This window comes from Amblyomma mixtum, chromosome 7 (genome assembly GCF_055824585.1).
Source record: "Amblyomma mixtum isolate Tamu chromosome 7, ASM5582458v1, whole genome shotgun sequence".
Lineage (NCBI taxonomy): Eukaryota > Metazoa > Arthropoda > Arachnida > Ixodida > Ixodidae > Amblyomma > Amblyomma mixtum.
This window is the reverse complement of record NC_143018.1, coordinates 147,393,086-147,537,264: the sequence shown is the minus strand read 5'-3', so window position 1 is coordinate 147,537,264 and position 144,179 is coordinate 147,393,086. Positions and strand designations below refer to the sequence as shown.

Here is a 144,179-nt window from a genome sequence, read left to right as displayed (position 1 = left end):
GACATCGCGTAGAAAAGTGTTTCGTATCACCCTGTTCCACAAGCTGTACCATCATCCCGCTCTTCGTGATCACCTCATCCCCCGTACAATTTCTGTATCCCGCCGCATTGATCATGATCACAAAGTTGGAAGTATGTCATGCAACAGAAAATGCTGCTCGCAGTCATTCCTGCCGCGAACCTCATGCGACTGGAACCACCTTACCGCAGAAGTTGCCGGCACTGAAAATTACGAGCAGTTCCGCGTAGCACTAGCTAACATTGTATATTCAGGCGCTGTTTAATGTTCATGTAATCAACTGTATTTTTCTCTCAGTTTTAGTATATTTACCATTCCCCCTGTGTAATGCCACTAGCCCGTTGTGCTCTAAGCGGTGCGGGCCGGGCTCTATTATTTTACTTTCCTTTTAGACCAGCCCACCCTAACATCTGTGTAATGCCACTGGCCTTGAGGGGTAAATAAATAAATAAACAAACAGAGTAATATGCAAGCCTCTCACACAACATTCACTAATATTTCTTTCTTTCTGTAATAACAATTTGTAGACAGCCTAAAGGCTCATATTTCACTGACGTGAAGGTTCATTTTTCAGTCACAGTTCCATACTGTAGAGCGCAGGATAGCGCTTGTGCTGCATAGTTATTCTTCTGTGTGTGTCATTGTAGGCGCTATTGTTTGTTTTCTCAAGTACTATGCACCGTGTATCCCAAACTGAAGTTCTTCTAAATCTTCTTTGATATTAGCAGTTGCAAATTCAAGCCTTCTGCAGGATTTGAAGGAGGCCCAAGGAGACGAGGACTAATTTTATGCATATGCAAATGTAAACAGCTAATCTATCTGTACTATTGTAACTTGCATTCTCTTTTTTGCTTTATGTGCTGTTCTTATATTTCGTGCCATAATGCTGAATGTCGTGATTTTTGTATGTATTATAGTGTAAATTGATACTGTATGTCTGCTGTCAAAGTGTTTTCTTTTTCTTTACTGTAATGCGCGATTGAAATGTTTATCTCTTATATTGTTTGGTGTACTTTCCATGTTCTTTTAAAGTACCAACTTGTTTTTCCTACGTTCAAAACTGTCATCTAATGGTCCCCTGGGCCTTGTCAAGCTGTGTGCACAGCTTTTAGCCCAGGGTGACCAGCCAGATTTTTCTGGTAAATAAAGTGCATTGACTGATTTATTAATTCATTGATATGCAACTTACAAATGATTGGAAATGAGGGGAACATGTGCACAGGGCGGAAAGCGCGTGGTCTGCCAGGAAACACTGAGGTGGCCCCGAGAAGGGCCTTTAGTAAGGACGACATCCGTTTTGTGCCTCTTCACTAAGCAGCGACGACACGGCGTGCGCAGTCCTCGTTTTGCACGAGCTGTCGAAGCAATCCTTGGTAAAAAAAAAACACGAGGGAACAAAGTCGTGCTGTGTATGCAGATGCGATCGCCTCGTGGTTCCATTCACGGCGAACAACCATCCGGCAAGCCTGGCTCTTTCGACGGATTCAGGAAACGACTGAAAAGAACAAAAGTAAGGAGCGAAGAAAGGTGCACTGCTTACAGGTTAGAACACAAAAACAAAGCTAGGCGCTGCACTCGGTTAACCCATTCAACGAGGCGTGGCGTGAGCTTTAAATCCGATTTCGACAAGGCGTGAGAAGTCGCTAAAGAAGCAAAGGCACACTGCACTGAATGAATGATATAGATAGACTGAGCGCAAGTCATAACTTCTCTAAAGCCACACTGCACTCGTTTAACCCTGCAACGAGGCCTAGCGCGGGTTCTGATGTCTGGCGCCGATTTCGATAAAGAGAGGGAACACGGCCGCGAGATTGATGCTCGCAATCTTCCAGGAAGCAATGAAGCGGCCCTGAAAAGGGCCGTTTGGAGCAGCTCTTCAACGTCAACCTACAGCGGCGTGGCGGCGAGCAGTAGGCCCAGCGTCCGCGGCGAACAATGACATCGGCTTCCGAGAAGCATATCCAGGGAACGACGCTGCAAAAAAAAAAAAAAAAAGTTTCGTTACAAGCACCGCAATTTGGTGAGTCCTCAATGCACGAGAAAACTTGCGACAATGTAGTTCAGTCCTTACCTCAGGGTTGAGAATGCGCACCCCCGACAAGCGCGTCAGCGTAGCTGTCAAACGGCGGTCCTCAAAGCGCGCCTGATGGGGATCCTTGTAGTGCCGCGGCAAAAACTTTAAATACGAGCACGACACTAGCCACGTGCTCCTGGGGAAACGGCGAAAGCCGCAAGCAAAAACTGCACAGAAATTTCAGCTGGCTGTCGCCGCCGAGCGCACCACGCACGAACGCCATAGCTGCACACGCCTCGAAACGAGCGCGCCGAGGATCACGAAACGAATGCGGCATGCCCGCTCACCACGCACGCGCGGCGCGGCGGGTGCACCTAGCGATTCCCCAGGCGCTCTAGGGAGAGGTCGAGAAAGGCGCGCTGACGCCACGTCCGGTTGAGAACGAGGGCGAAGTCAAAAAACGTCACGGAGAAGCGCATCCCATCGACCAATCAGCGTTTCGAGCCTGCCGTCCCGCAAACGCTTCTGCGCACACACGAACAGCGTTTTCGGAATGAAACATCTCAGTAGTGCCACTCCATGTTCCCGATAAACTACGACTGTCTCGCAACAAGTAGCTCACCGCACCATGATGCTTTGGGCGTCCATGGTGGCTGAAGTGCAGCGCCGCCAGCTTTCCCTCTAGGTAATAGTAAGAAACTCTATGACTAAGACGTCTTGCCGGACAGCGGCCATTTTGAGACTCGTTCCAATTTTCACGAAGCCGTCCAAGAAGACTGCTTCGCCGAAGTCCAACATCGATGCAGGCTAACTTCCTGTCTAAAGATGGCGGAGCAGTTGGTGCAGTCAGAGCTGAGTGAGCCGTGCTCTTGGCGGGCACTGGAGCCCGGACAACGTTTCTAGAAACGTTGAGCCCGGAGACGCACCATCTTTCAAGTGTGTGGGTTTCTACGTGGACACAGGCCACCACCCACCGCGGGTTCGAGCTTCGCGCGAGCCAAGGGCCCCGATCAGCCGTCACCACACACACACTGGGACACCGCTGCAGCGCACTCAACCTCCGCTGGGAGGAGAGCGACTCGCCGCAAAGAAATAAGCCTCCAAGTTCACAAAGGAGACGTTTATTCACATCGTCCTCCAGCTGATACACACACACTCAATAGTCACCCCGTCCCGGGGGCGCGCGAGGAGCAAGGCTCCGCTGCGCGCACGAAGCGACTCGAGTAATGCGCACCGCTAGCACGCCGCTGCAGGAGAATGTCCCCGCGGCAGTGCTGTGATCTCTCTCTCGTGTCGACCGTTGGGCCGGTTGCGAGAGAGAGTGGGCATTCAACGCAAGGTACGCCTGTCAGAGGTCGCTGGACCCCGCTGGACAGGCTCGAGCCGCTGCAGGTCAGAGGACACGTGCGGGCGAGCTCGAGTAAGCACTGGTCCGAACGGCAAAGGCCGGCACGGACAAACAGTAACGTACGCACCTTACGCTGTCTCGGAGGGATCTCTCTCTCTCTGGGCCCCGCTCGGACGGTCGCGCGGCGCGCGGCCGCCCAAAGCGGGGTCCCGAATTCCCGCCAAAAGGCGCCAATGGCAAAGGCCCTTGGGGAGCCGGGGCGGAGCTGTGGCTAAATGACAGTGATTAGTCACCCAGCCGCCTCTCCACCGCCTGAGGCGGGAGCAAGGGAAAGAGGAGAAACAACGCGGGAGGCCGGCTAGCCGCGCAAAGGCGACGGCGGAAAGCCAGATTCCCACAAGTGTCAGTCATTCCGTTAAGTTGATTTTTATAGGAACTGGTGGCAAATAAAGCCGTCTTTGTGGACCTACGATTATATTTGTGAATCGAGCGAGAGGAAATCGTGCGGGTGAGATCGTCTGCTGAAGCGGTAGCGATGAACGCACCATTATTGCAGAAAAAAAAATAAAATAAGAACTAGCAAACTACTAACAGCGCGTTTTTAACTTGTTTTATTAAGAATTTTTAAGAACATAGGAGTGCAACTATTCCCAAATGTTAGTTCAGTTTATCTGCCGCAACGTGGCGCGTGAAGTAGGCACAAGGTGAGTAGGCACGTTCCAATATCTAGACATGTATGTATCGGCTGTCACAGTCGATAGAACATGACAACACGGTTGCAGGGCAAAGGAGCCTTCGTGCTTTATTGCGCGCTGGTTTTATAGCCACCACTGGAAAGAAGGGCGACCTCCTCTCCCCAGAAGCCGACTGTGTGCGCATGTCCCGTGGCTTCCGGGACGATGACTTAGCTACCGATACATCCTCCTTCGTTTGGAAAAAAAAAAGAAAGAGGAAAAGAGAAAAGAGAAGAAAACTCTGTTACAAACAAATCTGAATGGTGTATGGCCCTCGCACAGACGCCTTGTTGACTTCACTTGCATTGGAAATTTAGGGCACCTGTACAAAGTCCTTGTTGTACGACAGCCGCCGAGGTGGTGCTATTTGTCTTGTTGATCTCCTTAGTGCTGGTGCTGGCGAGGCAGTGCGCGGGGGATCCTGCGTTGGAGGCGCTGTGCCGAGCTGTGGCATGATAGTACGCGACTGCGGTGGACCAGTGCGGGCCGAGGTTGCCGAATTGTCCGAGCTGTTTTCGTCGTCGACGAAGTCCGGCAGCTCCCGCTCAAAGGGTTCACTGGTCGGTAGCAGGTGCCGCCGGTTGCGTCGCAGAACTCTTCCACCTTCGGTGAGTACGTCGTACGACCTGGGAAACCTGGACTGACGCAAGATCCGAGCTTTCGGTGACCACGTGTTATGCCTCACCCGAACGACGTCACCTTTCTGCAGTGGAGCCAACGGCCGCTTGAGGCTTTCGGTCTGGCGATGCTTGTACACCTGGTAGTTGGCACTACAGCGCAAGTCCGGCAATGTGGTGCGAAGCTCGCGGCCTTGGAGGATCTCTGCAGGGGTTCGACCGCACTCTAGAGGTGTGGTCCTGTAAGCAAGAAGTCCCAACCAAAAATCTTGTTTAAGTTCGGTGGTTTTCTTTAGGATGCGCTTTACAATTTGCACACCCTTCTCCGCGAGACCATTTGATTGAGGGAATCGTGGACTCGAGGTGGTGTGTTTGAAATCATATCGCTTTGCAAAGGCAGCGAAGTCGTTACATGCGAACTGCGGACCATTGTCTGTGCATACCTCCATTGGTATGCCGTATCGTGCAAAAATGGAGCTAGTTGACTCTATGACGCTCCTCGCTGACAAGTCGTTAAGCAGTTCTACTTCGGGGAAGTTTGACAACGCATCGTATAAACACAAGTAGGATTTCCTACCATACTGGAAGATGTCGATGCCCACTCGGTACCAGCCCAAGCAACCACAGATATCCGTCGGACGTACGAGCTAGATCCGAACGTCCTTTGCCGAGATCGGATGTCCATCGGACGTACGAACACAATCCGATTTCGGATATCCGTATTCGTACATCCGCTGGACGTACGGACAGTGTCCACTTTTGTATATCCGCATGAGAGACGAGGTGTACGTCCGAAGGATGTAAGGCCGAGTATTTTCCCAGGCCATGAGTATGGACGTTTTTTATTTTACAGAAAATTCGCGTATTTCGTGTATGTATACTGTTTTATTTGCATCAGTTGGAGGGTTTGACGCGAAGATGTTTGTAAATTTATGCGATTCCACTCCTACCTGCAGTGCAAGAGCCGCCAACGAGCTAAATTTATCTAAGAGGAAAAGCAGGTGTTGCAGAATTTTGCAAGAACTCAATAACTAGTTTTATATTTATAAAACCTCCAAATTAGTGGAGTTGTGCGACATGTCCACCGTTTTGCTAGCTAAACTTGCCATTGAAACCACCCGTAAGTATCAAAACTCCCGCGCATTCTGCTATCACCATCATCATAGATGTCAGTTCGCGGTCAGTCCAATCCAATCCATCAGTACGGCTCCGTAGCGCTGTTGTTGATTTGTCGCGTAGTGTTTATTTATTTATTTATTTCGAATACCCTCAGGGCCCGGGTCGGGCGTTACAGAGGGGAGTGGAATACTCAACATAATTAAGATAAATGCACAGGCACATATATATATATATATACATATATATACACATATATATAGGGGTGTCAAAAACAGTGCAAAAATAGTAAGGAACACCAGAAGGTAACAATAAACATCCAAGAATTCAATACAAGTACTACAAGTAAGGAACACCAAAATATAACTGTAGAACACAATACAAGTAGTAATACGGGGGTAAAAAATAAATAAGCAGTGCGTAACGATTAATCAGGAACACCAAAATGAGCTTTTAAGGCATTTTTGAACAATGTAACATCAGTAATAGACACAAGATCTTCGGGAAGGTGGTTCCACTCTGTTATTGAGCGCGGGAGAAATGAATTATGAAAGGTATTCGTGTGGCATGCGAAAGATCCAATTTTATGACGATGGTCCACGCGATGTGACACATAAGAGGGCCGGTGGAGTAAAAGATTGTGAAGTGTGTCGTGGTAGTATATTTTATGGAGCAAACAAAGTCGCTGTATCTGACGTCTCAAGGAGAGTGGAGGTAGGTGTAATGTGTTTTTCATGTTAGTTGTGCTGGCAGTACGATGATAATTACTGAGAATGTAGCGAGCAGACCGATTCTGAAGAGCTTCGATGGTTGTTACCAGATGATCAAGGCCGGGATCCCATACAGAAGCAGCATACTCAAGCTTTGAACGGAGAAGTGTTTTATAAAATTGTAATTTAAGAGATGAAGAAATGTTCGCAAAATTACGTTTCAGATAGCCTAGAGATCTGTTAGCGTTGCTAGTTATATAGTTGATGTGCTGTTCCCATGATAATTTGGATGAAAATAAGACGCCCAAGTATTTGTAAGATGTTACCTGTTCAAGCGGGGAATCCTGAAGAATATAAGAAGAAACATTAGAGTTAATTCGAGATACATGCATTAAGTTACACTTGTTAGAGTTAAGAGTCATTAACCAATCCTGACACCATGCAGTTACTGCGTTAAGGTCTGATTGCAGAATCTTTTCGTCATTAGGATTGGTTATTTCACGATAAATTACACAGTCATCTGCGAAAAGGCCAGCGCGAGATTGAATTTTGGTGGGTAAGTCATTTATGTAAATTAGAAAGAGCAAGGGAGCAAGAACGGAGCCTTGTGGCACGCCGGAATCAACGGGGACATAATTGGAGTCGATTTCGTTAATCGTTACGTATTGGGAGCGATTAGTAAGAAAACTTCTCAACCATGCAAAAACGTTGGGATCCAGGTTAAGTTGGTGTAATTTAAAGAGGAGTAGAGTGTGTGATACCTTGTCAAAAGCCTTAGAAAAGTCTAAAAATATGCAGTTGACAACACCGCCGTGGTCGAGGACGCTGTGAAGAAAGTGAGTGAAAGATGCCAGCTGCGTTTCACATGAATAATATTTTCTGAAGCCATGTTGGGAACTATGAAAAAAAGATTGAGAATCAAGATGGGTAGCGATTTGGGATGATATGATATGCTCAAGAATTTTGCATGGAACACATGTCAAAGATATGGGGCGATAGTTTTTAACATCATGCTTGTCACCATTTTTATGTGTGGGAACCACCTTCCCTACCGCCCAATCATCAGGAACCAAGCCGGTGGATAAAGATTGGTCGAAAAGTTTTGTTAAGATGATAGATGAATAAAATTTGGTGTTTTTAAGGAATTTTGACGTGATACCATCAGGACCAGAAGCAGAAGAGAGCTTCAGGCAATCAATAATCTTTTCGACACCAGCTGGATTAACTGTGATGGAAGGCATTGGCGATAGCGGAGGTATGTCGAACAGAGGTTTAGGGACGTCTGCATGACTAGAGAACGATGCTGCAAAAAAATCGTTGAATGTAGAGGCACATTGTTCATCTGTTAACGGTAGACCATCACTGGAGTTAATAATCATCCTATCGCTTTCAGGGCCTTTTACTGTTCGCCAGAACTGTCGAGGATTTGAACGTAGCAGATTGGGGAGGGTGTGTTGAAAGAAATAGCGTTTGGATTCCCGTAAAGCGCGACTGTAACTAGCATTCGCGGTGCGATAGGCTTGCCATCGCTCTGATAGTTTTGAGGTTTTAGCTAGGCGGTATAAACGCTTCTTTTTATTGGCTAGTCTTCCGAGAGCTTTATTATACCATGGTGATTTGGTGCACTTAATTACTCGTATGGGGATGTGCTTGTTGATGAGCTCGGCTGTTTTGGTTTTGTACAAGTCCCAGTTTAATTGTAGGCTGCGATGTTCAAAATTTCTCAAAAATTCGTCACAAAAAGAAGATAATGCACGATTAATTTCGTCGTAATTTCCTCGGCTGTAATTCCTAACAATCTTCATTTTTTTTCCTGCTCGGGGGGCAGGGAATCCGAGCGTAAATTCAAGGAGTGAGTGGTCGCTAAGTCCTGGAAGAATGCTGAGGTTTGAAATTGATTCAGGGCATGTAGTTAAGATAAGGTCAAGAGTGTTTTCAGAATGACTAGTGCATCTTGTAGGCAGTGTGACGATTTGAGAAAAATGGAACGTTGAGCACAAGTTAATAAAAGATTTAGATTCTGAATCAGTAGGAAGACTACTGGGGCCATCCACGCCCCAGGAGATATTAGGGTAATTAAAATCACCCAAAAGAAAAATAGGAGAACCAGGATACCGAACACAGATTAGATTAATGACATCGTGTAGGTTGTTAATGAATTCGAGGTCTCTGGGTGGTGGACGATAACATACACCGACTGTGATCTTCCTGCCTTTTATGTTTAATAAAACCCACGTTATTTCTAGATTGCTTGTCACATGTATTGCGCATGAGGATATGTTATGGTCTACGGCAATTAGTACTCCGCCACCTGGCCGGCAATTTCTATCATTACGGTAAAAGTTGTAGCGTTTGTTACATTCTAAAATTTCATGGTCGCGTATTTTGCTTGAGAGCCATGTTTCTGTTAGTACTACTACGTGGGCTGCACAAGAATCAATAAATGAACTTAACTGTTCACGGTTTTTCAGGACACTTCGAATATTAGTATACACAACAGAAAGCTCATTAAAAGGTCCACGACCCCTCTGTGACCGCTAAGGTGATAAACTAGAAGGTTGGATGACGCCACTGGGAGAAGGGCTAGAGGATAGCGCAAGGTCAGTGACAGGTTTCTGGGTGGTCACAGCCTTGTTTAGTTGAGATTCAATGACGGTTTTCGTGGTAGGGTTGTAGGTGTAGCACTTCCCGTTCATGTGGAGCCTTTTATACTTCAACTGGTATGACGTGCTGCGAGTCTTGGCAAATTGTAAAAGCGTTTTTCTAGCTAGCCTAGTTGAGGGACAGAAGTCTTCGCCGACAGAAACCTTGTTCTTTTTTATCGTGTCTCGATTGGACAGAATTAGATCCTTAGTCTTGGAATGAACAAACTTGGCGATAATGGGCCTGCAAGAATTCTCTCCGGCACGTCCGAGCCGATGTGCACGCTCAATGTCATCGGAGCTTAAAGAAGAAAAGGCTGGTAATTCGGAGAGTACTGAAATTAACTTTTGTTCAGCGTCCGATGGGCTTTCTTGGGGCACTTCAGGTATGTTATAAAAGATTAGATTATTGCGCCTGGATCTATCTTCGGCGTCATCTAGGCGTGCGTGTAAGTTAGCACATTCCTGCTGGAGGGTTTCAATATTTTCTTGTGTCGCCAGCATATCAGTTTGCAGAGTGTCGATAACAGACACCTTTTCTTCCAGGCATGTTAGCCGGTCGACAACTTCCGTCAGTTTTTGACCTAAGCTATCTTGCTTATTACTAATTTCAGTAACTGAAGCTCGAAGTAGCTCTTGGCTGTTTTGCACCGCGACAGTTCTTGAGTGTACGTCGCGAAGCAGCTTTGATATTTCTTCTAGATCCATGCTTTGTGTATTAGCCCTCGTACCAGGGCCAGGGCCAGGATTTAGTTCAACATCACCAGCAATTAGTAATAACACTTTCACGACATCAGCACACTCAGATATCACAGAAATAAGCACTTCTGGGCTCGGAAACAGCAAAAGGCAACGATCTCCGGTTTTCTTGCTATAGAGAGACGGATAGCAACTGACCTGCACAATGAAGAAACGGTTGGCATAAGTAGTCCGCATCGCTGTGCTGTCTCCGAGCCCACTGAAGGGTCCCTGTGGCGACGCTTGGTTTATATCGTCGGGCAGGGATGACGTCACTGTAGTCGATGATGTGAAGGTAGTTGGCGGGATCTTTAAAGCCGCAGCGCTGTAGATTAGACTGTCTTGCTCTGTGCTGTGGCACGTTTCCACTGGAATCCAAGGCTCGTGATAAGGCGCGAACAGGACGGTGCTTTCGTTGAAGGCGGCGTATCCAGAAGATGCCAGGAATGCGAAAATCTGCACAATGAAGAAACGGTTGGCATAAGTAGTCCGCATCGCAGTGCTGTCTCCGAGCCCACTCGCGCAGAGCGTTATAGCTCTGTTATTATAATGTGTGGCTTTGTTCGGTCTGTGGACGAAAGTAGTATGTAACTTAAGCAATTCGAAAGATACAGGAAGCGCCTGAAGCTCTTCTGGAACACCGGAATCCCGTACTGCGTCGACCTTGGTTTAAAGAAGGCTTAGTGCACATGTGATTGCCTACGAAGGTATGTATCCAGTACACTTCTTGGAACTTGCTTCTAGGACAATGCAGCATGCATGCTCATATAACATTCGTTCACAGGACAGTGGGAGCAGTAAGCGCGAGGAGATGGCTTCCACAAGTGTGTGCTGTTCTCACACTTTCGGGAGCCCTCGACTCGCGCGGCTAATTCCCACTCCTCTTCAAAGTTGCGGGACGGAGTATTTTTGCATCTTGTTAATATTTAAGGCATCGCTAGGTTCTCTGTGCCTATATAAAGAGTGACAACGCGCGAAAGGCAGACCATAGCAAGCACGTGTAGTTCGCAGTGGTTCGCAACGGAAGCTTTGCGGCTTTCTGTGCACAGTCGCGTACAGTGCTGCGCAGGTTAGTGCGCTAAGGCCCATGAGAATAAATAAAGAACATATACATTGTCAAATATGGTGTGGAAAGTGAGAGCTGTTATTGTCTTATACTTATTGAGGTGTTTGGTAAAGTGCATTGTCTGTTATACTTGCAGCATTAAACACTTCTATTAATTTGTTCCAATGTTTTTACTTGGGCTGCTGCATTGTGCCATTTGTTTTACATGACTGATGTTTGCCGCGTTCTTTTTATTTCAGAAATACTGTGGGTGGGAAGATTACGGATGTGTGTCCCAAGCTTACCACATTTGAAGAGTCACATTTAAGAAATTTTCCGAATATAACCCATTGCTCTGCTGATGTATCATCAACCACAATAAAATATGCCTGCTATGCATCAAACTGTTTTTTGTTTTATTGCATCGCGCGGAGTGAAAAAAGCACGCATGCAACATATATGCGAATATTCGAGAAAGATCCGCCAATGGACGTACTCAACTGGACGTCCGTCGGCCGGCGAACCGTATACCTTTGGCCACCTTTCGGACGGCCGACGGACGTCTACCGGCTGTTTGCGGATGTTCAGCGAACGTACAGAACATCCGAAACAGATCTCTGTCGGCCGTCCGAAGGATATCGGTGGTTGCTTGGGAGGGCTTTTCAGGCACAGGACGCATTTTCAATGGCTCTCTTGGTTGGCTGTAGGCGTACTGCATACATACGCTACACTTCTTGACAAACGCCTCAATGTCCGAGTTCATTCCAGGCCAGAAAACTAGACGCCGTGCCCTGAGTTTGTTCTTATTAATGCCCATATGACCATGGTGTATTTTTTCTAACATTTCCCGTTGTAAAGTAGTTGGTATTATAACCTTGCAGCCTTTTAGCAGGACGCCTCTAACTTCGGACAGTTCGCCCTCGCTTGACTTCAGCGGCCCTTCGATAGGAATACCATTACTTAGGCATTTTAGAACGGAGCTCAGATAAGGATCGTTCCTCGTCTCTACGGCCAGTCGCTTCCACGTGTCGTCGCTGACAAGTGAGCAAACCACACTTACGGCGTGAACTTCCACGTCATCGCTCTGGATGCTCTTATCGTCCTCGGCGGGGGCCCTTGATAGCATGTCGGCGAGCAGAAGTTTTTTTCCTGGAACGAAGAATATTGTGATCTCATAACGCATCAGCCTAAGAAAAAACCGCTGCAGCCTTGGCGGCATATCGCCAACTGCTTTTTTGTGGATGGCAACTAATGGGCGGTGGTCTGTTTCCACAATAACCTGCCGGCCGTAGACGAAGTGGTGAAACTTTTCGCACCCGTATACGATAGCCAGTGCTTCCTTCTCTATTTGAGAGTACCGCTGCTGCGCGTCAGTGAGCACTTTGGAAGCATAAGCCACGGGTTTCCAGGAATCGCTATGACACTGCATTAAAGCTGCAGCAATCCCATTCTGTGATGCATCACAGGACACTTTTGTTGGTTTTTTGGGGTCAAACATTGACAGGAGCGGTTGTTGGCTCATGCTATGGCATAGCAGTTTCCATTCACTCGCATGGTTATCTGTCCATTCAAAAACTGCATCTTGTCTGATTAGGCTCCTGAGAAGAGTCGTTCTTTCCGCCAGCGTGGGTAAAAATTTTGCAAAGTAGTTTGCGACCCCCAGCATTCGCAGAACTCCCGATTTGTCAGAGGGGGCGGGCATTTCCAACATACTTTTCACTAGTGAAGGGCTCGGTTTTATACCTTCTGCACTGATAACGTCGCCCAAGAACTCAATTTCTTGAACGCCAACTGTGCACTTCTCACGATTAAATGTGAGACCGGCCTGCTCAGCTGCTTGCAGAGCTGACCGAAGGCGTACGTCGTGCTCCTGCCGGGAAGTGCCCCAGACTAGTATGTCGTCGACGTACACTTTCACGCCGGGAAGAGATTCAAAAACTTCATTTAGTGTTTTCTGAAACACTTCAGATGCCGACGAAATACCGAAAGGCATCCGTAAAAAACGATATCGACCGAACGGTGTTGCAAAAGTACAAATCCTGGAGGTTTCTTCGTGCAATGGGATCTGATGGAACCCCGAGTTTGCGTCAAGTCTGGAGAACACTGTTGCGCCCGCTAGCTCGGATTCTATATCTTCTCGCCTTGGCATTTCGTAGTGTTCTCGCTTAATGCATTCGTTTATCTTTCTAGGGTCCATGCACACTCGGATATTGCCGTCTTTTTTGCGAACGATAACGAGAGGACTCACCCAGTCTGTGGCTTCTGTGACTTTTGTGATGATCCCAGCCTTTTCCATGCGTTCAAGTTCTAGCCGAAGCGGTTCTCGCAGAGCCAGAGGTACCCGTCTCGCTGTTTGGACAACAGGTGTGGCGCCTTCGCTCAGGGCCATGCGGTATTCGCGTCGAACACAGCCTGTGCCGCTGAACAGGTGTTGGTAATCGTGAATGACTTTATCAGAACTGTTCACTGTTACGTTGTGAACTTCCCGCGGCAGAAGACCCAGTTCTTCGCTTGCTTCAAGACCAAGGATTGCTTGATTTCCTTTGCGCACTACAAAAAAGTTGCAAACGCTCTTTCGGTTATTCAGCTCCACTTGAGTTCTGAGGACACCCATATGTTTGATAATGCCGCCGCCATACGATCTCAGGATCACACTACTCGGCATTAATGATGGCTTGGGATTCATCTTCCTGTAAAGACCGAAGGGCAACAGGTTAGCTTGGGATCCCGTGTCCACTTTCAACTTCACCAGCAAACTGTTCATGCATACTTCAACGGTCCATTCACGTCGACTGCTGACGCTGCTAACCGACACGTCGAGTACGTTAAAGTCTTCTTCGGATTCTTGCAGTGCGTCCACCTGATTATTTGCCTTGCAGCAGACCGCGAAATGGTTCCTTGCTTGACACTTTCTGCATGTACGTCCGAACGCTGGGCAGCTTCGCGGCGCATGAGTTCGGCCGCATTTTCTGCACTTGAATTGCTTTGATTGCGCTTTACCCAAAAACGGGCTTTCCTTTCGCACCAAGTCCACCGTTTGCTGCTGGCGCTCATTCCATATCTTTTGGTGTTCAGCTGCGCTCTCAGCGGCTTTGCAGATTCCTTCTGCTTTTTTGAGGGTGAGCTGGCTGTCTGCGAGCAACTTCTCTTGTACTTTGCTATCACTGGTGCCAAAAACTATTTGGTCTCTAATCATTGACTCCGTCAATGAGCCGAAATTGCATGAATGGGCTTGAGTCTTCAAATCACGCAAAAAATGTTCAAAGGGCTCACCGGAATCTTGCATCCGTTTCCTGAAGATATACCGCTCGTGGACTTCGTTCCGTTGGGCAGCACAGTATTCTTCAAACTTTTTCACCACCGTCGCATAGTCGAGCTTGTTCTCGCCATCCGCAAAGGTAAACGTGTTGTAGATTGCGATGCCTTCCTCACCTGCGATGCTCAAGAGCAGCGCGGCCTTCGCAGACTCTGGTCGAGGTTTTTCGGTTGGCTCCGATGCAGTCAAGAAGAGCTCAAACTTCTGTTTAAAGAGCTCCCAGTGCTTGCTGATGTCCCCTGTCACACGCAGCGGCTCCGGTGGCTTTAGGAATTCCATCTTGTTGGTCGGTGGCATCCCACTTCTGACACCATGTATCGGCTGTCACAGTCGATAGAACATGACAACACGGTTGCAGGGCAAAGGAGCCTTCGTGCTTTATTGCGCGCTGGTTTTATAGCCACCACTGGAAAGAAGGGCGACCTCCTCTCCCCAGAAGCCGACTGTGTGCGCATGTCCCGTGGCTTCCGGGACGATGACTTAGCTACCGATACAATGTAGACGGCTTCCTAGACGTCACACTAGACGTCTTGTCGGACGTCTAGAGAATTGGAACGCACCCTATAGACCTCTTGCATTGCCCAGGGGGCGCTGCGAAAATGGTGCTAAAGAGCGCCCTCTGCCCTCGGCTGGGTAGTACCGGGCTCTGGCGTCTGCTTCGGAAAGCTCGTTGGCAGCTAGTATGGACCCGCGACTTTCGCTTGTACTCTGCCATGGCCTACAGCGAATACCGGGCGCCGAAGATTTTTTCAGGGCTGGCACGCTGTGTAAAGGGAAGAAATTATGCAACGCCAAGTACGTGTACTCTGTTGAAGAAATAATCGGCGAAGTTTCAGCGCGGTGTCATTCGCAAGTGAAGACAGTCGCGTACGAAGTCGAACTTCAGATAAGGTCTGCATGCTTCAAGATTTAAGCGCACCAACGCGATGAAATACTTGCATATGAATTCGCAGCAGCGCTAAACAGACATGTATACGGGACTGCTCGAGCGCACGACGGTACACGCCGCGCCAGCAGCGGTCTTTCAGCATACCACGAAACGGTGGGCCTCCTGCAGTCTTTGTTCACTGCATCTCGCTAAACTGCCTGCTTTGTAGTAGCCGCCATCTGTTCCTTCAGCAAATGCTAACATGATGCAGTGCATATATGAGCTCGCCGCCGAATAACGCTGCAGCGCGAGCTCGTGCGCTGCGCGCTTGATGTCGTTTTCTTGATGTAGCTTACATCGCTCGAACACGTCCGCTGCTATCAGTGATGCCGCGCTGCCACATACCTGCTGGTTTGAGGTCGACAATGTGCATATTTCACTCTCGACGCTGGGCTGCTCGTAGTGCGCAGCGAATTCGCACCTAATCAACCCGCCCATTTGTGGTCATTTGCACGCACCTGGCCACCTCACCACGTTTCACCGGTCGAATTGTCAATTGTCTCAGTGGCCGGGTCTCTAGTCGTGAACCACCAGCCATGCCTGCTGATATGCCGATTTGCCTTAATAGTGATTATCTGAAGTGAGATGTTGATATGACATATGAATTATACCATGCATTTTTTTGTGTGCTCTTTGATGTGTTGTGCATTCCCTTGATATGATATCTAAATTATGCTGTTCGTTTCTCACCTTTTGCTGCTTGCTCTGTTGCGCATTCCCTACTGTTTAGTGATTGTCATATGGTACACTTTTTTTTGCTGCTTGCTTGGTCCAACTGCCTATGTACTAGCCAAGTTGTGTTGTAGAATGCATAAATTCTCATTCTACGCCAGCATATGCGGCTGCTCGCTAAATATACATTTTTTGAGAGAGGTAAGCGCCAGAAGAAGACGAACACAAGGAGGATGAGGCCGGCTGAAGACCGCGGGGACGATTGTAGGTATACATATGAGGGATGACTGGCATTGTTTTCCTCGTTACCCACAAAGTGGCGACTGCATATCCTAGTGTTCGGCACTGCATCCTACGGTATGCCGTCGGGACTGCATGTGCAAAAAGAACGAATTTCAGCAACGCGGATAACCAAACAAACATCAATGCAAGCGAAGCAGCCAGCACAACGCGAAGGTTCGCTTACTTAGTGCGTCGAACTGCAGCTATCCAGCGCGCCCGGCGCTCTGCTTCGTGAGACCTTGAAGGAAAACGGTGGAATTTGATACTGGGATTCAGACCTTCTTGCTCGTGGCAGCCCACGACGCAGCAGTAACGACGGTGATGTTTTTTTCGAGACTGAGCGAGGTCTCTCGGCCGGATCGGCGTCGCAGATTCCTTCTGCTGCCTGCATTTCGTCCTAAGGCACACGGAGCGTCGGTTTTCTAAAAACTAAGCCACGGCCAGGCTGCGGCGTGGTTGGTCACAAGTGACGAGCCTTGTCGCACTCACAACAGTGCAGAAAAATGTGCGAATCGACGCAAAACGCAGGCTAGAAAGCTGCGCCGTCACAGCCAGGGCTGACTACTACCCAACCTGGGGTGGTATTCTCCCTGGTACTACCCAGCCAGCTTTTCCTTGCTGCCACCAGGCGCCGCCACGTTACCGCAAACTCCAGCGCAAGAGAGAAGCGTTTGCGGGTAGGCAGGCTGGAAACGCTGATTGGTCGATGGGATGCGCTTCTCCGTTACGTTTTTTGACTTCGCCCTCGTTCTCAACCGGACGTGGCGTCAGCGCGCCTTTCTCGACCTCTCCCTAGAGCGCCTGGGGAATCGCTAGGTGCACCCGCCGCGCCGCGCGTGCGTGCGTGGTGAGCGGGCATTCGTTTCGTGATCCTCGGCGCGCTCGTTTCGAGGCGTGTGCAGCTATGGCGTTCGTGCGTGGTGCGCTCGTCGGCGACAGCCAGCTGAAATTTCTGTGCAGTTTTTGCTTGCGGCTTTCGCCGTTTCGCCAGGAGCACGTGGCTAAGTGGGCTTCTTCGATTAACAGCGCTCGGGCAGCCCGCTGGTGACCCGCAAGTTCGTCTCTGACAGGAAAACGCATCATGGTCACGTGGGCTGGCGGCCACCGGAACCAGCCGGTCGGCAATCACGGCGGCAAGCAATGCGCGGATCACGGAGGGCAGATGCTTTCTCTAGCTTCGCGTTCTGCGTCTCATTGCTACGCACGCGTACGGTAGAAATAGGCTGCTTGGTATCGAAAACAACGACTTGCAGTTATTGAGGGCTGCGTGCCGCAGACTGCAGAACATGCAGCTGATCAAGCTCGCAAATCGGCAACGACAACGCGAGCGTGTGCCTTCGGTGCACTGTGTAAGCTTCAAGAAATCCTCAAAAGCATGCGATGAGCAATCGCAATCTAACGTGTTTCAGTCGACGCCACATAGGACGGAAAAACTCCCCGTGCGTTGTTTATAAAACGTACGACAAGCCGTACTCTCGGATTATTGCGTGTTTGCTTACTACGCAGTAAGTATATATGACTGGTATGACCGCCGACGATCGACCCTGGTGGACCCTGGTGGACTCTGCTGTGGTCGTTGCGATTTCTACGCTCGTAACCTGCTTCCTGTAAGCTGTAAGCAGAAAGGAATCGGGATACGTTCGTTCAACTGTAGTCTGTCGGCCGCCGGCTTTTGCTGCGGGCAAGGAACGCATAATCTCGGCAAAATTTGCGCATATCAGCTGTTGAACGCCCACCTAGAACAAGCGGGTGCGCTGCATAAATTTAGCTGCGTATCGTTTCTGTAATAATACAGCTTTATAGCAGAGAACTGGCACTGAAATGAAAGGCGCTACAATAAAGCCGATAAAGCCCTGCGTGTCGGCGCCTCACGTTCCGCGTGTGTTTGCATGACGATCAGCGCTAGAGCTCATTTTTATCAATTTTTTTAAAAATGAGCCAAACGCGAGGAAGTGCATGCCTGCGGTACTTCTCAGATATTTTGAGCATATGTAGCAGAAGGCCCGACCATGAAGCTGTACACCACTTGGCCGTGACGACAGAATCAGCACTTGGTCGGCGCGACAGTTCTGTGTGGCCACATATATATGCCCGCAGAGATGTCTCGAGCAATGTGCTCGTGAGGGCTTTTAATAAAGGACATGTTTCAGTCAAGAGTTTTTCAAAGCATATCCACTTTTGCACTGTGCCAAACGCAATGAAGACCATACGCTCCCGTACCGCGCTCAACCAACACTTCGTAAAACACGGTCAGCACATGCTTATATGCGCGCGTCTGAACGCGTACTCGGAACTGGAATCCGGCTGCTCTCGTGAAAGGCCTCGAACACCATCGCAATATCCGCCGGGCGCACGAAATTAACAGCCGAAATATTTTGTGAATCAGAAGTATGCGATCGTAATATGAAGCGAGCAATTGTGCTTTCGAGGTGGTGAGACGATCGAAATGTGATCGCGCATACGCACGCAAAACGTATCAATAAACAGCGAGAACTACCGCAAAAGGTGCCATTGCAGGCGACACAGTCGATATGCACCGTGGCCTAGTCGAAACAAGCGCCTGCATCGCGCAAAACATCGCATGAAGAACCGCGGTCCTTCTAGTCCTTATAAAAATGGCCGCGCGAGCTTCCCGCGACCATACACCTCTCTGTCGTCTGCTAGCTGCCCGAGAGCTGCCAGCACAAAATCGTCCTGGCGAGTCTGGCCGCCAGCTGGCAGCCCGAAACCGCCCAGCCAGAGAAAAACGAACGCGTTCCGGGCAGCCACCGGAAGTGGGCGGAGCAACCCGAGAAAATCGAGCGCGCTCGGGCAGCCCGCAAGCAACCCGCGGGCTGCCAGAAGCGGATAATCGAAGAAGCCCAGTGTCATGCTCGTATTTAAAGTTTTTGCCGCGGCACTACAAGGATCCGCATCAGGCGCGCTTTGAGGACCGCCGTTTGACAGCTACGCTGACGCGCTTGTCGGGCGTGCGCATTCTCAACCCCGAGGTAAGGACTGAACTACATTGTCGCAAATTTTCTCGTGCATTCAGGGCTCACCAAATTTCGGTGCTTGTAACGAAACTTTTTTTTTGCAGCATCGTTCCCTGGATATGCTTCTCGGAAGCCGATGTCATTGTTCGCCGCGGACGCTGGGCCTACTGCTCGCCGCCACGCCGCTGTAGGTTGACGTTGAAGAGCTGCTCCAAACGGCCCTCTTCAGGGCCGCTTCATTGCTTCCTGGAAGATTGCGGGCATCCAATCTCGCGGCCGTGTTCCCTCTCTTTGTCGAAATCGGCGCCAGACATCAGAACCCGCGCTAGGCCTCGTTGCAGGGTTAAACGAGTGCAGTGTGGCTTTAGAGAAGTTATGACGCGCTTAGTCTAGCTATATCATTCACCCAGTGCAGTGTGCCTTTGCCTCTTTAGCGACTTCTCACGCCTTGTCGAAATCGGATTTAAAGCTCACGCCACGCCTCGTTGAATGGGTTAACCGAGTGCAGCGCCTAGCTTTGTTTTTTTGTGTTCTAACCTGTAAGCAGTGCACCTTTCTTCGCTCCTTACTTTTGTTCTTTTCAGTCGTTTCCTGAATCCGTCGAAAAAGCCGGGCTTGCCGGATGATTGTTCGCCGTGAATGGAACCACGAGGCGATCGCATCTGCATACACAGCACGACTATGTTCCCTCGTGTTTTTTTTTTAACAAGGATTGCTTCGACAGCTCGGGCAAAACAACGAGGACTGCGCACGCCGTGTCGTCGCTGCTTAGTGAAGAGGCATAAAACGGATGTCGTCCTTACTAAAGGCCCTTCTCGGGGCCACCTCAGTGTTTCCTGGGAGACCACGCGCTTTCCGCCCTGTGCACATGTTCCCCTCATTTCCAATCATTTGTAAGTTGCATATCAATGAATTAATAAATCAGTCAATGCACTTTATTTACCAGAAAAATCTGGCTGGTCACCCTGGGCTAAAAGCTGTGCACACAGCTTGATGGTGGCTCAGTGGTTATGGTGCTCGGCTGCTGACCCAAAAGACGCGGGTTCAATCCCGGCCGCGGCGGCTAGAATTTCTTTGGAGGAGAAATTCTAGAGGCCCGTGTACTGTGCGATGTCAGTGCACGTTAAAGAACCCCAGGTGGTCGAAATTTCCGGAGCCCTCCACTACGGCGTCTCTCATAGCCTTAGTCGCTTAGGGACGTTAAACCCCATAAACCAAACCAAAACCAAACAGCTTGACAAGGCCCAGGAGACCATTAGATGACAGTTTTGAACGTAGGAAAAACAAGTTGGTACTTTACAAGAACATGGAAAGTACACCAAACAATATAAGAGATAAACATTACAATCGCGCTTTACAGTAAAGAAAAAGAAAACACTCTGACAGCAGACATACAGTATCAATTTACACTATAATACATACAAAAATTACGACATTCAGCACTATGGCACGAAATATAAAAACAGCACATAAAGCAAAAAAGAGAATGGAAGTTACAATAGTACAGATAGATTAGCTGTTTACATTTACATATGCATAAAATTAGTCCTCGGCTCCTTGGGCCTCCTTCAAATCCTGCAGAAGGCTTGAATTTGCAACTGCTAATATAAAAGATTTAGAAGAACTTCAGTTTGGGGTACATGGTGCATAGTACTTGAGAAAATAAACAATAGCGCCTACACATGGGCGTCCGGAGGGGGGGGGCAAGGGGGGGCGGCTGCACCCCCCTGGAAAATCACTCACTCGAACCGTGAGTGATGGCCGCACGCCAGGGGCGGTGGTGCGCTCAGTCAAAAGGGTAAAAGCAGCCCCGCATGGTCACATCTGCGAAATGCCGCGTCCGGGCGTGCGTCGTTCCGCCGTTTTCAAACCACGCCATCGTTAGCTCTACTGAAGGGCGACCTGTTCCAGACATACAGCGGCACCGGCGAGCATGTGTTTCGAGCCGCCTTGAGATGGGTGTCTGTTTCTTTGATCTCTAGAGAGATAGCGACACGGAGGCAGACAGTGCACGGGACATCTTGTTTTCGCCTATCGTTACGCCGGTCACCGATGAATTCTTAAGGAGGGAAGGTAAAATCAGCCGTGTCCACCCCCGCTTTGTCGGGCTGCTCAGGGGCAAGCGGGCGATGAGTTGGCGCCGCCGCCGCTCGCTGTCTCCTCCGATCCACGGGTAGCGCAGTTCGGTAGAAGCGCCGCTTTCAGAATCTCCGGCAAAGGGGATTAGCTGCTTTTGTTCACGGCGACGCAGTCTCCCGAGGCGCCCCCACACCAGCGTTCTTTGCGTCTTCTGCGAAAACCAGCGCCTTTGGTCAACGCAGCCCGATGGCGCCTGCCTGGCTCGCCTGTCACCTCTGGCTGGGCCTCAAACCACAACAGCGCCCATGTACTGTGCGTGTCAGTGCATGGTAAAGAGACCCAGGTGGTCGACATTACCCGGAACTCTGTACTACTCCATCCCTCATAGCCTGAGTCGTTTTGGGGCTCTGAACCCCATAAAAACACAAAAACAAATTTTCCGACTGGAGTGGCGAGTGTCCCTTCCCCTCGGAAGTTGCGCGGCGTTCCTTTCACCCCCAAAGTGCGCATTCGGGGATACTGCGGCAAGTAAGCCCTTGCACGTGTGCGCGCCTCTGTGTTTGTGCTTGGGTGTTTTTAGTGGCCGGTTGTCAGCGAAGCTGAGAACAACCAAGACAGCGGACGAGAAAACGACGAGCGGAGAGCAGTGTGTGTGCGGTTGCTCGACTGTGCGGATGCGCAAGCAAGATGGAGCGAGGTGTATGAAGCTGCGAGCGTGCATTTATCTTGTAAATAAGTTTTCGTTGTATATATAGTCATCTTTTGTTTTCAACGTACGCGTTCAACAGTTTTTCCAATCAATGTGTATGATGAGTGTGCACCGAGAGCGTGTAATGAAGCACAGAAGTGAATTTATCACACGTGTAATTACGCAATTCGCCCAGAAAAATCCGAGGCGCCTACAGTTGCTGTTCAAGGAAGACTGACTGAGTGACTGTAGTTGCGTGTTTGTGAACATATTGCGCTGTGTGCTGGTCATCAATCCGGGTGAGTCGAGAACCCGTATGCAGCAAGACTGAGCACTCTTCTCCACGAAGTGATATACTAGCATCTTTTTGCATTTTTATTAATTTTAGTTGTTTCTTCGTTGATAAACTCCAATGTACCTCTCCTAGCCGCGCTTTAATTTGCTGTTTGTAATTTTTCTTTCATGTGTGCATTTTGTTTAATTTTTATTTATATATAAATAAATAAATTTACTCCGCAAATAGCGCCTTTCTGCTACGAACATACCCCCCCCCCCCCCCCCCGGGGCACCAACGGGGCCCCCCCCTGCAAAAAATTCTGCGGACGCCCTTGCGCCTACAATGACACACACAGAAGAAGAACAATGCAGCACAAGCGCTATCCTGCGCTCTACAGTATGGAACTGTGACTGTGAAAAATGAACCTTCACGGCAGTGAAATATGAGTCTTTAGGCTGTCTACAAATCGTTATTACAGAAAGAAAGAAATATTAGTGAATGTTGTGTAAGAGGCTTGCATACTCTGTTTGTTTATTTATTTATGTTACCCCTCAAGGCCAGTGGCATTACACAGGGGGAATGGTAAATATACGAAAACTGAGAGAAAAATACAGTTGATTACATGAATATTAAAAAGCGCCTGAATATACAATGTTAGCTAGTGCTACGCGGAACTGCTCATAATTTTCAGTGCCGGCAACTTCTGCGGGAAGGTGGTTCCAGTCGTATGAGGTTCGCGGCAGGAATGACTGCGAGCAGCATTTTCTGTTGCATGACATACTTCCGACTTTGTGATCATGATCAATGCGGCGGGATACAGAAATTGTATGGGGGATGAGGTGATCACGAAGAGCGGGATGATAGTACAGCTTGTGGAACAGGGTGATACGAAACAATTTTCTACGCGATGTCAGTTATGGGAGGCAGATATTAGACTTCACAGTAGTTATACTCGCTGTGCGGTTGTAGTTAACAAGGATTAAACGCACAGAGTTATTTTGCACCAGCTCAAGATCATTAATGAAGTTGTCATGAGCAGGGTGCCATACACGTGTTGCGTGCTCGAGTTTTTATCGTATTAGTGTTTGATAAAGCAATAGTTTCAAATTGGAAGGAACGTTAAAGAAGTTGCGACGTAAGTAGCAAAGCATGCGATTAGCATTTTCAATTATGTTCTCGGTATGAAGAGACCAGTTAAGATAATAAGTAATGTGGACGCCGATGCACTTATATGATGAGGCTGATCTGAATGAAATGTTATCGAAGTAGTAGTGAGGTGGGACGGAAGTTTTTCTAGATACACGCATGACTTTGCATTTGTTCATATATAGCTGCATTCCCCATTCTTCGCACTGAAGTCAGTGGCGGTCTCGTCAAGTAGTCCCCTGCTTTGTACGTTCACCTTGTTAGCAGCTGTCTTATTTCACACAATTCCACGTTCTACACGTTGATAGTTATACGAGCACAATTCGTTGTGATTGTCGAGGAATCGTGTTCCTGCCTTGCCGCCACCGTTGTCTTGCCATGCCGCCGGCGCGGCGGCGACGGCAGTGCCATTCACCTGCGGTTGCGGTGGCCAGCAACCTCGTCGGCGGGGGAGGGGGGGAAGGGAGCCACCCATTCATGTCTTTATCCCACCATGGGACACAGCGACGCCAGCGAGGGGACCATCCCTTTCTGGCTTGACAAGGAGCGCCGACCAGCCTACTTGAAGGAGGGGACTGAGGGCGGAACAAAGCCACTTCCCAGAACTGAGAAATGAAGGCCGCTAACCCCACTGGTGAAATGTCCGGGCAGGTGCTTTGACCTTAGTGGACATGTCGTGGCGGGATATCTCAGACGTCGACTCGTTTCCCCTGGTATCGAAATGAATATTGCTCGCGTAAACGTTAACATTCAAAGATTGAGTAATGGTATAATGTCTATACCTTTCGCCCTTTATTTTTTAATAAGAAAGCGCAAAAAAAATTTCGTGCAAATAAAATAAAAAATCGTTGTTTCTATTTTTTCTTTTTTATATACAGCAGTCTGTCCGCTCCCCCTAAAACCGCTCTGTGACCGCCACTGACTGAAGTAATGTAAGGTTGTTAGTGTTGGTTATTTCTCTAAAAATGACGCAAACATCAGCGAATAGGTGAATATGAGAATCCATAAGAGAGCGGGGATCATTAATGTTAAATCAGGAACAGTAGCTAGGGTCCAAGCAATGAACCTTGTGGAAGTCCGGAAGACACCTCTGTAAAACAGGTGTTATAACCGTTAGCAAAAACTAATTGTGAGCGATTAAGTAGACCTTCAATCCATTTCAATAAGTTACAGTCAATATTCAGATGTTTTTTTTTGTGAGCCAAAAGGCTGTGACATACATCGTCGAAAGCCTTCGAAAAATCCAGAAATATACAGTCAATTAGTGATGGTAGGTCTAGAATACAGTGCAATGCATGTGTAAACTATATTAACTGTGTTTCGCAAGAGTAAGGTTTTCGAGAACCATGTTGCGCTGACATAAAAAAGTTGTTCAATGAAAGGATGTTAACAAGGTTGGTGAATATTATATTTTTGAACATTTTGGGTCAAGTATTGGTAAGGGATATGGGACGATAATTAATAGGGGATGCTTTGCTGCCGGATTTGTAGACTGTAACCACCTTTCTGATCTTCCACTCAGTAGCAGCGTCGACTGGTCAATGCTGGAAAAGTTTGGTTAGTATAATGGACGAATAAGCTGCAGTGCTTTTTAAGTAACGCAGTCATAACCCGGAGCGGAATGAACACTGAGTCCATCAATAAGCTTATTCACACCAGTAGGAGCAACAGTTATAGGTGGCATGAAAACATAGTTGAAGTGGTGAGTTGTAGGCATATGTATACATCAGATATGGGTGTAAAGTTGCGAGTGATTGCGCGGTTAAGAATCGTGACGCAAAAGTCGGAAGGTATGGGGTCGCCTAACGGGTTAGATAACGAAAAACTGTCGTTGGTGGAAGGATTAATGACCCGCCAGAATTTTTGACATTGGTGGTTACATGTGAGTGGAAGTGTTTTGAGCGCCTGAACATACATGTTGGAAGCCGCTGAATACGAAGTCCGATCACTCACTAGTTGGCGAGAACTTTACGATGCGGTAGAGGCTTTCTTTTTGTTAGATAAACGTTTAATGTGATTATTACACCAGGGAGCTATTGAGTGGGTGGTGGCAGTGCGTTCAGGAGTGTATTGTTCTGTGAGATGGGTGACTATAGCTGTGAACATGCTCCAGTTGGTTTGAGTGCTGCGGACACCAAAGCTATGGGAAAGCATCGATAAAAAAAATAGTTCATTATTTATCGCCTGAAAATCTGCTCCGTTGTAGTCTCGTATTATTATTTTTTTTCTTTTTGTTAGTGTTCGGAGTGGCTAGATTAATGTCAGAGTGCATTAGCAACTGATCGCTGATGCCTGGCAGGTATGTAATAGGTGAGACTATGTCAGATCGATTTGTCAGGATTAAATCTAGCGTATTAGCCGCGTTGGCTGTTATAGTCCCTTGTGAGCACAAATCCACTAACGAGAATACTGAGCGCACATCTAAAAATTCGAGACTTCGAGACGAGAACGGGGACATTAAAGGGGAGTTGGTATTCCATGTTATCTTCGAAAAAATTAGATCGGCAAATAAAACAATACTGAAATAGATCATGGTGCTTTGTTTTTAAGTGTTTCCATAAAAAAGTATGGCAACAGATAAGGAAAGGCTTAGGTGATCGTGATCGAGGAGGTTAGACTGAATTATAGTGCAACAGCTTGAAACAGGTCTTCACATCATTCATATATATACTAGAACATTGTAGGAGCCAGGACAAAGCAAAATTACACAAATTACGCCTGAATAGAGATCATGACAGGAAAGTGGATGAAATATAGCTAAAAGAAGAATTGTGAACCGAAGTAAAGTATGTAATGAGCCAGAATATGCATATCAAAGAAGACACTGCACTGAGAAAATGGACAGCATGAAATAAATGAGCAGCACAAGTGCAGCGTACAGGCCTTTATCAAAGAATTTATTTTTTGTTTATTTACCACGTCCTGGTAGTGTTAGCTCCATAAAGCATTATCAAAATTATCACAATTTTCAGTTTTATTTGCTTAGGAGAACGTTAGAGCAATAAGAAATTGGTTCATAAATGCACTTCAAATATTGCCATAAATCATCGTACTCTTCGCCCTGAGCCACAGGAGCTGGGGCTTCATCAGATAATTATTACGGTGCATTAACGAAAATTTCAACATGCCGTCAGCATGCAAAGATTTTATACTGGCGCTGAAAAAAACCGCATTTTTTAAATTTTCGCTGGCAGGAGGGAGTAACTTTCTTGACTGCGCTGCTTTCTTCCTAAGCAAATGAAAGACGTGTATGCCGAGCAAAAGCAATTCGAAAATATGTAGCGTAAGATATAACACTAATGCGCTGTGAAGCTTGATGCCTTATTGGTCCAGTAGAGTGGAGAGCTGGGCGAGTTAATTGGTTCACGATTGTAGAAAGAAAACCAGCGCAAAAGACGGGGACACAGAACTGGGAACACAGAACACAGCGTCGTCCTGTGTTCCTGTTGTGCGTCTCCGTCCTTTGCCCTTGTTTTTTTTCCTTAATTGGCCATGCACTTGTGGCAATTTAAGTGTACTTCCTGTGAATTTTGCACAAAAGTAGTGTATTTTTGCATTCACCTTTTTACACGCTGAGTTGTTTTATCTTTTGGTCACTTCAGAACGGAGGAGTTAGTATAGAAGTAATTTACTTGGACAATACAAGGAAATATATCTTGCGATGAATTTTCTCATATTTTAATTCTGCCTGATGGGAATGCATTACGCGCCATACGGTGTTACTCACAACCAAACGCCCAGGGCTCTAATTTTGGCAAAGCATGTATCATATATGTGGAAGTGCGAATATGGCTGTGGTGCGCTGGGCGTCTTGCATGCACAGCAGGAATAGATTTGTGTCTAGACCATCCAGGAGGGAATGTACAAGGACGGGAGGATAGTACAAACGCTAAAAAAAAAAGCTAGCTGGGGCTGGAAACGCATTTTTCGTTCTAGCAAGTACCAACGTTGGGGCAAAACAACCAGTTTTGGGCGCCTTGTAAGAAGAAAGGATGGTTCTGGGAAGCGGAGGCAGGGCTGCGTACGGCGCACGCGAAGTCTAGAGTTCCTGTATATGCTCCCTTTGGTAGCATATACAGGAACTCTAGCGAGGTCGCGGGGTCACGGAGTCGCGCTGCACCAGCACATCGGGAAAAGGTTAAATTCTTCCACTCGCCACTCGCAGCGCACCGCAGAACCGGCAGCCTTCTCTCTTGTCCGCCTACCCGGCTGGTTCCGGCCGGGGAGAGGGACAATAGTCGCGGGCGAGAGCGAAGAGGGGGGGGGGGGGGCACCACATGAATGGCATTAGAAGAAAAGACACTGGCGCCTCCACTACGGCTCAGCTCGTACTATTCTGGCGCAGTGCTGCGTTTCGCCGTAATCGCTTGTCAGCGAAGTGAACACAGCACCGTGCCTTCCCGTGAATAGTAGAAGCAGGGACGTCGCGGCCACATCGGCATTCGCAGGATAGCGCCGCCCTGTCGCTTATTTGCTCACTTATCCTCTGACAAGTCAAAAAGTCTTCGTGTCGTGGCACGCCATCCATGGCTTACGACACCACGTCTGTCATTCCCCTTCGTACTTCAAGCGTTTCTCTTCTTGCTATGAAAGTATTAGCCGTTGCGGCCACCAATTCAAGCAGCGAGAAAAATTTCAGCGCCGCAGGATTCGTAATGAAAGAGCGCCGCTCTTGTTTCGATCAAGCCATCATCAATGAACAACTTGCATATTTAGAGTGATAAATCTATACCTTTATGCGTTGTGTCTTGTGTATAATCCCAAACTGTGATCTGCAATGCGAGGTCAAAATTTGAATGTCATTGAAATAAACTCATTTTCCTGAAATTCTCTTTTTGTGTCGTCGCCGCTTTGCAGGTCGGGCCGAGCACGAGCGTGCTCAGGGTCCTTCAGCGTCGGGCCGGGCTTCCTGTCGGTAGGTTAGGTCCCGGGCCAGGCGCGGGTTCGAAATTGCGGCCCGTGCACAGCTCTATTCAGAAACCTAATCACATTTCCTTTTGTGAAAAAAGAGCTATGTGCAGAGTTTAAATGGTGCAAGTATGAAGCTACAATGAAGTCAATTACAGACTTCTGTGCAACAGCTAGAGGAATTTCAAGAGCATGCTATACGTGATGCTAGTTGCCTCAGTCACAATTGATGCAGTCAAGTATTATTTCGTATATTTTTTTTTTACCCAACAGACATGAAATGTCTGAAGATGAATATGTACCAAACACATCAATACATCAGTTGTGATGCCTGAAAAAAGTTGTACTGCAACATAAGAACAGATGTTCTTATGAAAGAACATTCCTTCTTTCATAAGAACAGATCCGCGCAAATTTTGGCGATACCTTGGTCAACAAAAGGAAACCTTCAAAGAAATTAGAACTGAGGATGGGAACCTCGTCACTGATATAAAGGAAATAGCTGAACTCTTTAACAGGTACTTTCAAAGTGTTTTCGGGAGACCTTCAGATATAGTTGTTGATGCACCCAAACAATCCTTCGATCCTAACGAAGTTCCCGTTATTTCTACAGAAGGGGTTCTCTCTTTGCTGCGTAAAATAAATATTCGGAAGAGCCATGGTCTAGACGACATTCCAAATGCCTTTTTAAAGCGTTACGCGCTCCAGATCTCGGAGCATTTGGCTAAACTATTCACTTTATCTGTACAAACCAGTGAGTTGCCAGAAGATTGGAAGAAGGCTCGTGTTGTGCCGATTCATAAAAAAGGTGACAAGTTACTCGTGACTAATTACCGACCGGTCTCAATTATCTCTACATCCTGTAAGCTTCTAGAGCACATCGTGGCCCACTTTATAATTGACTTTTTAAATGAAAGAAACATTCTGTCACCTTTTCAGCACGGATTCAGGAAGGGAATGTCGACCACCACTCAACTAGTTACTACTATTGATGATTTTCTTAGAGTGCTGGACAACTCGGGACAGATCGATGTTCTTTTTTTGGATATGGCGAAAGCTTTTGATAATGTATCACATGCAAAGCTCCTTTATAAACTGCAGTTACTTGGTATTCCGTTGTATCTTATTGAATGGGTCAGAGCTTACTTAAGCGGTAGAACTCAGTGTGTTGATGTGAATGGTACTCTTTCTGAATCGCTTCCTGTTACTTCCGGTGTTCCTCAGGGCAGTGTGTTAGGACCTTTGTTGTTTTTAATATATATAAATGATTTAATAGACACCATTCCTCCGTCTGTGTCAATAAGGTTGTTCGCGGATGACTGCGCTGTATACATAGAAATAACCTCAATTGCAGATCATCAATTGCTTCAAGATTCTTTGCTTAAAATATGTCACTGGTGTGAAGAATGGGACATGGATTTAAACATTGATAAGAGTGCGCTTCTCCGAGTTACGAGCAAAAAAAAATGTTAGTAATTACCAATATTGCCTTCACCACAGTCACATCCGAGAGGTCTCACAGTACAAGTATCTAGGAATTACTCTTAACAACCAATTAACCTGGGGTACTCATATTTCTGAGATCTGTTCAGCCGCTTTTTCTCAGCTGTGTTTCTTGAGACGCAAATTAAAACACACTCCTAGAGGTATTAAGCTTCTGGCTTACAAAACTTTTGTCAGGTCCAAACTTGAGTACTCTTCTGAAATTTGGGACCCGCACACCAAGAAACATATTTATCAACTAGAGCTCATCCAAAGGAAGGCAGTACGTTTCATTTTTAATAAATATAGAAGGTCTGACTTCACAACACAGCTCATGAAAGACAATAGCATTCCATTGCTTCGTACACGCAGAAAACTTAACCGTATTTCTTTCCTTCATAAAATTATCTCAGGCATGCTTAACATTTCTCCCCCTTCATTCATCAAGCATTCCACTGCTCGAAGGACCCGCCATACAAGGGAGCACTCCTTACAGCCTCTTTTTGCTAAAACGAACTCATTTAAGCACAGTTTCTTCCCTCAAACAATAGCAGATTGGAACGCACTCCCTGAATCGATTTTTAACTCTCCTGACGTAGAACAGGCACTAAAAACATTTTTGCTTCAGTAAAAAGGCAGTGACTCTCCCGGTATTCAATTTTAAGCATGTATTTCTCTTTGTCGTTGCTATGTTCATCTTTTAAGTTCCATTTTTGCTCTGTGTCACATGAAATGTTTTCACGTGGTGTTGTAATTTATCGTCGCATTGTCACTAACAGGGATCAACTATCGCTTCAGAATGACTTACACATAATAGAACGGTGGTGTTCCGACTGGCTTATGCAGCTGAATATCTCAAAGTGCCAATTCATGCAAGTATCGCGAAAACGTTCCAACATCAGATCTGCATATTCACTCCTGTCAAACACGGTAACCCAAGTCCAATCATATCGGTACCTTGGAATCACTATCTCCAGCAAATTAACCTGGTCGGAACACATCTTATATCTAGCATCTAGAGCATCAAAATCACTTGGCCTCATCCGAAGATCCCTGTACCTAGCCCCTCCTTCTGTTCGAAAATTAGCATACGAAACATTCACCCGTATCATACTTGATTATGCAGCGGCTATATGGAATCCTCACCAAGCATACTTAATTAACACCTTAGAAGCCGTTCAAAACCGAGCAGCCCGTTTTATATCCTCAAATTACAATAGACACAGCAGTATCACCAGTATTAAATCTTCACTTAACATCCCGCCGCTAGAGCTCCGACGGAAAATCGCACGACTCTGCCTCTTTCATAAGTTATATTACAATTTTCCTGATCTTCGTGACACATTATTACTAGCTCCCATCAGAACATCGCGCCGCCTGTTTAACCTCCTCAGCATTCAACGTATACATGGATCGACCTTGGCATTTAATAAATCTTTTCTTCCAACTGCAATAGAAAATTGGAACCTGCTACCCGACTACATTGTTAACGAGCGCGACGCTACTAAATTTCGACAGGCATTAATTAATCACTGTACTGAATAAAAGACACTGCTCAAACTTCACCCAGTTACACTTATTCTTTTTCTTGTTGTTGTTGTTGTTACCGCCTAATTCAGCCTTGCGCCCTTCATTATTGACCAACGTTGTATTGTGATGTATCGTTTTTCATTTTATTGTATTGCATTATGTTTTGTTGTACTAACGTATTATTCTCAGTTGCATTTGCTTTGTCCCCCCCCCCCTTATGTAATGCCTCAACAGAGGCCTTTAAGGGTAAAATAAATGATGATGATGATGATGTTATCTTATGCCCCTCCTGCTTGGGCCAACGCTGGCCTGCAGTATTTTGAAATAAAATAAATAAATAAATATAAATGCTCAAGTCTCGATAAGCAGGAATACTGAAGGGGAATAAAAACAGTTTTCTTTTGTTCGGGCTCACGCACCTGCTACAAACATATTCTTTATACATAGCAATAAAACTTGAAATAACTGTTTAAGAAGCCTTTTGGTCAATAGTATAGCTAAGTATGACTGAAAGGAGTCCGCAAGAAATGCACGGAAGCAGGCATGCAGTGTGACAGCGCAGCGCGACAGGTGCGCTTTTTAATCTCGCGCGCGCACTGAAGAACATGGGTTTATGGTTTATTGGGGTTTTAACGTCGCAAAACGACTCAGGCTATGAGGGACGCCGTAGTGAAAGGGGTTCGGAAATTTCGACCACCTGGGGTTCTTTAACGTGCACTGACATCGCACAGTACACGGGCCTCTAGAATTTAGCCTCCATCGAAATTTGACCACCCCGACCGGGATCGAACCCGCGTTTTTCGGATCAGCGGCCGAGCGGCCGAGCGGCATAGCCACTGAGCCACCGCGGCGGGTCGAAGACATGACGGGGACACAAGCGTTTGCGGGTAGGCAGACTGGGAACGCTGATTGGTCAAAAAAATATGACGTCATACGCGTGACGTCATAGGTCACGTGGTATTTAATGACGTCATGTCCGGTTGGGGACAGGCATGTTTTCCCTAGATTTTTCCCCGCCACTGCTCGTCAGCGGACGGGGCTGCTCGTGTTGGCTGCTCGCGACGAGCCGAGAGGCGAGGAGGCAGCGTGCACTGCAGCGTTGCCTCCTCGGCGTGTCCCCGTCATGTCTTTCTACCCGCCGCGGTGGCTCAGTGGCTATGCCGCTCGGCCGCTGATCCGAAAGACGCGGGTTCGATCCCGGTCGCGGTGGTCAAATTTCGATGGAGGCTAAATTCTAGAGGCCCGTGTACTGTGCGATGTCAGTGCACGTTAAAGAACCCCAGGTGGTCGAAATTTCCGAACCCCTTTCACTACGGCGTCCCTCATAGCCTGAGTCGTTTTGCGACGTTAAAACCCCAATAAACCATAAACCCATGTTCTTCAGTGCGCGCGCGAGATTAAAAAGCGCACCTGTCGCGCTGCGCTGTCACACTGCATGCCTGCTTCCGTGCATTTCTTGCGGACTCCTTTCAGTCATACTTAGCTATACTATTGACCAAAAGGCTTCTTAAACAGTTATTTCAAGTTTTATTGCTATGTATAAAGAATATGTTTGTAGCAGGTGCGTGAGCCCGAACAAAAGAAAACTGTTTTTATTCCCCTTCAGTATTCCTGCTTATCGAGACTTGAGCATTTATATGTTGCAGTACAACTTCTTTCAGGCATCACAACTGATGTTTTGATGTGTTTGGTACATATTCATCTTCAGACATTTCATGTATGTTGGGTAAAAAAAAATATACGAAATAATACTTGACTGCATCAATTGTGACTGAGGCAACTAGCATCACGTATAGCATGCTCTTGAAATTCCTCTAGCTGTTGCACAGAAGTCTGTAATTGACTTCATTGTAGCTTCATACTTGCAGCATTTAAACTCTGCACATAGCTCTTTTTTCACAAAAGGAAATGTGATTAGGTTTCTGAATAGAGCTGTGCACGGGCCGCAATTTCGAACCCGCGCCTGGCCCGGGACCTAACCTACCGACAGGAAGCCCGGCCCGACACTGAAGGACCTTGAGCACGCTCATGCTCGGCCCGACCTGCAAAGCGGCGACGACACAAAAAGAGAATTTCAGGAAAATGAGTTTATTTCAATGACATTCAAATTTTGACCTCGCATTGCAGATCAGTTTGGGATTATACACAAGACACAACGCATAAAGGTATGGATTTATCACTCTAAATATGCAAGTTGTTCATTGATGATGGCTTGATCGAAACAAAAGCGGCGCTCTTTCATTACGAATCCTGCGGCGCTGAAATTTTTCTCGCTGCTTGAATTGGTGGCCGCAACGGCTAATACTTTCATAGCAAGAAGAGAAACGCTTGAAGTACGAAGGGGAATGACAGACGTGGTGTCGTAAGCCATGGATGGCGTGCCACGACACGAAGACTTTTTGACTTGTCAGAGGATAAGTGAGCAAATAAGCGACAGGGCGGCGCTATCCTGCGAATGCCGATGTGGCCGCGACGTCCCTGCTTCTACTATTCACGGGAAGGCACGGTGCTGTGTTCACTTCGCTGACAAGCGATTACGGCGAAACGCAGCACTGCGCCAGAATAGTACGAGCTGAGCCGTAGTGGAGGCGCCAGTGTCTTTTCTTCTAATGCCATTCATGTGGTGGCCCCCCCTCCCCCCCCCCCCTCTTCGCTCTCGCCCGCGACTATTGTCCCTCTCCCCGGCCGGAACCTGCCGGGTAGGCGGACAAGAGAGAAGGCTGCCGGTTCTGCGGTGCGCTGCGAGTGGCGAGTGGAAGAATTTAACCTTTTCCCGATGTGCTGGTGCAGCGCGACTCCGTGACCCCGCGACCTCGCGTGCGCCGTACGCAGCCCTGCCTCCGCTTCCCAGAACCATCCTTTCTTCTTACAAGGCGCCCAAAACTGGTTGTTTTGCCCCAACGTTGGTACTTGCTAGAACGAAAAATGCGTTTCCAGCCCCAGCTAGCTTTTTTTTAGCGTTTGTACTATCCTCCCGTCCTTGTACATTCCCTCCTGGATGGTCTAGACACAAATCTATTCCTGCTGTGCATGCAAGACGCCCAGCGCACCACAGCCATATTCGCACTTCCACATATATGATACATGCTTTGCCCAAATTAGAGCCCTGGGCGTTTGGTTGTGAGTAACACCGTATGGCGCGTAATGCATTCCCATCAGGCAGAATTAAAATATGAGAAAATTCATCGCAAGATATATTTCCTTGTATTGTCCAAGTAAATTACTTCTATACTAACTCCTCCGTTTTGAAGTGACCAAAAGATAAAACAACTCAGCGTGTAAAAAAGGTGAATGCAAAAATACACTACTTTTGTGCAAAATTCACAGGAAGTACACTTAAATTGCCACAAGTGCATGGCCAATTAAGGAAAAAAAACAAGGGCAAAGGACGGAGACGCACAACAGGAACACAGGACGACGCTGTGTTCTGTGTTCCCAGTTCTGTGTCCCCGTCTTTTGCGCTGGTTTTCTTTCTCTCCACTCTACTGGACCAATAAGGCATCAAGCTTCACAGTGCATTAGTGTTATATCTTACGCTACATATTTTCGAATTGCTTTTGCTCGGCATACACGTCTTTCATTTGCTTAGGAAGAAAGCAGCGCAGTCAAGAAAGTTACTCCCTCCTGCCAGCGAAAATTTAAAAAATGCGGTTTTTTTCAGCGCCAGTATAAAATCTTTGCATGCTGACGGCATGTTGAAATTTTCGTTAATGCACCGTAATAATTATCTCATGAAGCCCCAGCTCTTGTGGCTCAGGACGAAGAGTACGATGATTTATGGCAATATTTGAAGTGCATTTATGAACCAATTTCTTATTGCTCTAACGTTCTCCTAAGCAAATAAAACTGAAAATTGTGATAATTTTGATAATGCTTTATGGAGCTAACACTACCAGGACGTGGTAAATAAACAAAAAATAAATTCTTTGATAAAGGCCTGTACGCTGCACTTGTGCTGCTCATTTATTTCATGCTGTCCATTTTCTCAGTGCAGTGTCTTCTTTGATATGCATATTTCTGGCTCATTACATACTTTGCTTCGGTTCACAATTCTTCTTTTAGCTATATTTCATCCACTTTCCTGCCATGATCTCTATTCAGGCGTAATTTGTGTAATTTTGCTTTGTCCTGGCTCCTACAATGTTCTAGTATATATATGAATGATGTGAAGACCTGTTTCAAGCTGTTGCAATATAATTCAGTCTAACCTCCTCGATCACGATCACCTAAGCCTTTCCTTATCTGTTGCCATACTTTTTTATGGAAACACTTAAAAACAAAGCACCATGATCTATTTCAGTATTGTTTTATTTGCCGATCTAATTTTTTCGAAGATAACATGGAATACCAACTCCCCTTTAATGTCCCCGTTCTCGTCTCGAAGTCTCGAATTTTTAGATGTGCGCTCAGTATTCTCGTTAGTGCATTTGTGCTCACAAGGGACTATAACAGCCAACGCGGCTAATACGCTAGATTTAATCCTGACAAATCGATCTGACATAGTCTCACCTATTACATACCTGCCAGGCATCAGCGATCAGTTGCTAATGCACTCTGACATTAATCTGGCCACTCCGAACACTAACAAAAAGAAAAAAAAATAATAATACGAGACTACAACGGAGCAGATTTTCAGGCGATAAATAATGAACTATCTTTTTTTATCGATGCTTTCCCATAGCTTTGGTGTCCGCAGCATTCAAACCAACTGGAGCATGTTCACAGCTATAGTCACCCATCTCACAGAACAATACACTCCTGAACGCACTGCCACCACCCACTCAATAGCTCCCTGGTGTAATAATCACATTAAACGTTTATCTAACAAAAAGAAAGCCTCTACCGCATCGTAAAGTTCTCGCCAACTAGTGAGTGATCGGACTTCGTATTCAGCGGCTTCCAACATGTATGTTCAGGCGCTCAAAACACTTCCACTCACATGTAACCACCAATGTCAAAAATTCTGGCGGGTCATTAATCCTTCCACCAACGATAGTTTTGCGTTATCTGACCCGTTAGGCGACCCCATCCCTTCCGACTTTTGCGTCACGATTCTTAACCGCGCAATCACTGACAACTTTACACCCATATCTGATGTATACATATGCCTACAACTCACCACTTCAACTATGTTTTCATGCCACCTATAACTGTTGCTCCTACTGGTGTGAATAAGCTTATTGATGGACTCAGTGTTCATTCCGCTCCGGGTTATGACTGCGTTACTTAAAAAGCACTGCAGCTTATTCGTCCATTATACTAACCAAACTTTTCCAGCATTGACCAGTCGACGCTGCTACTGAGTGGAAGATCAGAAAGGTGGTTACAGTCTACAAATCCGGCAGCAAAGCATCCCCTATTAATTATCGTCCCATATCCCTTACCAATACTTGACCCAAAATGTTCAAAAATATAATATTCACCAACCTTGTTAACATCCTTTCATTGAACAACTTTTTTATGTCAGCGCAACATGGTTCTCGAAAACCTTACTCTTGCGAAACACAGTTAATATAGTTTACACATGCATTGCACTGTATTCTAGACCTACCATCACTAACTGACTGTATATTTCTGGATTTTTCGAAGGCTTTCGACGATGTATGTCACAACCTTTTGACTCACAAAAAAAACATCTGAATATTGACTGTAACTTATTGAAATGGATTGAAGGTCTACTTAATCGCTCACAATTAGTTTTTGCTAGCGGTTATAACACCTGTTTTACAGAGGTGTCTTCCGGAGTTCCACAAGGTTCAGTGCTTGGACCCTAGCTACTGTTCCTGATTTAACATTAATGATCCCCGCTCTCTTATGGATTCTCATATTCACCTATTCGCTGATGTTTGCGTCATTTTTAGAGAAATAACCAGCACTAACAACCTTACATTACTTCAGTCAGTGGCGGTCACAGAGCGGTTTTAGGGGGAGCGGACAGACTGCTGTATATAAAAAAAGAAAAAATAGAAACAACGATTTTTTATTTTATTTGCACAAAAATTTTTTTTGCGCTTAGTTATTGAAAAATAAAGGGCGAAAGGTATAGACATTATACCATTACTCAATCTTTGAATGTTAACGTTTGCGCGAGCAATATTCATTTCGATACCAGGGGAAACGAGTCGACGTCTGAGATATCCCGCCACGACATGTCCACTAAGGTCAAAGCACCTGCCCGGACATTTCACCAGTGGGGTTAGCGGCCTTCATTTCGCAGTTCTGGGAAGTGGCTTTGTTCCGCCCTCAGTCCCCTCCTTCAAGTAGGCTGGTCGGCGCTCCTTGTCAAGCCAGAAAGGGATGGTCCCCTCGCTGGCGTCGCTGTGTCCCATGGTGGGATAAAGACATGAATGGGTGGCTCCCTTCCCCCCCTCCACCGCCGACGAGATTGCTGGCCACCGCAACCGCAGGTGAATGGCACTGCCGTCGCCGCCGCGCCGGCGGCATGGCAAGACAACGGTGGCGGCAAGGCAGGAACACGATTCCTCGACAATCACAACGAATTGTGCTCGTATAACTATCAACGTGTAGAACGTGGAATTGTGTGAAATAAGACAGCTGCTAACAAGGTGAACGTACAAAGCAGGGGACTACTTGACGAGACCGCCACTGACTTCAGTGCGAAGAATGGGGAATGCAGCTATATATGAACAAATGCAAAGTCATGCGTGTATCTAGAAAAACTTCCGTCCCACCTCACTACTACTTCGATAACATTTCATTCAGATCAGCCTCATCATATAAGTGCATCGGCGTCCACATTACTTATTATCTTAACTGGTCTCTTCATACCGAGAACATAATTGAAAATGCTAATCGCATGCTTTGCTACTTACGTCGCAACTTCTTTAACGTTCCTTCCAATTTGAAACTATTGCTTTATCAAACACTAATACGATAAAAACTCGAGCACGCAACACGTATGGCACCCTGCTCATGACAACTTCATTAATGATCTTGAGCTGGTGCAAAATAACTCTGTGCGTTTAATCCTTGTTAACTACAACCGCACAGCGAGTATAACTACTGTGAAGTCTAATATCTGCCTCCCATAACTGACATCGCGTAGAAAATTGTTTCGTATCACCCTGTTCCACAAGCTGTACTATCATCCCGCTCTTCGTGATCACCTCATCCCCCATACAATTTCTGTATCCCGCCGCATTGATCATGATCACAAAGTCGGAAGTATGTCATGCAACAGAAAATGCTGCTCGCAGTCATTCCTGCCGCGAACCTCATGCGACTGGAACCACCTTCCCGCAGAAGTTGCCGGCACTGAAAATTATGAGCAGTTCCGCGTAGCACTAGCTAACATTGTATATTCAGGCGCTTTTTAATATTCATGTAATCAACTGTATTTTTCTCTCAGTTTTCGTATATTTACCATTCCCCCTGTGTAATGCCACTGGCCTTGAGGGGTAACATAAATAAATAAACAAACAGAGTATGCAAGCCTCTTACACAACATTCACTAATATTTCTTTCTTTCTGTAATAACGATTTGTAGACAGCCTAAAGACTCATATTTCACTGCCGTGAAGGTTCATTTTTCACAGTCACAGTTCCATACTGTAGAGCGCAGGATAGCGCTTGTGCTGCATTGTTCTTGTTCTGTGTGTGTCATTGTAGGCGCTATTGTTTATTTTCTCAAGTACTATGCACCATGTACCCCAAACTGAAGTTCTTCTAAATCTTTGATATTAGCAGTTGCAAATTCAAGCCTTCTGCAGGATTTGAAGGAGGCCCAAGGAGCCGAGGACTAATTTTATGCATATCTAAATGTAAACAGCTAATCTATCTGTACTTTTGTAACTTCCATTCTCTTTTTTGCTTTATGTGCTGTTTTTATATTTCGTGCCATAGTGCTGAATGTCGTAATTTTTGTATGTATTATAGTGTAAATTGATACTGTATGTCTGCTGTCAAAGTGTTTTCTTTTTCTTTACTGTAAAGCGCGATTGTAATGTTTATCTCTTATATTGTTTGGTGTACTTTCCATGTTCTTGTAAAGTACCAACTTGTTTTTCCTACGTTCAAAACTGTCATCTAATGGTCTCCTGGGCCTTGTCAAGCTGTTTGGTTTTGGTTTGGTTTATGGGGTTTAACGTCCCTAAGCGACTAAGGCTATGAGAGACGCCGTAGTGGAGGGCTCCGGAAATTTCGACCACCTGGGGTTCTTTAACGTGCACTGACATCGCACAGTACACGGGCCTCTAGAATTTCTCCTCCAAAGAAATTCTAGCCGCCGCGGCCGGGATTGAACCCGCGTCTTTTGGGTCAGCAGCCGAGCACCATAACCACTGAGCCACCATCAAGCTGTGTGCACAGCTTTTAGCCCAGGGTGACCAGCCAGATTTTTCTGGTAAATAAAGTGCATTGACTGATTTATTAATTCATTGATATGCAACTTACAAATGATTGGAAATGAGGGGAACATGTGCACAGGGCGGAAAGCGCGTGGTCTCCCAGGAAACACTGAGGTGGCCCCGAGAAGGGCCTTTAGTAAGGACGACATCCGTTTTATGCCTCTTCACTAAGCAGCGACGACACGGCGTGCGCAGTCCTCGTTGTTTTGCCCGAGCTGTCGAAGCAATCCTTGTTAAAAAAAAACACGAGGGAACATAGTCGTGCTGTGTATGCAGATGCGATCGCCTCGTGGTTCCATTCACGGCGAACAATCATCCGGCAATCCCGGCTTTTTCGACGGATTCAGGAAACGACTGAAAAGAACAAAAGTAAGGAGCGAAGAAAGGTGCACTACTTACAGGTTAGAACACAAAAAAACAAAGCTAGGCGCTGCACTCGGTTAACCCATTCAACGAGGCGTGGCGTGAGCTTTAAATCCGATTTCGACAAGGCGTGAGAAGTCGCTAAAGAGGCAAAGGCACACTGCACTGGGTGAATGATATAGCTAGACTAAGCGCAAGTCATAACTTCTCTAAAGCCACACTGCACTCGTTTAACCCTGCAACGAGGCCTAGCGCGGGTTCTGATGTCTGGCGCCGATTTCGACAAAGAGAGGGAACACGGCCGCGAGATTGGATGCCCGCAATCTTCCAGGAAGCAATGAAGCGGCCCTGAAGAGGGCCGTTTGGAGCAGCTCTTCAACGTCAACCTACAGCGGCGTGGCGGCGAGCAGTAGGCCCAGCGTCCGCGGCGAACAATGACATCGGCTTCCGAGAAGCATATCCAGGGAACGATGCTGCAAAAAAAAATGTTTCGTTACAAGCACCGAAATTTGGTGAGCCCTCAATGCACGAGAAAACTTGCGACAATGTAGTTCAGTCCTTACGTCGGGGTTGAGAATGCGCACGCCCGACAAGCGTGTCAGCGTAGCAGTCAAACGGCGGTCCTCAAAGCGCGCCTGATGCGGATCCTTGTAGTGCCGCGGCAAAAACTTTAAATACGAGCATAACACTAGCCACGTGCTCCTGGCGAAACGGCGAAAGCCGCAAGCAAAAACTGCACAGAAATTTCAGCTGGCTGTCGCCGACGAGCGCACCACGCACGAACGGCATAGCTGCACACGCCTCGAAACGAGCGCGCCGAGGATCACGAAACGAATGCCCGCTCACCACGCACGCACGCGCGGCGCGGCGGGTGCACCTAGCGATTCCCCAGGCGCTCTAGGGAGAGGTCGAGAAAGGCGCGCTGACGCCACGTCCGGTTGAGAACGAGGGCGAAGTCAAAAAACGTAACGGAGAAGCGCATCCCATCGACCAATCAGCGTTTCCAGCCTGCCTACCCGCAAACGCTTCTACGGGGACACGCCGAGGGAACATAGTCGTGCTGTGTATGCAGATGCGATCGCCTCGTGGTTCCATTCACGGCGAACAATCATCCGGCAATCCCGGCTTTTTCGACGAATTCAGGAAACGACTGAAAAGAACAAAAGTAAGGAGCGAAGAAAGGTGCACTGCTTACAGGTTAGAACACAAAAAAACAAAGCTAGGCGCTGCACTCGGTTAACCCATTCAACGAGGCGTGGCGTGAGCTTTAAATCCGATTTCGACAAGGTGTGAGAAGTCGCTAAAGAGGCAAAGGCACACTGCACTGGGTGAATGATATAGCTAGACTAAGCGCAAGTCATAACTTCTCTAAAGCCACACTGCACTCGTTTAACCCTGCAACGAGGCCTAGCGCGGGTTCTGATGTCTGGCGCCGATTTCGACAAAGAGAGGGAACACGGCCGCGAGATTGGATGCCCGCAATCTTCCAGGAAGCAATGAAGCGGCCCTGAAGAGGGCCGTTTGGAGCAGCTCTTCAACGTCAACCTACAGCGGCGTGGCGGCGAGCAGTAGGTCCAGCGTCCGCGGCGAACAATGACATCGGCTTCCGAGAAGCATATCCAGGGAACGATGCTGCAAAAAAAATGTTTCGTTACAAGCACCGAAATTTGGTGAGCCCTCAATGCACGAGAAAACTTGCGATAATGTAGTTCAGTCCTTACCTCGGGGTTGAGAATGCGCACGCCCGACAAGCGTGTCAGCGTAGCAGTCAAACGGCGGTCCTCAAAGCGCGCCTGATGCGGATCCTTGTAGTGCCGCGGCAAAAACTTTAAATACGAGCATAACACTAGCCACGTGCTCCTGGCGAAACGGCGAAAGCCGCAAGCAAAAACTGCACAGAAATTTCAGCTGGCTGTCGCCGACGAGCGCACCACGCACGAACGCCATAGCTGCACACGCCTCGAAACGAGCGCGCCGAGGATCACGAAACGAATGCCCGCTCACCACGCACGCACGCGCGGCGCGGCGGGTGCACCTAGCGATTCCCCAGGCGCTCTAGGGAGAGGTCGAGAAAGGCGCGCTGACGCCACGTCCGGTTGAGAACGAGGGCGAAGTCAAAAAACGTAACGGAGAAGCGCATCCCATCGACCAATCAGCGTTTCCAGCCTGCCTACCCGCAAACGCTTCTACGGGGACACGCCGAGGAGGCAACGCTGCAGTGCACGCTGCCTCCTCGCCTCTCGGCTCCTCGCGAGCAGCCAACACGAGCAGCCCCGTCCGCTGACGAGCGGTGGCGGGGAAAAATCTAGGAAAAACATGCCTGTCCCCAACCAAACACTACGTCATTAATTACCACGTGACCTATGACGTCAGGCGTATGACGCCATATTTTTTTGACCAATCAGCGTTTCCAGCCTGCCTACCCGCAAACGCTTGTGTAACCTTGGCCGTGCCTATCGTGGACGTCGATGGAACTAACGGCGCTGCAGTCGCGCTTTTCTACACATCTCGCGCATCGTCCGCTACACCCTCTTAAGGACGGGCGCCGCCAATGTAGGCAGCGTCACAGCCTTGACATGGTATCTTGCACACCACACCAGGGTATCTTGAGCGATCCAGGCGATAACTCGGACCAGCTACATGCTGTTTCAACTTGCTGGTAGGCTGATGAGAAATGTGCACGTCATGCCTTTGAAATTGCATGCAGATGCCTAGACGCGAGGCACTTGCACGCATTTGCAAAGGCTATGACGTGCATATATTTCTCATCCTCTGGTCCGAGTTAAAGACAGCCTGGATCGCTCAAGATATATACCCTGGTGTGGTGTACAATTAAGATACCAATATGTCAAGAAGGCTCAAAGAGCATCAGAATGACGTCATGAACAGCCGCTCAACATCTATCGCGTGTTGCGTAAATCAGAGAAAATCGAAAAAAATTCTCTCGGCCTAACCGCATTTTTGTTCGGGCTCAAATTTCGCCCAGAGGTTGCATTTGGTGGTCAGTTTTGTTTTATACTACATTTATAGTAGGATACAACTTATAAAAACAGCAGTTGCTAACACTGGGCCGCGGTCCGCGGCATCTTGTATTACTCCGCTGGCGAATCGGAACTGTAAACGAAAACAATTTTTTAATGCTTGACTATATCAAACAATCCACGTATCAGAACTGTAGAGCTCGTAACTTTTTTCTTGTGCTAAGCTTCTTGTTTACATAACAAGAAACGTTTCAGCCACAGACTATGTTTTCGTCGTGGAGGAATTCTGCGCGCGGAGGCTGAATGTGGCCGGAGCTTCACTGCAGACTTAAGTTGTATCCGACTATAGATGGGGTACTTGCCTGAATCGGTCAGAATTATTTGGAAATCCCCATCGTCTGTGGCGACGGCGAACAAAAACCGAAAGATACCGAAAGGCTTCGCAGCAGTGGTACCCGTGGCGCCATCTCGCTCCCACCAGAGAAACCCAGATGTGCTAAGTTGGTGAGGGTGAGCAAATTATCGTTGCTTGGTGCTCTCTGCTGCGAAGCAGCGCAAGACATCACCGAAAATGCGGTCGTACAACGATCAAGAGAATGACATGCACGTGACTTGGCTATTCGAGTCCAACTCTTCCCCCGCCGCCCACCCCGGTAGAGGGCTCGTTTCTCCGGTGGGTGCGAGATGGCGCCACGGGTACCAGTGCTGCGAAGCTTTTCGGATTTGGTTTGCCGTCGCCGCAGACGATGGAGATTTCGAAATAATTCTGACCGAATCAGGCAAGTACCCCATCTAAGTGTAGTATAAAACAAAGCTGACCACCAAATGCAACCTCTGTGCGAAATTTGAACCCGAACAAACGTGCGGTTAAGCCGAGAAAATTTTTTTTTCGATTTTCTCTGATTTACGCAAAGTAACACAACGCATCAATAGGACACCGCAGTGGGACACCCCATTGATTGGGACAGAGCATCGTCATTGCCACAGAGAACAACTCATCCAAGGTCCAAGGAACAAGGAACATCGCGCCTGGTTTTGGAACCATTCCATATATACCGTGTTCTGCAACTTTATTGGCACAGGTTTGAAAAATTCTCCCGCCACAACCGTTGGCTCGTTTGTGGTGAAACCGCGCACAAAGCTTCCTTATTGTTGTCCGTTTTAAAGGGTCAGTCTACTGAATTTTATCGACCATATTTTCTTTGCGGCAACCGATAGCTCTTTACTCAAATTACCGTTTAGCCAGCTGTGGTGCCAAGGAGTGCGGTAGAACATTTTAAAATAGAATTTATTAATGTGGGAACACATCTGTATGAGATGGTAGTCTCATCTGGCAACCATCTGGATTTCCGCCGCGCGGCGACAAACATGGCGGCGCCCGTCGTAGCCGGACCTCTCGCTTCGGACTGAATTCTCGTTGTTGCTGCCTTTTTCAGTGCGTTTACTGGCCATAAATGGGGCGCCTGTCTTTCGCTTCGTCTCATCTCGCCTATAAGAAAACATATAAGAGATAAATTTGCTTTATTTTAATAATTAGAGTGACGATTCTGCCGCTCCTAGGCTTAAGTGGAGAGTCGGTTTGTTTACAGCAATGGTTCCCGTCCTGACGACCAGATGGCGCCACTATAGGCTGAGTTTATTTTTGCGTCTCTGCTAGCATACGCTGAACTAAAAGTGGGAATGTGCCTGCGTTTTATGTACGTGTAACTATAAATATTCATGACAGAAGCCAACAGCCGCAGAAACCAAGGGGCACAGGGGATTTTTTTTAATTTATTTATTTAATTTGTGGTGTTGATTAATTTAGAATATTACTGAATATGTTATCGCTTAATGCTAACTGATTAGAAAAGCAGAAGAAAAAACAACCACATGCCGCCGGTGGGATCCGAACCCACGACCTCCGAATTACGCGTCCGGTGCTCTACCTCTGAGCTACGGCGACGGCTGTCAAATCTTCTGCTTTCGGGGGTATTTATGTTTACAAGTAACCTAACCTTGAGAGTGTTCATCAGCGCCACCCACGTTCATAAGCGGCGGACGTGGAACGTCCTGAGTTACCGCAGGTGTGACGTAGAACGTCATCGAACGAAGAGAGTGGAAGCTGCGTGAGAACCCTCTTATGCTTCCTATGGCGTCAAGGCTGCCAGAACCGAGGCCCTCGCTAGGCAATTAAGCAAACAAGGGAAGGGGAATGAGGGACTCGTTATAAATATGACAGAAGCCAACAGCCGCAGAAACCAAGGGGCACAGGGGATTTTTTTTTATTTATTATTTAATTCATGTGATTTACAGAAAAAGCGAGCGGTACGCCTTCTACAGTTTACTAGAACAAAATGTGCATTTCTCTTACATTGGAGCATACAAATAGAATGTAGTATATTCACTTATACTTCTACAAAAAAAGACTACCACTTTCTTGAACAAAATGAACGTTTGGGGTCGCCACCATGCACTTTTACGCGACTTTTAACGCCGAAATAAAATATAAATTCCTGCCTAAACCGGGCGCAGATCCCTCGTTATTGATGTTACAGGGTGCCAACTACCAGAATATGCCATTATTTATACACTCATCTCGGTGAGTAGACTGACCCTTTAAGGCATAGTAAGTATAAAAGTGGTACTTGCTAGGTTTGGTCACGCGAGATGCGAAACAAGAAGCACCCGTGTTGAGATCGAGCCGCCGTCATCGAATTTCTGCCGAAAGATACTTGTGGCGCCATCTGGCATCTCTGAAGGAAAGTGCCGCGACGGAAGCGCCGAGGCGAGCGCTGCAACGAGCGCGGCGGCTTGCTTTGAATGCGTCGTTCGGGCCATGTCGTCTGCTTATGCGCGTGAAATATTTTTCGGCCAACGCATTTTGAAAACTATCGTAAACAAATTAAATGACTTGACGGTGATTTACCAATAAAAGATATGGTCTCCATTGTCTCGTCGTATTTCTGCCGTCTGCTTTCGCGGCGCTTTCCTTCAGCGATGCCAGATGACGCCACAAGTATCTTTCGGCAGAAATTCGATGACGGCGGCTCGATCTCAACACGGGTGCTTCTTGTTTCGCATCTCGCGTGACCAAACCTAGCAAGTACCACTTTTATACTTACTATGCCTTAAAACGGACAACAATAAGGAAGCTTTGTGCGCGGTTTCACCACAAACGAGCCAACGGTTGTGGCGGGAGAATTTTTCAAACCTGTGCCGATAAAGTTGCAGAACACGGTATATATATATATATATATATATATATATATATATATATATATATATATATATATATATATATATATATGTATATTTATATATATATATATATGTATATATATATATATATATATATATATATATATATATATATATATATATATATATACAGACAGTTGCGCAAATCAGAGAAAATCGAAGAAAAATTCTCTCGGCTTAACCGCGCGTTTGTTCGGGCTCAAATTTCGCACAGAGGTTGCATTTAGTGGTCAGTTTTGTTTTATACTACATTTGGGTGGGGTACTTGCCTGATTCAGTCAGAATTTTTTGGAAATCCCCATCGTCTGTGGCGACGGAGAACCAAAATCGAAAGACTTCGCAGCAATGGTATGCGTGGCGCCACCTCGCAGCCATCGGAGAAACGAGCTCTCCACTTAGCACAGCTGGGTTTCTCCGGTGGGTGCGAGATGGCGCTACGGGTACCATTGCTGCGATGTCTTTCAGTTTTGGATCGTCGTCGCCACATACGATGGGGATTTCCAAAAAATTCTGACTGAATCAGGCAAGTACCCCACCTAAATGTAGTATAAAACAAAACTGACCACCAAATGCAACCTCTGTGCAAAATTTGAGCCCAAACAAACGCGCGGTTAAGCCGAGATAATTTTTCTTCGATTTTCTCTGATTTGCGCAACTGTCTGTATATATATATATATATATGACAGAAGCCAACAGCCACAGAAACCAAGGGGCACAGGAGATTTTTTTTTAATTAATATATTTATTTTGTGGCGTTGATCAGTTTAGAATATTACTGAATATGTTATCGCTGAAAGCTAATTGATTGGAAAGCAGAAGAAAAAACAACCACATGCCGCCGGTGGGATCCGAACCCACGACCTCCGAATTACGCTCGGATCCCACCGGCGGCATGTGGTTGTTTTTTCTTCTGCTGTTCAATCAATTAGCTTTAAGCGATAACATATTCAGTAATATTCTAAACTGATCAACGCCACAAAATAAATATATTAATAAAAAAAAAATCTCCTGTGCCCCTTGGTTTCTGTGGCTGTTGGCTTCTGTCATATTTATAACGAGCCCCTCATTCCCTTCCCTTGTTTGCTATATATATATATAGCACGAAGCATGCTCTTTACAGAACACGTGGTAATCTGCCAGAAATCTACAATCGCTCACTAGCAAATTTAAACCGTATATAAGCCACTGTCGTTCCATGCAGCGCTCTATGTGAAATTTGTTGTGTATCGCGTGTTGTGGAAATAAACGCACGCCGTAAAATGCTTATCTCAGCTAAACGGCCTCATTGTTCGAGCTAAAATTTTGCGCAGAAATCGCATTTGATCGGCAGAATTTTTTTATGTCCCATTTGCTTGCCTGATTCTAACAGAATAAGTTGGATATTCACATTGTCTGCGGCGACGACGAAGAAAACTAATCACTCTGTCAACGATTGCACTGGTGGCGCCATCTCGTTTGTTGGTCGTGAAGATTGAGCAAAGGAGGGGGTTCGGGAGGTTTTGAAGGCGCTCTTTCAACTGGTTTTTTAATGGTCACAGAAAACTTAGTTTGGCCAAACTAAGTTTTCAGCAAACTAAGTTTTCTGTGTACAATAGACGATATGCGAAATGCGCAGCGCCATCTCTCGGCGCTCCGAGAACTATGTCCTCCATGTTGGTACGGTACAGAAAACGAAACCGCTGCCCAGCGTTGCATTAAAGGGACACTGAGGAGAGCACTATTAATATTTTTTTTTTATAGTAAAATCCGATAGTTGGGCATGTCCTGGCTTTGTTGCCACTTGGCCGGCAGCGAAAGATGCATTTATTTCTAAGAAATTTGGATTCGAAGTTGAAAAAGTTTTTCCCGCCGCTCTGATTCAAACTTGGGATTCGTCTATGACGACAGAGGACTAAGAGACGTGAAACATGACGTGCACATGACGTAACGCAGACTCCGTGATTTCTGGCTGCCAGCAGTGCGGCCTAGCAGCAGCCGAAAAGAAAGCTACCGCCGGCCGCACGTTGAAGGCATCTATCGGCTATTGCGGCCGTCGCTACAGTCGCTTCGATTACGTTTGCACTGGCGTTTTTCCAGCGTTACGATGGATCTCGTTCTCGAAGTCATCAACGAAGTTCTCGCAAATAGACACCTTTAGCATATCGTGTACCTTGTTACCGCTAGCGGATTACCGGGAGCCCGCCTACCGCCAGAAAACAGGCGCTGATTTGTCCGATGCTTCAGGAGCGCGCGTAGCAGCCGGGCACGTGGCGCCATCTGGCGACGTCAAGGAGATTTGCGCATGCATTGGCTGCGCCTCAGTGATGCATGGTTTCTCGGTTCCTGGTGTTGCTAGAACCATTCGTTCTAGCAACACTGTTTTGTTCTATGATCTCATCACGCTTGTACTTGCGACTTTGGCCTGTGGCGGCGATACCTGTATTTTGGTTCTTGCTCTTTTCTACGTTACAAGAGCTTTGTTGTCAGTATCAGTGGCGTTTTTGTAATCAGGAGCTGGTATTCTGTCGATACAAGCCAACTTCAATTTCTCCTCAGTGTCCCTTTAGAACGTCTGCGCTTCGTTTGAAAGTAAAATGCCGATGCAGTGTTGCGCTACCCTCTCCACTGTAAAAAGACACTACGATGCGTGCCAGAACTAGGTGCGTTCCAGCTTTTCGCTTTTCTATTTTTTTACTCCGTCCCAACGTTTTAGTAACACAAAACGCCATGCGAGGTATCATGTGTCAGCACGCGGATCAGTGCGCAGCTTTCGCTTTCTGCACTGATTTTCGACAAATCTCTCGAGGTGATTTGCGTTTAAATTAAGATAGGGACCACAGCCTTTGTTGTCTCTGATCAAAATTAGAAGCCGATTTCGTGCATTTATCAACTCTCCGGTCGGACGTGAATATATATAGACGCATACTTGAACAACGTACTAGAGAAGGTAATTTTTTTGAGCGGGCCAATCGCTCGTGCCGTGACGAAATAAGTTCACTCGAAGAACCATATGCCGATTACTGCTTAGTTTGCTACGTGTTCAGTTAAGTTTTTCCCGTGTTCAATCAGTTTTAGAAGGGCGAGCAAACTCTCTGGACCATACGCATATGTTACGCACGTTAAGGAGTCTTTGTGAAGCAATATACCCTACGTATAAAAACTGAGGTGCGAGTGCTTTATTTCTTGAGGATTCCTATACCTTCGATATCTGCGGCGACGAATATTTTAAAATAGAAGCGAATAATATAGCTACTTTATTATGAAGGAGGGACGCATTTCTAAGCTAGAAAGTACGTGCAACAGTGTTCGGAAAACGCTTCAGGCCATCAGATTTTATTATCGTTGTGGTAAGCTCCAACAGCTTGCTTCGCAACAAAGCCATTTTTCTAAGTTTGGGAGTAAGCTAATTAAGTTTCGGAAGCAACCGAACATGCTAATTTCGTCCCTGCACACACAGCTTGACCAGCGTATCGAGTCCGTGCATGCACCTACAACTGTAGCATCTTTCTCTAATCAAGCCGCCGCGGTGGCTCAGTGCTTATCTGAAAAAAAAAAGCTGCGTCTTTGCTTACAATATTTTGAATATGTGCATGCCTACTTTCCTCTTGTTAATGTCGACTGACTGACGGCGTCTTAAGCAGGACGCGATTTCAACGAATTGTGGCGAAAATCAACCGACGCCGGGCTCTGAAACGGTGACGTTGAAAACCGCGGATGTGCATTGCACATTACAGTAAAGGAATCGAATTACGCAGCTGGTTGAGGGTCTTGTGTGATTATACTGCAATGCACGAAGCTCCTGGCGTCGGCGCGAACGAAAGTTCGCACTGTCACTGAAGTTTGTCAACACACGTGCGCACTCACCGCAAAATAACCGCTCGCTACCCTACCAGATGAATTCGTGTCCACCTGGGAATAAAATAGCCATGATAATGCGTGGTGCTTGAACTGGTGCTTTAATGCGAGCATTAAAACGACAACAGCACACGGTCACGGTTCGACTTTGCAACCCACTTTCGAGTGCCGATTATTGCGATCATCAGCTGAGGACGCGGTAGGAGTAAGCTGGCGCTTACTGAAAGCACCTACATTTGGTCAAAGATCAGCTGTGAAAGAAACGCAGCAGCTGAAGCTTGCCTGTTGAAATTCCACTCGCAAGAAGAAAGCGCGCACAGAAAACGATGCACCAGCTCGACGAGCTCGACCGACCTAAGATGGAAACCGGAAGTTGTGGGCGCGGTGTTGCCAGACCGCCAAGCAATTTCGCATATCGTCTATAATAAATCAGTTGAAAGAGCGTGTTCAAACCTTCCGAACCCCCTCCTTTGCTGAATCTTCACGGCCAACAAACGAGATGGCTGACAGAACAGCATAATTTTCTTTGTCGTCGCCGCAGACGATGCGAATATGCGACTTTTTCTGATCGATTCAGGCAAGTAACCCAAACAGATGTAGCACGAAACAACTGTCGTTCCATGCAGCGCTCTATGTGATCAAGGCGATCCGTATGGGCCCCAAAACGCCGTGTTTGTATTTGTTATTTCCACTATGTTCGCTCCTCGCCGACGGTATTCCGTCAAACTCTGTACTATATGGAGGTTCGATTATCCGGCCGCGCACTAGGAGGGGAGAAGAGCCGGAAAGTTCGAAGCTTTTCGCTACTTTTGCTTCATCGAGGGGCTCATCGACGCGCGCGCCACCCGTCGGCGTCATAAAAAGATGGGACGCCGCCGTGCACAGCGCCGCTCAGTTCAGCTGGCTCAGCCAATGCGCGCACTGCCTCGTCTGGCCACCATAACCATACGCTACGCTGAACTAGCTGAACTTGACCGTAGCGTCGTGTTTGGAGTTGGGGACGGAGTAGCGATCGAGTTGGCGGCGAGGTGATTGGATATGTCCACGCTCGAAGACCGCATTTTGGGCGAGAAACTTCACTACTACTGCAGCAGTAGCGAAGACGAAGATGAATCCGGCGTACCTGTCCCAGAGAAAGCGCCGCCTGATATCACCAAGCAGAGAGAAGGTTGCTCCGTCAACGTGAGTCGGCTTTTGCGTTCTGCTGAAGGAAAGCGTGGCTAGCAGCCGCTTGTGGTGAAAAAAAAAGGAAGATGTGTTGTCTGTTGAGCCGGTTGGCCGTTACCCGTGGTCCCAGGTCGCGTTCTCGGCCCTAGCGCAGTGCTGCACCGGTGCTGCGAAAGTTTGTCTCAGGCGCGAGATGAACGTGTTCTCTCTCTTCTCTAACCGCCGTTTCTTGTTATGCTGTGAGACCTTTTCAAGTTTAGCGTCTGACCGGTGGTCTGAAAATTTTGTCGCCTTTTTCGCGCAGTCATACAGGAGCTGGTCATGTTCATGGTGTTAGTGCATACATATAGTTTCATCACCTTGTCATCGCCGGCACCTGCATGCTTTGCCACTGGATAAGTTCGCAGCATTGGTGTCGACTTGCAGAGGCAACTGCTTTGCTGAGACGTAGTGCCTCTTTTTGATTATGTCAAGTTTATTTCTCCTTGCGCCGGCGCTTTTAATTTACAAATACTTGCCGAGGCTGGGCGATGCTGTGAACTAAATTCAGCGGCAAAGCATGTGGCGGCGATGTTTCACGTCCGTGGCTTAAGGTAGAGAAACCGTTGTGGTGTAAAAGACATCGTTCATTGCCATCGTTCAGCTCTGTGAGAAGCGTACAGAATGCAACCGCCCCCGGTATGCAGCCTTCACAGGTTGCGGAAAGCGTTCGGTTCAACCGAAACGTCAACTTTCTTGCAGGCTTGGCGTAGAAGAAGGATGGCCAAAATTACTGGAAAATATCTGTGGAGTCTGAATAGCGACTCTCTTCCACAGGAAAGATGGGTATTAACGAGCAGATTTATCAACTTTCAGAATTCCGAAATTATCTAAATTACCTTACTTTCAAATACCTTATAATAATTACTATAATAATCACCTTTCGCTTGATAAGCCTTCCGGTTCTGTACACTTCTGCACTGAATGGACCTTACTCTGATGAAATGGAGAGTCATAACTTTTATCTTAAATTTTCAATGCCTGGGCAATACAGGGTTATGATTTTTGCATGCGTTTCTTTATTTTTCTTCAATTCCTAAGTACTGCAATGCTGGATGAGAGTTTAGCAGGGAAAACAAAATGGGCCTTCGTCTCAATTGTAGACTTCCCCAAACCTAGGCAGAATGAAGGAAATTGCTGTGACTGTCTTGTCGCGCTGCTCTGAGGCACCAGGACGGTAGTTTGTATGACCGGTGGGCAGAGTGCATGTTGTCTCGCTCTGTGCCATTGTTGTGAACATATACACAACCTTTGCACTTTTCAGCTTTTTTTGCTTCTGGGCCATGCTGTGTTGCACATTATGCATTGCCAGCTTGTCCATCCTGCACTGATAATGCAAGGGATCAACTACACAGCTGAGAAGTTACACACTCGGTTCCTTAACCCTTTGTAGGACAGCATACATTTTTTCCAAAATTGATAAAAAATCTTTGATTGCATGAGTAGATGAGGTGCACATAAACGGTTACAATACAATGCAATACAAAACATCTTTATTTCCAGGAAGAACTGGATGGTCTCCTGAGCTAAAAGCTATACAGAAGCTTGACACGACCCAAGAGGCTATTACATGGCAGCAGCATAATGAAAGCAGTGGAATTCTCACTACTAAACAATATAAAGACAGCAACATGACAATAAACATGACAGATTAGAACAGCAGTAATTTCAAATAATGTAATCAGCAATCAAGTAAAAGAAACCTTTTGTATAGAACAATTAAAATCATATACGATGCAAGCAGAAGCAAAATACATAGATCTAGGTATACAAAATGAGAATGTAATTGTTTTTTGTTCATGCCCTCTGTATGTCCGTATTTGTTATGTGTTGCTGGTAGGCTGGTATTTATGAAACATAGCTTCTCGTTCTGGGGAAGTGAACTAAAAGATACTGGAGGCCATATTATAGAACATTTTATTTTGTCCAGCAATGTCTGCTTGCTCAATACAGGCACGCACACCTACTGTGTCCCGAACTCAGGTAAAATGAGCTGTTTAGATTTGTCTTTTAGTTTTGTTTTTGCTGATTTTAAGTAAGATGTTCTCGACAACCCATGCTGAAGCGATCACCTTCCCATGATAATCACCTTATCATCCTCACCCTCAGCCCTATCTAGCAAACTGCACCGTTGGAAAGTGCCGACATGGTGCTGTTTCAAGAAAAGGCCGGTCTGGATACGATATTTTTCAACGATCTCAGTGTTGACGAATTAAACAAAATTTTCCCTACCTGTATCATTGCGGCTGTATGCCTCGCTATTCCACATACATCAGGTGCAGTATGACAAAATTATTAGGTCTGGTACACACAAGAATGCAGAAAAGCAAAAAAGAAACTAAACAAAGCCTGGAGAGTTTTTCGAAGGTACCCAACACACAAGAACCTCACAAGAAGTTGCACAAACGAACCGTACAGTAGTTTAATTACAATCCAAGAAGTAAACAAAGTCTATTGGCTGGAAAAAAAACACTGCACCTGGCCCTGATAGTATACATTGTGAAATGCTGGCGTATTTTTGCCAACCGTCTGTGGGGGCACTTTTGGAATTTTTTAACGAAATATGGGTACTCTGAAAACTACTGGAAGCCTGGAAAAAAAGCAGTTTCTGTACCATGCCTGAAACCTGGAAAGTAACCAACATCCCCCAGTAGTTACAAGCCAATAGCCGTTACCAGCTGCCTTGCGAAATCCTTTGAAAGTGCCCTGAATGTAAAACTTTCTGTCCTTCAGTCCCATTGTGGTTTTAAAACGGCATGCTCGTTAACTGATCATCTAGTTTGCCTTGAAAATACTGTCTGAGAAGGTATTATACACAAACAACACTGCTTTGCTGCCTTTTTCGACCCCGAGAGGGCTTAGGACACACCTGGCGGTTTGGGAATCTTCGCGACCTAGCAGAGCTTGGCATCCATGGCAGGATGTTAAACTGCCTAAATGATTTCCTGTCCAACCTTTCCTTTCACGTACTCCTAGGCTCTACCCTCTCAAGGAACTTCGTTCAACAAAAAGGAGTACCTCAGGGGTGTCTCATAAGCACAACACTATTCGCTATAAGAATGAATTCCACAGCCAAAGTAATGCCGAAGTCAACTGCGTATTTAGTCTATGTTAATGATCTTCAAATAGTTTGCACATCCTCAAACATAGTAACATGCAGGAGACAAATACAGTTGACAATGAATAAATAGTGATGTGGGCAGATGGGAATGGTTTCCAAATTTCCACATAGAAAACAGTTGCCATTCTCCTCTTGCTCAAACTAGGCCTACAAGCCAACCCAACCCTACACCTGAATGAAACACAGCTACCCATAAAAAATGAATGCGAATTTCTGGGCGTAATCATCATCATCAGCCTGGCTACGCCCACTGCAGGCATCTCCCATGTCCCTCCAATTAACCCTGTCCTTCGCCAGTTGCGGCCGCCGTATACCCCTGAACTTCTTAATCTCATCCGGCCACCTAACTTTCTGCCACCCCCTGCTACGTTTGCCTTCTCTTGGAATCCACTCCGTTACCCTTAAGGACCAGCGGTTATCTTGCCTTCGCACTACATGCCCTGCCCAAGCCCACTTCTTCCTCTGGATTTCAACTAGGATATCATTAACCCACGTTTGTTCTCTCACCCACTACGGCCGCTTCCGATCTCTTAACGTTGCATCCATCATTTTCCTTTCCATAGCTCGCTGCGTTGTCCTTAACTTAAGCTGAACCCTCTTTGTTAGCCTCCACGTTTCTACCCCATAGGTGAGTACCGGTAAGGTACAGCTGTTGTGTACTTTTCTCTTGAGGGATATTGGTAAACTGCCGTTCATGATCTGAGAGAACCTGCCATATACGCTCCACCTCATTCTTATTCTTCTAGTTATTTTCCTGTCATGATCCAGATCAGCGGTCACTACTTACCCTAAGTAGACATATTCTCTTACTACTTCCAGCACCTCGCCACCAATTGCGAACTGCTGTTCCCTTGCTGGAGTGTTGAACATTACTTTGGTTTTCTGCATGTTAATTTTTAGCTCCACCGTTCTGCTCTGCCTGTCTAACTCATTGATCATGCTTTGCAGTTCATGTCCTGAGTGACTTAGCAAGGCAGTGTCATCAGTTAATTGCTGATTACTCAGATTAATTCTCCATTTCCAAGTTATCATATTGTAGTCTAGTGTGGGGTACTACTACAGCTCATAACTATAACAAACTAACGGTGCTCCAAAAAAAGGTGTTGTGAATATTTGAAAATTATCAAGGAAAACCATCTGATCTTCCAACAGACAAGCTATTTATCAAACATGGAATGCTTCCAGCTACACTAATATATTATTTCAAGTTATTACGATACGTAAAAAACAATAAATTGTACCTCTCTGAAGCAAACCTCCAAGAATCAAAGTACACCTTACGTAAACACACCAGAAGAATACCGCTCACTGGGACGAATTATGGCAGACAGATCTTAAATTTTCAAGTGCCTTATTTGCTGAATTTCATAGGAGAAGAAATTAAATTCCAGAAACCTGAGTTTAAGAATTATGTCAAATCATATTTGTTAACCCATTTCTTTCCTTTAATAAGACATTGTTTGCATTCATTTTCGGTGTAATCAAGGTGTATATATGTTATCAGAGTGCGGTGTGCTATGTGTCTGTAATCTGTGCGTGTGCGTGCAAGAGCATGAGTTTTGTAGAGTGCCGAGATGTGCATTTAGCATTTCTTTTTCCCTTAATATACTACTAAGCTTTGTCTAATTTCATATTTATATGTTCACTTTTATATGTTCAAATATTTATATTTATATGTTCAAATGTGTTTATGTAATTGAGAGATGTTCCCGTTTATCTTTGCTTTTTAATAAGTGTGCACTGAAATGCTGAATTGTGCAAACAGGGGCAGGAGCCTCTGTCAGGCTGTGAGCCTTTAGCTCCTGCTCCATTTTTCTCTGTTGTGAGAAAATGAAAAAGGAAATAAGTAAAGAAAGAAAGAATTCTTATCCCCAACTGTTCCCATTTCAGGCCCCGGAGTACCTCCTGTAAGCAGGTGGTGAATTGCTTTGGCGAGATCGTGTCTCCCTGCCGGACACCTTTCCTTGTTGGAATTTTATTGCTGACTTTATGGAGAACTATGGTAGCTGTGCAGTCGTTTAAATATTTTCCAATATTTTCATAACACACTCTTCCACACCCTGATTCTGCAACGTCTGCGTGACAGCTGAGGTTTCCACTGAACTTTCTAGAACCCATGCATACCGTATAAGGGCAATGGAACTTGTTCCAACCGGACTTTTGGCATGAAAATCGCAAGAAGAACGTTCACTCATTTTAGACACCACAGGAGCCAGCTTTAATGCTGTCGCATTTTCTTCTTCAAAAATGTGGTCAAGAAGGGCCCCAAGTTAAAAATTTTTTCTTTGATAGATTACCGTATTTTCCAGTGCATAAGACGTGGCTTTTTTTTTTCAAAAATCGTGCTGGTGCGTCTTATACGTGAATTTTTCGTTTTTTTTTGCGAGTTCAGAAATTACTGAGGTTCATGTTGAAGCTTTTTTCATCAAAAAAATATGACTACCAATGACGTGGTTGCAACATGGTTAATACTTCAATGCGGGGAACGCTGTGCGCAACTTTTTTTAGGTGAGCTTAATCATGAAATGGCGGGGATGACGACTTCCGGGATCACAAACACGCTACCGTTTCGGAGGCCCCAAGCAAAAGTAATGTGAAATGCCAGAAGATGGCGACAATTGCGCTTCCCGCCATTGTCAAGACAAGCCAAGACAAGCTGGCATTCTTTTTTAGCCACCCTTTGCAACTTTGTTTGCTCCGTGTACGTAGTACGTATGTAGAGCGATGAGAATGTTTCAGCCGTGTTGCCTCAGAAATGGGCGAACTTTTTGATAGTGCATCCGAAGATGAAGACTTCGAAGGTTTTAAGTAGAAACAAAATGGTGTTATGGACATATGGGAGAGTTCTTTCATTTTTTTTTCTTTTTTCTAAAACATGGTTGGGTATGGCAAGGGAGTTGCCTTTTTCGATCACTTAGTGTTGCTTAAGAACTTCTCACAGGTACGGTGAATTTTGCGATGGTTGCGCAAGCGTGTTTAATTAAGCCTCACTAGCCTGACTGGGTAAATTGGGGTGCGTCTTATACACGGGTGCATCTTATACACTAATTTTTTCAGTGACAGCCTGCATATATGGCGGGTGGGTCTTATACAAGGGTGCCTCTTATGCACCGGAAAATACGGTACTGACAGTTTATTTTTATCACACTTTTTGCTGTCCTCCCAGACGGGCCCCAAGGGTGTGCTAAAGGACTGGCAGCGCTACCAGCAGCTGCAGAGCGAGAAACGGGAAGAACAGGAGCGGGAACGGCTGGAGCTGATCAAGAAGCTGTCGCTCACCTGCAAGTCCGAGGTGGGTCTTCTTCTGGCTGGAGTGTGGGCGCTTGTTGCATTCTGCTTTCGCACCTGCGTTTTGTTCTGCCTGAGCACATACTGCACGCTCCAAAGCCACTCGACACTAACGTACCCACAAGAAAGAGAGATCTGTGGGACATCCCAAGGTTCCGAACATTTTACAAGTATTAAGCCCTGTCACATAACCTCCCATTTATACTAAACAAATAATACACACAGTCCAGGATTGAGTAGAAGAGGTTTGAGCTCTGTTTCCTTGTAATTTCCATGTTCCGGCGATACTTTTGTTTTGTTACACTTTGTTTTCTTATTTTTCTTTCTGTTCTTGTACTTTATCTCTACTAATTGACTGGACAATGCTGTTTCCACATTCTTGAAATGTATTTTCTGACATAAGTTGTTTCACTTATGCCCTTGCTATAATTTCAGTGCTAAGGATCTTGTATAAAATATTAATTATTGTTGCAAATTAGAGGTAACATGCCTGTTTTAAATGTATTATGATGTTACGGATGCTGCTACGTAACGGTCTTCTTGGCCTTAGTCAAGCTGCATGAGCGGCTTCTAGCCAAGATGGCCCTCCGGGCACTTCCTGGACAATAAATAAACATTGAATTGAATTGAATAAAATGGCATGCCACACTCAGTGGAGTTGTGCAGTGCTCCACCACAGTTGAAAGTTTAGTGGCACTGTCGAGTTTCATGCTAACTTGGGTTGAATCTGTCTGTAGGCTCCGCAAAGAAAAGAACACTTATTTCAAACAAGAGCACTCTACAGAGGTCTGTCTGGTTGGGATTTAATTTAAGGGGGCACGAGGGTCTTAAAATGAACTTTTTTATTTATGGCTAGAATTCCATGAAATTTTGCACACAGATGCGTTTTTCTCTTCTGGTTCCAAATATGTAATCATAATTGAGCTGGTGGTCTTAAATCTTAGAAAGTCTAGAATGTAATTAGGTAATTTCTTATGCAGCTTTAATGAACTTTCTCACTGCATTTTGTTGCTTTCATTTACATGAATTGATAGCCACAGAGTTTCCATACCCAGTTACATTCTTCGTTTTTCTCTAAAAGCATGTGATCCTGATATGCAGTGTTGAGAGTAAAAGGTTGCAGTATTTGACACTTCAACTCATTAAGCTAATTGTAAGTTGCTAGCTATACGTGGCCTAAACAAATGAAGTAAGAATGTCATTGGGTATGGGAATTCGCTGGCTATCAATTCATGTAATTAAAACCAAAAAAATGCCGTGAGAAAGTTCCAGCAGAATAGTCCCCACTAAGTCAGTCTTGCGGTCACAGTCCTCGGAGTGTTCTGCCACCGCACTTTTTATTTATTTATTTATTTATTTCGGTACCCTCAGGGCCCGAGGCCATTACAGAGGGGAGTGGGGTACAGTAGACAAAATGAGAAAAGAACAGCAGTCACTAGTAACACAAAATGTGAACAAAAGTATGGCTCGTGCAAATGAGTAGGTTACAGCAAATACAGTCAAACAAATTGGCAGCCATTAACTCAAAATTATGAGCAAAGAATAAAAGTAAAGCATACCACGCAAAAAAAAAAAAACACAAGGAGTTATTTTTTGAAATAGGCAGGAAAAAACTGGCGCACATATTCTGTGATGCCCCTAAACAGCAGAATTTGTGGAGGAAAAAAAAGAAAAAAAGACCGGGTTTGTTTGAACCACCAGATGAGCTGAAAAGAATAAACAAATGGCAGTGCGCAAGAATCCCATGCACTGTGTTACCATCAGGTTAGCTGAAGCTGATTTAAACACTGAATGGTCACATACTTCGACGACCTTTGTTCATTTGTGTGACGTCCACTTTGGGCTGCTTCATTCTTTCGAGGAAGTTCTTGGTTTCCCAATGTCTGATGCCGAGCACTTCCGACTGCACCCTGAGCCTTTTTTGGATGACCCTCCTTTGGGCGAGGAAAGAGGCATCCGATGGTGGATTGGGTGCAATGTTGCAATGCGTACCACTTTCTCCCTGAGAATACAGGCCCATGTTTCACTGACATAAGGAATGGTAACATGTTTTTGCCAATGGCATGTATTTGGGCCAAAAATTAATACACACTAATCTCAAGGCTAAATGTCAGGGAACCTGAGACAACGAAGTAAATAACAGGCATCATTTACTGATGCTCATACTGGATGAATGGAAAACCTGTAGTGCCCTGCCGCGCTGGCTCAGTGGTTATGGCACTCGGCTGCTGACCCGACAGACGTGGGTTCGATCCTGACAGCGGCGGCCGAATGTCGATGAAGGCGAAATTCTAGGGGCCCATGTTCTGTGCGATGTCAGTGCACGTTAAAGAACCCCAGGGGGTCGAAATTTCCGGTGCCCTCCACTACGGCGTCCCTCATATTCTGAATCGCTTTGGACGTTAAACCCCCCAAAACCATAAACCAAAACCTGTAGTAACCAGGAACATATTGGACATACACACCTTACACACGACTTCCTACTAACAGAAGAAGACAAACCTCTCTGTGAAAAAAGCGGAGATGAAATTACAGTACACCACATTTTATTCTCACGCACGGAAGTTGACTCACCGAGGAAAAAGCATTTGACTCCATGCTGCACAGCACACATTCCTCTTCACCCGGCATTGATTTTATTATTGATATCCCAGGTGTTCTTAGCTTTTTAAGGGAAGCAGGTCTCCTTGAAAAGCTCTGAATTCCGACCGTATGCCTCGCTGCATATGACGTTACACCTCAGCCGTTTTCTTGTTCCTGAGAAGAAGGCCGAGGTTTTTTTATTTGATAGGCTGGGAGCATTGAGATACGTGCCCAGCCAAGGATAGGCACTGAGGCTACCTGTGACCCTCTTTGAAGCTTTCACTAATAGCCATTTTTGAAGTTCCTTGCCTTTCTCATTACCAGCAAGTATATGAACTGAAGCTTTAGGCCCTCTACACCACTTATTGTTTTTTCACAAGTTAGTAAAATCCAGCAGAAAACCGTTCTTCCTGCACCTTGAGCTGGGCACATGACAGCCTGAAACGCTTATGTGCCTCTACACAACACAACAAAAGCTCTTTTTTTGCCTTCATGTGATCCTTTGCTCAGGAAATTCTGCCACTGTACTGCCACAACTGTCTGATGTGTAGTGTGGTTTTGTTTCCTTTGTAACTGCATTTGCAGAAGGTTTGGAAGTGGACAACTCAGGAGGCTAACAGTAATGATATTAGTTACCCAGGCTGCTGGTTAGCGGATTCTGGTGTGGGCTAGTTGGTTCATGCTTAATAAACAGATTCACAACAGCGCTACGGAACGAGGACAGAAGGAACACGAAAAGCACAGGACGGGCGCTGTGTTCCTTCTGTCCTCGTTCCGCAGCGCTGTTGTGAATCTGGTTAGCATGTTTTAGATGTATTACACCACTGGTAATGCTATGCCATAAGAAAAGCATTCTTTTAAGGGACACTGATCTTTGAGACCAAAAAATGACCAAAAATTGATTTTCATAAAATTTCATTTGTGGAATCCACAGCTGTTATTTTCCCACTGTACCAATGTTTTCCTTCAAGCAATCAACATTTTGACCATATTATTAAATTCAGATCATCGTATGGGCTGAATTTATGCAGCAGCAGCAGACAATTTAATGGCATGAAAATTTTGGACATCTCGACTTATCTCAACACCTAGGACAGACAGAGATGTCGTACTGTTTCCTAAGGGAAGCTGAAAGCACAGTGTGTGTGCAATAATCTAAGCTGATTTGTTCAGTCACACTAAAAAATTTATAATTCCGCAAAGTTTATCAATGCCTAACATTCACACCTTGAACATTGATATTCCAAGTGCTGTAAAATTACTAATTGTGGGTAAAATGGAAAAATGATTTTGATTATTGTGCTCTTTGCTCACCACACTATGTAGCCATGAATTAAAGATTTTTTATTGAGCAGTTTTCTTTGCACTGAGTTACTAATGAGTGACTAATTAAAATTAATTACCTTGGGAACCGACTAATTTATGAGAAAGGTAATTTCATTGTTGAAATAAGTATAAAAAACTGAGCAAGGTTGTACAGTTTCATTAGGACTGGACTAAAAATGAGGAAAATAGGTCTAAGACCAGTGTCCCCCTTAAGTCAAAGCACTTATGTCTAATAATTGCTGAGCATCTTAGGTGAAACACGCTGTATATACCAAATAACAGTATGCCGACTAGAGTGGTGAATAAAATGAACTGTGATGGATAGCATGTTTCAGATGTATTACACCACTGGTAATGCTATGCCACCAAAAAAAAACATTCTTGTAAGTCAAAACGCTTATGTTTAATAATTGCTGAGCACCTTAGTTGACACACGCTGTATATACCAAATGACAGTATGCTGACTACAGTGGTGAATAAAATGAATTGTGACGGATAGCATGTATTACACCACTGGTAATGCTATGCCACCAAAAAAAACATTCTTGTAAGTCAAAACGCTTATGTCTAATAATTGCTGAACATCTTGGGTGACACACGCTGTGTATACCAAATGACAGTATGCCGACTACAGGGGCGAGTAGAATGAGCTGTGATGGATGCTTCCCTTCTTGTGCAAACTGTGCGGTCGCTCGTCGTGTTGTTCCCAGCTTGAGCAGCAGCCGCAGCCCAAGGCGGAGGAGGAAGTGGCCGCGCAGGAAGAGGATGACGACGACTTCCTCCGCGAGTACATGCGCCGCCGGATGGAGGAGATGATGGCCCAGATTAGCGCCAGGTATAATGTGCCTTCTTCCTTCTTCTCGACACTGGACGGGGATTGAAATAGGAATTTCACCGTGCTTCAGGAACGTTGTGTTCAGGAAAGTAAAAACAGCGCTAAATTTTACACAAACCACGTAGAAAGACGGACAGGGAGGGTGCTGACTCCGACTGTGTTTATTGAACGCCACATGTTAGGTTTTATTGGCCCCCCAAAAAATATACAAAACATCATAAATGTACAGACGAGGGTCCCAAAGTCAAAGACTGCACCGGGGCCCTCGATAAATCAATAATACAATAAATGATTACAGCATAGTTAGCGGATAAATGCAAAATATAGAAAATTTCAAATCAATACTTCACCCCAGAAACAGAGTAAAAAATCACAGTAACGCAGGTAATATACACAAAAAGAGAATAACACATCAGCATTCCAATAAAAATACTTTGAGCTTAATTTTGAATTCAGGCAAGGAAATTCATGCTTTTAGAGTTGGTGGCAATGTGTTTCCAAAATGAAATTGCTTGAAAAGACGATGTTGATTTACCATAATTGGTATGGACTTTGTGGACCAGAAAATTGTTTCTTGCTGCAAATCTCGTAGCGTTGTGATTGATGAGCTGAATGGGGCCTACAAATTGAAAATGTAGGCTGCCATGTAGTAGTCTAAAGAACATGATTGCAAGGTGGTACTGGAAAAGCTGGTGGACTGGTAAAATATTGCACATATATATATATAGCCGGAAGAAGGTGAACGCATGCACATTTCTTACATGGCAATATTATTATTATTGCATTTCTTACATGGCAATATATTATTATTGTGTTGCTTTTTTGCCATGTAAGAAATGCGCCTGCGTTCACCTTCTTCGGGCTATATATGTGCAGCATGTGGCTTTCAGTAAACAGTTGGAGTCAGCGCCCGTCCTGTCTGTCTTTCTGTGTGGTTAGTGTAAAATTTAGCGCTGTTTTTACTTTCCTGAACACAATGTCACACCAACTAGCCCAGCAAGAGGTACTGTTAAACGAATGTTCAGGAATGCTCAGGGCCCGTGTTAGCAGCGTGATGTTGAAGTAGCTCGGGTGCCGTGTCCTAATCAAGTGGATCACCACTAGGTTTGTTGCTGGACAAAGAAAAGCCTCTGATTAAGGGGGGATCTGGCTTTCAACACAGACTCCCCTGTTTTTTTTTTGATGAATTTGTGTGAAACTTAGTGTGCGTGTTAATATCGCTTTCAACCTTAACCCTTTCAGGCGCCATTTTTTGTTTTGACTGAAATCAGTTATTCTTTTCACCTAAGTAGTATATTCAGGCCTCGAGAAAGGGAATTTGTTTCTTTTCGAGTGTTAAAAACCAGCAGGTGAGTTCTTACAATGATGTGGAGAATTCCACACAGTGTGTCAGATTTGTTAGATGTAGTACCATCGAAAGGTTCTCGTGTGTCAGGTAAACATCCTAGGGACTGTGGAATCGCTTTGTGTTTCGAAGATGCACATTACGCTCGAAATTGAGCAAAAATTATCTGTGTTTTCACTCGCGGAAAAATCTGTCTGCACGAAAACGGGGGACAAAGTGCTACTTGGCTCACTCTTATGTGAAATTTTGTTTACTGCATTCGCTACATGGCACAGAAAAAGCAACTTATCTGCAACAAGAAGGGTGCTCAATTTGACTGAAACAATGAAATCACTTTTAAGTGCTCCATTTTTTTTAGAAAAAGCTGTAAGTTTGCAGCTTGCGCAGTTGTGTACAAAGCGCCTGAAGTAGTTAAGTGCACAAAATTTCAGGCTTATGTCTAGAGAGTTTATTTTATACGAATTCTTTCTCTTCTAAACCTTGTGAAGTGCCTGCAGACTAAACTAACTGTTGTAGAAGACTGGTTTGACATTCACTGCATTTCTGAGCGCTTGCTACGCGTGTTGACTTCTCAGATTTATTTTTTTTTTCCACGACACAGTTTTCATTTTCATTTTCTACAAAGAAGTTAGCATGCTCGTCTGTAAGCTTTAAATATGATGTCGCACCAGAAATCTACAACTCGTCAAAATGGAAAAGCAAGGATGCCATTGCACAGTGCAGAGTTGTGCAAGTGCAGCGAAACAAACAGCGTCAGAACGGGCAAGGCAGTAACCAAGAAATATCCCTTCCAGGTGCATTGTACACAATTGTGTAGGCGGAAAACTTGCAGCTTTTTCTGAGACACTGGAGCACCTAGCAGCGATTTCATTATTTCAGTCAAATTGCAAATAAGTTGCAAATAAGTTGTTTTTTTTTTTTTGTGCCATGTTGCAAATGCAGTAAATAATGTTTAACATAAGAGTGAGCTAGGTAGCACTTTGTCCGCCGTTTTTGTGCAGACACATTTTGCCGCGAGTGGAAACATCGATGGTTTTTGCTAAATTTCAAGCATAATGTGAATCTTCGAAACACAAAGCGATTCCACGATCCCTATGGTGTTTACCTGACACACGAGAACATTTCGATGTTATTATTTCCAACAAATCTGACACTTTGTTCGGAATTCTCCACATCGTTGTAAAAACTTACCTGCTGGTCTTTCATGTTTGAAAACTAACAAATTCCCTTTCTTGAGGCCTGAATATACTACTTAGGTGAAAAAATAATTGATTTCAGTCAAAACAAAAAGTGGCGCCTGAAAGAGATAGTATGTTGCACAAAGTGATATCTAGTCAGAAGTCAGCAGAGAAGGAAAACCGATTTTTCCAGCATTTTTTTGATATGCATTTCCTCCGCAGTGCAGGAAACAATTTTTTACAGTACTTTCCTGTGGGTATCAGATGTGAAACTTTGGAACAGCACAGAAAACAAGGTATAGGAGAAGGTGCTATGATTTAAAAAAAAAAAAATGCTCTTTTTGGCCATTTGAAAGCTGTGTAGTCATAGAAGATTTGGTTAAGTTGAAAGATATACTGAAATCTTTTGACATGTACACCTTTCTGTTGTACTTTGTTTTACTATGCAGTTTTTATTGTTTACTAACCTGTTATCCAGTAGCATTGGGTTTCGCCCAACTATGACAGCGCAATGGAGCAACCTATAATGTCACGGATACTGTCACAAAACCTATCGTAAGCGCTTTGATTGGTCCAACTGGCCGCTGTAAGTGATAGCTTAGGTCATTGTTTGTCTGAAATGACTAGAAGCAAGCTTTAAATTTTGTCCTCCAGCAAACTTTTGAGCGAAGATCGACGGCCGTGCGTCTAGTGGTGTCACACTTGCGAGGTTGCCTGTAGTAATCTCCTGGATTGAGGCCACAAAATGGGAAATTTTGAAACTCACTTGTAGAGAGTTCAGCTTAAGTTAAGAACAGCGCAGTGAGCTATGGAAAGAAAAATGATAGCTGTAACGTTAAGAGATCGGAAGAGGGCGGAGTGGGTGAGAGAACAAATGCTGGTTAATGACATCCTAGTTGAAATCAAGAGGAAGGAGTGGGCTTGGGCAGGGCATGTAATGCGAAGGCAAGATAACCGCTGGTCCTTAAGGGTAACGGAGTGGATTCCAAGAGAAAGCAAACGTAGCAGGGGACGGCAGAAAGTTAGGTGGGCGGATGAGATTAAGAAGTTTGTGGGGATACAGTGGCGGCAACTAGCAAAGGACAGGGTTAATTGGAGAGACATGGGAGAGGCCTTTGCCTTGCAATGGGTGTAGTCAGGCTGATGATGGTGATGATGATGCTCCAGAGGTTTGCATGCTGTGGAGAGAAGGGAAATTGGCCGGTAATTTTTGAGGTTGTTAGTATGTCCAGATTTGTGAATGGGAATTACTTCAGTAACTTTCCATTCAGCAGGCATACCGGAAGTATCCAGTGACATCTTGTAAATTAGAAGCAGGTATTTGGGCACCCATTCGGCATATCGCTTGAAAAACTGATTGGTGATATTATCGGGGCCACTAGATTTCTTAAATTGGTTTTTGAGGAAAGGAAATGGCGCAGTATCTGTCTCACATATCCACCGTGCTGCAAGGGAAGGGAGGAAGGTGGGAGTGAAAGAAGAAAGAGAGGAAGAGGTGCCGTAGTGGAGGTCTCCAATTTCGACCACCTGGGGTTCTTTAACGTGCACTGATCCCCAGCTGGTCGAAATTATCCACAGATACGGCGCCATTTCCTTTCCTCCATCCTTGTCAAGTATAGGGATAGGTATGCCAGATTCCGTTATGGGTGACTTGCCTAATTGGCCTTTGGTAGTCTGCTGGAATTTTAGTTTGGGTTTTCTACCATCATCTGATGTGAACGGTGATTTAAAGTGATCGAAAACTTTCTTGCTTTCTCAGCGGACTCTTTTCTTCGGTAAGTTGCTTACCTTGCGCTTGCTTGAATTGAGGTTACGCCAAAACTTCGTATAAAATTCTTTGAAGTAACGTTCACATATTTATACTTTGCAGTTTTAACAGCTTGTTTTAGTGTGCGTGATAGCTCGTTAACTTTGTCCTTTTAATGATGTAGAGAGTGCTTATTCTTGGATTTCCTCAAACGTGTTATTTTATGCTTCATGTGAAGAATTAACAGTGTTTTTGATGTATACCATTCCATTTGTATTCGATTTGTACCTTACTATGGGCACTGCCCATCCTGTAAAAATCCCAATGGGGTTGACAGTATCTGAAATAAATAAAATAAATAAACAATTTCTCGGGAGATCCATGGATTAGGTTTTACAACTTTTTTCACTTTTTCTGGGCACATAAAGCGACAAGCAGTGCTCAGCAGTTGATTTAAAGAAGTTGTGTAAGTCTTTAACAGTGCATGACCTGTCCGTGTAGAGAAGTGCAAATTGAGAGTGCTTATAGGCTATAGATGACCTAATATAGAGACATCATCAGCCTTTGTCAAAACATTTATGAGTGCGGTTGATTGCTCTGGTTGTCGTTGTGTGCCAAGTTTAATGGAGCATACTGTTGCTTTATGGTCGGAGATACCTTTGGTAACTTCGTAGAAAACGCTCTCTGTTGGAATTATGTCACTTACGAATATTAGATCAAGGATGCTGCTCAAGGGTCTGCGTAACCCGTGTGGGCTGACGTACAGTTTGGTTCAGCTGAAAGTTAAATGCCAACTTGAGGAGAGTATTGCTGCTGTCTTTATCAACCGGTTCACTGTCTAACGTTTCCCAGAATATGTGGGAAAATTGCAGTCGCCAGTGAGGATAATCTTAGACGCAGGGATGTGACGCTGCATATACTCCGTTAAGATGGTCAGAGTGTCTGTGCCTGCGTCAGGTGGCCGGTATAACGGGTCAATGAGAAACTTTGTTTTTATCAACCGTTATCTTACACCAGAGCACTTCTACGCCTCCTCCACATGTAGATCTGTCTTTGCATATGACTGCATAACCAGGTGGAAATATACGATCATTCGAAATGTGTGAAGAAAGCCAAGTTGCGGTTATGCTGACGTCTGGACTGGGTTCAAGAACGAAGGATTCTAAATCAGCAGCATTGGGCATTGTTATTCGCTATGATCAGGATTTTCAATCTCTCAGGTTGTTGTGGTCTTTGTTTTGGCTGAGACCTTTTTGCTATGGCTACCTTGTCATTTGTGCTGTCATCCCCAGGAAAACATGCATCGTTAACTTTGGTCTTGTCGCACAGTAGTGTGACTTTTTCTTTGCTATCCCTCCTGCTGTCCCACAACCTTTTCCTTACATTTTGCACCCTCCGCGAAAAGTCTTCAGTGAATGATGTCTGTGAGCCTTTTAGTTTCGAGTAGTTTTTCATTATTTTCAGTATTAATTTCAATATAAATTTTCCCAACAAGTTCAAAGACGTGGGGCGAGATTTATTTGTTCAAAATACAGTAATCCCTCGTTATAACAAAATCGCTTTACTCGAAATATCACTTTATTTGAAATTTCTTTCGGTCCCGACCCAAACGCATGCATTTTAAGCCTCATTACTCGGAGCGCACGAAGAGCTTGACCCACTTAGAGCGAAGTGGCGAGCGCAGGCATCGCCGCCATGGCGGCGACCCTTTGCGCATGCAGTGCCAAATTAATACCACCGACGAATTAGACTCATGCAGGCATAGAACAGGCCACAACAGTACCAAACCCACGATCGATGCCCTGCCTAGTAATGGGCACCAAGGGAGAGCCGAGTGTGCCCTGCTCAGCGGGGCCAAATTCCATGGTGCAGCACAGCCGAACCGTTAATCTCGGTCGGAAGTGCATTCCTGGTGTTCCCCATGACAGGATCCACACGAAAATAAAGTTTTCCTCGCGCCTTGCGATGCCAGAAAACCGCGGTGTCTTGTATGGGGAAAAGTGGCCGGTCATGCTCGATTCGCGCCATTCGACTAGACAAACGGTCTAAATGCGTGGTAGGGTGACTGAATTTTGTTGTTATGGCAGGGACACATGTGCGAAAAGTGTGTGCGATTCGCCGCGGTGCTAAGTTGCGAACGGCGTCGCAGCGTCCGATCACAGCTTGCCGCATGCGTCCAACATGTCAACGACGGGCCGCCCGCGGCAAATGCAATGACGAGAAGCGGGAGCCAACATGAGCGCGGAGAGCGGCAGCGTCATGATGATGTAGTGACGTAGGGCACGCTCCTTTGAGCCGGGCTGGCCTGCTCACGGCTGGTCTCGACGCGCGAGCGAGCGCGCGTCGGGACCAGCCGTGAGCAGGCCAGCCTTGATGCCGGCCGCCGGCGTCTGAAAACGCGATAGTATTGTTTGTTCAAGTTCATAGCAAGCCCTGGGGGTAGAGGTGGTTACTGCGATACAAGCAAATTTCATCCAAAAGCCGCTTTGGTGCTGCTCCTACCTGATGCGGTTCTTCTGCCGTCTGCTAGCTCCATTGCTGAAGGTGTCGTGAAAATCTAACGTATCTTTTATTATGGGACTGGTCGACAGTAAACGGGTGCCAAGTGTAGCGCCTTTATTTGAGTGCTGTCCAGTCCCGAAGCGCTAACAGCTGCGGCATCGATGCGAAACCGGCCAGGCTTAGCGGCGACCAGGGCAGTTGGGGAGCAGCGCGCAGTTTGTCACCCGGCGTTCCTGCAGGCAGCGTCGTTGCCGAAAGCTCCACTCTTACATAGACATGCTGTCGTTCTTCAAATCTAGGAGGCAGACTTTATGGTAGCATGGCTGCTTTGTATTTTTCTTGTGCGAACGTGAAGTAAGCCGAGCCTGCCGGCCTGTCGATCAGCCTGGATCCCGTCTGGATCACAAAAATGAGCTAAAGCTTGTTCTTGATATAGATAATAAACACTGGTGTAAAAAATTTGAAAACTATCATCTTTGAGGGTCGCTGACCAATACTGAGTTGCTGGTAGAAGTAACAAATGTGCTATGAGCAAATTTTGTAGCGAAAGCTACATTGGCCACGAACTTGCGATTGCGCTGTGGCAGTAGTGCTCCGAGGAGGCACAGAGACCGACCTTGAGCCGTTGCCTAGCAACCGCCGCAGCTGGCGGACGCCACGCGGCGTCATCCGCCAGCTTCCTCGCTGTTGGGGCGTAATTAAATCTCGACTGTATTAGCTTTTTTTCGAATGGTCGCTTATATCGAATTATCGCTTATAACGAATTTTTTCGCCATCCCGCTGACTTCGTTATAACGAGGGATTACTGTATAGGAAAACAGATTCGGTAACGGAGGTGTTAAACTCATGCAGTCTAGAAACCTTAGAAAAAAGACATAAAAAGCAGAGATGAAAAATACTTTGCGAAATAATTCACGGTGAAATGAACATCAATAAAGAAAAATATCTCCAGGTAGACTGAGCTCCCGCCTTAATCACCACAAAGCGATTCGGCCATGCTTGACCCAAACTTACGTCTTTTGCTGCTCATTTTTTCCGGATGATATTGAGCACTGGAATAAACTGCCCACTCACGCTGCTGAGTCTGGAGGTGTAGCGGCATTCCTGAATGCACTTGGGGATTCCGTCTAGGCATGGGATTCCTGTAGATGTGCGCGTAACTGATTGTCAAATATTTCTTTTTGTACAGCAGGTGGCTCTACAGTGGTGTGAATTGTGTTGCGTTTCTGTGCTCTCTTGTATTGTATGCTCGAAGAGGCTCGTTCATTCTTGGTTATATATGCATTTTTTTCCTTCATTTTCCCTCCCTGTAATGACCCTCAAATGAGGGTTGATGGTAGTCATAAATAAAAATAAAATAAATAAAATAAGTTTTATCTTGATGTTCTTTATATTTTTTGAAACTTGATTAAAAGTTTTTCTTTTTTTTCAGTACGAAGTTTGTCACATAAGTGGCACTTGTTGTGCACTACGAGCGTTCAGGCACTGTAGTGGGGGGGGCGGGGGGACTCTGAAGTGAAGTAATCCATGCCTGTGTCCGTGGCCCAGGCCCACCTTTGGCCAGCTGGTCCGACTGGAGGACGGCCAGGCGTTCCTGGACGCTGTGGACAAGGAGAAGTCTGGCGTCACCGTCATCGTACACATCTACGCCCAGGTTGGGGAGACCCTTCTCTCTGTGGCCTCATTCTTGTGCAGTTGTAGTGCGTGCCAAACCTTCTCCCTAGGGCCTTCAAGGGAAACTGCATAGGCTTTAGAAATCAACAAGCTTAAGAGGATCGAATGTGCGAAACTTGCAGGTAAAGGATGTGAAGTCTTTTTGGGCTAGCACTTGAAATAGTGAAGTAATCACCGATTAAAACCCTTCAACGCCCTTCAAGCTTCTCCGCAGCGCACAGCACCAAGAGGGGGGGGGGGGGGGGGTGCATGATGAAGTCATCGAAGGTATCTGTACATTTCCAACACACAAACGCCTGCTTTGAAGGAAAAAACCAACACCACCGGAGGCAAACCCCCGCCGAGAGTTGTTTGGCAGCTTCTAACACGTCAGGTTGGGGTGTGGCTGTGAGTGGTAATTTGAAATCATACCTTCCGTGACATCACGCTGAGTTTCCCTGCACTCCTCCGGAGCACTGAGGAGAAGCGCAAAATTCAATCGCCGATTATGTCACTATTTAAATGCTAGTGCAAAAACACTTCGCATGCTTTCCCTACAGCCTATATAGATTTGAATCCTTGAATATCACGAAATTCTCCAAAAAGTGCTGCAGTTGCTCTTTAAGAGGGTCTTGAAAACTTTATTTTATTTGTCAACATATCTTTCTGAAACTTAGCACCTAGGTTTTATCATTAAATGCTGATTTCGGACATGCATTTAGATTTCAAATGTGTCAGCTGGAAGGAAATATATGGGAATATTTATTTTATTTGTCAACATATCTTTCTGAAACTTAGCACCTAGGTTTTATCATTAAATGCTGATTTCGGACATGCATTTAGATTTCAAATGTGTCAGCTGGAAGGAAATATATGGGAAATAAAATATCCTAATTACGTCATTTCTTACGGGCCTTGATAGTAATTTATCGGCTAAAGAAACATTTTCTAACAATAAGCAGACGTTTGTAAAGGCCCAAAGCACATCCTAAAGCTAACAAAATGTCTATAAAATCATTTTGTTGATCATAAATAAATTTGGAAAGAAAAAATGATGTGGCAGTAATTAGCCCACACTTCGCCTAATTGCTAATATATCATGTTTAAAGTAAAAAAAGAAAGCTTTAGGATGTGCGGTGCACCCTTTGGAAATGCTTGCATATTCTTAAAAAAGCTTTTTTTTCACTGATGAATTACAATAAAGCCCCGTAAGAAATGGCTCAATTTGGATGTTATTCTGCGATAAATTTTCTTCGAGGTGAGATATTTGAAAACTAAATGCGCATTTGAAATCAGCATTCTATGATACACCTGCGTGCCAAGTTTCAACAAGTTATGGCTACAAATAAAAAACAAGTTTTTAAGAGCGTCATCCCCCCTCAAGCAGAACCTTAATGGTGGTCCCCAGAAGTGCAATACCAACCCTCCTTTTGTTTGCTGCTTCCTGTCTGGCCATGGAATAGAACTGGCAGAGCTATCAAAGGTAATAACTGTGGTGCCGTTCTGCCCCTAGGAACCCCAACAGCCTTTAACATGTGCCAAAGACCCCCCACTGCCCTCAAAATCAATCTCCACAATTGATTGATGTTGCTTGTGAATGGACCATGTGTTGGCTTTTTTCTTGCTGTTTCATTCGCTTTTGTTCGTAGTGTAGTTACGTAATTTGCGCACTTTTTTCTTCGAATTAGGCCTTCAAAAAGGGGGTGCGCAAATTATGTGAAAATTTTCTGTGCACATCTTAAACTCTGTGAACATCATAAAGCACAATATATAAAATTCGCTGTGCCGCCGCGGTGGCTCAGTGGCTATGGTGCTCGGCTGCTGGCCCAAAAGACGCGGGTTCGATCCCGGCCGCGCCGGCTAGAATTTCTTTGGAGGAGAAATTCTAGAGGCCCGTGTGCTGTGCGATGTCAGTGCACGTTAAAGAACCCCAGGTGGTCGAAATTTCCGGAGCCCTTCACTACGGCGTCTCTCATAGCCTTAGTCGCTTTGGGACGTTAAACCCCACAAAACCAAACCATAAAATTCGCTGTGGCTTAGCTTGGTTAAGCCCGGTAATTGCGAAAGCAATATCTGTACCTACGCCATGGTACAGCTGGTAATGTAGCTGGTGGTGGTGCTTGTGGTTAGACTTGGGGTGGTGCATCGGTTATACAGTCCAATGCAATCCAATCCAATCAAATCCAAACCAATGCAATGCAATCCAATCTAATATAATCCAAATCAATCCAATGCAATCCACTTCAGTCCAGTCCACTGCAATTCAATCCATTCCACTCCAATCCAATGTAATGTAATCCAAACCAATCCAATGCAATCCAATCCACTTGAATACAATTCAATGCAATCCAATGTAATCTAATCTGATCTAATTTAATCTAATCCAGTCTAATGCAATCAAGGTCAAATGAAGGTCAATGGTGGTCACCAGCCGCGGCACGATGGTGGTCACCGGCCGCGGCCCGGCAAAAGCGTGAAAGTGCAAGTAGTATTGCTTTCGCAATAATACTGTACAACGTATAAACGCGTGTAAGGGCTGCACCCATGTATGGGCTGCTTCCTGTTTTCCCGAAGGAAATATTAAAAAAAAAAAGATTCGTGTAAGGGCTGCACCCAAACTTCCCACGAAATGCACGTGCCGTGGCCTCCGTGATCAGTTCCGGCTGCGAGCAACGGCGCGCTTGATCGCGGAGGCCACATGCGCACAGGAGCTTCCAGATGCCGCCCTCGGATGACACCTGAGGCTGCCTCTCATCATCATCATCGTCGTTGACTTTTCTTCCGCCGCGACCTCCCTCCCGCTATTCGTATTGGCATCAGTATCACCAGCTCCAGCTTTTTTGCGGCTGTCAGAGGCACAGGAGTTGTGGTAGTTCGCTGCACTTGTGGCTTTCATGTGCTGCCGCCGAGCGGTGCAATTTTAGCACAATGGGCAAGCATGTGGTGGGCAGGAAATTTGTTGTGGCCGAGAAGTGCGTCCAATGATGGCACAACCAAAAGAATGTATTGAAGAACACAAGCTGCAAAAAAGCACGCTGTCCGAGGAAGCCGTGCGAGTTTCCCGAACTGGAAGAAGAGCTGCTCCGGTATGTGATGGAAGTGCAGAATGACGGCTACGCATTGACAGCGGACATGCTGTGCGACTTCTTGTGGGATGAGTGTGTGCCAGAGCACAGCACCAGCTCAGAGTTGGAAGACTGCAAGTGACGATTGAACGTAGAATAAATGCCGCTCATTCCCTGATTCCTGTGCTTTTACTTAAGAATTTTTTTTTTCACACATTGCGTGTTTGGGTCGCACCCCGAAAATTGGCCCTGGAATCTGGAAAAAAAAAAGTGTGGCCCTTACACGCGTTTATATAGTATTGCCGGCTATATATATATGTAGACCCGTTATCTCGCAACCCTCGCTGGCCAACAAAAAAGTTTACTCCAAGTATAAGATGTATACCCCCCTCCGCCCTACATTATGCAATTCTTCACAGGATGGCATGATAGCGCATGCACAGCTCAAAGCAGTAAGAGTGCAGTGACACAGTCACATAGGCAGCAGTGAGAGGCAAATGAGATAACAGGCGATAAAAGGGTGTGTTCACATGTAGCGAGGTTAGTCATGACTATACTCTGTTTCATACATAGCAGGCAATGCTGCCAAAGCTAGCGCACCTGTTCGCACAGGCTAAGTCCGCACTCAAAAAGTAGTTCGCCACACAACCAAAGCGAACACAAACATATTCAGTAGCGACAAATCTTAAAGGGTCAGTCTACTGAATTTTATCGACCATATTTTCTTTGCGGCAACCGATAGCTCTCTACTCAAATTACCGTTTAGCCAGCTGTGGTGCCAAGGAGTGCGGTAGAACATTTTAAAATAGAATTTATTAATGTGGGAACACATCTGTATGAGATGGTAGTCTCATCTGGCAACCATCTGGATTTCCGCCGCGCGGCGACAAACATGGCGGCACCCATCGAAGCCGGACCTCTCGCTTCGGACTGAATACTCGTTGTTGCTGCCTTTTTCAGTGCGTTCACTGGCCATAAATGGGGCGCCTGTCTTTCGCTTCGTCTCATTTCGCCTATAAGAAAACATATAAGAGATAAATTTGCTTTATTTTAATAATTAGAGTGACGATTCTGCCGCTTCTAGGCTTAAGTGGAGAGTCGGTTTGTTTACAGCAATGGTTCCCGTCCTGACGACCAGATGGCGCCACTATAGGCTGAGTTTATTTTTGCGTCTCTGCTAGCATACGCTGAACTAAAAGTGGGAATGTGCCTGCGTTTTGCGTACGTGTAACTATAAATATTCATGTGATTTACAGAAAAAGCGAGCGGTACGCCTTCTACAGTTTACTAGAACAAAACGTGCGTTTCTCTGACATTGGGGCATACAAATGGTACATAGTATATTCACTTATGCTTCTACAAAAAAAGACTACCACTTTCTTGAACAAAATGAACGTTTGGGGTCGCCACCATGCTTTTTTACGCGACTTTTAACGCCGAAATAAAATATAAATTCCTGCCTAAACCGGGCGCAGACCCCTTGTTATTGATTTTATAGGGTGCCAACTACCAGAATATGCCATTATTTATACACTCATCTCGGTGAGTAGACTGACCCTTTAAGTGCCGTGAATGGCACCTCCTGGACTTCGTTTTACCTCCTGCCACATTTTCTTCCTGCGACTAGTCGAGATTTCGAGAAGCAAAAAGTACACGTGGCGGTATGATATGCAGTTGATAGGGCGAATCGCCTCTACTCAATCCTCGCCCAAAAAGTAGTTCCCACTCCGTGAAAATTATGGCCAGAGAGCCCGAACACTGAGTGCCTCACAGCTTCGACCGTGATTTTCAGCGCTACCACATCTTTTTATATCACTCTTTGTATTCGTCGAAACAATGACTAGAGTTTCAAGAAGAACGAATGATGCGTGGCGAAGCAATATGGTTTTGCGGATGCACTACTTCCGCAACCTCCGCACCGTTGCCTGCTATGTATGAAACGGAGTATAAGTCGACGAGCCTGTGCACTACATGCCCTCTCGCCTTTGTAGTCCGCCAGTGGCAATGCATGGCTTGTCACATGCGCTCGATACCAAGAACTGGCATCTCCAGGCAGGCAGGAGTGTGCCTCTTTCGCATCTGCAAGAAAGGTTCCCCACAAGGAAGCGTGCCCCCCCAAGACAGCTTCTCTCCACTACGGCATGGAGTTGTGTGGGAGCTATCTTGTTGGGGTGCGCTTTCTTGGGTGGAAGTGTTGTAAAAATATTTCCTCTGCTCGACAGAGCCTTGTGGATGCCCCGTTGCATGAGGTCACCGTGGGTTGTGCTCATTGTGAAAGGTTGTGTCCAGTGAAGGACACGTGTAACAGGTTATCAAAAGTGGATTTTTCTTTTCATTGAATCCTATTGGAAACCAGCCAGAGGTCTCATATTGTTCATCTTATCTAAGAATTGGTCTTAAAGGTGCACTGAAGAGGAATCTGAACTCGTCTTTTTGCCGCGGGAACTCGATCTACACGTTCCGAGCATTCTTAGAAACAGTGACTTATTGCCCTGTGTGGCCGATTTCCCTAATTAAATGAAATTAACGTCCAGCTCCCGCCTTTATTTTTTTTTTTTGAATTCTCCCCGTACAGTGGGCGAAGTTGGCCAACGCATGGAGTGCCTTTCAGCCAGCTCCGTGGAGGCTTGCCGCTCTGCCATCGGCGGAGTAATACATAGTAATACGCGGAAGCAAATAGTCCGCGCATATTTTTATTTCTACGGGCTTAATTTGCAGCTATATTATCTGCGAATGAAACTATTGTAGCGAGATTTCCGGGGAAACAGCCTAAGAACAGCTAGCCAAAATGGCGGTCCGAGCTCCGGGGCATCAACCCAACGATCTCGCACCGTGCGCTGGCGGTGCGGCTGCCGCCGCTGCCCATCTTCCTCTTTACAATCACCCCCGGCTGAAGGCGAAGCCATCCTGGCGAGTCAGGGAGACAACAGTACACCCGGGTCGTAGTACGGCTTCAGGCCTGACACATGAACAGTCTCGCGGCTACATCGGCGTTGATCTGTGGCGGATGTCACGGGGTCGACAACGTAGTTGACCGGGGAAGTGCGCTCTATGATGCGGTAAGGGCCATGGTACTTGGGGAGAAGTTTGGAGCAGAGGCCGGGTGTGGTAGACGGCACGTGAAGCCAGACGAGAGAGCCGGGTAGAAAACTGTCAGCAGTGTGTGTGGTGTCGAAGAGGAATTTTTGACGCCCCTGCTCGCCGGACGTTAACGACCGTGCGAGCTGACGGCACTCCTCGGCATGCTTGGAAGCCTCCGAAATGGTGGTGCACTCAGACTGGTCAGGCTGCTAAGGAAGTACAGTGTCGAGCGGTGAGGAAGGTTCTCGTCCGTAGAGAAGAAAAAACGGCGAGAAGCCGGTGGTGGTCTGCGTGGCGGTGTTGTAGGCGTAGGCGATGAACGGCAGGATCTTGTCCCAGTCGTTGGGTTGATGCCCCGGAGCTCGGACCGCCATTTTGGCTAGCTGTTCTTAGGCTGTTTCCCCGGAAATCTCGCTACAGTTTGGTGGAGCCGTGCTGGGTGCAGCCTTTGGCCTATGTCCTGGAGCTTCGAAGCAGAACCATCGCGTCAACTATGTCAACCGACGCAGGACAGTCATCTTCCTCTTTACACTATTGTTCACGGAAACCTAAAAAAAACAAAATGAAGCGAAAGCAAAGCCTCCACGGAGCTGGCTGAAAGGCACTCCCTGCGTTGGTCGACCCCGCCCACCGTACGCGGAGAATTAAAAAAATAAAGGGTGGGAGCCGGACGCTAATCCGATTTAATTAAGGAAATCGGCCACACAGGGCAATGATTCGAAGTTTCTAAGAATGCTCGGAGCGTGTAGATTGAGTTCCTGCTTCAAAAGACGAGTTCAGATTCCTCTTCACTGCATCTTTAACTGAGTTTGCTTTAGCGGGAGTCAACTGACCGTTGAAAAGACAGTTACAGATGCCTGCTGCATGTTTTATTCATCAGTACAGCTGTGTACCTCTTAATTCTACGAAACCAGTGGTCGAAAGGGCTTGAAGGTGATGTCATTAATTTCCCAGAGTCATCCCGAGCAAATTTTTACCACTGGTATGCAAGTGAGGCATGCTCACAGCTTTAAATCCTTATAAGGATTTAAAGCGATAAATCCACCTTCTGCTGATGTACAGCCCCACAGTATTAGTCTTCTCTAAAAGGTAAAGTTACATGACAAGGCAAAAATACTTGTGCCACTCTCACCCTGAGCTTGTTTGGTTCTCCTCTGCAGGGCATCCCCGGCTGTGAGGCCATGAACGGCTGCCTCCAGTGCTTGGCCCAAGAGTACCCGCAGGTCAAGTTTTGCATTGTCGAGGCCTCTGCTGCTGGAATGAGTCGGCATTTTGTAAGCACCAGCCGCTTCACATCGCTCTCACAGAAGCACGGCAACAGTCAGCACTTCTTAGCCCCGCCGCGGTGGCTCAGTGGTTACGGCACTCGGCTGCTGGCCCGAAAGACGCTGGTTCGATCCCGGCCGCGGCGGCCGAATTTCGATGAGCCGGAATTCTAGAGGCCCGTGTGCCGTGCGATGTCAGTGCACGTTAAAGAACCCCAGGTGGTCGCAATTTCCGGAGCCCTCCACTGCGCTGTCTCTAGTAGCCTGAGTTGCTTTGGGACATTAAACCCCAATTACCACACCTAACAGTAAGCACTTTTGGGCTGCTGCAGTAGTTCATTGTTGTTCTTTAGAGATGTGCTTAGCACGTCAGCTCGTAGGCTCTTGTCCTCTCTATAGCGTATTGATTATTCCTGGTTTGCGAACCCACGTAAAGTTTAAATGTGTTACAGTGGGCCTCCACAGTGTCCAAGACTTCAGACCATTGCGGAGTGTGCAGCATCCTGATACCATTACAATAAGGTGCTGCTCACAACCATGCGTACATTGACTAGAACTGACTCAACTGTCAAATCTAAAAAAAAAGCGTTAGGGAACAGATATAAGCAGTATAAGAAAGAGAGTTGGAGTTTAATGCCCCAGCAGCTAGCGCCAACGAAGGCGAGGAAGAAAAAGGAAGGCGAAGCCGACGAAGTTCGGGTTTTGTGCTTCCGAACGCTGGCCTGCTGAGCAGCATCGCTGGGACAAGGACTGTGGCCGCCCACACTAACTGTGCGAGTTTCCACATTACAGGAAGTATAATACCGTCATGTAGTGGTGACTGCAATCCGGCGAACAGGAAAACAGCGAGAATTGCTTCCAAACGAAACTATTTATTTGGGCTGACTTGCGCCCGCAAAGAACTGAATCACTCGGCGATGGTGTAGCAACAAGCGTGCTCGGCGATCGTCGAACAGAATGCCCGCTGCTGTCGGCCGTGCTCTCGTTAAAGCTGATAGCGAACTTTCGAGATGAAGCTTGGAAAGTTACTAGAACACTGCGGAACAATGTAAAATCGGCTCCGCCTGGCTGTGATCAATCGAGATAAATCTAGGCGCGTCTTGCATCACGAACAAAGCGATAAAGTGGCATGCCGGCATCTTTGAAGAATGAACAAACAAGCACTACAAACATTTTCGGCAATACGGAGGGGATCGAGCAAACTCTAAGGAATGGAGGTACCCTAACCGCTGAATTCATAAACACGCCTTGACTCGAACTTAAACTCCAAGGGGCCCTCAAAGTCTGTTTTGCGTTTCAAAAACCAGCCACCACTCAGATTGCTCTGCGAGTGAAGGAAAAACTTGTGCTTTTCCGTCGCGCTCCCCGAAACCAGTTTTCTTGTAAACAGGATGGACGTCGCACCATTTGCTGGCTGTGTGAACAGCTGTATCTTACCGGTACTCACCTGTGGGGCAGAAACATGGAGGCTAACAGAGAGGGTTCAGCTTAAGTCAGGGACAACGCAGCGAGCTATGGAAAGAAAAATTATAGGTGTAACGTTGAGAGATCGGAAGAGGGCAGAGTGGGTGAGAGAACAAACGCGGGTTAATGACATCCTAGGCGAAATCGAGAGGAAGAAGTGGGCTTGGGCAGGGCATGTAATGCGAAGGCAAGATAACCGCTGGTGCTTAAGGGTAACGGAGTGGATTCCAAGAGAAGGCAAGCGAGCAGCAGAAAGTTAGGTGGGCGGATGAGATCAAGAAGTCTGCGGGGATACGGTGGCCGCAACTGGCAAAGGACAGGGTTAATTGGCGAGACATGAGAGAGGCCTTTGCCCTGCAGTGGGTGTAGTCAGGCCGATGATGATGATGTGCTGATGCATATTCTAGTTGGGGGACGGACAGATGTTAAGTATTCACACATTTCCGATCGCAAGAACTGGCCTGACTGCTCCAACCCGTGTGTGCAGGAGCGGAAGGGGGTGCCGGCGCTGCTGGTCTACAAGAACAGCAACCTGATTGGCAATTTCGTCCGCCTCACCGACGAGTTTGGGGACGACTTCTTCTCCGGTGACGTCGAGTCCTTCCTGGTGGAGTAAGCAATGTGCTTTTATACACCCCTGTCACACTACTGGAAGGTGTAATGTCATTTTAATCTGACAGTATCTGGTGCATCCAATCTCATCGGTGTCTTCTGGTGCCACGCAGTAAAAAAGTAATGTCATTTGCAAATGGTAGCAATAGTAGCAAATAAAAAATTGCACAACTAGCTTTTTCGTTCCTGTGGAAAAAAAATGACAATTTTTGATAGGCCTCAGAGATAATATTGATACGTGGTGGCAAGCCAAGGAACAGAACGACATGATGAGCGTTGAAATATGATTTTAATGGCTGCGTACTTAGTGCGAGCGCTCCGTCCACGCCACAGCCCAGTTCTTCATCTGCTTCGTAACATTACCCGGGGCCTCCAAGCAATCGTCCTGATCGCTCGGAGAAGATGAAAGGCTTGCCACCACGATGGATGAGATTTATGTTTACCTTTGTGAATGGGTCCCAGATAATAACTGCATATTCTAAGATTGGTCTAATAATAGTGTTGTAGGCAGTGAGGCATGTACCAGGGGTCGCTAACTTAAGCGAGCGTCGTAAGAAAAAGAGCTTTCGGAGAGCATTTGCTGAAACATAGTCGACATTAACACTTCTTCTTGGGCGAGTTGGTGCATACTTGATTTGAAGAAAATAGCGCCAGAGCATGCAAACCACGAAAAGACAAGGACGAGACACAAGTCTCGTCCTTGTCTTTTCGTGGTTTGCATGCTCTGGCGCTATTTTCTTCAAATCAAATAGTCGACATCTTTGGTCCAAGAGAGGTTATCAGAAATCCATAGGCCTAGATACTTATATTCTGTAACTTCATGAAGAAAATTATTATTAGCAGTGTAGTGATATAGAAGAGGGCTCTTTTTAAGTGTTATTCTCATAAATACGGTTTTTTCAAAATTAATTGACATTTGCCACTTCTCACACCAAGAAACTATTCTTGCAAAATCATTATTCAGCCTTACTTGATCATCAGTCGAACTAATTTTCTCATACAGCACGCAATCATCCGCATACAACTTAATACCTACTGACAGGTCATTAACAATATCATTAAAGAATATTAAGAACAGTAGGGGGCCCGAGGACGGATCCCTGGTGAACGCCAGAATCGACAGGAAGGTGACTGGAGTGGGTTTTATGTATTTCGACAAACTGATGGCGATCAGATAGGTATGATTGTACATGTTAATATCTGTTCATTATAACAAAACTGAGTTTATGAGGTAGTTTTTTATGCGAAACCTTATCGAAACTGAATGAAATTTTGATTTACTGTCTCTGTGGCTGTGTTTGGTGCAGGCATGGGTTTCTGCCTGATCAGAGCCTGCTGCCAACAGTGCGACAGCCAGCTGCGGTTGACGATGATGACGACGACCGCTGATGCCTACACCATCATCCCCTGACCTGCCAGCCCCATGGCGTCCTTGGCACCACCCAAAGGCCAGCCCTTCTTTGCGGGGGCCATTCTTCAACATTCTTCAACTGCCATTCTTCAACAGGGAATGTCGCAAACAACGGGGCCATTTCGATCATGCCTGAACTCACACCATGTGGGCAAATGACGTCCGTTGGGACCATGCGGTTTTGCGTTGCCTTCCTGCTTTATTTTTGTTTTTACCTTGTTTGTGTGGTGAACGTTCCTGCTTGTGTATAAACTGTTGCGTCTTTCTCAGAGGTGAACCGGTTGGAAGTTTTGGACTGTATTTGACCTGTGTTCCTTCTGTGTGCTTGGTCTTTCCCAAGTGAATGCGCATTTTTGAGGATGGCCTTGTTTGGTTTCTTTTTGTGTTGATAAAAAGTGACCAACCAGTGCAACACACTCATGGGGTGCTGTGCTGAAAAATGAAACACACATATTCCTCACACGTTGGAGCAAATTTCTGATGAGGAGTGACAGGTAACGTCCATCAAAAGATCCATTGCATAGCTATCTTTTAATTTAAAGTGCATGAGCTCTTAAGATGACTGACACAATAGCCCCTTTGAGGGCGGAAATTGAAGCTCATTGGGGGTGGTACAGCGCGAAACAGACGAAAGCACAAAAGAAAGAGACACCACAGACGAGCGCTGAGTCACAAGAGTTTCTAATGGAAAGAACACAAAATTTATACATCGAAGTCTTGTGACATCACAGAGGCGAGAGCGCAAGCACAAGCACTTTTAAGGGGTGACTCTTTAGCTAGTCATTTGATATGCAGGGAAGTCCTATCAAAACAGGACTTCCCCTCCTGCTTAGTTCGTCTCAAGTTAAAATCGTGAATTATCTAGAAAAAGAAACCACTTTGTATATCAGCAACAAGGTAGGCTGGCTTATACATTGTGACTGTCTTTTTATGGATGAAATATGTTTCCATTACTTCTCAGGTTGTCTTATCCCGGTGGTGAAAAAAAATATTTACGTTAGTGACTAAAGGGTGACATTTTTTCTTTTCCTTTTCTTCTTTCCCACAATCGCAGCAGTGGTTTTTTTTAAATGGAAACACCTGGAAGCTGACTGAGATGCTCTCGCAAATGAATGTTAAAAATTCAGGCAGGTGCTTTGTTGACCTAAAGTGCAGTGAGGCGAAAGCCTTAAACGTGGTGTCACTGATGTGTGGTTAACATGTTAAGCTTCGACTCTAAGAGTGGAACGCGACAGCGTCTTGCAACGCTGCCAGGGAGTCCACAGAACGTCATCGCCCGTTCCGTAAATTGTTTTTTGAGGAAAAGAAATGTATCTGTCTTGCATATCTCGCTGGACACCTGAACCTATTCATAATGGGAAGGGAGGAAGATGGGAGTGAACCAAGGCACCGTATTCACTAGATGGGCCTTTGTTCATTCCAAACCATCGAGCTGGCAATGCGGAGTGGTTAGCATGATTGTCTCGCACTCTGGATATCCTGGTTCGATTCCCCAACTCGACCAATTTCCTCCTCGGTTTTATTTATTTATGTGGTGTGACTAGAGAGGTTAATTAGGCTAATTCGTTAATTAAGCAATTAACTAAACTCAGTCCCACTTACTTGGAACATCACTATACCATCTCTTTAATTGGTTGCATGGCTACTAGCCAGTTTTAAATTTGCGCACTGTGACGTCGCAACCATTTCGACCAATTGAAAAGCGTGACATTTCTGTCGACAAATCCTGCTAACTACAGTATGAGGCATTAAAGGCCTTAATACGGCGACTGGTCTGACCTTTGCTTTGTTGCTTTGAGGTGGACATCGCTTTTTCGGCACTGCACAAGTTAGCGGGCTCTGCTGTGCCACTAGGGATCACCATGAGAAGGCCATTAACATGAGCCCGTGTGGATGCCAGGTATGACATAGGTCAAGGCTAGTAGATTACGCCTGTCCACTAGTGCTTCCTCTGTCGTTCAAGAAAGGTCAGACCAGTCGCTGTAGTATTAACATTCATTTGCGAGAGCATCTCAGTCAGCTTCCAGGTGTTTCCATTTAAAAAAAAACCACTGCTGCGATTGTGGGAAAGAAGAAAAGGAAAAGAAAAAATGTCACCCTTTAGTCACTAACGTAAATATTTTTTTTCACCACCGGGATAAGACACCCCGAGAAGTAATGGAAACATATTTCATCCACAAAAAGACAGTCACAATGTATAAGCCAGCCTACCTTGTTGCTGATTGACAAAGTGGTTTCTTTTTCTAGATAATTCACGATCTTAACTTGCGCCAAACTAAGCAGGAGGGGAAGTCCTGTTTTGATAGGACTTCCCTGCATATCAAATGACTAGCTAAAGAGTCACCTCTTAAAAGTGCTTGCGCTCTCGCGTCTGTGATGTCACAAGACTTTGATGCGTAAATTTTGTGTTCTTTCCATCAAAAACTCCAGTTGCGAGTCAGTGCTCGTCTGTGGTGTCTGAACCACCCAGCTATCCATCCTTCTTCTGAAATTCAGGGCCAGGCTGCGATGTCTGCATTGACTGGGACAGATCCGTCCTTGGCTACAGGGACTTAATGAAATGGCACAGCTGTCAGGAGTACTGGCTGCACCACTGAGTTTCAGCATGTTTTTCTCTGTGCAGTGTACTTACATTTGTCGAATTGACATTGCAGGTTGTGGTGTCATAGTTGGCTACAGCCTCATTTTATTGACCTCTGGGTGAGGGAGCACTGTGTTGAATCACTCAGGATTGAGCTGTGGGTTATTTGATGAGGAAAGCAGCATTGCTTGCTCTTAAAGGTGCACTGAAGAGGAATCTGAACTCGTCTTTTTGCAGCGGGAACTAGTTCTACACGCTCCGAGTGTTGTTAGAAACTTCGAATCATTGCCCTGTGTGGCCGATTTTCCTAATTTAAATCTGATTAAACGTCCCAGCTTCCGCCTTTTTTTTTTCAATTCCACGCAGACGGTGGGAGGAGTCGACCAACCTTTCAACCAGCCCCGTGGCGGCTTGCCGCTCTGCCATCGGCAGAGTGATACGTAGTGATCGGCGAAAGCAAAGAGTCCATGCATGTTTTTATTTCCGTGGGCCTAATTTCCTTCCCTCTGACATGCGTGCAGCTGCATGTGTTTCGACGATTGGCAGGCCTCCGGTGATAGGCTGATAGAGAGTCTGGCAGTGCAGTTTCGTTTTCAGAGCTTTGCCGCCAGCCCGGAGCGCCGGTGGTGCTTATCAGTCAGCCAGCCGAGCTACATGTCATTCAGAATGACGACTGCTTTATCGCGGATGTTTGTTTATCAGCGGCATCTTTAATTGCCTCTCTGGCAAGGAGCTGAAACCCACGCGTGCCTCCCTTGATTCCATCTGCGTGGTACATCTGTTCTTCTAGCCTTTTGTGTGTCCCCTCATGTGTGAAGAAGCTTCAACACGATCACGTCATGCATTGAAATAAGCGACGCAATGCGACGTTTCCTGTGAAACAAAAAATATGCGCTGACAACCCCCTCCCTTTAAGTCACGAAGCTTTTACGAATTTGAAAGCCTTCAGGTTGGCAGGTATGCATGTGCAAAACATTTGCATTAGCTGATTCAGTGGGCCATTTATTCTGCAGTCTGAAGTCTTTGCAAACTGGTACTTCACACAAATCAAACCAGGCGAGGTTTTGTTGACTACAAAGGGGATGAGTACATAGACTTTAGCATACAGGTGACGGTCCTAAAGTCTGAAAACTAATGAGAACTTCGATAGGTTACAAGGAAGTAACAACAGAAAGAGGTAATGGTACAATACTGTCAAGCCCATTTATAACGGCATTTTTAACGTCGCTTAAAACAAACAAAGGCAACACAGAAAATAGGCTTTATCACTCCTGAACTCAGCTGTGGAAAGATGCAACCTCATCGTGCACTGGAGCGCGTTTGTCATGCCAGTTATCATATGCGCCATATGCTCTGCAGCTGAAAAACCTTGAGCACCTGCTTTATCAAATGTGTGCTTTTGTATGACACCTAGCTGAGAGCACTCGGGTTGTTGGTGATCATTTAAAAAGGCCCCTTCTCTCAGGTGCTGCATCTGTGCTGAACTCAAGGGCCCCTGCACTCTATTTGACCCTAAAATTGACTCTAGCTGAGGCTTTTTGTCTCGGCAAAAACTTGGATGATGTCCATGAAAACTGGCTGCCGCCTCTGCTGCCCCTGTGTGCAGCGTTATCTTCTGCATCACCTTTTGTCAAGAGTGCATCCTGACGAACCTCAGGGGTTCTAGATGCAGAATGGACCACATTTGGATTTTTAACTGAAAGCGGTCTTTGCACTAGGCCTAAATGCATGGTGCCAGCTACTGTGTTGATCAAGATACACGCAGCACTTGCATTCCTAGCCAAATCAGAGTGTTACGTGCCAGTAATTACCCATGCGCAGCCCTGCGGCTCTGAAGAAAAGTTACACATAATTAACAAAGAATTTGTCCTGATCCAGGGCTGGAACCCTGGACTTCCACCTCACCGGGGCAGTCACTGACTAGGATGGTTAGCACATGGGAGAGCAAATTTGTATCAGTAACTTCAAGTGGAAGCATTGCTGGTCCAGTGTTTAGGGGAATCCTCCAAGGTGGAGTAGATTTGTAGTAAAGTCTGCTCCACTTTGGGGATTCTCTTAAACATTGCCCCGCCGCAGTGGCTCAGTGGTCACGGCGCTCGGCTGCTGACCTGAAAGACGCGAGTTCAATCCCGGCCGCGGCGGTTCAATTTCGATGGAGGCGAAATTCTAGAGGCTCGTGTGCTGTGCAATGTCAGTGTATGTTAAAGAACCCCAGGTGGTCGAAATTTCCGGAGCCCTTCACTAGGGCGTCCCTCATAGCCTCAGTCGCTTTGGGACGTTAAACCCCAATAAACCAACCAGTGAACCAATCCTAAACATTGGACTAAAACATGACAGCTGGTGTCTAAACTGAGTCGGGCTGATGGCGTATGCTGGGTTGACAGCACATCGTGAACGTTGTCCTTCCAGTCGTTGATTTTGTGACCAGTCCATTTGCTGCAAATGTGGATTTAACGAACAAACTGTGCATGATGGTCGTGCTCACTGTAAGCAAGCTCGACTGTATTAACCCTTCAACAGCGAACAGTTCTGACCTAAAACTGTGCCAAAATGGCCGTAAACTTAGCACGGATGGCTTTATCACACTACAACAAGCTTTCTTGTATTTACTGCGTCAAGATGTGTGTCAGCAGAGCAGTCAAGCAGGCACTCTGTGAGCACCATTGTGGCCAATCATGGGACACTGATCGATCAGTGCTCGCTTGGCATGACTAAAATGCTTGCGTGTTGCTGGGCAGAGCAGTTCTCATTGCATGGCTTCACTTTCAGTGTTTTTCCATAGCTACGACTCGCAGTTGTTTTTAAGGGGGGAAGCTGGTCTTAGAAAAAAATCTTTGTTTATGAAGTCACAATAATAGAATCTTGGCGAAACATGCATTTTTGCGTGCTGATTCCAAATAAGTAATTCAGTTTTATGTAAAACAAAACCTTGTGCAGTTATATATTATGTAACTTTTTGCCGAGAGCTTTCAATAAATTTTCCTGCAGGAAACTTGTTAGGACACATGCCATTGGCTTGTCTTGACATCAAACTATGCAATAAGGGTAAAATTATTAGCCTGGCTATCATAGAAGTTGAGTTACAGGGTTTTGAATTTGCCACTTCACAAACGGGAAGAAACTGATGACTTCAAAATCCTATAACTCTCCTTCTATCACAGGCAGGATGATAATTTCACCCTTACTGCATAGCTTGATGTCAAGAGAAACCAATGGCATGCAGTCTAACAAGCTCCCTGCAGTAGAATTTCTTTCAAACCCTCGGCAAAAGTTACCTAACGTACTGCATAAGTGCACAAGGACTTGTTGTACATAAAATTAGATTACATATTTGGAATCGGCACGCAAAAATGCATGTTCCCTGAAGATTTCATAGTTGTGACTTCATTGATAAAAATTTATTTCTAAGACCCTCTTCCCCCCTTAACAGTTCTTTTTCCTTGCATGCCACTAAAGAAATATCAGCCCACAGAGACTAGCAAGGCAGGCTGGGATTCTAGGTTTTCACGAATCTTGTTCAGGACAGTTGTGAAAAGTTTGGGCTAAGCATTTAAGAAGGTAGGGTGCGCATGCTTCTCGCAGCGTGCTGAATGCCTGTGGCCACTTTTTGACACACACGTGCCTTATTGCCCTGCGTCCAGCAGTCATCCCGGATAGTTCAGATGCGCCGAAAACGTCTCCTCTGACGAAACGAGGCTCGCACAACCCAAAGCTGTGATAGGACCATCACGGCTTTGCCCAGATTGTTGGCGCCAGCTCTGAACCATTTCCTTTTAGAGCCATAGGCTATTTGTGGTACCCCCACTTTTTTATTTTACTTGTTCTTAGCTATTGTGCTTCATAGAGTTCCACTCACTCAGTGGAGCTAATTTTCAAATGCCATCGTGTTATCATACTTTTCCATCATCTGGAATGTGCAGGGTTTCACGAATTTGTCAGGTTTTACCGGGGTTCTGTACTTATATTTCGAGGCATCATTTATTAAATGGCAGAGAGACGATTGTTCAGGAGGAGTCTTCACGGGATCCAGAGTTGTAGCATGAATACCTCGTGCGATTGTCTACAGGATGAATAGAGCAAGTTTGTCAGCCAAATAAGAAAAGCGTTCGGAAAGTGTCAGCTGCTAGATTTACGGTAGTATTTCTGGCCAATTTAGTCCCTACTGGGTTTCAGGTCATTGCACCAGTATTTCTGAGATTGGCCTACTAAATGCCTTGTCTTTGCACTTCAAAAACAGTTTCTCTGGGAGTGGAGCAGTTGCCTGGGGTGGAGAGCTTTGTCAGACTGGGTGCGCTAAAGCTCATTAGAGCGATCAAAAACAATTCGGCAGAGACAAGACTGCTTATGTGTTGGAATGTGAAAGCATCACTGTCCTTGGGCGCATACGACAGGGACGTTGTATGACAAACGGGTTGCATCACAGTTTTCCTTAAAAAAGTCGAGGAGCGCATACAGTTGAGGAAGAAACAGCACGAAGAAACAACACACACGCGAGCGCCGACTCACAACTGAAATTTTATTCTGGCGGAAAGACACTTAAATAGAAGACATGAGGGGGTGGGTAACAGGGCTGCTGCAGCGATAACCGGCAGTGTGGTCGCGTCACAAGATGGCAGAAAAGCACAACAGGGAACAAAATAAAGTTATAAGCGATAAAAAGACGGTGTATAAAGGGCCGTGAAATGGGGGCCAGATAGGTAACATTAACAAAAAAATGAAAAAGTACCCAAAAGGGCGAGGATTGGTAAAAACTATGAAGAGTACACAGATGAGATTGCACAGGTGAAAACATAAAAATATAAAAAATATAAAAACGTGACAAGGTAAAAGTTTTAAAAAACGTGCCCAAAAAGGAGGTGTAGAACTAAAAGCAAGATAAAAGCAGTACCAACGAGGATTCCGTGAATTAATCAGCTGTGTGTGGCGCATCAGAAACCTTAGGTGTTTGTCAAGTCACCCAGAAAATCCAGCTCTTTTTTTGACAAGGAGAGCGATGGAGTACTGATGCTCGTGTGCATGTCGATTCTTTGTGTGTCCGTGTTTGTCCACACTGTTCCTTTCTTTAAGGGGGGACGAGGGTCTTAAAACTGACCTTCTTATTTGTGGCTAGAATCTCATGAAATTTTGCATGCAGATGTGTTTTTCTCTTCTGACTCCAAATATGTAGTCATAATTGAGCTGTTCGTCTTAGATCAAAAGTTATCTTAAATTCTAGAGTGTAATGAGGTAATTTCTTACACAGCTTTAATGAACTTTCTCATTGCATTGTGTTGCTTTTAACTGCATGAATTGATAGCCAGTGGATTCCCATACCCGATGACATTCTTATTTTTTTTTGTTTAGGCCACGTATAAGTAGCAGTTTACAATTAGCTTAACGAACTGCACTGTCATATACTGCAACCTTTTACTCTCGACATAGTATATCAGGATCACATGCTTTTAGAGAAAAATGAAGAATGTCAGTGGGTATGGAGCCCTCTGGCTGTCAATTCATGCAGTTAAAAGCAACAAAATGCATTGAGAAAGCTCATTAAAGCTGCGTAAGAAATTACCCAATTACATTCTAGGCTCTGTAAGATCTAAGACCACCACCTCAATTGTGATTACATATTTGGAATCGGAAGAGAAAAACTCATCTGTGTGCAAAATTTCATGAGACTCTAGCCATAAATAAGATGTTAGTTTTAAGGGCCTCGTCCCCCCTTAAGTGTATGACACCACCCAGAACACTGTACGACAAACGGTTGTGTCACAATGTTGGTACGAATGTTGTCGGAAAAAGTGGCGCCACCTGGAGGTGAGCCAGTGGCAAGTGTATACGTATAGGATTGCCTGAAGTGGATGGAGGTGCTCTGCTTGCTGTGTATACATCATGCGGCCCCTCGGTCATCACCCTGTTTTTCTTGCCATCGTTGGGACTGTCTGTATGCCATCTGTGAGTACTCACCCACGCTGTTGGCTTTTCTCAGTGCTTTCACATCAATACCAGGTGGTCTGGGGAAGACAGCAGCGTATCAGTCAGAACAGCTAGAGAGGAAGTTTTGTATATGTGTGGTGTTTTCTCTCGCTACCTGAACACACCTTAATGCGTTCTTGGCAAAGAGCAAGATACTGTATTGCATAACAAGTGCACATGCTACCTTCTTTTTTCTGTTCTCACATTACAAACTATTAAAATACACACGTATGAAATTTTAAAGTTTTGAAAGAAACTTTAAAGCCCGTGTATATGTCTCCTCCTGTTGTCTGTGTCATTTTTGCAAGCAAGTAAGGTTCATTTGGCACCTATAATATTAAATCTGTTTGTTTATTTTTTTTTTTCAGGATGACTGCTTTGTAAGACGGCCTGCAAAATAAACAAATGTTGGCCAAAGCATGTGTTTTAAAAAGGTTTAAAAAGGTGTACCAGCGTGGCATTTCACTCTAGAGATTCAGTGAAATGTCAGCTGGCTAGACGTCCATTTCATTTTCTAGCTTGGATGTTTTTGATCTAGAGTTTGTGCACATTGAATGTAATGAGGCCGGAAGGTTGTGCATACCTGAATGATGATTTGAGTAAAGTTCCAGTTACTAGTCAGCACTTATCCTGTCTGTCTTTTCCCACTTCACGTTTTAACGCAGTTGTGCTGAGGCTCCCATTCCGCAAAAAATCCGGCATTGTGACTAAAAAATTCCAGGAGAAAGAACCTAGGTAAGGCGGCCAGGTCATGTGACCTTCTGGCATCATCACTCCACCCAATCGTGGCAGGAGGCAATTAACGATTGGCCGTGAGAGGTTGCTCGGCAAGAGCGACGTGGGTTGCACAAGCCCCATGGATGGCGGTACCAGCCATTGCAGGACTATGGTGCATCACTTAACCCATCTATGACGAAACTTGAAAAATTTAGAAAAAATTTAAATACTTTTTACATAATCTGTTTATTTCACTTCAGAATCATTATTTTATTGGTGGAAGTATTTTTCTCAACACTGACCTTTGAGCCGTCCTACAATTGTGACAGGACGCTGCACGTTCTTGGAGGGCCGATATCTGTGGCGACATCTTCCCTTTGTGGGACCTCGGATGGGCTTTAACAGACTGTGGGGCGCCAGGAATTTCAGGGTGTCGGGGGGCCAAGGCTCATTATACCTCTGAAGGGCAACAGCCTGGCCGTCACCTTTATCCCCACGCCAAAAAGTATTCAACCTGTCCAGCACTGCCCCGCAACAGCGAAGCCCCGCAACAGCCCCGCAACAGTGGCGAAGGGCCCAGCCGGTGGGGGAATGTTGCATTTGGCGGTGCTGAGACGAGGGCGATGCTCCAGCCTGGAAAGGAAGGAAAACAGGAAAATCCGGTGAATGGGGCGACAAGCAAGGCTTGAGATGACACGGCTGGCAGTCTGTCCGGCAGCGACCGACACGCCTGGGCCATCGGGGAAGAAAAGCCTGAGCGAACAAACAAGGTCCCTTCCTTCTGGCTAAGACTCCGGTGCCAACGCAGCAGCATGCAAGTAGAGGCCACGGGAAGGGCGGCGTTAAAGAGGAGGGCGATGTCTGCCCGAGAGGCCGCCAATTTGGAGGCGGGCCACCCCATTCAAGGGGATGGTGTTTGTTAAGACTGGCACAAAAAATGGCGAGCGTCGCAGCATATCAAGTCGCTGCCCTTAACGTTAGGGGTATGCGTAATCGTAGGAGGCAACAGCAGGTACGGCATCTCTTAAAGAAATGGAGCGTGCGTGTAGCCGCTATCCAGGAAACAAAGTTGTCCTCTTATGAGTAGACAGAAGCTGCTCTCGAGCCTTTTTTGTCGGAATACAGCATTATTGTTAGCCACACGAGAGGCTTATCCGGAGGTTGTATGCTATTCCTGGCGAACACGCTAGAGATAACAGCCATGTCATATTGCATAGATGACGAGGGGCGACTTATATGCTGTGATCTCACAATTTCAGGTGTACAGTGGCGGATTATTTGTGTTTACGCCCCCATAAAGCAGCGCAATAGAAGGCTTTTCTTTCTGTCATTAGTTGAACATTTGTGCACGGACCGCGAAATTATATTGTTGGGAGGTTTTAATTGCGTTTGTAGGGATGAGGACCGATCAGTGGTATGTAAGAGATACAACCCTAGTGCTGCATTACTTACCGACTTGGTTTCTGAATATAGTCTTGTGGATGTGGGACAGGAAAAAGGCGACAGTATACATTTCACTCATTTTCAGTTTTCCTCTAATGCTCGCCTTGGCAGAATTTACGTTTCTGTAGACGTGTTAGCAAGTGTGCTTGGCTACTGGGTGCGGCCCATCTTCTTCAGTGACCACTGTATGGTGTCTCTTCAGATAGGGAGGTACACTCGGCATGTACTTCACCCTCGATGGGAGTTGTGGAAGATGAATAACTGTCTGCTCTCAGACGAAATCTTTCAGCGTGCTGTACCTACTTGTTTGAAGGACGTATGGTCATGCCGTGATCTGTCCGTTTTTCAAAAGTGGGACTTGTTTAAACAGGAGATCAAAAACTTGGCAATTGAGGCCTCAGCAAGAATCGCTTTCCTGAAGAGACATCACCTTCGTGAGCTTGGGCGCACCCTAACGGAGCTACATGAGCTAGAGAGGGTTAGCCCGGGTGCCTATCTCGAAGAGATTAATAACGTAAAAGCAGAGCTTCAAGAATTTGCGACAGAAAGATATAAGGGGGCCTTGATAAGATCTAGGTCCTGAAGGTTTCTTGACGAGCAACCTTCTCGTCGGGCCCTTAGTGATGAAAGAGAGAATGCTCTTGCGAAGGAAATATTGGAAATTCAGTATGGTGATTGCACATACAGCGATGCGCCAGGTATTCTTGCTGCTTTCTTCGACTATTATCGGAAGTTGTCTGGCAGTTGCGAAGATCCAAATCAGGGTTTCGATTACAGTTCCTTACTCGGAAACTTCCCTCGACTTGACGATGAGAAGTGTGCTATAGTGAAGGGACCTATCACTTTGGATGAAATTCAATCAGCCATTTCTGCCCTGCAGAGCCAGAAATCTCCTGGGCCAGATGGTATTACTAGCGAATTCTGTAAAACATTTTCGCCTTGCCTAGTGCCTGTTTTGATGGAAGTTTCCAAGCATCTTATGATGTGGGTGTCCTGCCTCCCACTTTCTATTCTGGGCACACAATATTAATTCCCAAAAGCAAAGATACTAATCGGTTGAAAACTTTTGAGGGATATCCTCCAATTTCCCTCTGCAATGTTGATTACAAAATTTTTGCCAAGGTTCTTTCCAGTCGTCTGCAGCTCGTCATTATGGACTTGATAGGTTCGCATCAGGTCTGTGGTATTAGAGGCCGCAGTATTCAAACACATATCCATATTGCACGTTCAGTATTAGAGACAGTATCAGATGAGACAGGCCAAGTAGCTCTGATTCAAATTGACTTGGCGAAGGCGTTTGATAAAGTTCGGCACGATTTCTTGTTTGCGGTCTTGGAGTATGCAAATATTGGTGACGTCTTGCTCAAAGGCATAAGGCTGTGCTATAAGAACTCCTATACAAGGGTTATTGTTAATCAGGAGCTAACGAAACCAATACCACTTGAAGCATCTGTTCGTCAAGGAAGTCCACTGTCTCCATTGTTGTTTGCCCTATATCTGGAACCCCTCTGTCTCAGTATAATTAACAGCGCAGCTATCCGCGGTTTCTCTCTGGCTCAATGTGAAGTTTTAGCCTACGCTGATGATGTCGCCCTCTTTTGTTCTGACAAAAAGAGTGTACTTGAGGCTCTAAACTTGACTAAACAGTTCTGCGATGTATCAGGCGCGGCTCTTAATTTAGAGAAATCCAAAGGCTTTTGGTTGGGTTATTGGGGAACTAGGCCAAGCCAGTTCGGTGGCATATGCTGGGACTGTAGCCCTCTTGAGTACCTAGGGGTTCTGCTGCACCAAGTTCGCAACAGTGCAGCCTACTGGGATTCCCAAATTGTAACTCTACGGCGGCAAACACAGGCTTGGATGGGTAGGGAACTCTCAGTGTTTGCGAGGGCACAGGTCTGTAACATATTTTTGTTTGCAAAGCTCGCGTATGTCCTTCAAGTCCTGCATTGTGCAAGGAAAAAGGTGCAAGCAATACACAGAATATTTGCAACATTCGTGTGGCGCTCTCAATGGGAGCCCATGAGGCGTGACAACTTGTTCCTTCCCTTAGAGGGTGGTGGAGTGGGCCTTGTTCACCTGTTCGTGCATCAGCTTGTTTCCCGTTTTTTCTTTTTCAAATCGGCAAACCACCCGTTTCTGGTAGCTGTGCTCATTAGGCGGCTTAGTTTTAATTTGCCTTACTTATTCACACCGACTGTGCAGGCTCGTGAGGGGACTTTATGGGGATTCCTTAAGGAGGTTGCTGACACTTTCAATTTCCTCACTGTGCGCTTCTCTTTAGATTACCTGTATAGCCTCTCGAGAAAACAGATGACCCAGGCTCTCACTGAGTCTTTGTTCCCTACACCATCGTATCGGCAGCCTTATCTGGGGTCTTTGGACATCAGCGTTCTAAAGCGTGTTAGGCGGATGTGCATTCAGGCAGCCACTAAAACGTTCTTTTTCAAACTACACTCAGCGACGCTGCCTGTCAAGACATTTCTTAATGACAAGGGGATGTTTGTACCCTGCAATGTGAATCGCCGTCTGTGTAACGTGCCTGAGACAATTGATCATTGCTTCATCCTGTGCCGTGATGCCATGTTCTTTTGGGACATACTACAACGAACTCTTAAGAAGGACATTGAAATTACACCATGCACTATTAGATTTCTGCCGTTGGCAAAAACTCTGTTGTGCCTTATGATCTGTTTGTGTTGATGGGACTATTCAGTCTTTGGAAAAGCCGTATGATGGACAGACATGTCGAGCCACCAAGATCCTCCAAATCTGTGTTTCGTGAACAGTGTGCTTTGGAGAGGAGTGTATATGCTGCACGCGAAGAACCTCCAAGCTGGCTACCGTGCCTAGATGCATGTGTGTGCCTCCCTGAATTTTGATCGAGGCAAAACGCACAGTCAACTTCGGAAGCTGCTCCCAAGCAGGGGTGCGCGGTGCGAGCAGCAAAGCTCTCGGGGGCGCTCGAAGATAAGCCGTGGCAACTTCTTCGCGCTAGCGCGTACTATGCGCTAAGTAACTGCAGTGGCCGTGCAGATTTCGTACGTGCTTCGCCAGTGAAGGAAACGAAAGAAAAAGAAAAGGCTTCGAGCCCGCATAGCGCATGACAACAAGCCATGCGCTGTGCTCAGTTTCTTTCAGGCTTCTGTTATGTGTTTGTCACTGGTCCTTTCGTAATACTCCCATTTCTATCCCTAGCTTCAAGCAGCAGCCCTAAGCAATTTGATCTGCTGCACACATAGGCTGCCGCGGCGGCTCAGTGGTTACGGCGCTGGGCTGCTCACGCGAAAGACGCGGTTCGATCCCGGCCGCGGCGGTCGCATTGAGATGGAGGCGAAATTTTAGAGGCGCGGGTGCTGTGCGATGTCAGTGCACGGTAAAGAACCCCATGTGGTCGAAATTACCCAAAGCCCTCCGCTACGGCGCCCCTCATAGCATGAGTCACTTTGGGACGCTAAAAAGCATGCAACCAACTACGAATTCACTATTGGATAATAGTGAATTCCTTTGGAATCGTTTGAGTGGAATTCAGCTTCACTGCAAAAATGGCACCAGGTTTCTCACCCTGTAGTAATGGCATGCAGCCACCGGTTACAGTACGTTGAAAATAGAGAGTTTCATGGTTATTATGTACCTTTCGTCGACCTGTCGATAGTAACTTATTTCTTTCAATGCAGCAAGGTGCCCAGCAGAGTGAGTTGCTTAGGGTTGCTCCTTGAAGCTAGGGATGGAAATGTCTGCTGACGGCTTGCAACGAACTCATAAAAGGAGTCTGAAAGGAAGTGAGCACAGCGCATGGCTTGTTCAATAAAACTTGGGTTGGGCCTAGTTGGTACATGATGTTGTGAAGGTGTAGGTTGCGCGACCACGGGACGAACCACGAAGAGTTGTTAGTGCGCTTGTGTGTGTCCCTGTGTCTTTCTTCGTGGTTCGTCCCGTGGTTGCGCAACCTACACCTTCACAACAGCATGGCTTGTTGTCATGCGCTATGCGGGCTCGAAGCATTTTCTTTTTCTTTCGTTTCCTCACTGGCGAAGCACGTACGGAATCTGCACGGCCACTGCAGTTATTTAGCGCATAGTCCGCGCTAGCGCGATGAAGTTGCCGCGGCTTATCTTCGAGTGCCCCCGAGAGCTCGAACCGCGGATACCTGCTTGGGAGCAGCTTCCGAAGGTGACTGCGTTTTGCCTCGATGCAAGCGCCCCCGCTCAGGAGCCGGCAAAGAAGTAATACCACGAACGCCGCACCGTGGCCTCCGCGATCGAGGGCCGCACTTATTGCGCAGCCAGCGCGACTCTGTTTCCCTCTCCCGCCTGAAAGGAAGGGAGCCTTTTCATTTCATTTATTTTCTCCTTAAGGGCCCGAGGGCATTACATAAGGGGGAGGCGAATTAACATGATGTAAAAAAAACTTGAACGTGGAAAAATGTGAAGAGCAAAATACAAAATACAATGAAGGCAAGCAAAAACAAAAGCAAGAAAAAATACAGTAAAAAATGCAGACATACATCTAAGTCAAATAACAGCAACCAAGCAAGCGGAAGAGAAGCAAAATTACGCTAAGGCGCAGAAATACAACTACACTAAGTAACAAAAGAGTACAAAGGGGACAGTCTCCTCCGGCGATTTTTCGATGTGCATCGATTGAAATGAAATTTTAAGTCTGTATTCTTTATGATAGTCTGATGCCTCATGTAAAATTTCGCACCTGAAACCGGCGTAGTTTTTCCGCAAGCGAATTTTGAAGACAAGCGCTCCTCGACGCGAGCCGCACCCACTGATCGAGCAACTTCTACAGGCCACCCTGTTCTGTGACGTCACTGGCGGGGCGGCGTGTCAAGCTGGTTGGGCAGTGCAGGGGAAAACTGAAAATTGGTTTTGAGGAAAGTAAATGACGCAGTAATGGACACCCGAACCGCGACGTAAGGGAGGAGTGAAAGAAGAAAGGAAGAAAGAGGTCCGTAGTGGAGCTCTCCGGAATTATTTCGACCACCTGTGCAATTTCGCGCCATCTCAACGTGCCTGATGTGATTTGTACGCCAGAGTGATAGGTCACGACAACTTCTGTAGTGCTGTGGGGTGCACAAATTCTTGATCTGTGACAACGGGCGTGATCTAGCGTAGGTTTCCTAGCGATAAGAACCTTCGCGACAAGTTGGTGAGAGCTGTCCGCCGTGTAAACTGGACTCCGAGGAAGCATTCCCGCTTGTGCTCGGAACATTTCGCGCCAGATTGCTATGAAGACAGCGTGCACTTCAAAGAGAGCTTTGGACTCGCTAAGGCTTCGTTCAACTGGTGCTTGAAGGCATATTCTGTGCCAACGTTATGCTAGTACGACCGTCTATCGCAGCGGCCAGCTGAACGAAGCGCGGCCGTCAAGAAGAAGCGGTATGTTGGATTGTAGAACTGTAGCTGGCGTGAACTCATTTCCAAAAGCTCGCCGTCGAGATAAAGCTTCGCAGAGAGGACTGTTGGTGATGCATGCCCCTGTAAGGACGTACGTTGTGCACCGCGGCAACGTTCCGGCAGCAGATTCTTTCATCAGGCTGGGTCGGCCGGCACTGGCCACACGAACAGCTGTCGGCGGGAGCATCTCATTAACTTTTGTTCTGACGACTCTGTCACAAAAGCATGCACGAAAAATGACTCAAATAATCACTTCTCCGAGTTCAGACCGTCTGCGTGCTGCAGGTGACACGGCCTGTGGTGTGACTCGGCTGGCTCGCGCGGCGGTGGATCATACCTGAAAGGCGACTCGTCCAGTCCAAAATCGTCGAATGAGTCGTCTTCTACAGACTCGCTGGTCTTGGAAAAGCTGTCCTCCGCGCTTTCAGTCATGTCGACAGCGCGGCTCAGGGTAGTTGTGATATCTTCGGGGACTTCACAGCGCGGCGAACCCGCTCGTGACGTCACAGTCTATACCGCACGAAGGCACCTCCCCGGTTTCGGTTTTCCGGTTTCGGTGTCGAGTTTGCGTTTTTTGTTGTTTTAAAATTATTTTACGGTTGCTTTTGAAAACCGTGTATCGTACACATTACAGGAGGTTCTTAGGAACACAAAACAGCCATTAACTTAAAATGGCTGAAAAATCGCCGGAGTTGCCCTTTAAGCTTATTACGGAATTGTTTTCTGTCTGTGCATTCGGCTATGTTTTCGGGTAAGGAATTCCATAAGACTATTGCATGAGGGAAAAATGAGCTACTCATTGCAAGGGTACGGGTGGAAATTCGTGCTAGAGACTGGCTGTGGCTTAAACGGGAAGATCTTCGCAGTGGTGTTGTTAGTAGCTCATGTCTGGACCGTGGGTCATAATAGAATGCGTGAAGAAGGCACAAACGAGATATGATGCGGCGTGATGCGAGGGACGGCAAGTCGAGGTCTCTTTTCATTGAGGTGACGCTGAAAGTTCTTGAGTAGTTCGAGGTGATAAATCGTGCTGCACGGTTTTGAATGGCTTCGAGGTTAGTGGCGAGGTATGATTGTGACGGGTTCCAGATGGCTGATGCGTATTCAAGCTTTGGTCTGACGAATGTAAGATATGCTAGCTTTTTAATGTCTGAGGATGAGTCGGAGAGACTACGCCGCATGTAGCCGAGAACGCGTGAGGCTTCGGAGCAAATGGTTTCAATATGTGTTATCCATGATAGCGATGGTGTCATGTGCAGGCCAAGATATTTGTATGATGATGTGTAGGCAACGGGTGTAGAGTTGAGGTAGTATAGGTAGTCTTAATCTGGTTGCGAAGGCGGGAAAATGTCATGACTTTACATTTAGTCGTGTTTAAAGGCATGAGCCATGTTTCCCTCACCCTCACCCTCTATACCCTCGCACCCAGCGCGGATGGATGGATGGATGGATGGATAGGAGCGCCCCCTTTGAAACGGGGTGGTGGCAATTGCCACCATGCTCAGCTTTTCTTTATTTATTATTTTTGTTGTTTACTGTATTGGCAATTCTCATTAAGATTCTCCATCACCTTTGCCTACGGTTTCCTACTATTCTAACCTTATGCCACATCTCTGCTTTTCAGCCACCAATCCTCCAATCGCTTTTTGCTGACTTCCACTGCAGATTTATTTACATGACCATTGTTATCTTTAAACCCTAGGGCCTCAGGAAGAGTGACTACGCCTGCATCGACATCCGGATGGATACCATCACATTTGATTATGAGGTGTTCAATTGTTTCCACAGATCTACCACACACTGCACATGTGTCATCTTCTTCGTTAAATTTCTTTTTGTAGCTGCGCGTTCTAAGACACCCTGATCTAGCTTCAAAAAGTAGGGCACTGCCTCTTGAGTTATCATAGAAAAATTCTTTCCTGATCTGCCTTTTCCAGAATCGATATAGTTCTACACTATGTTTCTTTTCCATTGAATTCATCCAATTTTTAACTTCCGCGTTTTTAACCTGTCGTTTAATGCTCTTTCTTTCTCCGTCCTCATGACCGGCATACTTACTGGTTAGTTTTCTAGTTCTTTTCCGCCACTGTGAGTGAACGTTCTTTCTGTATAAATATTTAAATACCTTAGCTGCCCATCTGTTATCGTCCAATTTCCTCAGGCGTTCTTCATATAGTATTTTACTCTTAGCTTCCCGTGCCTCGAACGATGCCCAGCCCATATCCCCTTGTACTGCCTCGTTTGTGGTTTTGCCGTGGGCACCTAGTGCTAATCTTCCAATAGCTCTCTGATTTACGTCTAATCTCGACTGAACTTCTGCCCTTAAGCACAGAACTGCATTGCCGAAAGTAAGTCCCGGCACCATTATTCCTTTCCAAATACCTCTTAGTACTTCATATTTGTTGTACCCCCATAATGCCCTATGTTTCATTATCCCGGCGTCTCTTCGTCCTTTTGCCCTAAGAGCCTGTTCATGCTTTTCCGTGTATATCTGCCCTTCGTTTAGCCATATCCCGAGGTATTTGTATTCGGCCACTTTGGGTATTTCGTGGCCTTGTATTGTAAGCACCTGATCAGTTGTATCGTGATCAGTTGTCCCCGTCCCGCGTTTGCGGGACGGGGACGCCACCGCTCGGCCCGGCAGGCGCTCCGCGGCCGTGCGCGGTGGGCTGTATATTTTTGACGGGGGCTGCACATACTTAAAAATCCTGGACAAAGGCATTTTTGAGCAGAAAAGATTTTATGAACACAGCTTCTTCACATATTCTATGATTTCATCATAACAATGAATATATCCGCAAATCGCTCGTCTACAGGCTTGCATTTTTTTTTCCTGTTAACGTGTCTGCTATCGTCAAAAGCGTTCACCATTGATTTAATACGCCAGTCTTAACTGCTCGATGCTAACGAGGGAAACACTATAGAGGAAAGATTTTGCTGCATAACCGAAGAATGGATCATTACTTTCAATATTTCTATACCACTATTGTGCATTTTTCCAATATTCGTAATTTTTGACCAAGAATGTTGGGCATGTGTGGCAGAGTAGGTCGCCACATGCAATCATCGGTCGCTTAATAATTTCGTGTTTGTTGTTTTGTTAACGTTTGTGGCTGCTCTCGCGCATTTGCGCCCTATTCTTATGTTAGCGATTCGCCAAGTAAAGAATTTTCATTTGTGTTTCCAGCGTTGTCCTGTGTGCTTCTGCTCCTTGAGAACGCGTCCTTTCCGCTGGTTTTCTACTTGTAATGGCCACAAGCTTTCCCCTGGTCGGGTGCTCGGCTTATTTAGCGTGAAATGCTTTGGAAATGGGTCTTCGACCCCACCTTGGGTAGAAGAAAAATACATTGTGCCGTGGCGCCCATTGGCCCCAGATGCCCTTGCGCCATAAAAATTCACCGTCATCATCATCAGGATGCAATTGCTTAAGTGTGCGTGGGCATCACCGAAGAGTCGAAAAAACAAGAACTGCACACGTTCAAGAAGGCAACACTTATTGATTATTCACAAACAAACATAATCTGGAATTTGATGAAACCAAATACTCGTGTACTTGTTTTGAAATAGCAATTGGAAGGGCTAGCTAACACACCTAGTGCCAAGTTTCCTAATCTCAGAGTCGTCTATGCCCCAAAAAAGCTTCATAAGATGGAGGCCCGTGTACTGTGCAACGTTAGTACACGTTAAAGAACCCCGGGTGGTCGAAATTTCCGGAGCCCTTCACTACGGCGTCTCTCATAGCCTGAGTCGCTTTGCGACCTCAAAGCCTCATAAGCCAATTTTCCAGCTTTGACCTTACTTTCTCTTTCTTCCCTTTTTTTCCGGTTCCTTGTCCCACCATACGAGAAGGAGAAGGCATTTTCGAGAAGGACGTGCAAGGGGAAGAAGAAGGTGCAGGTGTAGCTAGTGCCATTATAAAGAGGTGAAGAAGAAGAAGAAGAAGCCCCACGTGGGTATGTGCCATTATAAAGAGGTGAAGAAGAAGAAGAACAAGAAGAAGCGTTGTTCTGACCCTGCACGAAGCTACGTTGTTGCGACCCCCGCGATTGAGACTTCCCAAGCTAACCGCTCATGCTGTGAGGCTGCAGTGGCTGCGAAGGGCACTGGCGGCGAGGTTTCGTCCGCTGCGTGCCTAGCTCGAAGCTCGCTGTCGCGAGGTTCGGCCACCCCGTCGGGGCCAGCACATCCGGACCCCCCAAGTGAACTTCCGGTACTTCGACCGAGGAAAACCGGAAGCGGCCCATGGAGGAGCTTCCAGACGATGTTGCACTGGCTGTAACGAAGCGAAGTAGGCGTTCTCAAGGTGAGGGCGCCATAGCTGCCGTACCAGGAAGGAGCCTATTCCATGGGTCATCCTTCAGCGCCATGAGCCGAGGGGTTATCTCGCAGCAGCCTACAGAACACACGAATGACTCAGGTGCTCAGGCACTTGCCAGCTCCTCCGTGTTCGCCGGGATTTCCAAGACTCCTGCGGCCAACGCAGGAGGTGCTTTGCCTGCGTCGAGCACTACGTCTTCCACTGCACCTAAAGCTTGCCTGGAGACAGCGGGTTCAACCACTGGCGCAATTTCAGCTCAGCCATCGCCAACTCTGCGCATGCATCATCCAGAAGAAAATCCACGGCTCGAAAATACGAGAGGTGCGTCTGAAAATATCTCGCTTTCTGCGCATGCCGAAAAACAAGCTACTGTGTCTGATTCCAACTCCCACATTCTTCGCTTTGCAACAGGGCTGTCTCATGTCAAGGGAACTAAGACGGGCGTCGACAGCTGCGCAGGAGGCGATGCGAGTCGTTCCGCCACAGATGAAAGGCCTTTGTCTTGGATGAACAGGGCTAGCGGTCCAGTTCAAACAGTCCATCCAATGGAGGATCAGATTTCCATGCGCCGTTGGCCTACACGCAACGACATTCGGCGACAGACCGCCTCGCGAGAACACGGCCAGTCTGAGTACAACGAGGGCAGCGAAATGCTAGCTCTAAGGAGCAGTTCAACACCACGTAGGGAGCGATGGAGTCGATGTGCTGCGATGGTTTCTGCTGGAGGTCTCGTAGCGGGTGACGTCGTTACAGCGCTGGACGGTGTGTCTGGGGAGGACGATTTGCTGGCCATATTCAGAAGCATGCAGATGGAAGATGACACGATGCAGAATCAGCCAGTGGCTGAACTGACAAATTTTCATCTGCTTGGCGGAAACACATGCTTCCAGTGTGGTAGGCCGTTATTCAACCAACCAGAATGTGTGGATCCTGCTCAAGAGTCCACGAAGGAAGTAAGTGACGCTGATGACGAGGCTGAAAGCAAAAGAGCAGACCTCAACTACGCATCGCCCGAGTCGTCGACCAAAAAACGGAAGTGGAGCGAAATCGAAGGAAGATGTGAAGCAGAGCCGCGAGGCAGCGAGTTTCCCGTGACTCGTGGGCAACGCAAAAAACCCGAGACTTTGCCTTGGTCAGTGGAAGCGAATGAAGTAGATATAAAATTCAGTATTACACCCACATCTAGTAACGCCCCCTCGACTTCAACGCTACAACGGGCGTTTCCACACGAAGCGGCCTTCAACTACCTCGGGTGCCTCGGGTGTTGTGTGCGAAAGCCAGCCGTTCAAAAACAGCGCGTGGTTCAAAAAAGAAACAACAAGGAACAAAAGCTACATGGCAAACGCGATGGCATCAGCTCCTCTGGGGAACAGCACTTTCGATTCCGACGCCGGAAGAAAACGAAATGGTCCCGCGCATCATTTCACCTTGCTGCGACGCCGCGGCCGGGAGCGAAAACGCCAAGCTCGAGCAAGAAGATGCATGATCAAAGCGGCACCTCCCAATCTCATGCTGCTTGTAGTGATGTGCCATCTTCGTCCACAAGAGACACCAACGACTCGCACTCGCCTAATCTGAGCCCCCGGCCACTTTCAGCGATGGACATGAGCTCTCCAGCGAGTTCATCTCTAGAGCATTCATCACGTCGTTTTTCCTCTGACAGGGAGCATGCCGATCCTTGGGCTCCATTCGAGCAGAATTCCAGCATAGAGGAGTTTATCCGAGACCTAGAGCCGTACATCCGAGTGCAGGAAGGAAACCCGATACCGTTGCTGCTGGGGGACATCCCAGAGCCAGAGTGGGATGACGATGGGGAGCGCCCAGGCCTGTAGCGGATGGATGGCCGTAAATTCAAAGTGCGGTCAAGTCGTTCCCGACTTCACTGTCAGGAGTGGCATTCTGGTGGTGAACGCTCTGGTTGCCGTGGGTGTCGAATGCCTTGATTTCATCGTCGGCGGAAGTTGTTCGTCGTTTCTTTGGACACAAGTTATCCTTGCAAATGCTTCCTCTTTATTTTTCTCCTCGCTGGCTTGGAGATCTTTGCACGGCCGCTGTGTATCTGTAGCTTAGTGCTGCAAAACATGAGCTGGACAGCGATGTTGATCGGGACGGAAGTGTCGGCTTGGTTAAAAGTGCCCTAAAAAATGTGTCAAAATTTCTGAAAACACCTTCAGATGTAATTGGTTTGGTTTATGGGGTTTAACGTCCCAAAGCGACTCAGGCTATGAGAGACGCCGTAATGAAGGGCTCCGGAAATTTCGACAACCTGGGGTTCTTTAACGTGCACTGACATCGCACTGTACACGGGCCCCTAGAATTTCTCCTCCAACTAAATTCAACCGCCGCGGCCGAGATCGAGCCAGTGTCTTTCGGGTCAGCAGCCGAGCACCATAACCACTGAGCCACGGCGGCGGCTCTTCAGATGTAATGTCATGATCAGAAATAAATGTGCCTCGCTGAATTTGTCATGACACGCTATCGGCACGCGAAGGAAGAGACGCGCCACTTGCACCAACAATTGATATCCTGTTTATTACGTGATCTTTTCCAGTTAAAGAAAAAGAAACGTGTAAAAAATACCACTAAATATCTTTTAGTCATGTCGTAACAAATATTTGTTTTGCAGCATTTTTCTATAGTACTGTAGGTTTTGCTGGGATGCGTTTCTGCAGTCCGTAATTGTGTCGTAATTTTTCTGCAGCAACTGCACAAAATTCTGTTACTACAAATTTTTAGGTCGAAAACATTACAAAAAATCTGTTGTGACGACAGAAACTTTTCTGCCGTGCTTTTCAGCTGGGTTCTTTCTTGGATCGATGTTAGCAGATAAACTGTGTTCCTAGAGTTCCCGTCAAAGCGGTTCGCGTTAAACCAGCCCGCGGTCCTCGACGTGTTCGGACGAACTCCTCTCTCCCCATTCAAGGGCTGCAAACTGGTACCTTCCCCTGCTTAGCCTCACCGCTTTTCCTTCTCCTCCCTCTCTCTTTGCTCTCTCTCTCTCTCTGAACCGTTGCTTCTGCGCATTGTTCCAGAAAACAAAGGCTTTCAAGGGCAACTCCGGAGTTTTTTCTACCTCAACGGATTTGACTGAAGCTTTCCCAACAAACACAAAACCTCCTCAAAATCTCCCAAAAATGACCCTTCGGGACATCTGGAATCTCCCCAGGAGGTGCTCATTTTTCCCGAACACATCTAAAAAAACGTCCTAACAACTAGCCATGTCCAAAAAGTTGTGCGTTCCATGGAAAGCCCCAAAAGGTTAATGCTCGATTTCTCGGCTCTGGTTCAATAAAATTATTCCTCCTTTTTCATGCAGCCTGCAGGCATCCAAGCGCACATATGTGCCAAATTTCAGGTGCATACTTACGTTACAGGTGGTGTAATCCACCTTTCCACTCGTCTGATTGCGTGCTGGCTCGGCCGTTCTGCACTTATCCGTTTACGTGAAATGTCCTAGCATTTTGCACACAAAGGAAATATGAACTCAAAAAGTCACCCGATTTGGCCCATATAAGAGCAAAGAGCAGCGCCATACAGAAGTAATTTCAGTTTACTAGCTGTGCTCTTAGCACGAATTGCATCCTGTCGTCCATGCTGGCGACCGCACTATACACCACCACAATCAAAATGCATTCATGTTTCAGTCAAAGAAAAACAATACAGACCGAATTGAAAGTCCGTGCCGAACAAAACTTACGTTCAACGGCGCAAATCTGAATGAATACAAATAGCAGACGAAAACGTACGCACCATTTAATACACAGTACGCTACGGCGCCATGCATAGAATGATGACCACTTTTTTCTCCAACCCTGAGAAATCTGCAATATATGAAGCAAGTAAAACAGAATACAGGCTGAACGTTGATGCACCTTAAACGAGCATTCTAAGGGCTACAAAAGCAGATATGCACACGCAAAAGCAAATGTATGTAAAGAGCAACTTGGGTGACAAAAGAAAAGACGAGATGGGCGTACGCTGCAGACACGCAGTTTCAGGTCACGGATTTTCTTCAAGTTGAAACCCCCCTCACGCTTAGAGACTCGGAGCCAGCTTCAGCGACGTGTTATCAAAACAGAAAAAAATATTAGTTCTACTAGGCGAAAATAAAAAAAGTGCGAAAAGGGCCTGCAGTATGCTTAAATAAATAAATAAATTAAATAATTAATTGAAAAAAACCACCATACCTTGACGACGTTGCCTACGGAAACCCAGGGATGAAATACAAGGCTGCAACAGCTGAAACCATAAATTAAACGCAGGCTTCTGTCCTGCGCCTTCTCACAGCACAGCGAGCGCTCAAACATACGCGTTACACCCTCGTAACGATCCTGGGAGTTTTATTTTCTTGTGACTAAGTGTGGGGATAAGACTGCTTGGAGCCAGGCGGGAAGGTGAACGTGCTCAGGTACGTGCGGTGGCGCGCTGCATCCATGGTGCGGCAGACCGCGCATGCGGCACAGTCCAGGTTGGGAGTCGAGATCAAGGCACTATTAATCCAGTGGGAGAGAGTCAATATAACCACGCGAACACTGCACAAATTATACCACTGCGGCAGGATGGCTGCGCGGTGGCGAAGTAGGTAGAGCAGGCTAATCCATGGGCACTCGCAGAAAGAGAGTGGTGGGTCTCCGAAGGTCCTTCCCGCCTCAGACCGTAGTAGACGGCCACGCTGCCACCACCAACGTGCTGCAGTCGTCGGAGGCGCTGAGGAATGCAGGGCCAGGGTGGGTGCGAGGAGTCACCTATTGCCACGAACTCCGCTGCCGCGAACGCCGCCTCGAACAGCGGCATCAGTAGGGCCGTGGAGCTGCGCAAAGGACTTGCGATGCGCAGCCGCGGCATCAGTTCCAAAAGGAATGGTGTGGGCACGCCGAGGTGCGCGGGAAAACTTTCGTGAATCCGTAGCTACGAAGTCCACGACAGCCCAGTTGGCGCAGTGACGAGAGCAAGAACTGCCGCGCGCTGGGGCTTGTGCTCGAACGTCTCGGGCAGCGCGAATAAGCGCGCGCAAAATGGCGTCCGTCCAGCGAGGAAGCCGGGCGAGCGACGGGAGGCCATTACTGCACTTCTGCTAGACAGCGGCGCAGCGAGGAGTGCCGAGAGTCGGAGACGCCTGGAGGGACCACCACATAATGTTGAAGTTGGGAAAACGCTAGAAGACGTGAAAGCTGGTGACCGCCGCTGCCGGCGGCGCGATGAAAATGCAGACCGCCGCCGCCTGCCTGCAGCATGGAGCCGACAGCCCACGTGCGAGAAACGCATGCGCCGAGAGAGATGCGGGGTCTACCGTTTCCTTCGGCTCTTCGAATGAAACTGCTGTTTCATCTCTCAAAACGGCGAGTGCAAGAGGAAAACCTTCTCTCCCCGCTGCTTGTGGCGCGAGGGAGAGAGAAAAGAGAGCGAGCTGTCAATTTTTATTTCTTGTTGAAAACCATTGGTCCCAAAACGTTATACCCAGTTACCTTTCTGGGACCAAAATGCATTAATTCTTTTTTGTTGCTGCTTAAAACTCTCGAAAGAACGTTTCTAGACCTTTAGTGGGAGCACTGCCTTTTTTCTTGTGTTTCAATGTCTTGCCTCTATGGTCTGGAAACGTTTTATAAATGCTGTACTGGGACTGGGACATTCCATCCTTTTTTGGAGTTTCTGAGGAGGTTTTGTGTTTGTTGGGTTAAGTGCACGTTCATCGCTGCCTTCTAGTCTCCTGTGCAAAATTTTTCAGCCGGGCGGCGCTGCGTCACAGCGCAAAGTTATTTTAAAATTTCCCATATAGTGGCCTCAGTAGGGCCGATTTCTGCGGGCAGCTTTGCGAGTGGGATGTCACAGTATGTTCGGTCCTCGATGCTCTCCACTGCGTCTGCTGGAGGATAAAATTTCGAGCATGTTTTCCGCCGTTTCAGATAAATAATGACTCAAGCTGTCGCTCGCATTTGCCAGTCTAGCGAATCAATGTTTTACGATAAATTTGTCACAGTATCTGTGACGTCATAGGCTAGTCTGTCCGGACGTCATAGTTTGGTAGAGACTCAGTTTCGGTTTCCTGGTTTTTGCAGTTTTAAAATACTTCTAGCTGATATTTAAAAGTGGTTTCATGTCGCAGATAGAGTTGGGGAGTTGAGGAGTTGGATGTGGTTATCGACTCAATATGTTAAAAAAAGTGGCCCTGTAACTGCGGAGTGCTCCGTTTCGTGGTCACACAGGTAGAGTCATTTATAAATGTGGATCTAGGTAACTCGCACTGACTGCATGAAGCTTGGCTCTGTGCCACTGTCGAATTTATCTGTCGGTGCCCATATTTTAACGAAAAATGAACTAAATGGCTGCTTCCCGATGTTTTCAGTCTGCACGGTTGGACAAAGAATCCATCCCGCTCACCTTCAGCCCAGAGACAACGTAGGCCAGTTGAGTCCTGAGCTATCAGGCACACGTGCACCTTTGCCAAGTCCACGTTAAAGCGAGTGGCGTCGTGGTTTTCGGATTCGGGTGCGGAGAAGATGCTGTTGTCGCAAATCCGCTGAATGAAGATGTATTCCGAAGCCCCGAATAATATTCGGATGGATTTTACGGGCATCTGAAGAACTGAGATTCAGCGGAAACGAATGAAAACCGCAGTCGTTTCTATTATTTGAAAGTACATCCTTAGAGTTCGATGACCTCGTTCTTCTCTCCTTCCCCTTCACCAGTGCATAGCAGCAGGCCAGACGATGATCCGACCGGCTGACGTCTCCGCCGTCCTCTCTAAATAAACCTCTCCTCCCTCCTGGCTCCCTTCACGTGCCGGTATCACTGAAAAATGCTGTGCAAGAAGAAAGGCCAAGCTTGGGGAAAAAAAAAGAAAACACCCAACGCTCAATCGCGATCCATCCGTGCAGGCCGTTCGACCGGCGTCAAGGCAGGGAACCTTTTGTATGCAACTGTCGTGACGTGTGCGGTTCCCACAGCTGGCCCAGAGGCTTGGGCCTCTGAAAAGTTTCATGATGTCATCGCCCGCGAAGGTTGCATGTGCGCCTGAGTAAGTTTCGCTGTCTGCGTTTGCCGCGGGTGCTACTCGTTACCAGGAAGTGGAGACAGCGTACAGGCAGCGCCGCTGAAGGTAACAGCTTATCACGCGCTGTTCGGAAGCCACTAAGTCATTCTTTTTATTCTTTTATTTCCGTGAGATTTGCTGGTTATTCGTCTTAGGAGTCTAAGTAGCTGCTTCGTGTCTTCGTGTAGCGACTGCAAAAACGCCTTTTTGGGAAGAGCGATGAATAGTTCTCAAAACGTCATCCTGTCGTCGCCATGTTTAGATGTGTATTTGTCAAGGTGAAACAGTGGAACAGCACAAGGATGAGGAAATAACCGATGAGACATAGTGCTGACTTACAACTGACAGATTTATACAGAATGCCATTCGACGGCAGCGGTGGCCTGGTGGTCTGAGCATCCGCCTCGTGTGCGGGAGGTGCGCGGTTCGATCCCCAGTGCCACAGGGTACCCACTGATGATACAATGGGCACAAGTATTGAAGAAGCGTAGCTTGTTGGGCCAGTTGGTGCATGGTAAGTAGAAACGAAGCGGCAAGGACGCGTTCACAAGGACAAGTACACAGGACAACGCTGGAAACACGACGGAAAATTCTTTACTTGGTGAATCGCCAAACTCAGAACAGGGCGCACATGCGCGAGAGCAACCACAAACGTTAACAAAACAACAAACACAAAATTGATTAAGCGACCGAAGATTGCATGTGGCAGCCTTTGTCCCATTCATGAGACTGTACTCTTTTGCCGTGAGCCTAACAGAGCTGTCGCTGACGCATTCAGTTCCTAACTGCTTGATTTTGAAGGGTTCTAAGTCTTTAGCGCATTGACCTGTTTGACCTATGCACTTGAAGGAATTGGTGAACGCTAAAAACCGCGGAAAAAGGACTAACACACAGGAGGAAGCGCTTCGTCCTGTGTGTTAGTCCTTTTTCCGTGGTTTTTAGTGCTCACCAATTCCTTCAAGTATGTGTTTCGAACTAGCCCCAGTAGTAGCTCTTTTGAACTACGTAGGCCTTGCCACAGGACAGTGGAAGCGAGTAAACAACATCGGTCGTGCATTTGGTGAACATGCTCTAGTGCTTGACATTACATTTATTTTTTGTGCTAATTTTAGAGATACGTGAACAACGCGACGACGGTTTGGTGGGCGCAGAAAAGACGACCTTAACACCGTATTTCATGGCTACCTTTTTAACGTTATGTGAGACTTTATGCAGGTATGGCATTACAGCCGGTCTGGATTCTTCACTAGGCACTTCATCTTTTTTGCACTGTGACTTAAACTTACTGGTCAAGGTCTCAGCAATAGAAACGAGGACGTCCTCAGGGTAGCCCGCTGACCTCAAGCGGTCAAGCTGCCTGTTGTGTAATCGTCGCGGCTAGAGCGATAGCGGCGGCGCGACGATCGCGAGAGCTGGCTATAAGATAAGCCGCGCTGCTCGGCCACCGGGCATTCCACTACGAGCTGTGATGGAATAAACCACGTTCGGTTTTCCACCCACCTGGCCTTCGTCTGCTGTCCCCGACAAAACACGACACTGCCCTAAGAAACTCTTCTGCATATTGTGTGTACAATACCTGCGCAGAACATTACCGAGGCAAAGGTAGGCAATGCCTCTCTTCAGAAGTTTAGAATATGAGGAGGAGTAGGGTAGCAGGCTTTTCTTAGTCCGTGGAGGGTAGCTCAAGCACAAGTAAGCTGAACTGGGCTAGTTAATCACAAATCAAGGTTCGTGCCATGTAAAAAAGAGGTCATTTACAAGATTCCTCTTTCGTGTGGAAAATTCTATGTAGGGCAGACCGGGCGGTGTCTAAATGTCCGGCTGTTTGAACACAGAAATTCTTTAACGCCAACAGCTCTTGAAAATTTACCGAAGCATTGCAGGGATTGTAAATGTCACCCCCTTTTCGATAAGACTGTTGTTCTTGACAGAGCATATCACCAACGTACAAGGGAGATTATTGAAGCGTTCTATATCGCGAAAGGGGGGGGGGAGTGTATTAGTGACGCATCGATCGCCTTAACAAAAAGTGAGATTGTGTACCTCCAATCGGTTGTCAAGTAACTGTGCACGTGTTTTATATTGCAATGCTATGTACCTGCGTCCATCGCCGACCTCTTATCTTCTCGTCTTGTTCTTGTTTTTTGAGTTGTTATTTTGTTGTTTCCTTCTTTCTCTTTGCCTCCATATCTGTGGTATATATTCTGTTATCCTTCCTAATAAAAATTTAGTCGTGAGAAGCGCTCGTGTCCTGTCTTCACCTTACCTGTGTCTTGTGTTTCGCGCTACGTTTTTCGAAGATGTAGCTCAAGCAAACGTGCGTCAGCGAAAGCTCTGCTAGGCTCACGGCAAAAGGGTACAGTTTCATGAATAGGACATAGGTCGCCACATGCAATCATCGGTCGCTTAATCAATTTTGTGTTTGTTGTTTTGTTAACGTTTGCGGCTGCTCTCGCGCATTTGCGCCCTGTTCTGATGTTAGCGATTCGCCAAGTAAAGAATTTTCATTTGTGTTTCCAGCGTTGTCCTGTGTGCTTCTCCTCCTTGTGAACGCGTCCTTTCCGCTGGTTTTCTACTTATAATGGCCTCAAGCTTTCCCCTGGTCGGGTGCTCGGCTTATTTAGCGTGAAATGCTTTGGAAATCGGTGTTCGACACCACCTTGAGTAGAGGAAAAATACATTGTGCCGTGGCGCTCATTGGCCCCAGATGCCCTTGCGCCATAAAAATTCACCGTCATCATCATCAGGATGCAATTGCTTAAGTGTGCGCGGGCATCTCCGAAGAGCCGAAAAACAAGAACTGCAAACGTTCAAGAAGGCAACACTTATTGATTATTGACAGACAAACATAATCAGAATTTGATCCTAGCTAACGCACTTAGTGCCAAGTTTCCTAATATCAGAGTCGTCTATGCCACAAAAAAGCTTCATCAGATGGAGGCCCGTGTACTGTGCAACATCAGTACACGTTAAAGAACCCCAGTGTGTCGAAATTTCCGGAGCCCTTCACTACGGCGTATCTTATAGCCTGAGTCGCTTTGCGACCACAAAGCCTCATAAACCAATTTTCTACTTTTGACCTTACTTTCTCTTTCTTCCGTTTTTTTCCGGTTCCTTGTCCCACCATACGAGAAGGAGAAGGTATTTTCGAGAAGGACGTGCAAGGGGAAGAAGAAGGTGCAGGTGTAGGTGACGAAAGAAAAGGGGGACCATGGACTGCCACGCGCCGGCTAGTGCCATTATAAAGAGGAAGAAGAAGAAGAAGCGTTGTTCTGACCCTGCACGAAGCTACCTTGGTGCGACCATCGCGCCTGAGACTTCCCAAGCTAACCGCTCATGCTGTGAGGCTGCAGTCGCTGCGAAGGGCACTGGCGGCGAGGTTTCGTCCGCTGCGTGCCTAGCTCGAAGCTCGATGTCGCGAGGCTTGGCCACCCCGTCGGGGCCAGCACATCCGGACCCCCCAAGTGAACTTCCGGCCACTTCGACCGAGGAAAACCAGAAGCGGCCCCTGGAGGAGCTTCCAGACGATGATGCACTGGCTGCAATGAAGCGAAGTAGGCGTTCTCAAGGTGAGGGCGCCATAGCTGCCGTACCGGGAAGGGGCCTATTCCAAGGGCCATCCTTCAGCGCCATGAGCCGAGGGGTTATCTCGCAGCAGCCTACAGGACACACGAATGACTCAGGTGCTCAGGCACTTGCCAGCTCCTCCGTGTTCGCCGGGATTTCCAAGACTCCTGCGGCCAACGCAGGAGGTGCTTTGCCTGCGTCGAGCACTACGTCTTCCACTGCACCTAAAGCTTGCCTGGAGACAGCGGGTTCAACCACTGGCGCAATTTCAGCTCAGCCATCGCCAACTCTGCGCATGCATCATCCAGAAGAAAATCCACGGCTCGAAAATACGAGAGGTGCGTCTGAAAATATCTCGCTTTCTGCGCATGCCGAAAAACGAGCTACTGTGTCTGATTCCGACTGCCGCATTCTTCGCTTTGCAACAGGGCTGTCTCATGTCAAGGCAACTAAAACAGGCGTCGACAGCTGCGCAGGAGGCGATGCGAGTCGTTCCGCCACAGATGAAAGGCCTTTGTCTTGGAAGAACAGGGCTACCGGTCCAGTTCAAACAGTCCATCCAATGGAGGATCAGATTTCCATGCGCCGTTGGCCTACACGCAACGACATTCGGCGACAGACCGCCTCCCGAGAACACGGCCAGTCTGAGTGCAACGAGGGCAGCAAAATGCTAGCCCTAAGGAGCAGTTCAACACCCCCTAAGGAGCGATGCAGTCGATGTGCGGCGATGGTTTCTGCTGGAGGATGGCCGTAAATTCAAAGCGCGGTCAAGTCGTTCCCGACTTCACTGTCAGGAGTGGCATTCTGGTGGTGAACGCTCTGGTTGTCGTGGGTGTCGAATGCCCAGACTTCATCGTCGGCGGAAGGTGTTCGTCGTTTCTTTGGACAAAAGTTATCCTTGCAAAGGCTTCCTCTTTATTTTTCTCCTCGCTGGCTTGGAGACCTTTGCACGGCCGCTGTGTATCTCTAGCTTAGTGCTGCAAAACATGAGCTGGACAGCGATGTTGTTCGGGACGGAAGTGTCGGCTTGGTTTACAGACTAAGTGGTTTCAACACACTGTGTGGCTTGAAGACACTAAGTGCCCTAAAAATATGTGTCAAAATTTGTGAAAACACCTTCAGATGTAATTGGTTTGGTTTATGGGGTTTAACGTCCCAAAGCGACTCAGGCTATGAGAGACTCCGTAGTGAAGGGCTCCGGAAATTTCGACCACCTGGGGTTCTTTAACCTGTAGCTGACATCGCACAATACACGGGCCTCTAGAATTTCTCCTCTAAAGAAATTCAACCGCCGCAGCCGGGATCGAACCCGCGTCTTTCGAGTCAGCAGCCGAGCACCATAACCACTGAGCCACCGCGGCGGCTCTTCAGATGTAATGTCATGATCAGAAATAAATGTGCCTCGCTGAATTTGTCATGACACGCTATCGGCATGCGAAGGAAGAGACGCGCCACTTGCACCAACAATTGATATCCTGTTTATTACTTGATCTTTTCCAGTTAAAAAAAAAGGAAGAAACCGTGTAAAAAATACCACTAAATATCTTTTAGTCATGTCGTAACAACAAATTTTTCTCTTTTGCAGCATTTTTCTATAGTACTGTAGTTTTTGCTGCGATGCGTTTCTGCAGTCGGTAATTCTGTCGTAAGTTTTCTGCAGCAACTACACAAAATTCTGTTACTACAAATTTTTAGGTCGAAAACATTACAAAAAATCTGTTGTGACGCAGAAACTTTTCTGCCGTGCTTTTTAGCTGGGTTCTTTCTTTCTTGGCTCGATGTTAGCAGATAAACTGTATCTCTAGTGTTCCCGTCAAAGCGGTTCGCGTTAAACCAGCCCGCGGTCCTCGACGTGTTCGGACGCACTCCTCTCTCCCCATTCAAGGGCCGCAAACTGGTACCTTCCCCTGCTTAGCCTCACCGCTTTTCCTTCTCCTCCCTCTCTCTTTGCTCTCTCTCTCTGAACCGTTGCTTCTGGGCATTGTTCCCCAAACAAGGGCTTTCAAGGGCAACTCCGGAGTTTTTTCTACCTCAACGGATTTGACTGAAGCTTTAAGTGCACGTTCATCGCTGCCTTTTAGTCTCCTGTGCAAAATTTTTCAGCCGGGCGGCGCTGCGTCACAGCGCAAAGTTATTTCAAAATTTCCCATTTAGTGGCCTCAGTAGGGCCGATTTCTGCGGGCAGCTTTGCGAGTGGGATGTCACAGTTGGTTCGGTCCTCGATGTTCTCCACTGCGTGTGCTGGAGGATGAAATTTCGAGCATGTTTTCCGCCCTTTCAGATAAATTATGATTCAAGCTGTCGCTCGCAGTTGCCAGTCTAGCCAATCAATGTTTTACGATAAATTTGTCACAGTATCTGTGACGTCATAGGCTAGTCTGTCTGGACGTCATAGTTTGATAGAAACTCAGTTTCGGTTTCCTGGTTTTCGCGGTTTTAAAATACTTCTAGCTGATATTTAAAAGCGATTTCATGTCGCAGATAGAGTTGGGGAGTTGAAGAGTTGGATGTGGTTATCGACTCAATATGTTAAAAAAGAATGGCCCTTTAACTGCGGAGTGCTCCGTTTCATGGTCACACAGCTAGACTCATTTATTAATGTGAATCTGGTTAATTCGCACTGACTGCATGAAGCTTGGCTGGGTGCCACTGTCGAATTTTTCTGTCAGTGCCCATATTTTAACGAAAAATGAATTAAATGGCTGCTTCCCGAGGTTTTCAGTCTGCACGGTTGGACAAAGAATCCATCCCGCTCACCTTCAGCCCAGAGACAACGTAGGCCAGTTGAGTCCTGAGCTATCAGGCACACGTGCACCTTTGCCAAGTCCACGTTAAAGCGAGTGGCGTCGTGGTTTTCGGATTCGGGTGCGGAGAAGATGCTGTTGTCGCAAATCCGCTGAATGAAGATGTATTCCGAAGCCCCGAATAATATTCGGATGGATTTTACGGGCATCTGAAGAACTGAGATTCAGCGGAAACGAATGAAAACCGCCGTCCTTTCTATTATTTGATGGTGCAAAGGTCCATCCCTAGAGTTCGATGACCTCATTCTTCTCTCCTTCCCCTTCACCAGTGCACAGTAGAGCAGGCCAGATAATGATCCGACCGGCCGACGTCTCCGCCGTCCTCTCTAAGTAAACCTCTCCCTCCGGGCTCACTTCACGTGCCGGTATCACTGAAAAATGCCCTGCAAGAAGAAAGGCCAGGCTTGGAGAAAAAAAAGAAGAAAACACCCAACGCTCAATCGCGATCCATCCGTGCAGGCCGCTCGACCGGCGTCAAGGCAGGGAACCTTTTGTATGCAACTGTCGTGACTTGTGCGGTTCCTACAGCTGGCCCAGAGGCTTGGGCCTCTGAAAAGTTTCGTGATGTCATCGCCCGCGAAGGTTGCATGTGCGCCTGAGCAAGTTTCGCTGTCTGCGTTTGCCGCGGGTGCTACTCGTTACCAGGAAGTCGAGACAGCGTACAGGCAGCGCCGCTGAAGCTAGCAGCTTATCACGTGCTGTTCGGAAGCCACTAAATCATTTTCTCTATTGCTTGTTTCACGGATTACGTCAGCGTACTATCTTACTAGCCTTGCGTACTAGCCGTGCGCCACAAGGCGGTAGCCAAGGGAGATAATAGCGCTTGCCCAAATTCCTGGCATTGACCAAGCCCTGGCTTAAGGCTTGCACTGTTCTTTCTGTACCCACGAATATGCAGGCTCAGCAATTTTCCACTTAGGGATAATCATACGACAGTCACGATGGGGAAGGCATGGCGGAAGGATGATGATGGTGATGATGTCCTCAGGCTGAATGGCACATACCCACGGCGGGGGATTGGCCAGGGTGCATAGCGGATACAAACGCACTCATGTACAGGGAATGGAGTATTTTTAAAGTTTTGGGACGCAGAGCTAGAATTTGTACAAAACAAAAAAATATGGAGAACGAAAAGTTGTGAATTCACATTCCAGCAGAGGAATCTACCAGATGAATAGAATCGCACACTGGTTTCAGGGCATATCCCTTGGCGCTTGCCCCGAAGGATAAGAGAATGGGAATAGATAGAGGAAGCCCAAGCCGAGCGAGGGGGATCTCCAAGTAGATTCTACGGAGAGCAGCGAGCCGCCGGCAGGAGAGGAAAAAATGTTCTATACACTCAATTTCGCCACAAGACTCACAAAGGTTGGATATCGAAAGCCCCGATCGGCATAAATAAAGATTTAGCCGCGGTATCCTGCAGCGCAAAAGGGTCATTGACACCTCACATTGCCTCGAACTGCACATCCGCACACTCCAAGGAAATGCCACGTGTTGAAAATCCGCTGCAGCGAGGAGAGGCTCATGGCTCCAGGTTTGGAAACGCTGGAATCGCTGAAAGGGTACTAGAGTCAAGTAAACAGTATTTGGGACGAAATGGACAATAGGTCCATCAAGGGCAGACTTTGCTAAAAAATCAGCCCTCTCATTAGAAACAACGCCACAGTGCCCAGGGACCCAGTGAAAGCGTACTTCTGTAACATGTGGAGGAATAAAAAATTGAAGGGAACGGCTCATAGGAGTATCTCTCGAGGTTTCGAGCGCTGCCAAAACACAAAGGTTGTCTGAGAGTATAATAACCCGAGTGATACTGCAGGGAATCTTTATTAAGGCCAATTCAATGGCCAGAAACTTGCTACAAAAATAGGCGTATAGTCAGGGGCCCGAAATGAGTAGCTCCAATCAAGAGCCCTTGAGTAAATGCCAATAGCAGCCTTTTCATTTTGCTGGGAGGCATCTGTATAGACGGCAATATGGTTTGGAAAATTGTCTAGGTACTCCTCTATGAGCCCATTTAACATATTGGCGGGCAGGTTCTTAGCATTCCTTGGGAGGGTGTTGTCAAAGAAGACTGCCGTGTCAGCCCGCCTGTGGTTGACTAGTACCAAAGATCTCATTGATACAGAAAGATTTGACAACAGGGAATTAGTGAACACCACCTAAGGGAGCTTATACCGAGTCCAGGGAGTACCAAAAAAGAGAGTTGGGTTCGTGGTAAATATAGGGTTAGCCAATCAATCAATCAATCAATCAACTTTATTCAGCATTTTTTGTCCTGAACAACAGAAAAGAAATGCTAGGGTAGGAGCAAAAAGCCACAAACTCAGTAGCTTGACGAGGCTCCCACCCCTAATTGACAAGGCCAACAGACTGTTACGTTATTACATATATATATATATACACACACATACACACACACATACATATATATATATATATATATATATATATATATATATATATATATATATATATATATACATGCAGGACCAGCGAGAAAAAAAAGTATGCAATGGAATGTTCAGTAAGACAGGTGCTATATCTGAATCCAGGAACAGGCTCCGAAGACCTTAAAAATGGCCGCAAAGTGATAAGCTGAAACCGGGAATTGAGATCAGGCATCCGCGCCTCCAACTACAACACAGCATTAGCTACTGCTTTAGGCAGACCTAAGCAAAGGCGCAGAGCGCGTCGCTCCATAACAAACAGGGGTTCACACTTGTACTTTGGGCGCCCAGAAAAGACAACGGAGCCGAATTCAAGGATTGGCCTTACATAGGTCTTATAAAGAAGTAGTAGAGTGCCTCGTCACATACCGAATTTTTCGTTGCTGATCCTCACCAACCGGCCGAGGGGGCCGCCAGTCTAAATGCGGGTCATATATTATACCCAAGTATTTTGTTGAGTCAACTTGCGGGATGAGGATGGAGTGATACGACAGAGAGATGTTAAGAGGGGTTGCCTGTGGAAAAACAAGGACGGCACACTTGTCGACATTTAAAGTTAACTTTATGCTGTCTAGCCAAACTTCCAGATCATTTAAATACTCTTGCAGTAATTGGTACAGGATATGAATGTCTTTGGCAGAAGCGAAAAAAGCAATATCATCCGCATACACATCAACTTTGACGGCTGGGTGAATAGGGATATCACGCATTAGTATGTTAAACAATAACGGTGAAAGAACGGAGCCTTGTGGGACACCTCTTGACTGGGCGTATGTTGTAGAAGTTAACGTACCCTTAGAACAAAAGAACGCTCTATTTCTTAAGAACTCTCCTATCCACGCAAAGAGGTACAAAGGAGGTTGTACATTAGCCAGTTTATGAAGCAAAATGCTGTGTTCAACGCTGTCGTAAACCTTTGCATTATCTAAAGTAACCTGAGCTGATACCTCATTTTGCCTCATAGCAACCTTAATACGGCTCTCCAAGTCTATGTGCGCGGTCCAAATCCCGACAAACGTGCTTTCTTTTCTTCTTCTTCCTACATTGCAACCAAACCTGGAGGACCTCGCTGGCCACCTTCAGGGGCAGCACAAATCTCGCTACTGCACTGAACTTCCGGCAGCTGCTCACGACAGGCAATGACAGAAGAACATGCAAATGAGGAGTCTGTACGCAGTCTGCAGAGTGCGAGGACACAGTTCAGACGCTCAGCACCAACAGATCCCCGGCACTGAAGTCTCGCTTGAAGAACTGGTGCTGCACTTTGCTTTGCTAGAGCGACGCTGTCGATTGGGCAGAAGAAAACACGCTCACGTCGGGCTGTTTCGTCGCTGATAGTTGCACCGGCTGGTACCTTCTTAATGCCTAGGGGGCCCCTGCGATACTAGCTTAATTGTGTAAGTTGAAAAACTTCCCCATGAAAGAGGCATAGGGCGCCAGCAAGAATCATCTGAGTGTTCAACAACCAAAAGAAGGCATGGAGGCTTCAAAGGATCGGTCTGTTGACTTTTATCGGCCACATTTTCTTTGCGGTAATCGAACGTTCTTTGCCTAAATGAACGTCTACCCGGCTGCGGGGCTCAGAAACACGAGAGAACAATTTAAAATGTACTTTCTTAAATAAGAGTGTTTCATTTTTGTGGTATTCGGCGTCTGTAAACCCTATCATTACATATGCGCTCCCCCTACAACAACAATTCGTGAATATTTCCCACTCGTTTCCAACATTCCTCCTCATTCTTTCTCACAACCCCTTCTATAAAGATGTTTATTACTACTACTACTAACGACGCAACAAGGACTACCCTCCGCCTGGGCAGAGAATAACGTGATTAAGCGTATGCATAGATTTCCTCAAAATATAGTTTGCAGCTTTTGAGGGTTTTCAGAACCATCCACAAAGTAATACTGATGGTACCTATCACACATACCCGTCCAGATTTTTTCGCTGGTAGGAGCACTGACGATTGCAGCGCCATTATTAGAATAGTGGCAGTCTGACTTTACCAAACATTGTGCGAATGAGTGAAAAGCCCTGTTAAAAACTGCGACAAACGGGGACTATAGTAGGATACAACTTACAAAAAGCTGCAGTTGCAAACAGTGGACCACAGTCCGCGGCCTTTTAACTGTATGACTCCTCTTGCCAATCACAACGGTGATCAAAATCAGTTTTCAGTCTTTGGCCGTATCAAAAAAATTAGAGCTATCAAAATTACTAAGCTTATATTTTCGTCTTTTGATTAGCGTCTTGTTTAGGTAGCATGCATAGGTTTAACTAAAGTTTACTTTCTGTCACGGAGAAATTCTCTTCAGCGGTCCTGTATGTGGGTGGAGCTTCACTGCAGACTTGAGTTGTATCCGATTATAGTTGCCAGAAAAAAAAAGTAAAGGCGCCTGAAGATTCCGGCAATAAAAATAGCCGTCTTTAAGTGGTATATCACTCCAAGCTGGCTACGAGCGGAGGCAAGCAAAGCTGCAGAGTTTGACCACAACATGGCGTCACCGTCTGCCCTGACCTAACTTGATTTGGCAGTATGAACTCTAAATTCTAGTTAAAACCGCGAGTTGACGACTCGTTATTTTCCCCATGGAAAAAATCTCCAATAAAAAGCCAATTTTTTTTTGTGCTCGCTCCCATCAGTGTACTATCAATTTTTCTGCGGCTAGAAAACAAAAACGAGGAAGAATAGGGCATTCTGAAGTGCGTATCCCAATTTGTTTTTTGTTTTGTTTCTTTTTTTCTTTTTTCATCCTCTCCGTGCCCTTCTTGTGGTAGACTCCCCCGGTGTTCCTCTCCCGTGTGCTTTCCTTTTGCCTTTACTACGTAGAGGTGAATATCAACCTTTACCACCCGATTCTTGGCCGAATCCCCCAGAGTCGGTATGTGCCATTCTGTCGTAGGCTACAACAACAACAACAATGCCCAATGCCGCCTGCTGGGTTGCGGCTAAGTACCAGGCGGTGCTGAGTTATTTCTCCAATTTCCGCTTGATTTCTTGTGTTCTCTTCCTATTTTCCAAGGGTGACCGAACGCGGGAACGTGGGCTGATGTGCACAAGCTCTCCAGGCGAGGGGAACTTCCCCTGGTCAGCTTGTCTCTCCCCAGATGAGCTGCCTCTTGCTTGTTTCTTCCGTGGCGGAGTAAGCAGCATTCCGGTTGCTCTCGTCCCCGCGGATCAGGGCTCCATCAAGCTGAATAGCCCCGAGGCTGTTCAGGCTGCCCTTAAATCGGCCACCCCTCAATACATGAGGATCACTGACGTCCGGCAGTTCGGCCGTGGCGGGATAGTTTGCAGACCGCCAGACCAGGCATGCGTGACTGACCCACTCAAGTTTATCAGTTTAATCAACTTTATTCAGCATTTTTGTCCTGAACAACAGAAAAGAAATGCTAGGGTAGGAGCAAAAAGCCACAAACTCAGTAGCTTGACGAGGCTCCCACCCCTAACTGACAAGGCCAACAGACTGTCACGTTATTACATATATATATACACACACACATACACACACATATATATATATACATACACATGTAGGACTTACAACCAGCGTGAAAAAAAGTAGGCAATGGAATGTGCAGTAAGACAGGTGCTATATCTGAAATAGTTTTGAAGTGTTCTTCGTTTGCCAATCACCCGGTGAGCGCGTTCATACCTCCTCATCTGGCGTGTTGGAAAGGGCTAGTCCGTGGCGTAGACCCACGGCTAAGCGCGTCTGAGACATTAGAAAAGCTCACTTCGGCTGGCGTGATCGCCATTCACCGATGCAGTCGTGTGGAGGATGGAACAAAGATACCGACGGAGACAGTTATTGCTACATTTGCGGGGCTGACCTGTCCATCTGAAGTTAAGGTGTGGCCTTTGGTTTTCCGTGTGGATCAATTTACATCTCGGCCAATTCAGTGCCGTAATTGCTGGAGGTTTCCCCATCGCGCCAGGGCCTGTAAATCGAGTTTCCGTTGCTGCGGGTGTTGAGAGAGCCACGACCCCGCTGGGTGTTCTCAAGACGAGAAATGCTGTTTGTGTGGTGGTGGACACTCAGTAAGCCATTTCGAATGCCCACCGCGGGCTGAGGAAGTTCAAGTGCTAGAGTTGATTGACAAACGAAGGTGCTCAAGACGTGAGGCAGTTGCGGTCATCAAAGATAGGACATCTGGCTATGCTAGTGTGGCTGCGCGGCATGCAACCGTTGTGGATTGCTCCTTGTCGCAAGCGATTGCTGCGGCGGCGGAGGAAGCAATGGCAAGTGCCATGGATCGTATAGTTGAAAATCTGTCCGCGTGTATTTCGCAGGTCATGGCATCCCAGATGTCCACTTTGTTGCAAGCTTCTATTGCTCTTCTTTGTGGCGCAATCACTTCTCCATTGGTTGCACCTCCCCAACATTCTGTGCCCTTGGCTTCCAATCCACTGAGTGAGACTCAATCACAGCCTTCGTCTATTCCTCCATCCAGTTATCCACATCACAGTGCGACAGAAATCTCATCTGAAGAGTGCGTTGACATGGAGACTGAGATGCGTGCTCAAAAGCGCAGCCCGTCTCCGTTAAGTGGTGCTAGTCCGTCTTGCTCTCAGTCGAAGACAAAATATAATCACCCTAAATCTACACCCAAAGGCCGTATTTTGGATCAGGCGGTCTCCGCTGCGGCCCTTTCGGCGACATCGGGTCGTTGAAGGTGTTGCAGTGGAACTGCCGGTCTATTCTTTCCGCTTCAACAGATATAGTTTGTTTAATGAGTAACTTAAGTCCAGATTTAATTGCTCGTCAGGAAACGTGGCTCACTAAAGATTCTAGGTTCAATTTACAAAATTATCGTTCTTTCAGGCTTGACCGGCCCTAAGAGGTGGTGGTTTGCTATTGTTCGTATCTACAAAATTTTGCCACAGGGCAACTGTGTCATTTCAATATATGGACAGGCAGTGCGAAATTCAGGCTCTTGATCTCAATATTCCTGGATATGTATATTCCTGGATACTGGGCTTGTGTAAATAACCTCATCTATTTAAATTCGGGTCTCCCCACATTTGTCCGTGGTCAGTCTCGCTCAGCGTTATACCTGTCATTTTCTTCTCCCGGAATAACTGTGTCCTCTTGGGCGCCAGTTGACTGTGCCTCCAATAGTGATCACCATCCGATCAGTTTCCAAGTTATGTGCCAGTTGACTTCTAGCAGCACACGGCGCACATTCCTAAATTACGGCAGTTTTAAAAATGTCCTCAAAGCAGAGCTTCAGGAATTATCTCATTTTAGCAGTGGAGAAAATGCCATCCGCATTTGTCCAATTTTGGATGGAGCTCGTAAAAAATCGGAGTTCTTGGTCCAGGCACGTAAGGGAACATCTCCATGCAGAGTGCACTCGAGATTACAGGCGCAGAAAGGCTGCTTGGAAGAAACTTCTCCACAATCAATGTCCCAAAAACTGGATCGATTATGTTTATTGCAGCTACATTTAAGCGCACCGTATCTGGTGCAAAACAGTTGTACGATACTCAACACTACGAATTCCTTTAAAAATCTGGTAATAGGCGTGCTTTACTCAATTACCTAAAATCCAGGAAACTAATCTCGACCACCATGAACGCTCTCTCCCTAGTTCAGTCACCGGCTGAACTTGCTCAGTCCCTGGAAGAGATAGGCAGAGGCCTTGAACGCCGGTTTACGGCTCTTCTTCCTTCTCCTCAGAGATTTCTTGCCACATTGGACGATTTCTAGGAGGTCATCCTCACTGAGCTCTCGAACACTGTATCCCGCCTTCCACCCGTGGCCCCCGGCCCTGATGGTGTGACTTCTATGATTAAAATTTTTATCCGAGGAATCTCCCACCGGCTTACTGGCACTTATAAATTACTCTCTTAAGGGGCCATGGATTCGAAATGTGTGGCGTCTAGCAAAGATTATCCCGTTGCTTAAAAAGCAGTGAGATGGTTATGTGTTAGACAATATAAGGCCAATTTCTTTAACTTCGAATCTCGTAAAGTTAATTGAGCGGTTGTTGCATGGTAGAATAATGTCCATAATTTCAGCGACTGGGTTGTTGAACCCTTGCCAGATAGGCTTCAGGCCAGGATGCTCTATATGATGTGCCCATACCGATCTGGAGAGCCGCATACAGTTAGCTCGTCGCCGAAACCAATACGCAGCGCTCTTTACTTTAGATGTGTCTAAAGCTTATGATAGCGTTGAGCACAGGACGCTCTTGCAAAGACTACAGGCAGTAGGACTTCCGAGATACTTTGTGGCTTGGGTTGCTTAATTTCTTGTTGACAGGGAATTTTACTGCTTCCAAAACGGTGTTTCATCCAGCAAATTTCGATAAGCGAGAGGAGTGCTCCAAGGGGCGGTCCTCTCCCCTGTACTTTTCAACATCTTACTCAGCAGTATTCCCTGCAGTCTTAAGGTGTCCACCTATGTGTATGCTGATGACATCGCGTTTTTTGCTTCAGAGAATGACGTTTCCTCTTTGTACCAATCCTTACAGTCCTACCTGAATTTCCTGGACCAATGGATAGGAGACATCCTGGTTTCCTGGAACTTCTAGCAGCCTATCTGAAATCAACCTTTTGGAGAATGGGATGACAAGATTTTTCTTCAGAAGAAAGGAATCTGTATTGGTTCCGTCATTGCCCCTTTATTGAGGCACCTGTATTTAGCCAAACTTGACAAAAACGTGAACAGTCGGTTGGAGGGTACAAAAGCAACAAAGATTTTTCGTTTTGTAGACGACTTTCTCGTTTTTCTCGATTGCAATCAGGATACCTTCCAAGTTGATGTCTCGAAAACATTGGCCATTTTCTTAGAATGCTTATCTCCTTTAACCCTTACACATGAACTTCCGAATAACGGGTCCTTGAGATTTTTAGAATTGGGCCTTCATTTCATGTGATCACCTATGCTGGTCTTATGAGCCAAGGGGCAAGAAGCCGGCACTTCCTTTTGACTCAGCTCACTCTAAGTTGGTTAAAAGGAATGTAGGTCAAGGAATCTTTATAATTGAGACCAGTTTTTAGCGCAAACAATTAGATTAGAAAATGCTGGCTACCCCACTAAGTTTTTAACCTCAGTCGCTGAAGCAATGCTTAAAAAATCAAAACGACCCGATTCGACTGCCACGACTGGCAACGCCAATAGAAAGAAAGTCTCCGTTATGCCCTACTTGCATCGCATATCGCACAACATGAAGAAAATTGGGAAACGTGTTGGAGTTGAAGTCGTCTTTAGTGCCCCAAAGCGACTTTCCCAGCTTTGCAGAAAGGTCAATGAAACTCGTAAAAAAGAGAGTATATGCAATGTCAGGCACCAGAAGAATTTTGTGCAATGTACCGATTCAGTTGTCTATTCCATCCCTCTGTCCTGTGGAAAGCAGTATATTGGACAGACAGGGCGTTGTTTAAATGAAAGACTAAAAGAACATGATTACAACGCAAATGTCCAAAAGTGCCGTCACATTGGTATCCATTGTCGGGACTGCAAAGGTGTAGAAACAGGATGTTTGCCACACTTTGAAAAAACTCGGGTAATAGCCACAATCAGAAACACGAGGCCCCGTGAAATAGTTGAGGCAATCACGATAGCTGCGTTAAAAGAAAAGTGCATTAGCCAGCCTTCAGTGTCGCTATCTGAGAAAGAACTCGCCTATCTGGCACAAAATTCGAGCCACTAACATTTTAACTTCCCACCTTAGGCTACCGTCTTTTTTCCCGCCAACTTTATTCCGCTATTTGATACACAAGACTTAACCGTATGTTTCTGTGGGTTTTACCGTTTAGCTGTTAGTTTTTCCGCGATGTTTTCTTAATTTTAGCTGTTAGTATTTTTGCCGTGTTACTTGTTGGCATCTTATCTTCTTCATTTCCATTGCCCTGTTAACTTTATTGCTTTTATCGCTTTTATTGGTTTTTACCTTTTTGTTTTTATCGGTTTTTGTTATCAGTATCAATTTTCATCTTCACGAGGTCTGGCGTTTTTTTTTTCCTGTTGTTTTTCTTGCCTCCATTGAAACTCCTCACCTTCACGTGTTATATTAGTTAAGATCTTTGGTTTGCTTGTGCCGCTCGTCTCTTCATGACCTTGTAGATTCCACTTGTTCTTGCTTTCCTTCTGTGGCACGCCCCCCCTGACATGGCTGTATATATACGTTGCATCTTCACTTCAGAAATAAAGTTGTAAGTTCAGCGCTCCTGTCCGTCGTGTACCGCCTTTTTCTTGTCCGTTGTGTTTTGTGCGCTGGTTCCTTCAGAAGACATTAATCTGTCCCTTAATGCCAACAAATGTGCTTTATTGGTTTTTCCGATCTCTCTTCCAGTTAATATATCTATTGTTTACCGGAACCATGCAATTCCTCAAGTGCAAAGTGTCAAATACCTCGGAGTAATTTATGATCCTTCTCTTTCCTGGGAGGCCCATATCGAGCAGATCACTGCGAAATGAGTCCGAGCAGTCGGTATGCTGCGCAGGCTGAGCAGTGTTCGTTTTGGCATGAGAAGGCACTCACTTGTTATGATTTATAGAATGTACGTCCGTCTAGTCTTAGAGTTCGGCTGTGTTTCATTCTCTGGTGAGCCAGCGTATAAACTTCGCCCCTTGATTCTCTTGGAGCGGGAGGCGTTGCGTCTTTGTTTGGGCCTTCCAAAATTTGTGGCGAATTCCGTTTCGTACCTGGAAGCGCGTATTGCATCATTGGCTTCAATATTTCGGCTCTTAACGGTGAAAATGTTTGTCAAAATGTGCGATTCTTCGCTTCTTGCCTCCAATTTGATCTTCCTTCTTCAGCCTCGGCCATTTTTCAACGAAACCTGGTCTCGTTTCCGTACCCCTCAGATATGTTTTGCGCAATCCCTCCTTGACCCCTTAACGTCCGCATTTCGGACATCCTTCCGGTATGCGCCGACTCTTCATCTATTCAGATTGTCTTCGATGACATCTTTCCAAAACATGCAAAGTTTATGCCTTTTCATTTGCTCAGCGGTTTATTGCAGGATTACTTGCTGTGCTTTAAATCTCACGTGCTCATAGCGACAGACGCCTCACAGTGTGAAGAAAAGGCCGGTGTTGGCATTTTCTCCATCTCCCTTGACCGTCCATTCTCACTCCGCCTTCCCGATTACACCCCTATTTATTTGGCCGAATTTCTAGCAGTAGTCTTGGCTTTGCGCAAATTAAACAGCTCTTTGTCTTCTGTCATCATTATGACAGATTCATTATCGTTGTGTTTCTCTCTCACCACGGCTAGAACATCTCAGGCACTTCGCTTACTCAAATGCTTAATTACACCCCACGTGTGTTCATTACGGTTGGTCTGGGCGCCTGGGCACAGAGGAATCCATTTGAATGAGGTTGCTGATACCCTGGCCAGGACAGCAGCTTGGGCATGTTGGTTACTCATTTTTGACGGAACAGCGCAAAACACCGGGACAAGAGACAAGCGCTGACTTACAACTGGTTTTTATTCATTTTTGACGGAACAGCGCAAAACACCGGGACAAGAGACAAGCGCTGACTTACAACTGGTTTTTATTCATTTTTGACGGAACAGCGCAAAACACCGGGACAAGAGACAAGCGCTGACTTACTACTGGTTTTTATTCATTTTTGACGGAACAGCGCAAAACACCGGAACAAGAGACAAGCGCTGACTTACAACTGGTTTTTATTCATTTTTGACGGAACAGTGCAAAACACCGGGACAAGAGACAAGCGCTGACTTACAACTGGTTTTTATTCATTTTTGACGGAACAGCGCAAAACCCCGGGACAAGAGACAAGCGCCGACTTACAACTGGTTTTTATTCATTTTTGACGGAACAGCGCAAAACACCGGGACAAGAGACAAGCGCTGACTTACAACTGGTTTTTATTCATTTTTGATGGAACAGCGCAAAACACCGGGACAAGAGACAAGCGCTGACTTACAACTGGTTTTTATTCATTTTTGACGGAACAGCGCAAAACACCGGGACAAGAGACAAACCAGTTGTAAGTCAGCGCTTGTCTCTTGTCCCGGTGTTCTGCGCTGTTCCGTCAAAAATGATACCCTGGCGAAGGCATTTCTTCAAGGCCCAGTCGTATCTGTGCTTTCACCCAGCGCATATATTACGGCGGCCAGGTTTCGCAGGTGTCTGAATTCGATACCTGAAAGAATTCGCAGCATCAGCTCTGGCCTCCTCCCTCGAATTCCGGCATCTCCTTTACCAGTAAGGATGGCGATCACGCAAGCTTGAGGTTTCCTTCACGCGTCTACGTTGTCGCGTGCCTCACTTAAACTTCTACCTGTATAGATCTGGTCTGGCGGTCTCCCCATTGTGCCCGTTCTGCGGAGAACCCGAAACGATAGATCATTTCTTGTTGACCTGCCGCCGTTTCTCCTCTTTACGGAGCCGCCTGCTAGAGCATCTGTTACGACAGCTAGGTCTAAGTTTGTCAGCTGGGGTTTCTCTGTCTCTTGGGGCTTCCTCCCTTGGGAACAGCAACTGGAATGTGCTCTCCGCCATGAAAACCTTCCTTAGAGACACTAAACGGCTGCCGTCTGAAGCTGTGCTCTTTCTCATGATCAATATTTCTCTGCAACGAAAGCTTTCCGAAACATGGAATATTTAGCCCCGTTCCCTATTTCAGTCACCGATATCACAGTATTTGTTTAGCTTATTTCAATTACACATCTGAATTCCTTTCATTTATTTCCTATTTACTATTATTATCATTATTATTTTATTTTTCCCCCGTCATTATTTTCGTGTTTAACATTTTGAGCACCTATCAGATGCCGCCTGTTTCTTGGCCAATCCCGCGCAGTGGGTACGCGCCATTATTTAGAGGACAAGTGAGACTGATGTCATGTCTAGACTGAGAAAAAAACGAAGCCTTTTCCTGCCGGTTGAGGAGGAAGGAAGAATCCGGTGGAATGAAAGAACGGCGGCAACGAGAGCCACGAGACGGCATGTTTCACAGAAGTCGTGGTTAGCTAGACAGCGCAGAGCCTGACGCATGGAGACCGGAGGTGAGTCGAGTGTCAGTGAATGGCATGAATTTGCGCTGTTCTCCTCTTGAAGAGTGCACTGACGATCTAGTTTTATCAGCGAAACCAGTGGCCGCATTTTCTCCGTGTGGTTGACCTAGTCCTACTATGTGGACTTCAACATCCCATGCAGCCGGAGTTTTTCCAACAGCACCGCCATTTCTAAGCGGCGTGCTCATCAAAAACGATAGTCCAGAAAAGCCAACTGCGCGGCGGAAGCGATGGATTTGTCTCCTCTTAGAAACGTAGCCTTTTATTCCCCCGATTCCCTAAAAGGAGGTCAGGCTCACTCGTGATTTGTTCTGCAGCCCCGCCCAGGCTGCATGCCAAGAAGTGATACATACTGGAGGGACGGAAGCATGAATCAAAGTGATCACCCTTATTATTGCCGTTTTTCAGCGCTGTTGCGCTCTTGGCTGCAAGAAACCTCGCAGCCTGGCACTCAACTTCCCCGAGTAATTGCTGCCCCTCATCGATGCAGGATACGCCGAAGCTTTATGCGTAGCTTACCGCGCTCGCTACATAGGCGTCCAGAATGTCCTTCTGTTGTTTCCAACTGCACTGGCCTTAGCAGCTGTCGCGAGCGGCAAAGTGACAACGTTGAAGAACCGCTGGTGTACGAATTTCAACCGGTGTGAGCCACTACGCGTTCCCCAGAGCCAACTTACAGCTTATGACTGCACACCATGCGCACCAAAGAGGCCGTGCCGAAGGGAGAAGCATAGCCTCCCAATGCTCAAGTGTGGTTGTGGACTGAATAGTCACCGCGTACCTAAATATAAGGTTTCTCTCCACATGTATTGCGAGGAGCTCCGTGGAGTACCGGGTATATCGTGCTCACAAGTGACGCGTGCGCGAAAGTATTAGGAGGAAGCTGCCTCCAGGCCACTTTCCTGGCCTTGGAGAAAGTATTGTGTGTCTCCGGAGAATCCGATCTTTGTAGGTCGCAGTGTTATAATTCCCTGAAAGTGATTCGATGAACATGTTCTCGCCATCTTCCCCACCAAGCACTCGGTCCGTCGGGAGCGTGCGTGCTGTTTTTACGTCGCAAGCAGTTGTTAGCCGGAGCCCAAGCTACCTTAGTCGCTTTAGTTGCGTGTGTTATTAAGTTTTGGTGTGCGGGCAGCGCAGTTGTGCCCAAGGCGTAATTTCGGGCTGCATTTTTTGCATCAACAAAGGCCATGCCGGTAGTCTTTCGAATTTTGTCTGCAATGCTTTAGATCCTTCAGTCCGTCTTTTTTTTTTATTAAAGACCGGATGCATGTTTCTTTGTATTTGCCTGAATGTTATCTGTTCGTTGAGAGGTTGTCTAATTCCATCTCTCAACCCGCGCACAGGAACGTTATGTATAACCCTAGCTTGTACAGCACTCCTTTGCCGGATCTCTTGCTTGATAGTCGTTCATATTGAGGCGATAAGTGAGCAGCTGTGTGTTCTGCTAGTGTGTTATGAAGCCTGTGGGGTTTAAATTGGGGGGATAAATCTGTTCTCCCCTTTTAACCGCGGCTGACATAGTTCAAAACCGCGCAGACCCCACCCCGTGGTCGCGTACGCTAACGAGCGCACGCCGACCGCGGTGGGCCTTGCTCTACGGGAACAAAGGAACGACACACTGGCTGACACAAACAAGGCATTTATTGCTATAACAACAACAACGCCAGCTAGCAACAAAATACACTGAGGAATCGAGGATGTCCGACTCACCAGCACGGTTACGAGCGAACGGTCGCCCACGCTAGGGCAATGGGAAGCTCCGAGACCGGGCGGGACGAGCTGAGGAGAACATGTTTCCGCACGAGGTCGCCCGCCGACGAAGAGCGAAGCGGCTCGCGAAACGTTCGCGAGCTATCCCGGTGCCGAGCAGAAGAGAGAGCCTTCCCCCGCGCGCGAGCGGCAAAACACGCCATCCGTGGCGATGCTGTCGCTGCGACGCGAGCGCCCTCCACTGTTAGTTAAAAGTAACCCCACTAAAGGGAGTGCGTTGCGGGGAAGCTAACCACAGGGAACTAGTGAGTTGAGGGAAAGCGAACGCAGGGGACGAAGGCGTCCCCACATCCCCCCAACCTTAAATAGACCCCCGCGCCTGCAAGTTACATGCTATGGAGGAGTCTCCTGGTCTTCATGCGCAGTAGGCAGGTCGTGCAGCGGAGGTCACGCCGACAGCGTGCACGCAGTCTTCCGCGGTATTCCGAAGGCGGCGTGAAGGTCTCCGCTGGGACGACTCGCATGGCCCGCGGACTACGTGTCCGCAGGCCCGCGAAGAGGAGGGCCGGTTGACCACTGCAGGCCAGGATTCTGCAGTAGCCTGCAGGGTAACAGCAGCCAGAGGTGGCTGCTGTCTGGTCTCGCCACGGCTGCCCCGGATGGATGCGGCGAACAGGATACAGGCCGCTCCGTCGCAACAGGCGGCAGCGAGACGATGTGCACAGGACAGCGAGCCGGAGTGGCTCCACTGAATCTGCAAAATTTCCGAAACACACTCCGCACGCCTTTAACGTAGGTCACGGGAGGGGAAACAGCGTACACAAGGGCCTCGTGGCTCAATGCTCAACTCGCTAGCAAAACGTGTCGGGCGGCTGTGCAACGCAAAGTTCGAGTGAACAAAGCCCTTTCTTGAGTTGAACGAGAATGCTCAGTTCATGCGAGGTTAAAAAAAACGGGTGGGCCGCAAAGTGCGCCCCCTCTCAACACCACGGTCCGGTGGTCGGGTCACTTTTGACAAGGTGCAGGCAGCTATGAATAGCTTTAGGCCTCACCACCATAGTGACGGTCGACGACCCCCAACAAAAGAAAGACCCGAAACGGGTTTACGGGAACAAAGGACGACACGAATAGTCTTCTGGCGGGCTAGTTGGTTCTTTTCGTTCATGGTTAAACTGCGCGAAGGAAACAAGGACAGAGACAGAAACACACGTACACACTGAGCGCAGAAAGGTTGCCGCTTGATGCTTAGATGTAGAACATAGAATAGAGCCCAGGGTAGGAGAAATGTATTCAAGAATAGTCTTCTGGCGGGCTAGTTGGTTCTTTTCGTTCATGGTTAAACTGCGCGAAGGAAACAAGGACAGAGACAGAAACACACGTACACACAGTTTAACCATGAACGAAAAGAACCAACTAGCCCGCCAGAAGACTATTCTTGAATACATTTCTCCTACCCTGGGCTCTATTCTATGTTCTACATCTAAGCATCAAGCGGCAACCTTTCTGCGCTCAGTGTGTACGTGTGTTTCTGTCTCTGTCCTTGTTTCCTTCGCGCAGTTTAACCATGAACGAAAAGAACCAACTAGCCCGCCAGAAGACTATTCTTGAATACATTTCTCCTACCCTGGGCTCTATTCTATGTTCTACATCTAAGCATCAAGCGGCAACCTTTCTGCGCTCAGTGTGTACGTGTGTTTCTGTCTCTGTCCTTGTTTCCTTCGCGCAGTTTAACCATGAACGAAAAGAACCAACTAGCCCGCCAGAAGACTATTCTTGAATACATTTCTCCTACCCTGGGCTCTATTCTATGTTCTACATCTAAGCATCAAGCGGCAACCTTTCTGCGCTCAGTGTGTACGTGTGTTTCTGTCTCTGTCCTTGTTTCCTTCGCGCAGTTTAACCATGAACGAAAAGGACGACACACTGGCTGACACAAACAAGGCATTTATTGCTATAACAACAATAACGCCAGCTAGCAACAAAATACACTGAGGAATCGAGGATGTCCGACTCACCAGTACGGCTACGAGCGAACGTTCGCCCACGCTAGGGCAAAGGGAAGCTAGGCTGGAATTCCGCGACGTTCTAAGAGTGGAGAAACTTGTTGTGCCAGCGGCTGTCACAGTAGTTCTCTGAACATCAACGGCCAAGGACTGCCCGTGGAATTCTTTAGATTTCCTGGACATGTCCTACATTCTTGGGGGAAAAAAAAATAATATTGGAAAATTGTAACGTACAGTAATAGAAATATTGAAGATAATGGTCTTAAAAATTTTTCATTGCTCTTATCGAGCAGTTGACGATAGGAAAAACGTTAATACGAAAAAAAATGCAAGCCTATCAATGGGAGATTGCTATACTGTAATATTCCAGTATATGAAAAAAAAACAATGCGTTCATACACTCTTTTCTATTCAAAAGTGTTTGTCCGGAATAGTATGAAATGGATGAGAACGAGAAACGGCAGGCCTCGATAACTGCTGTGGCCAGGGTGAAGTAAGCGTTTTTCTGTTGCTAAACAAGTTAGGTATGTTGGACGCGTGATATTCTGAGCAGTTTTTGCTCTAATTCACTAAGCATGCAGTGTTTTGTAAAGCTCGCGCTAACGAAGCTAATTTGTTTGCCATTTTTTATTTTGGAGGCTGACAACAACAGCTAGCGGCGTTATGCAGACGCGTGGGAGGCAAGGTCAGTGATCGCCTCAATCTTCAGACTTGTGACGCCTGGCTCAATTTTCGAAGCTGCGTTACATGTAAAAAAATTCTGAAAATAAAAATAATCAAAATGTTTGCTTGCTTATGAATGAGCGTTTGCATATGAGCGATGGCTCTGCAAATTAATTGTTTTGGGATGCGCGTGCGCTGTAATTGGCACTAAAATAAATATACCAACCGCTTATCTCCGTTGTAGCGTTTGACCAAACTAGAGCATTTTTTCTCTTAGCCGTATACCGGGTGTCCCAGCTAACTTGAACCAAGGGTTTAAAAATGAAATATTGGGGTCAGGAGAGTGAAACTACCTGCATATTGGTGACAGGCATTTGGCGCACCACAGGAAATTTTTTGTATTGCAATTACTTAACTAGTAATTAAAATAATTTTTTTTAAATTTTTAATATTGACTTTAGACACTAAGTGTGATTCGCAAAGTTGGAGAGCACTTTCAGAAACCCCCATTCCATTATTCGCCATAAAGAAAACCTTACGTGTACCTCTTTTTTCGAGCTCGAAAGAAAGCCCGCGAAATACAAAAAAAAAACACGTGACGAGCGCATTCGCGCGCCGCGATCGTGCTGCTCTCAACCGTGCTTTCAGTGAACGAAATCAGCTCCGGTATTCATTCGGCGGCCCCGTTTCAGAGGCAGGCCGATATCTTGGTGGTGGTTTCTTCGGCCGTGTCAGCCAGTTCGCGCGTGACGGTGTAAATTGCAGCGAGTGCGCTGCGCTTTGCAGTCGCGATAAAGACTGCCAAGCTCGAAGTTTTCAAATGAGAGGAGTTTTATTTGCCAGTTGCAAAGAAAATAAAAGTGGCGGTTTATGGCTTGGCTGTGCGGCGATGACAGCCGTGGCATGCGGTTGTCCTGACTCCATTTCATTTCGGTTTCTTACCAATTATAAAAAGTGCTCGAATAGGTCACCTTGTGCGACGATACAGCTATGGCATCTTGTAACCAAATCAGCCGTTGCATTTCGTATGACAGCCTCAGGCATGTTTAAACAGACTTCCGTTATTTTGTCTTTAAGGTCTTGCGGTGTGGAAGTTGGTGTGCTGTACACCTTGTCCTTGATATGACCCCACAAAAAGTAGTCCAGAGGTGTCATATCAGGAGACCTGGCTGGCCAGTTCACGGGACCTAGTCGTCCTATCCATTTCTGCGGGAACGCTGCGTTGAGCCAGGTCCGAGCCTTGGCGCTGCTGTGCGCGGGGGCGCCATCGTGTTGAAACCACACATTTGTGGCCCTGGCGAGCGGTAGATCCGAAAGGAAGTCGTCAACGGGTCCTCTGAGGATATCATTGGTGTAGCGATCTGCTGTCAGCGTCTGGTCGAAAAACACAGGCCCGATCAAACTACCGTCGAAAAGTCCACACCAAACACTAAATGACCACTGGTACTGGTGCTGCGTCTGTAAAACCCAGTAGGGATTTGAATCGCTCCAGTAATGAGCATTGTGCAGGTTCACCTGTGAATTGCGCGAAAAACTAGCTTCGTCACTCCATATCACTTTGTTAAAAAAATCCGGGTCGTCCTGCATCTTTATCAGAATCCAATTAGCAAAATCGGTCCTGTTTTGGAAGTCCCGTGGCAACAGATTTTGATGAAGCTGTACGTGGTACGGATGCAGGCGGTGTTTGCGCAGTATTCGCCAAACTGATGACCTGGAGACTCCGGTATCCTCGCTCACGCTGCGCACGCTTGCTTGGGGTTCCAGAGCGAACAGTGATAAAATATGCGTCTCGAAGTCCTCGTCAAAAACAGGTGCTCTGTGTCGTGTGGACGTAAAACTGCCCATCCGTCGCAGCGTCTCGAAGGCACGCAGGATCGTTACTGAACTTGGCCGCCTGCCTGGGTGCCATTGTTGCATAAGGTCTGCAGCGCGCCTTCTGTTCCCATGACATGCACCTAGAGCCAGAACCATGTCTGCTTTCTCTTCATTTGTAAACGGCATGTCTGCAGTGCTAGTAATCACTACACCAAAGATTCAGTCTCGCATGAGAGTGGCATAAGAAGAGCACACGACAAACTGTGCTTCACCGCTGCTTCCAGCTTTCAAAATCCTCATTAGGAAACTGCAACACACAGCCGCCAACACCTCGCGGCGAAACATTATTCCCTGTATTTCTCTTTTGCTTCTGAGTGACAAAGCAGACTCGCCATCTCAGTATCTTATCAGATTGGGACTAAGTCGTCGTCGCCGGGTGCCAACTAGCTGACGCGGACGAAAAACCCCCGCCAAGATATCGGCCTGCCGCTGCAACGGGGCCGTCGAATAAAGGCCGGAGCTGATTTCGTTCACTGAAAGCACGGTTGAGAGCAGCACGATCGCGACGCGCAAATGTGCTCGTCACGTGATTTTTTTTGTATTTCGCGGGCTTTCTTTCGAGCTCGGAAAAAGAGGTACACGTAAGGTTTTCTTTATGGCGAATAATGGAATGCGGGTTTCTGAAAGTGCTCTCCAACTTTGCGAATCACATTTAGTGTCTAAAGTCAATATTAAAAAATTTAAAAAAATTATCTTAATTACTAGTTAAGTAATTGCGATACAAAAAATTTCCCGTGGTGCGCCAAATGCCTATCACCAATATGCAGGTAGTTTCACTCTCCTGACTCCAATATTTCATTTTTAAACCCTTGGTTCAAGTTAGCTGGGACACCCGGTATAGCAAGCAGCTGGTAGGAGCTTTTCGTGCGTGTTTTCGTTTTTCTCTTCAGCCTCGCACGTCTCCTTAAGGCCACTTTATTTTTATTTTATTTTATTTACAGAAGACTGCTGGCTTTATTGCAAAGCCTTAAGCAGGAGTGGGTGTAAAATACACTTTGACAAAAAGAAAAACCTCCTTGAGGCACACGCAACTCAGCACACAATACCGAAAAAAAATGAACGACGAAAAGAAACAACATTACACAATATTAGACGAATCTCGCGTCAAAATGAGCACTGGGGGAAAGAAAAAAAAAGGAAATGTTGAATGCTGCAAAATTGTTACAAATTCCTAAGCGACGCCGTAAACGACTCCACAGTAGAAGCCTCTACAATATTCGCTTTGAGGACATTCCATTCCCGCACAGTACGGGGGAAGAAAGAATTCTTGTATGTTTCAGTGTGGCATGAGTATTCCTTCACTTTTAAAGAATGGTAGGATCGTGTCGAACGACCCGGGACGAGCTCAATGTACTTGCTGCTGTTAATTCCTAATTTGTTGTGAACAATCATGAACATATATTTAAGCCTCTCGCGGTATCTCCTGAGCTGCAAAGACTCCAAATTTGCTTTCTCAAGTAGCATGGTAGGGGACGTCTGCCAGCTGTATGACTTACAAATAAATCGCACTGACTTTCTTTGAATACTTTCGAGTGTTTTAATGTTTTCTTTTGTATAAGGGTCCCACACAACAGAGGCGTATTCTAAAACAGGTCGGATAAAAGTTTTGTAAGCTAGTAACCTAATTTCCGGCGTGGAGTACCGGAGAGATCTTCTTAAAAAGCCAAGTTTTTTCATAGCTTTATTTTTAATATTAGAAATGTGTTTGTTCCACCGTAGGTCAGAGCTAATCGTTAATCCCAAGTACTTGTAGCTGTCCACGGTAGACAGGGGATGGTTATTAATAGTATAGGCAAAACTTAATGGCTGCTTCTTCCGCGTGATAGATATTGAAACTGTTTTTTTAGTATTAATACTCATCTGCCACGTTGAGCACCAATCATGAATTTTAGCCAAGGCGTCATTAAGAAAAAGCTGGTCAGCAGGAGTTCGTATTTCATGATATAATACACAATCGTCGGCAAACAGCTTGATTTTGACAGGAATTTCTTTAACAATGTCATTTATAAAAATTAAAAAGAACAATGGCCCAAGTACTGAGCCTTGTGGGATACCGGAGCTTACTAAAGCTGGGCTCGAACATGCATTGCCGATTGATATGGACTGAGATCGAGACGATAGATATGCCTGTACCCACGCCAACAGTAGATCGTTTTTCAAGATAGTCTTTAGCTTTAGCAAGAACTTTCTGTGTGAGACGCGGTCAAATGCTTTTTCAAAATCTAAAAAAATGACATCAATTTGACACCGGTTATTTCTATTTATTCTAATTATTTCTATTATTATTCAGCGAAACACGTAAAAAAATCCTTATTATTTGGCCAACAAACCTGCATGCACCGAACTGCTCAGCCACCCAACGAAAAGTATCTTGCGAAGATGGCTGCGCCAAAAAAAAAATGGTATTTACCTCGAATTCCATGTCTTAAATGATCTCGTCATTTACTTGCGATACACATTTCGCCGTTAGGTACCGGCTTTTTCGTCAACCATCTGCTTCACGGAGTGGGTCTGAATCACTAGCAGTTTTTTTTTCAAGTTTGTGCAGCGAAAAAAAAATCACTGTCCACTATTTCTTTTAACCTACATCTCAGAGCGTACTGCTGCGACAGAAAGAAATGCGGACAGCGCGGTGCCTAGGCGCTCCGCTGTTGGAATTTATTTTCGTCACTCTTATACTTGGCTCGCAACACAAATACGCTAGAGATATCCGTGATACAATAATGTACCCCTCTAGCGTCTTTTTGTTACTACCGAGATAAAAACGCATTAAAGATAAATTCCGACTACGCAGCGCGTGGGCGTCGTGCTCTTCGCATTTCTTTCTAGCGCCCTGTACAGGCGCGGCCATAAGTAAACGGAGCACGCTGTTGCGTTCGAAGTGCAATCACGCGATCTCCATTGGTAATGAAGAAGCGTTGTTTGTCTACAAGAAAGCCCACCAACCTCCTCTATCAGCATGCACGTACCACTGCTGGAAATTTCAATTAGGTGACGCGTGAAAAATATTCGAAGACAGTTGCGTGCTCCGTTTACTTTTGTCCGCGCCTGTACATGTTGCTAATCCTCTGAAGCTCGTCAACGTTCAAGCACGAGGGGAAAAAGCCAAAAAAGCTCGCGACTGCACAAAGAGATTTGCAGGCTGGCCAACACGTGCAAAGTACGTGCAGAACTCGCTTTTTTTCGGGAGAAAGTGCGCTGCTCGCGCAGCTACTCAATGGGAGGGGTGACCGGTTTGCCCGGACAAAAATGCGGAGCCGGCCGGAGAGGGCGCATTTCACTGGCGTCCGCAGCGCCCTCCTGCGAAGCTGCGGTCCCCTATTGGACGGTGTCGGAGCGCCCGGTGCCGAGCTGCAATACCAGCGAGCTCGCAGCGGCACCCGTGGCCCCAGGCCACCCGGCTCCAGGAGCCGCGACTCCAAGAGTCGAAAAAGAGACAGCGAGAAAATATATACAGAAAACACGGACCACCCACGCGGCTTCCGTACTCACTCGCTTCGGGCTCGGCAACTCCGCGGGCGCTAGGCCTCGCTCTCCCTCGATGCGGACCAAGTGGTTCTTGAAGCAACTCCAGGAAGAAAAACTTGACAAAAAAATATGCTGAGCATGTCTAAAAGTTCAAACATGCTGCAGCGCAATACACCTCACACTCAAGAAAGCATGCCGCAGGTCCTAGCGATCCAAATTCACACTAGGCCTACCACTTGTCAAGTCCGGACAAAGAGCGTTCCTTGAACCGAACAGACAGTCGTCCAATGTTCCAAGAGCAGGCCGCACGTTGGGCTGCCAGATGTGGGGTTTAAATTTGGGGGATAAATCCGTTTTCCCCTTTTAACTGCTGCTGACATAGTTTAAAACCGCGCAGACCCCACCCCGTGGTCGCGTACGCTACCGAGCGCACGCCGACCGCTGCGGGCCTTGCTCTATGGGAAGAAAGGAACGACACACTGGCTGACACAAACAAGACATTTATTAATAAGGGAGTAATTACTCATTGGCATCCACCCAAGCGCAGCCATACGGCTACAAAGAAAAGCTATACAGCTTTCTTAGAAAGCTGAATCAGTAATTGCTCCCTTATTACAAATTTACTCCACCTTGGGGGTTTCCCCTAAACATTTGACCGACACTGTTCCCACTTCGAGTTATTGATCAATTCGCTCTCGCCCTATCATAAGCTTGCCGTCCCGGTTAGCTAAATTGGTAGAGCGACTGCTCCGGTGAAGCGGTGGTCCCGGGTTCGAACCCCGGACCAGGACGAATTTTTCTTTAACTACGAAGTTTCTAAGAAAGCAGTATAGCTTTCCTTTGTAGCCGTATGGCTGCGGTTGGGTGGATGCCAATGAGTAATTACTCCCTTATTACAAATTTACTCCACCTTGGGGGTTTCCCCTAAACATTTGACCAAGGCATTTATTGCTATAACAACAATAACGCCAGCTAGCAACAAAATACACTGAGGAATCGAGGATGTCCGGCTCACCAGTACGGCTACGAGCGAACGTTCGCCCACGCTAGGGCAAAGGAAAGCTCCGAGACCGGGCGGGACGAGCTGAGGGGAACATGTTTCCACACGAGGTCGCCCGCCGACGAAGAGCGAAGCGGCCGCGAAACGTCCGCGAGCTATCCCGGTGCCGAGCAGAAGAGAGAGAGCCTTCCCCCGCGCGCGAGCGTCAAAACACGCCATCCGAGGCGCTGCTGTCGCTGCGACGCGAGCGCCCTCCCCTGTTAGTTAAAAGTAGCGCCACTAAAGGGAGTGCGTTGCGGGGAAGCTAACCACAAGGAACTAGTGAGTTGAGGGAAAGCGAACGCAGGGGACGAAGGCGTCCCCACAAGCCCCAGCGCGAGAACCGTTTTTTTCCATAGGTTTTTGTTGGTGCCCACTGTGCCTTTGTACGCCATCCTGATCAAGGTGTTATTTCCTTCTTCTCAGCTTTTTTGACGTCGAGAGATGGTTTGACGTAAATTACGCGGCTTAGTACAGACGCCCGTATTAAGCGCATGGTTTCCTCCTCTTTCATTTCGTGAGATTTGCTGGTTATTCGTCTTCGGAGTCTAAGTAGCTGCTTCGTGGCTTCATGTCGAGGTTTGTACCCTTATAGTCTATCTCTTGTGCCTCTTTTCAACAGGATTGATTTTTGTATTGATGTGAGTCTACCTTGCTACCTGTCTTGATTGCTTCTGTAGCAACAGGTGTCGTGACTTTAGTGGGGCGCATCTTCACCCACGCTATCGTGCATACTTTTCCACAGCCTCCGCTGCCTGTCCTAAGCGTGATGTCGTCGCCGTAGACAGCCTGTATAACACCTGGGATCCGGTTAAATCCGCTTGGAAATTTGAGCATGGTAACGTTAAAGAGCAGATGAGAAATTATCGCTGCTACACGTGGCGTCCTTCTGGTGCCCATTCTAATTTTTCATCATTAAATTCATTTGATGCTCAGTGACCGTCCCGCCCCTGAGGAAGTCTCTAATATATTCGTGAGAATATCTGAACAAATGAGTGATGTCGATTTTCGCCCTCTCCGGAGGTGTCCAGCTTCGGGAGTGCCGTGAATGTCCCACTACACGACCCTTAAGCATATCAGGCCCTAAGAGTCTGAACCGAGGCTGTGTAACCCTTGAATTTTAGGCGTGCTGTGCTTTGTACGCCAGGGTGCCTACGATGCGCTCTCCTCCTCCTTTTGAAAACGGCTTTGAGACATTGCCTCAGAGCTAGTTTTCGTCGACAATACGGAATTGCTCCACGAAGATCGATTCTGTCCTAATTTCGAGATGTGTACTGTTAACAAAGATACGTTTTTAAATTTCCTTGCTTCAACTTTTTCGGTGGGAGCGGTCTGGCCTCCATGCGTCCCGACTGCCTCTGCTGAAGCGGTCGTGGATGCCTTCAAGGGTCGAACTCAAGACGGCGTCCCGGTGTCTCGTATTAATGCGCTTTTTTTGAAATGACTGCATCTGCATTGTTCCTTATTAAAAGTTTGTGGCCCCCAATCGGATCTATGTTCTTTTGCGAAATCATTAACATTTCGACAGAAGTAATTTCGATGGACGTCTCACAGTGTAACAAAAAGGCGTGCATTGAAATATTTTCTCTGTACAGGGTTGGCCTTCGGGCGGCAACTGCTGATTTCATACCCAACTATTTCGCGAAATTTTTCGCAGCATTCTTAGCGTTAAACGCTCTCTTCAGCCGTAATTATTGCAGGTCGCTTCAGTATATGCTCCTCTCTAACCAAGTTAGCGGGATCGCAGACATTGTGGGTGTTCAAGGGTTTGGTTCCGTCACGCGTGAGCTCTGTTGATCAGTTTATATTTTGGGTTATGTAGTGCGCAATTTTCTACAACTTCACTGGTTCTGCAAATATCGTCTTTTGTTGAGCACGCTTTGCTAAAACAATTTTGTTCCCTTGGAAGAATGACCTCTAACGTGTTAGGATGAAAGAACAATTCAAAGGCAAGCAGCCGTCTCGAACAGACGCACGTTCGCATCGCTCCGACTTTTTGAAGCTTGTTGGCCCGGACGTTTTTGGGCTAGGCTCCCAAAAATGAATGGGCCACCCCCATCGTGTTCCTCGCCACCTGTGGACGACGGTTTCAACGCTTCCGCGTCAAACACTACCCCAGGAAACCATCCGGATGCATCGGATACGCCTACCGCCGAAGCCGCCAACATGGCTTCGCAGCAGCCTCGGCAAGACGCCGCGGTAACATCGCTTTGCAGCGGCACAGATAACGCAGCGGCCGAACCTGACGCCGTGCTCGGCGCCGACAAAAGCATGGCGGATGACGAAGCCATTCAAGTGGTTGCGACGATACCTGTCTCCAACCCATTCTCTGTTCTTTCCACGGAAAACAAGCCGGGAAGCGCCCCTTCCGAGGTAGGATCTTGCACTTTTCCGTTTTCGAAATTTGCCAAGCAACCTAGGATGGGGTCAGGCACCTCGCGGATGGCCCAAGAAAGCACTCGCTTTGAGAACAAACGACACGGCGTAAAACATGCCCACTCGCCGATAGCTATAAATGCTCGCTTCACGGATGCGCATTACCGATCGCTAGGCTGTGCCTCAGCGTCCATAGTCACCCCAATGGGCAGAATCGATCACTTGGCTGATAATGAACGTACTGAAGAAGATGATTGGCAGCCTGTTAGGCGAAAGAACAAGGCCGCAGCCGCCGATCCAATCAGTGTTAAATACACTGTGATAATTAAGCTAACCTCACCTGGACAACTAGGGACACTCCCCGCACACTGGCTGCACGAAGCTGTTGCCATTGAGCTTCGAAAAATTCATTTTCACTCTGGCTTTCAAGTACGGCCTCTTGAACGCAGCAATCAGTTTGCTGTCGACATATCGCATATGCATGCCAGAGACCATCTAATTGGACTGCAGTCTCTCCTAATTTCTGGAAAGGAGACACCTATCCAAGCTTATGAAACCATACGCCCCGGCCAGATCCGCGGGGTCATTTATCGTGCCAACGGGTTAACAAGCGAACAGCTCATGGCAAACCTCACGTGCTACTCGTGCAGGATAATAAACGCCAGGCCTATGGGCAAGAACGGAGCAGCTGTAATCACGTTTGAGGGCTCCAGACTTCCCCGAAAAATTCATCTGTACAGCATACTCCTTCCGGTGACACCTTATCACCCGAAGTCTATCATATGCGAGACCTGTCACAAAATCGGACACAGGGCAATTTCGTGTCCACTAGCCGACCAACGTCGATGCTCGTACTGTGGTCGCCTTGCACATGGAAACCTCGAGGTTTGTCCGACGGAAACACTTTGCCGCAATTGCAGAGGTCCCCACGTAGCCACGGACCCAAAGTGCCCTGCTCGGCGGCAGGCCACAAAAACATTGAGGAATGGCATTTTCCGTCGTATCCGAGTATCACGACGAAAAGAACGCAAACAACAAGCCGAGATTCTACGTGGTAACCAAACGGTGTCGACGTCGGTGCACAAGAGCCCTGTCAATACACAGCAATCAGCCTCGGAGTCAGTTGTGCTTGTTAATCAGGACTTCCCTCCACTACAAAGTCAGCCGTTGCAGACGACACGAGACAGCGAACATAAAACTAAACGGCAAGGCGCGCACAAGCCCCCCACACAATCTGAGAGCAATAGCCAAAGGAATGCCACCTCATCTCTAACCGCAGTTTTTGAGCATACCGCGACGGCACCAAAGCAAGCGCGCATTCATCGGGTTTACGCTGAAACACTCCGTGATACGCAACGCGGCGCGCAAACGAATCTTGCAAAAGATAGTTCACGTACGCTACACTTAGATGAAAACCAGCTCACGCGCATTATCGAACTGGTCACTGCCGAGGTGATCAAGCGTATGCTCCCACTCTTGGGAATGTCACAGGTTTCTCCGAATCAAGAGCCCGAAATTGGGCACACATCATCTTCAGTCCCGCGTACCTTCCAGTTTAATAATGGCAGGAATTAGCGCGAAACCACATGGCATTTTTGCTTCGGACTCTCCTATATGGTTCTTGCAATGGAACTGCCGGGGAATCCGTCGCAAACAAGCGGAACTTCAGAGGAGACTGTCCATCACGCAAACGCCTCCTCTAGCTATCCTGCTTCAGGAGACTGGCATTAATAACCCCAATTTAATAGGGTACAAACCTTACTGCACCCCTTCCATAGAGCACCGGCGTCCCGGGCCAGGATCGCGATCTGCGCCTCCAATGGCCAATGGGCAGGCATGCGTTCTTGTTCTGTCGCGCACGGCCCACACTGAACTAGATACTTCCGCGTGGTGCACGCAGACGCAGGAGGTAGCGGGAGTACGCCTTAGCTTAGATGGCGACCAACAAGCCTTAGTTTTTTCAATTTATGCGCGATCATTCGGTACTACGACATATCGAGTGGATATGTCTTTTGTAGAACACTTCTTAAGGATATATC

At 46.7% G+C, this 144,179-nt stretch overlaps 1 protein-coding gene across 1 annotated transcript; it reads left to right on the top strand.

Annotated features, from left to right (window-relative positions):
* Window positions 1-51,002: 51,002 nt before the first annotated feature.
* LOC149337809 (phosducin-like protein) lies at window positions 51,003-82,091 on the top strand. The gene is made up of 7 exons (XM_089553536.1): window positions 51,003-51,231; window positions 57,543-57,668; window positions 62,284-62,408; window positions 70,729-70,834; window positions 78,140-78,253; window positions 80,196-80,320; window positions 81,628-82,091. Exons 1-7 carry the CDS (start codon window positions 51,088-51,090, stop codon window positions 81,707-81,709), a joined length of 822 nt encoding a protein of 273 aa, XP_089409662.1. The 5' UTR covers window positions 51,003-51,087; the 3' UTR covers window positions 81,710-82,091.
* Window positions 82,092-144,179: the final 62,088 nt, after the last annotated feature.

What these genes read in the sequence shown, in the direction of transcription:
- LOC149337809 (XM_089553536.1), top strand. Translation starts at nt 51,088, where the DNA reads ATGTCCACGCTCGAAGACCGCATTTTGGGCGAGAAACTTCACTACTAC. An exon ending in CTGGAATGAGTCGGCATTTT is followed by an intron (nt 78,254 to 80,195) that starts GTAAGCACCAGC and finishes CCGTGTGTGCAG; the next exon opens with GAGCGGAAGGGGGTGCCGGC. An exon ending in GTCGAGTCCTTCCTGGTGGA is followed by an intron (nt 80,321 to 81,627) that starts GTAAGCAATGTG and finishes TGTTTGGTGCAG; the next exon opens with GCATGGGTTTCTGCCTGATC.